Source organism: Chelmon rostratus, chromosome 5, assembly GCF_017976325.1.
Source record: "Chelmon rostratus isolate fCheRos1 chromosome 5, fCheRos1.pri, whole genome shotgun sequence".
In the NCBI taxonomy this organism is placed as follows: Eukaryota; Metazoa; Chordata; class Actinopteri; order Chaetodontiformes; family Chaetodontidae; genus Chelmon; species Chelmon rostratus.
This window is the reverse complement of record NC_055662.1, coordinates 16,837,106-16,981,284: the sequence shown is the minus strand read 5'-3', so window position 1 is coordinate 16,981,284 and position 144,179 is coordinate 16,837,106. Positions and strand designations below refer to the sequence as shown.

General features: G+C 44.6%; 1 protein-coding gene across 2 annotated transcripts; it reads right to left on the bottom strand.

Moving 5' to 3' along the window:
* Positions 1-26,532: 26,532 nt before the first annotated feature.
* Positions 26,533-119,657, bottom strand: efna5b (ephrin-A5b). 2 transcript variants are annotated; one of them, XM_041937182.1, is made up of 5 exons: positions 118,496-119,657; positions 45,531-45,823; positions 32,399-32,464; positions 31,929-32,009; positions 26,533-30,214 (listed from the first exon to the last, which is right to left on the bottom strand). In XM_041937182.1, the coding sequence occupies exons 1-5, from the start codon at positions 118,618-118,620 to the stop codon at positions 30,087-30,089; spliced, it is 693 nt and encodes a 230-aa protein (XP_041793116.1). In that variant the 5' UTR covers positions 118,621-119,657; the 3' UTR covers positions 26,533-30,086. The 2 variants fall into 2 exon arrangements, with proteins under 2 accessions (XP_041793116.1, XP_041793117.1); XM_041937183.1 differs by lacking the exon at positions 31,929-32,009.
* Between the last annotated feature and the right edge of the window lie 24,522 nt (positions 119,658-144,179).

Below are 144,179 nucleotides of genomic sequence, written 5' to 3'. Positions count from 1 at the left end.
GTTAGGCTCTAAACATTTTTAAATATTAAGGTTAATTATAGTGCAACATCATCAGGTTTACAATAAGAATTTGCATATTTCATTAAAGCCATTCGGTTGTATTCTGCAACTTACATGACACCTTCAAAAAGCTGCCTATTAAACTGACAGCCTCTGCTGATCGCCGGCTACTTGGGACAATTTGTATCTGCATGGCTGGGGTTTAATTGAGCTGCGATTGCTCCCACAGAGTACAGAGGGAGGCAAGGTCAGAATGCTAATATGCACACTCATTGTAGCACATAAAGGGGAACATAAATCATATTTTCATAAGAAAAAACACTCACTATGATAACTCGCAATTAAGATGTGAATAAGGCGCTTTGGGTTGACATGGTTCTTTTTTTTTTTTATCAATCATTGCCTTTCTGTTTCCACTCTCGTGTCTTCCCTCTTTGAACTTGTCTATCTCTGGAATTGAATGAATGTCTTTCTCTCATTCACCTCTATTTCCTGTATTTCCCATGGAGCTTACCCTCTGCACTTTCTCAGCCCTGATTGGCCGAGAGCTCTGCCGGCGCCTGACATCACACCCTGATCCTTAGCAGGCGACGTTTTTCCACTCCTTGGTCTCGAGGATGACAATTAATTGCCCTGACACATCTCATGTGTAAAATCAAAGCCCAAGACAGTCAAACTGAAGATAAAAAGGAGCAAAGAATCATGTTGCCACATAATTGACAGAGAGAAAAAAAAAAAAATCACTTTTATTAATGCACGTTATCAAAGCCAGAAAGTGGGACACGTTGTGCCAGCACAATCACATAATTTCTCCTTTGTTGGGCCAAAAGAGGAAAAGTCTAGACAAAAAACATCAGACAAAAAATTTAAGAGGCTTTTTTTTAATCTCATAGGCTGAAGAAGGTGAACTTCTTGTTAAATGATGTTTTAAATTCCACTTATGTGACTGCATCGCTCAGCTGGATGATCTCACGTCCTCTCTCATCTCCCCGCCTGAACTGTTGCGTTAGAGCAGAGTCACAACCCCGGCTCTCCTCGCTCGCTGTTCAGGTCTGGCTCGCAGTATGTCTGCCGCCAGTCCTATATATAAAAACGCGAGTCTGCTCCTCTCCGCCTTCTCCGCCTCCTGTCTCAAGAGGCTCTTCTCTCTCCGCCTTGGCTGCCTGTTCTCCGTGATTGCGATCACCGTGCCTCCGGTGGTGACCTCCGCGTCCCGCGCTCCCCCTGTTTTCGGAGGAGTTTTATCACCCGCCGCACACACCGTGTCCCAGGACAAATATTCAGGTGGCTGACTTGTTACCGCTTCCCTCTGGGTGGTGTGTGGCAGATGGAGATAGACAACACAGAGGAACGCACACGCGCAGCACAACCCGCAGCTGTGAATTCGCACGTTCGCAAAATGCAGCCGTTGTCGACAGCCAGATCTAAACAAGCCACTCATCGTGGAATAACCACGGAGACGAGCTTGTCTAATTCCCGCTTTAATATCTGTCTTAGCTTTCACGAGCGCATCTCCAAAACATCCGCAGAGACGCTGCTTCGCCGATAGCTGCACGAGAAGGCAGAGAATGGGAGCTGCATCGTCCCAGAGCAGCATTATAGCAGTGCCCCTGCTAGAGGCCTGCTCAGTACGGGGTGCAGAGTTGGTACTGTGGAAACACCATCATACTCACAAAAGGAATGAGAAAGTTAATTGCTCAGTGAGAGAGAATAACGCCTGACCAAATGACAGGCACTTGATTCGTTCGCAGATTCTTCCAGGATCAGGTTGTGTGTAGATGTGGGTTTGAGGATGCCTTGTCTTGGTGGTCTATCGTCAGCCGCTGGGGTGTGTTTGATATTGTGCCGCACAGAAAATGTGATGGGATTCGCTCACACAGGTTGGCAGTGATGTCCAGAATCCTGCCCGGAGAACAGACCAATATCCAACAGCCCGGGAAGCGCGCAAACACACGCACGAACACAAACAGAACCAGGCAGCTGTAGACCAGCGAAGCTCCGTGCCAGCGCGTCCTCCAGAGCCCAGCTCGAGATAGCGGTAACACAGCTAAATCTGCTCCAGCATTATGGCTTTATTCAGTATGCACTGTTAGATTCGCGCCTTTTAATCTTTTTTTGGAGGCAAACTCTGCAAATAAGTGGACAGTGGAAAGCATCAGAATGACCCATGGGCAGTGGCAGGGATCATCCGCTCGGACAGCGGCTGTCCGTTCCATTTGTTTTATCGCAATACCTACGGTTAAATTCAAATATGTCCACTAATGCAGCCCTGTAACTACCAACGGACCACATCACTCATCCTGACTGCAGTGCAAGGGAGGGGGATCAATAGTGACTCCCTTCAACTTCCACTGATAGCCCACAGTCATTGCTTTTATTACTGTAGATACAGCGGTCGACATGGCAGAAGTCCGCCCACTAATGGATCTGTCCCAGAGCGTTGCAGGATTTTCCAACAAGATCCTTTTGGGAGTTAAGCAGCAGTGCAACACAGAGAGATGTATGAGGTGGTACCTGTGTGATGAGTCTATGAGTCAGTGTTAATCCAGGAGTAAATACGCCGTAGCTAAAGCAAGGCGTCCGAGCAGGTTGCAGTTATCGTGATGTACGTATCGGCTGCTGTTTCGGCATCAGCAGTCGAAGCTGGTGCAGCAAGTCACTCACTGAGGCTCATCAGAAAATGGTATCATCTCATTTGTTGTGGTTTTTAGGCCAAATTAGTTAAGGGATTCTGGGATTAGATGAGAATGGGGATTATACCGACTACAACATGGGGATGTATGTGTGTGTGTGTGTGTGTGTGGCTGCTGTGACTCAAAGAAGGAGAGTGTTTTTAACTGTTTGTAAGCTTGTGTGTTTGTGTGACACAGAGGAAATAAGATGATTGTTTCTGTGTATGTGTCAGCATACAGATAGATAGATTGATAATGACAGATATATATAGATACAGATATATCGATATAGTTGTGTGTGAGTGTTTGTGTGTGTGCCTTTGAGTGTGTGTGATTGATCTATAACCACAGAGCTCTCTCCATCACAGATGGTGCAAATATGGATGCCAGCGTGATGATTCTTCCAACCCCAGTGGGGGCCAGAATGATTGTCTGAGATCTTGGAAGAGCTTGGAGACAGAATGAGCCGCAAATTAGACTTGTTAACGAAGGACAATGAGTCTGACATGCAGCTGTCTAATCTCATATTTTTGAAGCATGCAGAGAACATTCAGAGGAGAGCGGCATCTCAGATAGAGGCCAAGAACATGTTCTGTGTGTAGCAAAAGGCACTTGCCGAGCCATATTCCGTCTGAAGATCTGGCATGACGTGTCGGATATTATACAATGGGGAAAAGCACTTTATTCATTCTCCATGTTCAGACCATAAATCAGCCACTGTGTTACTGCGTCTGGTCTCAAAGGTTTCACTTATTTGACTGCGGTAGGAAGCGCATTCAGATCCTGCTAAGAAATCAGCACTGATCCCTTGGAAATGTCACTGGATTAAGAGATGCTATATTTATTGATTGTTACCAAGCAAGTACAAAATGTGAGGTTATTGTGCTAAATCAGAATGTCTGTGCTGATAGAAAGCGTCTGACAGCAGTGTTTGTGTGGTTTATTTTACCCGAACAGTGTTGGGAAGGTTTGAAATGTGATTGAGGTTACAGATTACTCGTTACTCTAGTAAAAAATGTAATAAGTAATGTTACTATTTTAATTGTTTCATCAAAGTCACGTAACTTATTACATTTTATGTGACAGATCACTTCTAACACATGTTTTAAACTGGGCAATAAAGCTGAAAAATAACTTTATGTGACTGATTGCAGTTACAGTAACATACCTGTAGGTGTTTCCTCAGGTTTGACGTGGAGTATATCGATGTTGACAGCGTGATCTGCAGTGATGTTAAAGCCCTTTTCTCATTTAATAGAGAGAATATCGTTGAGTTTCCACCACGGAACGGCATTCTTGTGTGACAGCCCGCTCACGCGCCAAGCGATGCGCATTGATTTGATTGGCAGATGGAAGGTGGTGCCAGTTCAAACAAGGGAACCAATAAAAGAAGTTGAAGCACATAATGCCCAATGACTAGAGCTTGTCTAGATGTGGAGACGCCTCCTTGTAAGACATCCTACCCCTGATGGTGTTTCACTCTCATTCGTGTCAATGGCTTTGCTGACTCACGTTGTCCGGAAATATTCCAGAAGAAGACGAAAAGACGCAAAGAAACAGAATGAATAAAATGCTACGTTCTAGATTTTTACCAAAAAAAAAAGAATATATTCAGGTATAACCCCTTTATAATCACGAACATTTGCAAATGAATGGAACTGCATATTACAGATTACAATTACATGTAATTACATGCCAAGAACCTGTCACTATCACTTAGCATTTATGGCTCAGATATAAACTCTGAGAGATGCAACCATGACTCCCACCAAATCAAAGATGACAAGGGACAACAGCAGGCAGTCCTTTTCCATATGTCTCTTTTTGTCCCTTCTTCTCTTCCTGTTGCATTCTCACGCTCAAAATGCTTTCAGAGTCATATGAAGGGTCAGTGCGTAATTATGGTGCAGCACTCATACCATTAATGTAGAAATTATATGTTGTATTTAGAGAGAAACCAAAATGATCACTGTTGATGTTACAAGATATTCTGCGCAGCACGTAACATTTATCATTATACATCATATTAAAGCTCATAAAGTTAGCAAATCCAGAATTGGAGTGTGGGATCCGGATTTCACCACACACTTCTTGGCCTGATGCTTACTTTCTTTGGCGTGAGGGGAAGGTGAACCCTGAACCTATGGTCTCCAGGGTTTTCCAGCGTCCGTGGACCAATCGCAGGAGGCGAGGACGTGAGATTTTAGAATTTCAGCACAGTGCGCGTAGCCAAGAGCACTTAATGTTATTTCTTCCCCTCTGTCAGGGATTACAAGGAGACAAGTTTAAGAGTTATAATGTTCTCTTACACGACCTTACCAGACCAAACTGAATGATTTTAATGTGGCTGCTCATATGAGTTATATTATTCTTCTGCTCCCTCACAGGGGGATTCATCCCCTCCACCACTTCATAGCTGATGTGGTTGTGGCCAGCGGTTAGACAGGCCTTGTCAACAACACTGTGGGACCACGACTTTAATGTCTTTTCATCTGAAACAGGGCAAAAATGGCCGTAAAGTATAAATTAGCTGAACTGTAGTAATGAATGAGGGGCATAATGAGATGCTACAAATTGCCTTTCATTGTGTTCTCCCCTTTGCATCATTAGCTGCAGTCCCACATGACGCTGCAGATCAGGAAACTACATGGAACCGTTAGAGTACCAGTCAAGCACATTTTAGGGCTCATTTGCGCAGCATGTGAGGAATGTGGAGCTAAGAGCTCGCAAGGCTGGTGATTAACGCCCGGCTCCATTTTATTCTTCACGAAAATGGATTACTTCAAAATAATCCCATTTATGGGATCATAAATATCTTAACACTGAATTCATTCGCCTGGGAGCCTTCGCATGTTTGTGGCAGTCAAATGTTATTATTTCACATCTGGAATTACGAAAGCACATTTTGGCATATACGCACATACGCACATACGCACACACATGCGCTCAGCGCGTTGATTATGCTAAAACAATAGGCATTGTTTTAGCATTTGAATGAGAAAAAGTGGGACAGTGTCTCGGCTAGCCAGGTCTTGTTAAAAAATGTGCAAATGGAAGCGGCAGCAGCGCGAGCCTGGGCCTAAACCATTCCTTTAGACTGGGCTGGGTATCAGAGCTGACCCTGCAGTCCCCAGTCACATTTAATTACCACTATGACTCAGCGAGCTGGACAGCCAGCCAGTCAGCTCGCCTGCCTGCCCGGTCCAACCTGGAGCCACAGCAGAACAGAGGAGACTTAGAGACCAAAGCTTTGACATTTTGAGAGATAGCAGCCGCACGGCAGTCTGGGGTTTGCACCAACTGTCTTTCTTGGCCCCGGATAGTGGGGCCTGTAATATTCAGCACATTTCCTACACGGCTAATATCTTCTGGACAGCGTCTGAGCCAGTAAAAATACTCTCATTTCCAGGCCTTGAAGCTGGTTTGCATCCAGGTCTCCTTGACAATTTATGGAAAAATATGAGAGAAGGAAGGAGGGTAAAAGGGAAGTTTCACTGCTTGAATAAGGTGATGTTGTTTGAAAAACAGTAGCATACAACATTTAGTGCAATAAATCATGAGATAGACAAGACATGAGGGACGGCTTTTAAAAGCTCTTCTTACTGTGTTGAGGAAAATAATGAAATGAACAATTCACATAAGAAGGAAAGATATTGTAATTCTTTTTTTTTTTGGAAGAAAATGACAAACAATGTGGACAGCCATGGTGCCTGAGTGCGCCTTTCACCATATTAGAACTGTACTATAGAGCACAATCTGCATTATCACTGTAGGCTATTGTCCGACTGGCCTTGCCAAGTGCAGCGGTGCGCACAGACACAGGTATGCACAGTGCACATTTAAACACACACGCTGAAGTACATGCAAAATCCAAACAATATGTTGGCAATACAATTTCCATGGTTCTCATTGAAAGATGTTTGCTATTACTAATCTGCTGGATTGAACCAATGTGAACTCGTCTCCGCCTGTTTCCCAGCTCGCAGCCAAACTTGGCTCCGGCTCAAACTGCTGCGGTTTGCATTCTTGTGGAAGATTTTGGACATGATGGCGGACGGTTTGAGTTGTACCAACATTCTCTGTATATTTCCCCAAATCTTTTGGTCATCAGAAAACACTTACGCTGAATCTGTTCAGTTGTTTTTGGACACACTTGGCCATCCCACATGAAAAGGGAAAAGTTTCAATGATCAATATCACCGCATCTGCCTGTCAGCATGAGATAATCAATTATGTCTGCTGAAATATCAGTTTATGGATTCAAAGACATTCATTGGTGGTGTTCCTGTTACGCGCCTCATGATGTTTTGACATTAGAGCGCTGTTAAAGGAAACCAATCTCTTGCTCGCCTCAGGTCAAGATGGATGTGTTGAGAGCCACAGCCCAGACCAGATTCCCCATGGTCGTTGAACAACTGGCCCGTTTTGGGCTCTGCTCCCCTCTTCCTGCCTTTTCCTTCCCCTCATCCATCCCCACCGCTTCCCCTCCTAGGGCCGGCTCCACCTCGAGCTGCTGGAAATCCCCCTGTCTGTTGAAAGGCATCCTTCACTGGCACTCAGCAGCCATTTCAGGCCGACACGTGATTCGGCCCAGAATGAATACGACAAGCATCTCAATCTTTCAGGTGCTGCAAAATCACTTGCGACCAGTTCAGGGGAAGGAAATACTGTGTGTGCCTTGACGATACAAGACATGTAAGCGTGGATTAGGGGCAATATTTCACGGGTCGAGCAGTCAGACTGAACGGGAGCATGTTTGCCTATCTTGACAGACTGGACAAGGGTTAAGCATCATGTTTTCTATCCAAATAACTGTCATGTTTAGCCACTGAGCAGCTATATTGTTTCAGGAACAATGAACAATGTACTGTAATGCAGCGTTGAGGTAAAAGGTGCAGCAGCCAAAGACTACTTACACTCAGTGAAATTCTCGGCCAAATAAGTGAGTATTTTGCACATTTTTACTATATAATAAACTGAGCTAATGGTGGTTCAGGGTACATTTCAAATAATTAAGACAGCTGTGCCTTGGAAATACACCAAATAGTGCCAAGGCATTTAATTTGTTATAAAAGAAGCAGTTTTTCTTTGTACATGATTCTAAAGTGGAACTGGCTTAGGGTCTAAAAATATGACTATATTATATAATGTTATTTAAAATCCAGCCTCCCTTTTTTTTTTTTTTACTAGGTTCAGTGTTATACGGCTCTAGTTGCTCGTCTCCATCCTGCAGACTCAGCTTTATGATTGCAGCTTTCGTACCCCAGAGGTGTGTTTTGTCCCAGCATCTATCCCCGTTTCACTTTTTAACACTCCTTGTCAGAAAGGGGATATGTCATTTCCCTCTGTAAATCTGAGTGGAACGTATGCTTCCCCTGGAAACACATGTTTTACCTTCACAGACGCGATGAAGGTTACAGCCTCTCAGACGTCGTAATATCGTACTCAGACATTCAAGCGCGTGAGAATGCAATTTCACGTGCACAGGCTCTCACACAGACTGACGCGTTTCTACACACTCTCAAGGCGCACGGCAGCCTTGTGCCCGGCAAGAGTGATATCATGTGACAGTGCTACGGGCCTCAGATGGCACCCCATAGTGAAACTGTGAAATGTTATTATTTAGTTCCTTGCCAGTGGTCTGTGACGCTATGAAGGACGGCAGGGCATGCAGAGGAGGGGCCCTGGGTTAAACACACAGTGATAAACACTGAAAAGCTCCAGCTTTGCACAGAGTCCAACTTAATTCTACGTGTGCGCTGTATTTCAACTGCTTAGCAGACTTACATTTTGTTATTCCTCTGCTAAAATCTGCATAACTACTCACTCAGTCTGGCCGATGAGTTCCTTTTAGCTGTGAAATAATACAATTATCAAGTTTTTGTTTTTTCCTGACTTCCTTTCCCATTATCATTTTCCCGCTGACCTCCGTGGTAATTGCTCGAATAATTTCCCATTAGCCACAAGTGTTAGCTTGAGTTCAATGGCCTTGACTAACTGAATCTCAAGGTGGAACTTCAGTTTGAGGACAGACTTCGGATGGATAATGTCTGTGGGAGAGCGCACTGACACAATTACTTTAACCATTAAGGTTGGTATAGGCTTACACTAGACCAGTGATTAAATTAATGCTCAGAAAAGGAGGGGTAGATGGCCCAGCAGCCAATTACGCCAACTCTGAACCACTGGACCGCATTATCTAATGAGCACTTACTCACAAATTACACAACAAAGGAGGAGGTGAGAGGAAGGCATGTGCTGTAAGAAACTTTAACCCCCCGCCGCTACAATTTGTGTAAAAATATGAGATCTTCTGCAACTTGGAGTGGATTTCACATCCTAGCTACCAATCACAAGCATCGTTTCTTCCTGTGGTGTATGAAGCACCCCCCTCCAACCTCCCCTCACGCACACACCGCATAGGGGAATGTCTAATTGATAAAATATGGTATTCATTAAACCTAATGGGTCCTCCTTTCAGCTGCACACATGATATGGAGGGGCAAAATGGCTTCACCTGTGCCGTGCTGCACACGAAGTTCACCATAATGGAAGCAGGGGGCTAGTTACAGGAGACATTTTAAGTGCACAGTTTAAACATCTGTAACCAGATACAGTGCGAGGAAACACTCAGCGCTCTTCCGAAGAGCGGATTTTGAAAAAGGCCAATAACTTTTTACATAAGCAAATCAACAAAACCCGTTTCCTCTGTAAATCCATTTGGATAGATTTGTGTGGGAGAGATTAGATTCTCAACATGAGCAAACTGTCAAAATTCAATTCAAAAATCAGTGTATAGAAGCATGAGAGATGTTATTTTACTCTAATTACATTTTGTACTTGCATTTATCTGTTTCAGTGTCTCTGTATACATTTGCATGCACACGATTGCTAATGTATAATTACACTTGCGTCAATGTAAACCTGTTCAGTGCGACTTTTCCCTCTTCGGGGCTGAAGAAGAACAGCGTTAGCAGACGACCACGTCTCTTGTTATAGTTGGCAGGAGAGACAATAAGTGATCATTGAGCTAATGATGTGCAAACCAGCTCCTCTCCCTGTTAGCGTGCCTGCCTGACCTGGCTCAGGGCGCTGCAGCTGTGGACAGAAACTGTGCCAAAGCACCAGTGTTAAGGTTGGTGGATGAAACAGAGGGTAGTGGGGGCATGAGAATAATAGCAAATTAACACAGCATTCTAATATGTGACAGCAGTCCTCTTTTGTTGAAAGCAAGTAAGTGAGTTATCGCATACACTGTCAGGGTGTGGCTGTTTTCAAGGTAAAATTAGAAATAAAACGTCTATTTCACAGTGATGCTCTGTCAAATTTAGCCATACGTGCAGTGAGAGGCCACAAAACAGCAGCAGCAGTATTTGTATAGCTACTGGGTGCGTTAATTAATGTTTATGCATGCCAAGTGAGAGAAGTGCAGTTCTACCACACCAATGCTAATCCACCACATACTGCTACTGATTTATTTCACACTGCGCCTCCATAGATGTATGATGAATGGAGTTAATTTATTTCTAATCTGTTACAGATCTAGCCGGGGAGGAATAATGAAAAGTGATCACGCGAACTAGTCCAGCCAACCACATCAGTTAACACCGAGGTCGGCAGCCTTTGTGCCACTGACGAGTGTGCGACACCTCGTTTGGTTTGCGGTGCACAATGCTCCTGCGTGAGAAGATGAAGAAATGCGCCCACGCACGATCAATTTTAAGACTTTGGAGAAATTCAAAGCGAGTCCGATAAGAAAGAGGGGGGGAAAAAATCGGTGATCAATCATGTGCAGCTGCAGTGATGATAACTTCTATGTGCCATTTGATTAATTTGGACCACTAGAAATCAGGATGTGAAACACATTTGCCATGATTGAGGCGTGTGAGGGCGAATGTGTTAGTGCTGTGTGTGTGCTGTTATCTATTACCCTACAGCACAATTAATGATTTCCCGACCACAAGACGGGGATTAGACATCAGAGAGCAGACGAACCACGATAACCACCTTATCTCATAGAGACCATACAGTAAATGCGCTGTCAATAAATGCTATTGGCATCTTTTCATTGATCAGATGAAGACACACTATCCCAATAAGAAATAGCAAAAAGTCTGGGGGAAAAAAAAATCCATACTTGGGATACACTGCTGCACGGACTACAGATTTAAGATGAGGAAAAACAAGAAGTTGGAACCCATAAGTGAGGACGTCTACGTACTGTGAGAAAAAGAGGCAGAAAGAAACTCTTTTCCCCAGCTTGGTAGTGCTCTCATTCTGTGGTGATGTATTCAGCACAGTGATGTGATTGCAAAATCCCATCTCGTTCTTCCAGACCCTATAAAAAGCGAGTATGACGGCGGCAATACTGATGTGTGACTGTATGGCCCTGAGCGCACCGCCAGGTGAATGTCCCAGAAAAGCCAGAAAACACAATTTTGCTCTGAACTGGGGATTCTGTGGCCTCTTTCCGAGAAGAGAAGAGAAAACCTACAATTTCATTCATGCCAGTGGAATTCCACACATATTTCCTTTTGGTCTAAAAGAAAGGAGGATGAATCATTTGGCACCATGGAACTAGAAATGAAGTGTAAGGCATAATATTGACCTGTCTAGGTATTTTTTGAGACATGAAAAGCTTCCTTTTACAGTGTTTTACACTGTACCTTTGTTTGAAATGTATTGGATTTGTTTTTAAAGGAGACGGATACACACAAGGTGAATGGAAAGAGACAGCATGGCAGTACTGGGAGTGAATCCACAACAAAAGCATCGGCCTGTGACCTTGAGATGAGCTGCTGTGCTGTGCTGTGCATAGCAGGGCCGCAAAAGAGTGAGGGGGAAGATATAACAATTAAAGAAAATAAAGACATGAAATGTCCAGAAGAGTGAGCGTGAGGGTTCAAACGTGAATGCATTTGTGTGTGTTTCCCTGTCTGGAGTTGGGGCTGGAAGAGTGTTGAGGGGCTTGAGTGGTGCCCCTCGTGAAAAAAAAAAAAAACCTCAACACACCTCAATTAGTGGTACTTAGCAGGGCTCTAAAGAACCAGCCTGAAAGCAGTTGAAGTGGCTCAAGCGAGGAGGAACTGCAGGAAAATCAAAGGCATTTTTTTAGAGGAAGGAGGCTGCACATGCTTTAATAGCCAGGCCTAGGTTTTGTAGTTTGTGGGAGGGCCGCGTAACGCTCTGAGTAAAGCTCGATTCCGCCTCTAAAAGCCTTTTACGATGACATGGAAAGTAGATTCTATCATAGGAGTGTGTTCTAATAGGACCCACATTACTGCCATGGCAACGGAGACACCAAAAATAAAGTCTCGAAACAATACGAGAGGAATATAATTGAGATCAGGAGAAGGGAAAAGAAAAAATTCTTCCCTGGATGAAGTGTATCATCTGAAGTAAAAGACTAGTTTGTGGTCTACAGTGGGGGAGAGTTCTCCCCCAAAGGAGCTTATTATCCACATATAGACACATCACTTTCCTTCTGAATGACATAGAAGATTGGGTAAAGCTACAGTAGTTCTCTCTCTCTCTCTCTCACACACACACACACACACATCTAAAGACTGGTTTTAAAGCAGACATATACTGCAGAGAGAGTTTCCACCATGTTTGACCACCCTGCTAATCTAAGATGATGAAGTGTCGGTGGCTCTCTGCTGTGGGAAGCACATGTGTGCGAGTCTATGTGTGCACTTCTGGCTTCGTTTGTATGGCTGCATATGCGTGTGTGAGTTTCTTAATCTATTTGAATCTTGTTTCCTCACTGTAAATAATTGCTTGCCAAGAGAGGTTGGTTTTGGGGTGTTTTCCTTCTTTCTTTTTTGTAGATTTAGTGACAGGGTTCAAATGGACCTCAAACTGCTTCCGTTGGAATGTTGGATTGGAGTTTTATAGCGTCTACGGGAAAGGCTGTTTGGAGGAGTGACCTTAAATGCGACCTCTAGTGCTAAGGATCAGCAGGTACTTTCCCGCTGTATCACTGGCCACAGTAGACTTGTGTGCAGGAAAAGATTTGTTCTTGACCAACAATTCAAGTACGGTGGTTTTAAGTTGATGCACTTCATTACAGCTTGGGTCAGCATAAAGTCACACCATCACCATGAAACCCAAGATGCCGAGGCTTTGACAAAGGCTGACTGGGTTACCGCTGCCAGCAAAAATCTCAGTCATTCCAGTTTGGGTTTTGCAAACTCAAGCCCAGTCCACACGTGCAGGGCTGTTTTTTAAAACGTAGCTTTTTCTAGGTGTTTTGGCTTTTCATCCGCACATAAACACAGTTTTAGCTGACTGAAAATGAAGCTTTTGGACAACTCCTTGCAGGACGAAGAAGCTCTGCCTGGAGTGTTTGCCGCTATCTTCTTTGTTTGCATGAGGCAATTTTGTACAATGGCGGACGTGGCCAAAATAGTGCTTATGCTAACCTTGCTAACAGGGCAATTTGCATGTTTACACATAAACGTGCAATTGCTCTTCTGCTATACTGAGGAACAGAGGCGTCAAAATGTGCTGCAGAGGTCACTAACCCATAATCCAACTCACACAGAGGTCAGACCTCTAGTTGTGGGTAACCTACCAGTAACAGCCTTTTTTCCAGGCTTCTGATTAGCCAACATGGCTTTAGGCTTAGGGTTGTGTCACTGCCTGTTGGCTTGGCATGCTACTGACAGTGCTTCATTTGTGTTTTTGCATTTTCATAGAGAAAGAAATCTTTTTAAACAGTGTATTTGTGGACAGATTTTTTTTTTTTTTTTTTGTAGAACGATGGAGAAGCAGAGTTGTATGTACATGTGGACATTTTAATCTTGACAAAAACATTCAGCCTTCAGTTTCATTCTTTGTACCTGGTTGATCATTCAGTCTGGGGACTAGGATATTCAAGTGATCTACCTATAGCAAGATGGATAATGCTAGAGATCTGCAGGTTATTAAAAACTGTGTATGAATCTGAACGCAGACATCACTGTAACCAGATTATGATCAACAGCTGAGTTCCTCTGCACATGGAAACATAACCATGCAGCCACACCCTCCTGAACTGAAATTTCCCAGCAGTGGAGCAAGCATTGTCCTTAGGAAATGAAATCAGACGGGAGGATTATGATCATTTTCATTAAATCAAAACGCTTATCAGAGCGACATGCTCCAAACATAGCTTTCCCATTGCCGTGTAATCACTTAAAGCAAAGAAAATCTGATATTTCAAGCTTGTTTTCCACACTGTTCTGTATAAATGAGCAGAATTAATATGGTGTCGTCTTTTCCTGCCGCACCTACATTTGTTATTATGGGCGCTGCGCAGGCATGGATCCTTCTGCAGAATGCTCGCCTGCATTGTAATGGTGCAAGATGATGAAGTTATGTCGCCTTATTTATTTTATCCGTCTAATCTGTGACCAACCACGATAAACCAGGCATCAGAAAGACTAGATTGCCACGAAAGTGTCTCATGCACATTTCCTACAACAGGTGTAGACTCGTCGTGCTTCAAAAAGCGAGTTGTAGTTAAAACCGCGGTTGAAGAATTGCCAATAGAATGTGAATATCATGTTACCGTTGGGCAGCAAGGTGGCTAAACGGTTAGCACTGTCGCCTCGCAGCGAGAGCGTCCTGTGTCCAAATCTCAGAGTGCAGTTTGCATGTTCTCCCCGTCTTCACATGGATTTCTTCCAGGTGCTGGACTGACAATCGGTTCAGGATATTTCCAAGCCTTTGGCCCAGGGCTGGATCTACTCCATGCCACCTGTGAACCTCAGTGAGCGGCAGTAGAAAGTGTATGAATGAACAATTAATTTATCTGCACGCGCCTGATGAACAAGCTCCTTTAGCAAACGCTGTTTTCAAATGTATTATTTGCTTTCTGCTCTCCTCAAAAGACCCAGCATCCCTTTTTGTCTTCGTGTGTCTTCTGGTCTGTTTGGTTTAGTTGTGCCATCAATCTCCATCAGGAGACTCCCTCCACTCGTTTCATTGGAAATGCTGCATACTTAATGGGCGTTATTTGAAGACTAAAGGGTTACATTATTCTAAGTGGCCAAGATAGAAATAAATGAGCTGAAAACACCATTATCTGGAAGAAGAGATTAAAATGCTTATAGGCTGTTAGGCCCAAATAAAGCAGGCAAAAAAAACCCACTTTATGTGACTTTATTTCTTTCTCTATGCATTTAGTAATGGTGCACATAAACTGATTATTTCTCCGTAATCCTTTCAGGATTAGGGCTCTTTTAAGACTTGACTGTTTGTGATTATACCCCACACAGTTCGCTCTGCCTGGCTCAGCCCAGAACATGTGTTTAAACACTTCATTGAGAGTTTCCGTGGTCGCTCTGGCTTCCAAGATGAACTGCGATTCTGGCTTTTTTTTTTTTTTTTAATGTGCCCCAATAAAATTTCACAGTAGTCCATTTATCTCGAATGCTGGTGTGTGTGATGTGTGCCACGGCGCAGTGGTGAAATACAGCAAGGTTTTTCTTTTTCGTCAGCCTTTGACACAACGCTTTCAATCCTTCCCAGGTGACCTAGAACTTTCTGCTCATGCGCACCATCGTTCCCTCTTCATTTCTTATTGTCCGCTTGTGCCCACGTTCCCAACATCTCCATATTCATGTTCATTGATTCGGCAATATTAACAAGACGTCTGTAATAGAAAAAAATCAAAGCCGTCTAATAAAACCAGCCCAGTGATGTAAGTGTGATCAATACTGTCGAGACAGTGGGATCTCAGACGACCCTTAAACTAAACAGCTTTAATGGTGTTCAGGGAGAAATAACATCTAAGGGCACTTTGCCTTTGACATATGGGTATTATTCATGGTTATTAAACTGTGTCATCAGACCAGTTTTTGAGTAAACTTTTAGACACACGACACACTAGAATAAATATGGAGCCTTTTCTGTGCTGCATCAGTAGATCACAAAGATTTATATGTGGCATATGGGTTCTCACTTACAGTCAGAGGTAACAAGAAGTTAGCCCTCTGTTACGCAATTAAAGTGGCTCCAAATATATATTTTTTCTTTTGTCACATCAAAGATAAATGATAGGGTAAATGAGTGTGGCTGTGCCGGGGGTGAAATAAGGGAAAATCAATAAGACTATTATAATTGAGGGAATGAGTATTATTTAGGGGAATAAATTAATATAAGACACCCCCACCCCCTCAGGGACCAAAGCCAGATGATATCACTGAGAGCCTGTTGACGTCAAACATCAGCCTCAATAATATGAAAGCAGGATAAGTAGCATGAACCGCTGGAGTTCATTTGTATAGTGTGTTTCTGTTTGCGTTATGCAAGTAAGGGAGTGAACTTGGCGACATGCAGTTCAACACTCCTCTTACCCACAAATCATTACTTTTTTCAAGCATTTTGCCAAATTCTTGTCCCTATCATGGCACCTGGTGTTGCTGAGGTGTTTTCTGTAGAAGCCCTGAGATAACCCCAGCTCTGGGCCTGGTCAAGTTGACCAAAGCCAAGCCTATGATGTTTAGTCTGTCACATAATCCACATTACACCGCTCTCAGCCGAACGTGCAGCTCATACAATGACAATAAGCTTGTTCAATTTCACCGAACACGGAGGGTCACACCGACTCAATTTAACTACTGTGCGGCGCAGTGGCCGTCCGAGGGGGCAGGAACGGTGGTTATTGGATTGTTTGGTGTCTGGTTTCAGTGATAGATGTGAGTTATAAATTATTGTGTGAAACAGGCCTTGACATTGCTGCCGTGATTTTGATTAATACTCCTTTCATATATTACTAGTTTCTGATTCAATGTAGGCCAGAAAGTGATGTAAAAAAAAAAAAAAAACAGATTGAAAAAAAAAAAAAAGATACACTCTCTTCCCGGCTGTTGTCCAACCATATGAATTTTCTGATGAATGCTACAGGGCAGAAGGGACAGACAGGGAAAATTTTGGTGATTCGCTCATCCATCCTTCCCGCATACACAATATTATACAAACTACTGGCTGAATTTTGCTTCATCTCACTGATATTTAGCACTTAATTTACCAGGTCCATCATATCCGAAGATTTTTTTCTGGATAGCTTTATGTAATTTGGTGCTAATTATGTGTAAAAATGGAGACAGTGTTTAATAAGTACACTTCACATTAATTAATTCCAGTTAATGGCCGATGTAACCTAGAGAGTCTCTTCATCAGTGCACAGCGGGTCATCTGAACAATTGGGTCCCACTCATAGTCCCCACTTATAAATCAATAATGACTGGGCTTCAATGGAGTTATTCTTCTGGAAATCAACATGTATTCATAAACTTACAAGTCAATTCCAACTATCTCTATTTTGCCTGGCATCAAATTACATGGTCCTTTTTAGAAAGTGTCTTTAGAAATGAGTCAGTAGAAACTGAAGTGCTGCCCACCTCTTCATTTCCTTCACCAGGGAGGTTATGTTTTCAGTTTGTTTGTTTGTCTGCAGGATTACAGAAAAACTGCTGGCCCGATTTTCATGAAACTCGATGGAAGGGTCAAGCATGGGTCCAGGATGAAGGCAATACATTATAGTGTAAAGTGTGTATACTGTTCAATAGAGTTCACCAGGGACAAAACATAGCTAATCGTAGAGACACGATGACACAAACCACATTCACGGGTCCCAGTAATCCTCTGGGGTAGTTTGCACATGTAGCTGCTCAGACCTCACACAGAAAGCAGACTCTGGGACAGCTGTTTCATGGTAGAACTGGTACAACTGTATCAACGCCTTTTTCTCAAATTGCGTTGTGGCTACAGGAACGTAAGTACACACATATCGTCCAGCTAATTATATTCATATTCACATCCAAATCTGAATTGTCTGCAATAAACTCCAGATATATTTGGGAAAAATGTCTAAACTTTATGGTTCTTGAGAACAAGCAATAATTGTTAATTCATTATGAAGTTTGCACCTGATTGCTGTACACTCATCGTCCCAGGAATGGCGCTATAATTACAGGTGAATACAACTGTAGATACTATTACTCCTACCCTGCTGTGTTCCATGTTATGTAGGATTTTTTCTCTGTTTAGAGTCTATTAATCTGATGAATGCAGGAAGAAACCTGTAATACATTAAAAAACTAGTTGCATGTGTACTTCCTGCAAATTTGCAGCAATTCTGCAGCACAATGACAGTTCTTTTCACAATGAAAGAAAAAGGGGGATAAAACTGTTTTTGTTTGTCAAGTTGCAAGTTTCTGGCCAGTCTTTGGGGATTTATCTTTGAAATATCATGTCTCTGATCGCCGCATATTCTCCTACACCCTCAGAACCTGGCATGGGTTTGTGGTTTTAGCCTCACATTACTACAGTTCCCTGTGCTTTTATCTGGAATTAGTAGCTAAGCCTACCGAAGAGGTGCCCACCCGCTTGCGTAAAGCATATCACACTGTACACCTTTGGTCTGTCATCATCCACCAGCCCACCAAACCCACAACCATCCCAACACGTTCTCAATCACTCACCCAAAAGCTTTAACGCACACACAGGCTTTCAGTGCACAAACTCCTAAACACACACGAGCACGCACACTCACTTCACTCAACAGCAACATTCCAGGTGGGTTACCTAATTTAATTTTCTGCATCTAGTGGCTTCCTTTGTCCTTGACCCCGTTGCTGCTGGTCACCAACCCCCCTGCCAGGGGGCCTTCCTGCCTGCCTGGCATATTTATAACTGGGCAGGAGAGGGACAACAACACACTCAAGTGCAAGAAAAACACACACCCCAGATCTGGGTGTCCGCCAGTCAACGTTCCATTTTCAATAATTACACCAAATGAACGCACACAGGCACAGATAGACACTCTATTGACAGGCTAATGGAGGAGGAGTGCTGCGGGTTAAACAACACAATGCAGCTCAAGAGAGTTTCGTGATGCTGTTAACGCATCCCAAACACATCGACTCTTCGTGATTTCAGTCACATGAGTCATGTCCTTACGAGTGTTGTTCCATAGAGCCCCCTCGTAAACAGCAAATGGCATTTCTATAGGAAAAACACTCAAAACACACTGCAAACCAGGCCGGTCCAAGTTGTTCAGGTTTACGCGCTCTTGTTGATCTGATCACGTTACATCAACACTGTGCAACGCGGACATGACTAATCCTCCTACACCCCATCCCAAACTTTTGTATCTGACCATAAGGTTATAGTCCTGACAGGCACTGAAGTGCACAGCATTAGCTCACACAGTGTATGCAAAATCCCTGTCATATCTGCTGCCCACACACCAAGCCGGGCCTACTGCACCTGTCAGATAACATCTGTTCATCTGTCCTCTGTCTTTCTGTGCTCTCTCTCCCTTCCTCTCTCTCTCTCTCTCTGTTGCTCTCTAAGTATATCTCGATTTAATGTTTGGCTTTAAAGCTGAAAAAAGTCAATATACGGTCTTTATACCGTCACACAAAACGCGATCCAGGCTAGTAAAATATTTGCGACGCGCACGCTGTTTGCTTTTTCCTTGTACAGGCGCTACTCTACATGAGTAGGATTTCAGTAAACTAAATAATGCAGTGTGATGTGATATGATAATTGCTCTGTTTCAACAACGTGCATGGAGGCTTGCAAGAGTGTCCAGACGTAAAATGCTGATAATTAAATCCCCACAACAGCAGGACAGGACCCCATGAAAACAACAGTCGCTTTAAAGTTACATGAGTTTCAGCTGAAATTGCTCCCTCAGTCGTGTCATGCAGTGTACAGAGCTACATAATGCCTGCTCTAAAGGACCATTTTAGAAATACTTAAAGACTTTTAACTTTGTAAAGTCCCCGTGGTACCAAAAGGATGTTAAAGCCTTTGCCGTTGCCACTGGTTTCATCAGCCTTACCTTCCCCAGAGAAGAAAGAGATTTTCAACACTTCATGAGAAACATTTCAAAGAAAAAAAAAATCGCACTGCTCCATGTGTGCTTGATCTATCTTGCACAGCATTCAAACAGCAGGGCCAGATAAAACACATCCAACATTCAGTAATGAAAAAAATGTACTCAGCTTGTATACTTTTTAGACTTTTCTATGACTCCACCGCTGCATTCTCACGGATATCCTGCACTTCATTATCCCCACTGCCGCCAAATGACTTTGCATTCCGTTAGTGCTTGTACTGACGTGAGCTCACAAATACCATCCACATATTCGTATCTATGTGTGCCGTATGGCTGCGCCAAAGCACGGTGTCATAGTGTGACAGCACATCAGTTGGAGCCGCTCACGCATGCTTACTTTGGCACTTAATGTTGACCTTGTGACCCCTGACATTTAGGTTTGACCTTCAAGGGAAATACAGAAGTGCTTAGCAACCAGTCTAAAAAGTCAGGGGTCAGCAAGGCGCCAGTCATGCAAGGATCTCACTTCATCGAAGACGTGTCTACAGAGCTGAGGAAGGCGGCTTAACACGGCCGCGGCTGCAAAAAAGTCGAGAAGCTGTGTGAAACCTAACTAAAACAGAATGCAGTCACTTCCAAAAGCACTGTACACTGACAGCCCATGTGTTCCCGAGCCTGTGTAGTGATATCCTTTATACAATCATGATACTGTCTCCTGTTACCAATGAGCCTGTTTACCTGTGGAATGTTCCAAACAGGTGTTTTTGGAGCATTCCACGACTTCCCCAGTCTTTTGTCGCTTCTCTCACAGCTTCTTTGAAACGTGTTGCTGCATCAAATTCAGAATAAGCAGATATTTACAAAAATCAATGACGTTGATGAGGTCAAACATTAAATATATTGTCTCTGGACTGTTTTCTATTGAGTATAAGTCAAACAGGATTAGCAAATTATCACATTGTCTTTTATTTATGTGTTACACAGCGTAAAGCTTTGGAATCTGGATTGTTTGTTTGTCTTTATTATGACTCAGAATATTTGATTGACGTTGTGTCATACTAATGATGAACTACTCTTTAAACTTGAGCATTTTGTGTGTGTGTGTGTGTGTGTGTGTGTGTGTGTGGCCATGTATTACTCATGTTGTGGGGACATATATCTGTTCACACGGTCACATTGTGGGGACTTGACAAAATGCAAGCCCCCATAATGTAAATGATTAAATTTTAGGATGAAGACTTGGGTTAAAGTTGGGGTAAGGTCAGGTTTAGTTTTAGATTAGTGTTAGGGTTAGGCCAGTGGTGGTTATGGTTAGGGTCAGTCTCCAGGAAATGAATGTAAGTCAATGTGATGCCCCCAAAAGTGATGTGTCCTTAGGATTTTGGGAGACTTTGGTTCAGGTTAGTACTGGGATAAGAGATAGGCCAGTAATAGTTATGGTTATATTTATTCTCCATTAAATTAATGTACGTCAATGTAATGTCCTCTAAAGCGTGTCTGTGAGTATGTGTGTGTGAGAGAAACAGAAACTGCACATGCTTGTGTGTGTAGGTGAAAAAGGGGGGCGAGAGGACAGCAGGGAGGAACAAGGAGAGGCGGAAGTTAGATGGGTCATTTGCATGATCTTTGGAAATATTGCCATAGCCTCAGGCTTCTACTAAGAATACTGAGCTCAGAGAAAACGGAGTTATTTCCCATATTGTGCTCGCTCTGCCAGTTGGTGATAAATAAATGCACTTCCACGGTGCATTAAAACAAACACAGAAGGTAGAGCTCTCACAATTATCTTTGGCTTTTCCCTTAATTAATGTTATTCAGCAACACTTCAGAATAATGACATTTAATAAGATCCACCAGTGAATAACATGATTCCTAATGCATAATTTGGGCAGTATTAGCATAACAGATTCATTTAAATTTTTATTACAGACCTTCATTCCCTTCTTTGGGGGCTTTTCTAATTGTCACTTTTGCAAATGGTGTTTGAGATGATTATATAAAAAAGTTTAACATGAAATATGTACATGTATGTTGCTGTAATGGAATGTGTTGTGAATCATTTATTAGTTCATTTGTTGAACATGCAGTATGTGGAACAGTTTAATAAGCTTCAGCAGCCCTCACGAGGTAATTCTGTCTGTAAATAATACAAGTTCATCCAGTCGTTAATTTTAATTGCTAATCTTCGCACTTATCACTTATTTAGAGGCATCATGTGTAAGATTTTCACCAGCCAACAATCTTGTCCTCAGGTCAACACACACACAGAGGATGAACTAACTTTCATTGACACTTTTGCCAATTTGCTTGCACTTCCATGTGTGCTGCTTAATAAAGTTCAATCCCTGCACAAGGAGCGTGTCAGCTCGTGGCTGCCAGATCTGTAACATGGAATTTGTGCTCGTTAGGTTTGCAGGACGAATGTGCCGTTTCACACGATATGCTCCCGCACTGTCATTTTAACGTGCCGGCCACATCCGTAAATTTTGCACGGCGCGTTAAAATGTTTGCTGCCTTCCGTCTAAAGGTGCGACTAATGGCGGTTAAAATATTCATTAAATCTAATAATGTATGTTACAATCAGGATGAAAAATGGGATGAAAATGCAGTGACAGAGCTCGAAATAAATCAGTGTGAGAAACCGCACAGCGCCAGAAGTGAAAACATTCAGTTTGTCCGCCGATTCAGGGCCAGTTCAGATCCATCATTAAAATATTAAACAGTAAGGCTTGTGCATGTTCATTGGTTTAAACTCTAATAAAGGAGTGAAAAAGCTTAATTCCATTGAGTGAAAGTAATAATTTAGTCTCTAAAAGTACAGTACAATGAGTTTGTACATATCTAATGTAGCTAATGTTATTATTGTCTCAATGTCTTGTTACAGACTGAACCTTCGGTACTCATACCTGGCTGAAAATGAAAGGCTGGAACACTAAATGGAGCTGTCTGCTAATCTGATCCCAGACATGCATTCTCATTTGAAACACAATATGATGCTATCGCGAGCAGGGCCGACAATCCACCTGAAGACACATTTGCAGAGATGACGGCTTCAAAGAAATCGCGCAACGGTGACGTGAAATATTGTCAGAGAAGCAAAGTCTTGAATTAAGAATCAGATTAAAGTTATGGCGAGCTGCATGAATAATGCAGTCGACGTTTATTTCCCTGGAAGTCAGCTGTAAAACACAGTCCTCTCGCCAAGTCTCCCTGCTCTCAGAACTCTCTGCAGTTCAGCCACACTGGTAATGATGGATGGGCAGTTTAAAGTAAACCAATTAAACCAGAAAAAGAAAATGAATTGTGACAATATTTCATCCCATCAACATCATAATGCCGCAAGTGTTGGACTATTTCTCGCCATCAAAAAATTAAAAGCATAAATCAAAGGTTATGGAGGCAAAAAAAAAGAGGTTTGGTTTGAAAGTTATTGTTTTAACGGGATGACAAAATCATTAGAATCTAATTTATGACCCGCAGGGCAAAGACTTTTCTGTGATCTAGTGTTGGCATGTCGGTGTAATATCCCTGTCATTGCGTTTGCTCATTCGTTCAGTGGGCACTGGCAGGAAATACTCGTTTCAACGGCACACTCGTGGAACAAGCCGCACAGGAGAGCACAAGATTTGAAAATGAGACGATATCAGACATACAAGCTCGATACGCAAAACACACAAACATGTGATTCTCAGCGTCACTCCTCACCTTCCATCCCCTCCTCTTTCAGTCGCCCTGGAGTTGATATTTTGTAGTGGCGTCACATCTTCCCATAATCCTCCTCTGGATTGGCTGCGGCCCCTCATCTCTCAGCCCTGAAGGTCAACGTGTGAGAGGCATCAGTAAAAGAAAATGACCTGCGTGGAACACACTGCACTCACCTCCACCCGAGCTGGTGGAGCCTACCTTGGATCTATAGAAGGACGAGTGGAGAGAGGAGCCTCGGTCGTCTGAGGCAGACAGCCGATTAAAAAAACACTCATACGATTAAAACTTCTTTATAACCGACTGCACACCTCCCCCCCTGAACATCTTTGCAACAAAAGCGTTTCACCTCATCGCTTGAAGGATGCTGCTTCCTGGCGCTTTATTTTCCTGCTTCGTTTAGTGGAAACAGCGCTCTGCAACTCATTCTGCGAGATCCGTGAGCTTCTCTCATCTCTGAGGTTCTGACTCCGCAAGTACAATGAAAGAAACTAAGACATTTGATTTTGATGGGTATTGATCAAACACAGCCGAGTGGAAAGATACATTGCACCCGCTTTGACGGAGACGAGGTGTTTCAAATAAATATCTTGCTTTTCTGATAAATCTGCTGTAAAACAATGTGCCGATGGCTTTGTTCAAAGATCTCCTTTTTTTTCTCTCTACCCAGCACTTTCCACTCGATTTTCACTTCCTCTCTCTGTAATTATTTCTTATTCATCTTTCTGAACTTGTTCTTGAAACATGTCAAAGCTGTCATAAATCATAAATCCTGACCTTGAATGCAATTCCAACTTTCTAACCCATCAGCAGTGTGACATTCCACAGTGTGACTGAGACTCTAAAATGTATTCAGCTTATCAGTTATTTCTGGCACAAGCAGCCACCCCCCAAACTCCCTCTCAATAAATATGGGGTTGACTAAGTTGATATGCCTGGGAGGCGTTTTAAATATTCCCCCCAAAAAATATCTATTCATAAAGCGGGGCAACATAATTGGGTGATTTATGACCTTTTCAAACCACTGGAGCGATTAACTGAAGACATCATTCAGAGCTGTCAATCAAACTGATTGTTCACATGGAAACGGAACACCATGCAGCCAATAAGGGAGCCAGCTGACTTAAAGAGTGATGCCTTCAAGAGCCTTTCACTAAAGTGGCCTCTTCAGGACTGTCAGTTGTTGTCGTGTCGAGATAAAACTTCGATCGGAAAGCGACGCCGGCGGAAAGAGAAATGGGATGAAAGGCGCAGGTAAATCTGCGCTCATTCATGTCGCCGCCTCAAAGGTGACATGGTTTCAGGGGAGCGCCATCTCGTCCCAGCGCGCTGCTCTCACTCACTGCTGGTCACAGGCTTTGACTACGTTTATAGCTTCATAGTACATCTGGGACACATCTTCACACAACGCTATCATTACCTCAGATTTAATGATCAGGCGCAGTGATTTGTCTTTATTGGCCTTCATAGACACACACCTGCATCTCCGGAGCCTTCCTTTGGTAATAACACCAGCAAGAACAACTTGACACTAATTGCCTCATCATGTCAAGCGTGTTCATGTGTAAAGCTTTTCTTCTTCTGATGCTTTAAAAAGTAGCAGCTTTGGAAAAGGGATGAGTTCAGATGAGAGGATTGCATCCTGGATGAGATTTCATGTCGTTGGCGTCAGTGTGTTTTACTCAAGCCTACAAAGCGATGTCTTCTTAATCTTCACTGTGACCCACCGTGGTGCTGAAAAAGCCTTTAATACCAAAGACATGCTGGCAGCACAGCTCTCCTCCAAGAATCCTTAATTTATTTACCAGATTCTCTTTCAGAACCGTTTGTATGTGCCTCCCTTGTAAAGAGTAGTGTTTCCATTCTCTTTAGGCAAATTTGACTGGTTTTCATAACAGCACTCCAATTGGCTTATCAGGAGGCCTTTTCCCCTCCTTTGGTCCTCAGGGGTTGCTTGGCTCTCAGTCTAATTACCAGAGATAATGGAGGGTGAAGCTAAATGGCACTGATGGGGTCCAGCAGAAGGTTATTAGGTGTCCTCATTAGTGCCTGACTGAAGTGAAAGGAGTTTTAAGGTCTTATTCTGATCCTGATGGATGGTGTTCCTCTCAGTCTGTCTTTAGAGGGTGTTGCTCCACAGTGTAGACACCAAGGCAGAGGCACAGATAGGCAGATACATAAAGATGGGGGTGTGTGTGCGTGTGTGTGTGTGTGTGTGTGCATGGTGATGGCATCCAATTTGGCACATGATGAGACATGCAGCTACTTGAGTGAGAGATTATGTTCATTTGCTGTATTAGTAACAGTAGGAATGTTTAATGCAGTAAACACTCCTAATGCATGGGCAAATTTGACAGCGCTTCTGATTGCGTGACACCATCCTCGCTGTGCATCCCTGTTGCGCTGTAAACAGGTCAAAGAGGAGAAAAAAAAAAAACAGGAGCACAATGATCAAAGCAATGTATTTCCGTTTTATTGTATTACTCATAGTTGCTCAGACACGTGTATATACAAATACAGATAATTTTTTGTCAAATTTTTTTTGTTGTCGTTTATATACTGTAAAAGAGCAGGTTGGAAATATTCCCCACTGATGGCAAAGTGGGAGCGGGGTGTAAAGGTGAGGGAAGAAGGTGGTGTGGTGGAGGTTACACAAGCACGAGAAGAATGGGACAGGACAGGTGCACAAAATGAACAAGTGGCTCATCAGCAAGAGGGGGAGCTGACGAAAAGAGGCTTTTGCCCCGGTCGCACAGAGTCGGGATCGATGACAGGCTTTACCCCGCTAACAATCCAGTTCGGGATTTGGTGGAGGGGGCACACTAATCCTTGAACTGTGCCCAGGACCAACTTCTACCGTGGGGACAAGTGATTCAGGGTTGTAAAAAGGGAGAGAAAGTGAAGGGCCCCTGTTGTAGTCTCTTCGACGCCAGCAGCCGTTCCGTGTAGAAGCACAATGGAAAAAAGCGTCTTGTACACAGACGGGGCTGCGAGGGCAGAGGCTGAAGGGCTAAGGCATGGGAAACGCTCTTTGTCGCCAAAGAGGGTCGCCGCTTCCCATTCACTGCAGCAACAGCGAATGAGACACGCACATACACACAAACTCAAAGGTCTCACGCACTTTTTTTCACACTGAAAAACGTCCACACACTGATGTATACACTCCCAAACGCCTCCTCTCGGGAGAGCAGAAAGAGGATGAATAGTCAGAAGAGACAGACTGCAACTACATGGGATGAATTCAGTAGATGGGTACAGAAAGAGTCATTCTCAGGAAAAAGAAAAAAAAAAAAGGAGTTGCTTTTGAACTACAAAATGACCGATCCCCTCCCTCCCCCCACTGTAACTTCACAACAATGGTTTGTGTTATGTACATTTGTCATCTGTCACTACACAGCTTCATGATATCACTCAAATGGGGATGCAAAAACACACAACATGGAAGTGATCCAAAAATCTAACACGTCCTAAAGAAAAAAAGAAAAATAAGAGCAAAAGAAAAAACTATCTTTTCCAAACTTTTTGGATTTTTTTTTTGTTTGTTTTTTTTTTGTTTTAACATGTCATCAAGTTCATGCGCATGCCACATAATGAATCTGGCGAGATCCTTCCATTAAAAAGCAACAGTCCACTCGTGGCAGATTGGAGCTGACCAACATGCTCTCGAACACCGAAGGCAAAGAAGTACAAAGAAGCCGTCCGTTAAGTCCCAAGCATTTCTTTCCAAGGCAGGATCCGTGTGTGAAGGGATGGTGGAGGTCGGTGACTGGGTTGAAACATGTAACGGGTGAGCCACTCGTTTGGCTAATGTCCAGCCTTCTGTACACGGGTGTACAGCTCCCACAGGTTTCCCTTCATATTAGCTCAAAGGTTCATTAGGCATTGAGGATCAAAGCACACAATGCGTTGTTTGAGGACAGTACACACTCCGCAAAACCCAGAGATAATACCGTGTTCATTTTTTAGAAAAGACATAAGAACCAAATTAATACTTTAATATCAAACACTATTTACATCAAGAAGTTTTCCTAATAATAATAGTCATAATCATCATCATCATAACAATAATAATAATTATACAGTTTTAACAATGATGTATCTCATTTTTTTCTTTTGTCCTCCAGAAAGGTACAAAACAGATACTAACCTAACACTACATGTTTTATGGTTGACTACCTCAGGATACACAGTATCCAGTTTATAAGTTGATCCTCATTTCCCAGGTTAAGGTGTGTACAGAATAAACCATGGTAATAATAGCAATAATGACAAATAGTAGTATTGGTAATTAGAAGAGTACAATTGAAGCTGGTTTCTGATAAAAGTCTAGCGTTAATCTGCTGACAGGCGTCTGTTTTGAATCGTACGCGGTGCTCGTTCCCTGTGGTGTTCTCCTGAAAATTAGTACCTCATTAAATGGCCTCGTCTCGTATTACCCCCCCATAGCTGAGCAGCTATTCCGCTGTAATAGCATTGTTACCGTGGCGCAAAAAAACAAATGGCAAAAGGCAAAGGCGGTCTTTCTGGGGGGGGGGGGGGGGGAATGGAAAAAAGGCAACCATACAAATGAAAACAGCAACAACAACAAAAAAAAATAAAACAGTGCACGCCTTTTGAGACAGAATGATACCGAACAATAAGTTTGTCATTGAATCCGGTGGGGGGGTTTTCCAGCAGTGTTGCATGGATTTTTAGTTGCTTTGTTTTGTTCTGTTAGGCACTCTAGTCACACTACCTTCAGCTACCTCCCATGTCTTTTCTATCTGTTCCCGTGTTTGTGTCTCTGCCTTTAATTCTCTCCGTCTCCTTCACTCACCGATTCTCTCAAACTGCAAGGTCATTGGTGCTTTAAAACCCCCCATGGTGGAAATCTACACCCCACCCCACCCCCCCCCCCATCCTCCCGAGACCCCCCAAGCCTTCCACCATCTATTTTTAATACCAGAAATAACTTCCCTTGCCACAACATGGGGTCCACATGCCTGTCATTTTGAACCTCATTAAAGAGTCACTTAAACCAGTAACACTAGGAGCTGTAGGTGGACATGCAATTGCTCCTGTGCTCCCTCTTCTTGCTCTATCTCTCTCCTTCTGTCTGTCTTTCCGAACCAATTGGTGCCCTATTTCTCATACAAATGCCTGGCACTGAAAGGAAGTCGGCCTCAGCAGAGTTAATTTCTCTATCTGTCCATTCGTCTTTGAAAGCGAAGACACAAGTCCCTTCCATTTTAAGAAAAGACACGATCGTGTTCTTTATGCAAACTCGCCACGTGCATCTGTGGGAGCTGAATATCATTACGACGTGAAGTCATTTGATGTAAGTGCTAATATAAACCTGGCTAGGCTAAACAGAGCTGTGCATCGCCTCAAATTCAATGGATAGTCTCTCTCTGTTCGCGCAGTGTGTTTTCAGCTAATTGGAGCTATGCATCAGCCCTGTAAGCACTGCACTGACTGCTGCAATGGACTGAACGTGAGAGCCAGCCAGCTAATATTTGACGAGCACGAGCCAAAGCTGCGGTTGTGTTCAAGTGACAAAGATGTGAGGAAAAAGTATGGCACTGTGACTTGAAGTGTGAATTTCAGGCAATACAGAAATACAAGGTTTACAGTGTCAGCACAGAGGCAGCACAGGCAAAGTAGAATAACTTAATGGTTAAGAAAAACATAATAATAAAGTGTCCAATTCAGCTGTGAATAATTTTTTAAACAATCAGAATCAGAGAAAAAAAAAAAGCCATGGATGCAAATGTTTATGTGGGTGTTAATATCGACTAATACTCAAACGGAACAGAGAACAATCGCTGCCCAGCTCAGTAAACATTGCATAAAACGACTGTGACTGTTGCCGTGAAATTGTGTGATCAACTTTCAAAAGATATCGATCCTCGATCTTAATAGCGGTCCACAATGCGTCTGGAGAGAAAGTTTCAATTTAGCTGCTTTGTGAGTCAGAGTGAACCGAATGCTTTGAGAGGTGTTTTATTGAGCGGCCTGCCATGCTCTATCCGAAGGAGGACGAGAAAGAAGTTGCCTCGTGCTTCCATGGGTTTTACGCTCGCTCTGCTCTAAGTAGCTTCTCCACCTATACGCCCGCTTTGTATTCAGGAGAGAATTGGACACTATCTTTAAACCGGGACAGTCTGGAGATCAGCGGGCTAAGGTGCGTTGCCGTGTACGTATTTCTCAGTGCTGTGCTTACTAGTCTGACCTCTGCTTAAAACCATTACTCTCCCTACTTCTTCATCTTTAAGCTTTGTATTTCACTTCCCAGTGAAACGGAGGCGCAGCAGAAGCCAATCTGAATATTTTGTGAAAGGCTTCTTGAGAGGTCTCGGGACAGCCATTTACTTGTGTATGTACACTCCTTTCTAAGTCCTAGAGTCTTCACTTTCCTACTGTGTAATGCTGCTACTGTATACAACTAAAAACCCTACTGCTATTGACTGTTAGTGTAGAGGCATTTTTGTATTTGACTCTCTAAGTGTGTGTTTGTGTGTGTGTGTGTGTGTGTTTGGGGGTGGGGGGGTGTGAACATCAGTGCTGCAATGACACAAACATGATGTAAAGGGATGTCACAAAAAAGTCACGGGAAAATAAGAATCACTAAGTGTCAAAAAACGGGATTTGGCATCTTAGGTGAAGGTTTAAGAGGGGGAACTGTCTCTCCCACTTCCAACATCAACGTTGTTCACTCACAGACAGAGAAAAGACCACTTAAATATATTTCTGAAAAATATAGAGGGTTCCTTGAGAAGCCTGCTCTGATGCCCAATCAAGCAAACACGCTCCACCCAAATCCCGCCCCTTCCCTGCAGCCTCGGGCAGATTCAGGCCACGCTAGGTGTAAATGCCCTCCAGGACAGAGGGAGGCGCTATAAAGTGATGAGTGCTGGTAGGCAGGCCAGCAACAAAGCCAGGAGTGGACTTGTTGTCTGCAAGTGCGGCGCAGCGTTTGTTTCGTCACTTCGGGAAGGCTCAGCCGGTTCGTGGCTGGTGTCGTCTGAGGAATGAGAAAAAAAGAAACAAGGTGAATTGCTACTTATGGTGCAAACCGCTCTTTTGCAACGGTGCATCATAGACAACACGGTGCAATCAGTGTATCCTCATGTGTTTTAGTTAGCTATTATGGTGCACAAAGCCACAAGCACAACAGTGGAGACACCAGTCCATTACTGAGACGTTTGGGCTCATGTTCATAACGGTGCAAAGTTGTACTAGTGAAGTCTGAGTTGCCATATGAACTTCGGTTGCTATATCATGCTTCGAATGTCATCAGAAGCGTTTTTAGTCCATCTCCCAGATGAGGTGCCTCTTGTGTTTGTCTGGCAGTGGCATCAGTATCTGTGAGCAGCCATGTGCCCCGCTGCACCATGGGAAAGTATCTGAACCATGCACAGCAAAAGGACAGATGGACAGAACAGAAGACCGGACAGTTACATAACAATGCGTGTGTGTGTGTAAGTAGATGTGTATTACTCATGTTGCGGAGACATAAATCTGTTTGCACAGTCACATTGTGAGGACTCGCCTGCCTTATGGGGACAAAACACAAGTCCTCATAAGGTAAATCATTAAATTTAGGGTGAAGGCTTGGGTTAGGGTTAGTCTCCAGGGAATGAATACAAGTCTATGTAATGTCCTCTGAAGTGATGGAAACACAAGTGTGTGTGTGTGTAGGGATTGCAGGGACGTGGCAACAGTAGATGACGGATGAGTGTTTTAATTTCCCTCCTTCGGGGAGCGTGATGGGGGATGAGCCAAAAGAAGCATGCGAGGTTAGAGGCAGCCATCAAGCATGCAGGCAGGATGGTAAGGTGGACAAGTGGGCAGAGAGAAAATCAGGCAGGAGGAGAGGCAGGTGGGCATCGCACGTCTGAGGGTTTGGCCCTGTGTATGTGTGTGGGTGTCCCACTATGATGGCCCTTTTATTTTTTACGTTTTAACGTGATAGATTTCATTTTGTAATCAATGATACTCGTTATATACATTCCCAGTGAGGCGGTCTCTGTGCTGTTTCAGACCTTGGGGTGAGCTGGCGCTGGGAATGAGACAGCAGCATGTGGGTGGGAGTGTTTCAGATCAGCGGCTGGGTTAGACTCACGCATGAAGATGTAAAAATGCTGTGCAATTCGGAGCACAGAACATAATCAGCGCTGCGCTGAGGAGCCAAAACAGCAGCCCAGCGAGGAGGGAAGCAGGACATTTGAATTTTGCCACATGTATTGTTGATGTGCACATGTACGTGCAGATGCATACATCTCATTTAACTGATGATATTTTTGGATTTTGATGTATTAGGGCAGAATGACAAACGATACGGAGCACGACATGCAGTTGGAGGCGACATTGTGTGCTGGATTAGTGAAAAGGTTTGAGTGAGAAACGTACTGACACCTCTGTGAATATGATATATATATATATGTGTGTGTGTGTGTATAATTAATTATATACACTACAATACAGTGTATATACCAATATATATACCAACATGCAATATAGTCCATCAGTAGAATATGCAGGCAACAGTAGCATGGCACAGCTGTGGTACTGTGGAGAAGAATCAGTTCAAGAGAAGCAACAGGCAGGGATGTGGAGGGACAGATCAGCTTCCAGACAAACAGCAGGAAAGGACAGAGGCACAGAACAACAGACACATGTACAGATGTATGGAGGTCATACTGAAGACAATCAAAAAAGCAGGAAGCCATACTAACCTCGTGGTTCTAATGTATTGTCTACTTTGTCGTTTACATCAAAAACGCGGTCATGTACGCCTATAGTTTTCACACAGCTGTCTATAACAGAAAATAGGGAGAATGAGAGATCATTAGAGGTATATGCCAAATAGGTTAGTGACATTTGAAGCCCCCCTCTCAGCCCTGAAATTAAACATCCCAAGCAACAAAGCTCATGGCAACATTCGGGTGAGGTATGAAGTGACCTGGGTTTCACTTGATGTGATCATCTTATCATCCTTTTCATGTAAAAACAAAAAAAAACATTTCCTCAGCAAGTAAAGCAGTTCCGTGATAAATGAAAGTGGTATGTCGGACAATGAGCATAAGGTAAGTGAAGAGGAAGTGAGGTAACCAGAGAAGTAGGCATAAACTGTTTTGATTTTGAATCCAAATGTGTACTTCAACAAGCTCTACTACAAAGCCTTGTGTTGCACGCAAACACTTACTTGATGGTCGGACGAAAACTTTGAGCTTCAGGCATGTTTTCCTCCCGTTCTCGGCAATGGTGGAAGCTGAAAAAAACAGATAGGGCGTTAATATGCATTTAGTAACACATGTGCACTGAACAATCAGGAAACTAGTTTCTCAGAGTTTTTCCTTCATATAAAGGTCTGCATGAATGTTTTTAATTAGAAATATGTATAGACACCGGTTAAAACTGAGGTTGTTTATTCAGAAGAAAATAAACTTTCACATAGTTAATGTTGACTCTTAAGTGGATTTTGCAGGGTTGGTCATGGTTCTTGTGAAATTATAGCCAGAGAGTGTTTACAGATGTGCTGGGGAAAGAAGAGTGCTTTGCTCGCGGTTTAATTGTCTCTTTTCAGATTCTACAACTGGCAGCAGCTTAGTGAGGATCATGGAATTTGCATCCCTTTGGCTCCTCGACAAATGCTCAAAACTGGAAGAAATCGTGTCATGCTAGCACGTCATGCGTCTACATGCGTGCGCCCTCGTGTCTGAAAGGCTCCGCGCTCTTCTGGCGCGACACGCAGCTCAGACGCCGAGGATGTGTGCGCTGCATGTGTGCGGATGGTTTTGCGGTCGCTGTCAGGAAATGGATCCCTTCCTGTCAAGCTCATGGGGTGTGAATCTCTGAGCGTTAGCTACCATAGCGGTTGTATCGCATGCCCTAAAAATATCTCTCATGCGCGAGTGTGTGCATGCATGTGTGTGTGTGTGTGTGTGGTTGACCACTAATGGTGTTGTGGTGAGGCACCAGGTGCTGTCTCCTGGATAGGGGTCAAACACATGTCAGTTGGTGCACGCTGCGTGCATCCATCATGGCAGGAAATTGTACAGTAGTTTAAAAATATATGCTGTTGTCTCGTGTCAGGACCTCTAATCAAATGGCGAATATTGCAGGCTTTTCCCAGCTATTGTGATATATTAATGCTCTTTGTGATAAACTAGTTTTCATTTCTATTACCCCCTTCAGCTCCAGAGAGGCCGCGCTGTCTGCAAAGATGTCTTTCGGCCATCATTTTATGTCTTCTGTGGATCATTCCACGGCTGATGCAATGAAGCAAAGGCTACCATTTGGGATCTGTCAACTCCTCTCTGGTGAACCTTTACCTAACAGCTCCCTTCCCTCTCTCGCAGCTGTGTCACCCTCTCTCCTCGTCTGTCAGCGTGGCCGTATACATTCATCAAAGCTCAACTGACTTGCCTTCATCATATTTACAGCACACGCACCAACCAATGTGTGCCCATGCACACGGAGACACACAGATTTTCATATGTGTTGCTCTGCGTCCATCTGTCTGATCTCCCCTCATCTGCAGTATGTTTTGCATTCAGGGATGTTTATATTCACGTCGCTGCAGACGATGTTCCAGCGTCTTTTTTATGTTGAGGCTGTGGGAAGAGCAGTGAGCTGTGACTGTGGTGTGATGTCTGATGTGTTCATTAAGGGAATTACTGACTAGAAACTATATGAAAGGGTCAGATGGAAATCTACTCCGTTCTTGTGGCATTGGATTTAATACCTTTTGACTGTATATACCATGCAATGGCATGAATGTGTCCACCAGTAGAGATTTGGCAATTCCATCTCCACCAATGGGAGCTATCCTCCGTGTCTCTGCTGTATAACCGGGGTCAGGCTATGCAACAAATCAGGACTGGATTCTTGCATGAGCTCTAGCTGCCTTTGCAAGGTAACGTGATTTGGGCAGCGGGGCTGCTTGTCATGTTCTCGCATGATGTCTGTGATGGTAACGCAACTTGAAGCTGGTTTGCCAACCATTGCAGAGGAAGAGCGGCAAGAAAACATGGAGGAGAACAGTGATTTTTTTTAAATATATGCTTATTTTAAACCATTAATAACCTTAATTGAATTTACAGAAGATTTACTCTATTGTTTTATATACCGACATCATAACAAAAAATGATGTATGCCCTGATAGAAGATTTTGGCCATGTCTCCCACCCCTTCTTTCTACTACTACTTTGCATTTTCCCTACTCCCGATTTATCCAGAGATCCAGATGCCATTTTTTTTTTTTATCAAATGCAGACTGCACACTCTTTCAAATCACTTTCATTCGGCGAAGCCTTCTCTACAGCTCATCAAGCTCTCTCTCTCTCCGTGCCTCTCGCCTCTCGACCTTGATGTTACCATTTTAATGTTGTCGCTTCATCAGCTGTTATCCGTTTCTTAGTCGTGTGTCAGTGCGCAGGAGTGGTGGCATGAGGTCAGGTGCCCTTTTTTCACCGCTCGGCTCATATTCAGCAGATGCAGAGGGGGAAGAAAGTGGAAGGAAGAGAGAAACTGGGCCTTATTATTTCGGTGTGGAGGCAGCCGACGACACCCTAATGAACCTTGACCACCGCTGCTCACCCACTCAGTCATATATACACACCAGTACCCACACAATTTATGCCACTCTTCTCATTACTCTACTTCTCTTTCCCACCGCTGCTTTATGCTCCCATTTCCAACGTGTGCGCATACACAGCAGAGCACGCACGCACACGCACGCACCGTCTCCAGATGTCTTATCTTCATCATTGTTGTGGGCAGAGCTGAGTCACAGCCATCGACACCAGCCACTTAGCAGAGGCAGCTGATCATGAGAGAAGTGTGGCCCCGATGAAAATGGCAAAAGGCATGTGGGAGTCTCTGTCATGATGACAGTTTGTGAAGCTGCCGCGGTGTTTATAGATTTGGCCACAACACGTTATCCACCTCCTACGCGACGAGAATCGCGGACATAAGGTGCAAGAGTGAGCAGATATCACAATTACAGTGATCAAAGTCGCTTTAGCTACAGTGGAATTCATTATTTCTGTTTACTTGAGCTATTTGCAGCAAGTGTGAATAAAACCCTGTCATATCTTTGCTTTTTATACACGCAGCACATGACAGTGACCAGCCACACTTTTGCTTTGCTCTGCTAATGTGACAAAAGTCACCTGAGTTCAGCTGAGCTTGGATGAGACCATTGTGTTGACATGCTGCAGATAACTGAGGTGTGCTGCTGTACATTCTTGACTACAAAGGAAAGATTAAGCTTCGGCCCTTGTCCTTTCTCGGTGGCGGCTCTTCGCACTGTGTTGATGAGGATCCCTCAACCCAGGCCCAACCCGTCCACGCCAGCGCCTGTTTATTTTGGATTAACATACTGCCGAGGGCCAGCTCATTGTTCTTCTAGGCAGTAACATCAACACCTGCTATTCTGGTTCCCATCAGGCCTACAGCCCCAACCATCAATCCATCCAGCCTGAGCAAGTGGCCGCTTTGAAGGACAGAGGCCTTGAAAAGATGTCCCAGAGACGAGAGGGGGAGGAGGGGGACGAGCTCGGGTTACTCCTCCAAGCCTTGTCCCCTGGCTGGTAATGGCTGGTCCCCTCAGTACACTGCATTATGCATCAGCATTAAGGCAAATGGAATGAAGCAGAATCCAATTACGGAAGAACAAACAGGTGGGCTCAGTGCGGCTTAGGCGCAGTATTGTTTCAATCACAGCCCAAGCCAAGCTTTATTGCAACTGTAATGTTATCTGGAAAACACATTTCCTTTGCCTTTCAATGAATGAGTCAACGGCGCATTCCAGACATGAGGACATAAAACCATGTGTCTGTAGCGATAGGAGGCTAAAAGCAAAGTTTCTTGCCGGCTAAATACGGCAGATAATATCATGGGAGGATATTGATTTCTTATCCATCATTTAGGAGGCGTAATGGCTCAGCCGTAAAAGAATACAGCAGGGTGAGTCCATCAAACCGCTATAAGAGGCTTTGTTTGTGTCATTTTTTTGTACATTAAGTCAGGTGTCATCTGGGGTCTTCTCATAGCCAGTGAACCACTGCAGAGATGCAGGCGGTCATCAACACAACCACAAGGCTTAATGCAATATTGCGGATTAGCAAGCAACAAGTTTGAAGTTCCCTCTTTTGATAACTTTGTGTAAGATTCTCTTGCTTGTAAACACGCCAGACGACACGTCCCGAATGTCCACAGATCTAAACATACTGCGACAAACCGTTTCGACACTTTATAAGAAACCTTGCGCGGGCTTGTGCGCCGTCCTGTGAACCCGTACCATCAATAGCATCATGTTAGCGTGCCTCTAGTCTGCTTCAGGTCTCCAGCTGGCTTTAATAACGGTGCTCTAATCCTTTGATCCTGGCTTATTTGTTAGGATGGGACAGGTTAAACAGAATGCCCTGTAATGTTGTGTACAGCACTGAGCATTTATTTAATTCTGCCAGCTCTCTGAGAAAAAACGCTGCTGGCGCTGTCTTTGATTCACTGAGATTACTCATGTGGCTTACGGCGTACAAACCAGTCAGAGTTGAATCCAGGAGCCTGAGTTTAGGATTACTTTCTAAAACCTTTGTGCATTCTTCTTCCCACGTCTCCATCTTAATTAGACAGTTTGCGGCCGGAATACATTTCCTCTATCCCATATACAAAAATCACTGCTGGGATTCATTATCGCTCGTCCTTCGGTTTCAGGGTGTGGACTCAGTCAAAAGAGGACAACGCTGAACTAAGCAGATGGAAGAAAACCTTGGATTCAAGATGGTAGACTCACTGGAGTGAATTTCAGCCAGAGGAAGAGAATGTTTGTATGACCCCTACAATAGGTAATATCAAGTGCCGCATTGTCCTAAAATAATCTCTTCAGCGCCTACAATAACACACACAGTGCAAACCCGTGTGCAATAAAATGTTGTACGTGCATAGAGTCACGCTCAGAATTGCTGAATGCCTTTCATGAGACGTCAGCAGCACGCTCGTGTGTTAGATTTTTAAAAGAAGAGGGCGACAGTGTGCTAAAAGATTCAAAAAACAAACGCACATAGAAGCTATCTGTGCTGTGTGTGTGCGTTTGTATGCCTACACAAAGTGTGTGTGTGTGTGTGTGTGTGTGTGTGTGTGTGTGTGTGTGTGTGTGTGTGTGTGTGTGAGAAGATGGAGGAGACTATCCGCTGAAGAGGCCCATTAACCAGATGCTATACAGCGAACGCACAATAGGAGGGAATGAGGGAGTTGGGAGGAGCGGTGAAAGAGTCCGTTGATAGCTGGCCTTTTGCTCTTTCCTTGCATCTTTCAACCTCTGCCAAACGTGCACCAAAGTCATTCCTCATGCCACTTGCGCCGAGGTGACGAGGTCACAGGCGATGAGGAAACTGAGAGGAAGAAGGCCTAATTAAACAGCCACTCATCCTCCCGCACTATTATAGTGTGCTACCGTTATTTCCCTTTGCTATTATGCCAATGTACAATAAGTGTCATAATTTTGTGAAAGATCGCATAATGATTGCCTAACAAATTACTCTGTCTTCTTGAAAATGAAAAGCGAGTGATTGAAAGTCTGAAAACCCTTGAGTTTCAGCAACTCATTCATGTCTTCATACTCAAATGACAATAAACACGGTGATTTATTAATCTAAGGGGGAGTTCAGCTTTTTAAAGCAGCCACAGAATAATAAATCATAGTGCATAATAATGTTTCATTACTGCACTTAGTGTATCCAGCACAATCACAATATTATTGTTATGGCCTAAGTATCCGCCCACTGAACAAATGAGAAAAACTGCATGAAGGTGTGTGTGTGTGTGTGTGTGTGTGTAAATTAATGTGTATATTACAACAGGGGAAGAATGAAAAAGAACAAATAACTGAACAATAACCAATTAAACATAATGACTAATGCACTGGGTTAATAATATATGTGTTAATGGTTTAATGGCCAAGGATAAAATGTCCTTGTCTTGTGAAAGTGAATCATAATCAGCTCTTGAAGATGGCTTTTAGATGCATGAATCATATTAGACTGAGAGGAACCTCGTGCCCTCTGAATCACAGCCCTCGCATGCCCTACTTTTCCTCCGATCTCTTGGCTTTTCTCAGCCTCTCCGTTTTTTCCTCAGACAAAGTGATGACTACTTTATTGCCGGTCAAACTCAAATAACTTGATTAGAGACTTTTCTCTCTCGCCTTGCCTTTCTCTGGGCTGTCAACAAGTGTGCCACGACTTAGCTCATGGTTTATTATTAGCCAAGTCTGGCCAATGGGCTGGCTCACTGGTGGACTGTTTTCAGTTTATTTTTGAAAGGGGACTTGAAACTCCAACCTTGTCACAGCCAGAGCTTTAACGCTTTATTCTTACGTTATTGGATCGTCTCAGGAGCCTGCAGACTGAACTGATTGATTTGTTACCATTTTCATATGTGCATATTAAGATGTGTGACAGTCATTTTAGAAATTTCCAAACAAAGTGAGGTGTAATGGCTTTAAGGCAGCTTGTCATTCTACAGGTTTTGTGTACGCATTCTTCCAAAAGATATTCTCTCATTTAGAGTTTGATGATGGTGGTGAAGAGTGCTGTTACCGCCATTGCATATGATTCACTTTCATACTCAACAAACCATTCCCACTTGTGTCCTGTATGGAAGAATCTGCACCGGTCTAAATATCCAGCATGCATGCGTCTGAAACATGCAATGTGGAGGTCAAAAACATACACCTGGCAAGTGCAAAAGAGGCTAGGGATGCCCAATATATATTGGCAACCAACAGTAAATTTATATTATTATGTATTACGATATTGAAATTCCAGCTGATAAATACAGTCAATAATATGAAGCCAAAATGCTTTCATTGACTTAACAAACAAGCATCTGCACACTTCAATACACTGGGTGGCGGTATGCACCTTTACAGTTGGTACACAGAAGTACAGAGAAGAAGAAGAAAAAGAAGAAGAAGTGCAGTACGCTATTTTCGCGCTCATGCCGTCAAACAGCTGCACCTTCTTGCAGAGAGCCAGACCTTTCATCTCCAGTGTGAATGGACAATTGCAATTTGCAATCTGCAATGTCAGTTACATAGGGTGAGGTCATAGCCGTGGAATATTAAGACATCCATCTTTGCTAACTACACTGACGTGTGCATGAACTACTGTGAAATTATGGGTTATCTTGTCGGTATCGCTCATGAGAAGCAGGTAATTAGTATTGGTATTGGCTGAATCATGCATCCTTAAAAGAGACACAGGGAGGTTTAGTTATTGCAGGTGGGACTGCCCACAGAGGGAGATGAGATTAAAAGGGGAGATGAGAAATGATGTAGTAACCAGGGGAGACAGTGGTGGTGGGATGTCTGTCCATCTATCAGGATTATAATAATGCATTCCAGACATCTGTGTGGCTTTTCAGTATGTCTGCTCATGCATGTGTGTGCATACTGTACACAGTGCTTGTGCATCCATGCGAGAGTGTGTGTGCGTAGCTGTCACATTACTCCATGCTGTCGAATCATTTCTGAATCCTGATGACAGGCTTGATTTTTCATGTGAGTGAATGAAGGCGGCTGAGTTATGATGGTGTCCGTATGCAGGTTCCCTCCTTGTACCACAAATGGAACAGCACCGCCTCTCCGTCATTATTAGCAGACCTCCCGTGGCTCTAACAAAATACAGGCTGCATACAGCATCCCCTGCCTCTATTTCATTTGTCCATTAATGCCATTTTCTTTTCCGCTGCTCCCGCTGCCTGTTCCACAGTCTACACTCCTCGCACCTCTTAAGAGCAGCTTGAAGGAGCATGCTGCATCACAGGACTTGTGATCAATCAAACGACAGTTGTAGTCCATGTTTTGGAGAATCTGTTTGAGCTTTTGCGCGCATGTAGCAGTCCAGTAAAGATTAATAAGACCGTATGGGATCTTGTGAAAAGGCCTTATGAATAGCAAAAGGTTTCCTCGCGTGTTAGCCTATGATCAGTCTTAGTCTTGTGTTGCATTTTGCATATTGGCCTTTGGGCATCTGCAGAATGACTGAAGCCTCACCAAATGTTTTTCATTTGGTAATCTATCATGGGCAGGATCATCGTGCACCCTCTGGGTTTTGTCAGCCATTTAGCATGTGTTCATTTGCTATCAGACGCGTGCACTCATAAGGTCTCTGTGTTGCTTTAATATCCTTCTTTTTCTCGCAGCGTCAACCACAAAAACAGCTAGAAAATAACTGCATCCATAAGTGAGAGGCAAAAGGTGTTATTGATTGTGTTTTCTGTGAGAAGCAGCACCAGTCCACATAGGTGAATAAGCCAGACGGCGAGAAAATGCTTTCTGCCGACGGTCTGCAGCTGCACGATCACACCGAGCGGCTTCCTGTTCGCCACACATCTTACGCGCCTAAAAACACCATAACTCGGCTCACTCATCTCTCGCTGGGAGCTGCCACTGATATTGGATTACTGCCCTTTCCCGATTAAAATCACTCAAATACAAGATTGTGGATTGTGTCCATATTGGAAAAAAAGCGTGCTTGCATCAGCATTCTGCCAGATGGGCTTCACTTAAACCACGAATGCACTGTGAACTTTGACCCGAGAGGTGCTCCGACTGTACGCTTATCTCCTCCGTCTGTCACGGAGGCAGACACTTCCGAGCTGAAGCTCACTCGCTGCTAATACTGCGGCTTGTTGCATTGCGTGCGCATGTGGTATCTCCCAGGGCTTGGTAAATTTTACATATTTAATGCATCGCTCTATGATTTATTTCTGCCTGGTGTTGACCTGCAGAGAAAACACAGCTGTGTGTTGTCTACCAAAGGATCAGGCTCCTGACTGACTCCAGCTTTCGTCTTGTCTCCAATTACCTGCCAGAGCGGAGAGGCTGACACTAACAAAAATGAAGAATTATGACCTCCACTTGAGTAAATTCCCTCTGTCTTGCTAGCGTTGATTAAGCTGTTTCTGTTGTTGAAGCAGATGACAGCAGAACCCTGTCTCCTCTCTCTAATTTTATCAGAGATGCAACAAATCAACCCTCGACCCGCATCGAACTCATAGGGCGAAAACACCATTAACAGGCATTTTCTCGGCAGGAATATGATCTGACAGCTTAATTTTCATCTACAAACAAGAAAGCTAATCAATCACGTCACCGAGGGCGGATTTTTCATCCCCCATCCCCTCAGGTCATTTGGTTACAGAAAGTTATTAGAGATGAGGAAATGATTAATATTCTCATGCTGTGTGTATGAGAAATGTTTATGAGCTCTCTGCTGTTCTGCATGTAGTTAAAACACTGGTCATTCAAAATGAATGCTGGAGTGAAATCAGTGAAATATTGATTGTGGATAAATATTCCATCTTCATTAAGACAGTGCACTTCTGCAGCGGTGCTATAAAACCGAAGAAGTAATGGGTTTCATGAATTCCAAGGATGATATACTGTTATGTCTCAAGTTCATGAGCCCATTCACTGTTAACTGTTGCTAACCTCTGCCTCATCTGCTCGTGGATAGTGACCTCTGCCTCGGGGCACATTGACAATTCTGTTTAGTGCAGTATAGCCGGCTTCAGTGGCTAATGATGCATACGATTTTCTCCGTTAGCTATGCTACACTTCGCATTCACACAATGTGGGGAAATGGGCTACGAGGGCAAAGTCCGACCAGTGACTTTGTGCTGAACTGCTGATGTCATCATATCTTACACAGTAGAAATGTCACCACTATGTTGAAGCTACCACGATGTGATGTCCGAACCGGCAAATGCATTTTTAAAATTTGACTTATACAGACCTCATGTCAATAAAAATGAATTAGCTACGAAGAATTTTAAACTGTTTGAGATCCATTATTTAGACACTTGGCCTTCGGTACTTAAGCATTGCTATGCGCAGTAGGAGAGGAGATGAACATTTAATGATCCCTGTGGAAAAATTGGGTAAAATCAGGCTGTGCACCAGAGCGAGCAAGGCCATATCGGACGTTTGGGATGTACTTTTAAACTAAAATATTCTCATTTCAATTAATTCAAAGGTGATATCTTCATTTCTGTAGGTCTCGTTGCACAAGTTCAAATACAAGTTTAAGTTCAGGTGATGGTGATTTCGAGTGGGAATCATTATGCTGACTCTACTGTTTTACTCAAGTTACATCGTGTGAATCGTGTGTACCCCAGTTTGGCCCATGTAGTGTATCCATGAAGTGGTACATGTAGATCTAACTCTACTTTACCACCTTGTTGATGCCTTGAGTCAAAAATAAACCACAAAACAACTGATACTGAATAGTGTCTGTGAAAACATGCAGCCTGAGCCAAGAGCTGGAGTTTAATCAGTGTTTACTCGTGGCTGCACGGCGGTACACATTGATAACTTCAAATCTGACAACAGTCTTTATTCTCATTGGCAACATTAATGAGACGGGATATCATCACAAGGTTGCTGGCAAACCGTTATCATAATAACAGTCGAAGTTAAATATCTGTTTCATAGTTCAATAGGCATCCACATCTCAGAAATCAACCTGGGCACATAACATTATGATTATCATTAAAAAGAGCTAAGCAACGCTTTCACTTCATTAAGCAAGTGTAGTGTTATCAGACACTGACAAACTGCAGGCGCTATACCACCGAAAGTGTTGCAGCAGGAAGAAGCTGAGTCCTTTATGGCAGAAGATGACTGCACTAAACACACCTGCCCAACACTATTGATCCTTACAGAAATAACACGCGCGCAGTCCTGCATTAATTTTTCTACATTTACACCATCTAATTGAATGAGACAACAAACTACAGGTAAACCTTGACCAGCAGTTGAACCTGGTTTGGTTTTGTTAAGTCAATGAATGGGGCATGTAAGCACACAGTACACGGGGGAGGGGCAGATCTGCAGATCTCTCCCCACTCAGATGACCACAAGCTGCCGCCAATGCATTTAGTTTTGCTCTTTTAAAAAGATTAGAGCTGAAAAGATTAGAGATAATCAAGTCTAAGCCAATGTTTTTCACCATCTTTAGCTCCTGAATATTTATAATAACAATATGTTAAGCCAAAATGTAATCCCTGAGAAAATTACAGTAATTAGGTTAGATTCTCGAAAAAGTCCCTGTTGTGATTTAATTTCGCAGCCTGTTTGCGTTTTACCCAGTCAGAAAGTTGTATTTAACGCTGAATTGTTGAGATTAAAGGAGAATAAAAGTGATGTAACCTGGCGTAACCTGAAAGGTTGTGTGTTTTTGCTGCGAGGGGATGAGGAAGACTCAGAGGCAGATGTTGCAGATGAACTGGCAGGTGTGCTAATGTAAGCTACCACTCAGCATCTTCCTCCTTCAGCTGTATGTGTCGTCCGCTGGATTAATCCTGTCCATCCGTCAGCGGCCATCTCCCCCGCATACGCATGGACACCGGGGCCGGACACAATGGCAGCGGGAAATCACGTGTCAGACGACTTCATGGTAGATGACTTTAATATCCGCCACAGTAGCCAGAGAGGCTATACGCTGGAATCATTCAATAGCCAATGAAGCCGCGGGCCACTAAACCAATATGGCGTGCTACAGCAGAATGGATGTGTTCCATGGAAGCCCTGTCGGTCGCAGTGTAATTTAATCCAGCCCTTAGGACAAGCATCTCTCAACAGAAACGTGGGGGGAAAAAAAATTGTTCGAAATAGAGACTTGAGGGAGTGGATGAATTGTATAACCCTTCGCTAACCCCCATCTACGCTCCCAACTTCGGAGACTTCCATTTTTCCCCCGTCTCATTTAGCATGAGTGTCAATGCAGATTGGCTATAAAAGCGAAGGAAAATCTGGTTACTTTTTTTAAAACAGACGAATGGCCAAACACCTGGCTGCTGAAAGGCCTCTGGAAAGGATTCCAGGCTATTTGTTTTGTGGACAAGCTCGAGAGCGAAAACACCCATTCACCGCGGAAACAACGGCAAACATTAGGGAGGCGCTTTTTACTCCGGCCTGTAACTCTGAAGTGTTGCGGCGCAGGGAGGGGGAGGAAACACGTGAAACGAATAAGGGACAGAAGTCTTGGCTGGCTGTCGGGTTAACTGCTTCATAAAAAGGTGCCAATTTAAAAAACAGATCTCAGCGTGCGGAGCTCCCCTCGGCTGCGCTCCCGACTTCTTAAACGGCGTCTTGGAGGGAGGAGAAAACACAAAGACACAGAGGTTTGACAGCCACCCAGAGCTGCATTAACACCACAGGCCAAATTGTACAGATAAACAGAAACGAGTACAATATAACCAGCAGCGTTTAGCAGGAGGGTGTTAACTGTCAAAGCTGCCACCCCCTCGCTGAGAGGAGACGTATGCAGGGTTTTCTCATACGTTAGCCCACAAAGTGCACAAATCTTTCAACTTTTCCTTCAACAGCTGAACCAATAATGCATTACGCTGCATGATACTGCACTAATGCTACCCATATGAGGACATAACCAGGCTTCCTATTTTCTAATATCAGCGTATCCCTGTGACAAATGTGTTGGGGGGAGCGGCGGCGGCTGCGCCTACTGACAGTGACTCCGCCGTCTCCCGTGTGCCGAACAGTCTGTGGTGGGAGGACAAACTCAACTCAATTCCACTCTATCACCTTGCTTTGATAAAACCTAATTTCCCAGGGGCTTTAACTTCAGATGAACTCGGCTCCTATGCCAAGAAGCAGACAACTCAACAACTAACGTGCGCCGAATGGGAACATAACATAATGCAGAGAGCAGGGGCGCTCCGTTCAGAAGGATGCAGCATTGTGCAGCTGGGTTTGTGAGCTATAACGTTCAAACTGTCTCAATTTAACTCCCCCGTGAATTCCATTGCCATTTTAGGGAAGAGTTTGCCACGAGTGATGAGAGCGGTGTGAAAAGCTCGGCTGAAAGCGGAGCATGAAAGCGTCGACTCGGATCACTGTAATGCCGCTCTCGAAGCTCTGTGCTGAAGTTATGAAAACATGGGTGAGGGATTGTGTGTGTGTGTGTGTGTGTGTGTGTGTCTGCCTCTCTTGCTCTGCTGTATTAAAAGAAAAACATTTGGTCAGGAAAGGGCCATCTTGGTCTGCAGCTCGTGTCAAGTTAGGTCATCTGGCTTCAGGTTTTTTTTTTCTATACATGCAGGTTTTTGTGCAGCTTTCGTGTCACACAGCATCGAGATGAGCTGCAGTCGTCTCATCGGTATAACTGCAGCTCTGCGTTGTGCATGCTGGAGGATCTACAGACGCGAGACGAATTAAAGGAAAAGCCCAAACAAATGAGAGGAGAAACGTGGCGAATGCACACGCGGTCTGTGCGTATGTCGTGTACAAAGCAGCAGAGACTCACAGATGTAGTAGTATTCTCTGCCCGGTCTGAACTCAAAGCCCAAGGAGAAGGGAGTGAAGAGCTGGAACTTCTCTGAAAACTTGAGCGGCCCGTTCGGGGAGTGCGGCCTGTTGCACTCCCAGCGTTTGAAGCCCTTGGCGGTGTGGTCGCACGTGCTGTAGCCATCGTAGTTAACCATGTAGAGGACATAGCGCTCGGTCCGCTCCTCAGGCACTGTGTCTTCATAGTGAGGACAGTAGACGTCCAGGTAGTCGTTTATGCACACGTCGATGTGGTAGTCGCCACGATGGAACCTGGTTGTCAAAAAGAAGAGAGGAGAGAGGGGAAATGGTTAACTTTTTCATAATTATATGAAGAATAAGTGCAGACCACCTGATTTTGAATGATATGCACTTCAGAACTGCAGTATATTCTTAATAGATCTGCGTGTTGATGCATCAACCTTGCTTCAGTTATTCTGGATAAAAAAGTTCAGCATTCATGCAGAGACTGCTGGTTTGGTCTCGGCACTCTCTCTCAATGTTGCACGGAAATTTACAAGCTCCAGCGCTCTCATCTCCTGGCTTCAATAAATTTGGGTGGGTCGGTCTATCTATAAATCCATCACTGCAACGGATATTTACTCACACATACACACATCTGCCTTCTGAATGATAGCAAACCGAAGTGTCCGAGCACGAGAATGCACGCTTCAAAGAAAACAGTTTAAGGTGTCTTAGGGAAAAAAATAAAACATATTTTCTCTTCACAAAAAAAAAATATATATATATATATATATATATATATATATATATATACAGACAGATGACCTCAGGCTGAGTGCAAAGTAGAAATGATCACGGTGATACAGGATGGTCCAGACAGTAAATGTCATGGTGGGAAAAATACAGAGCCGGGCTGTCTCTGAGGGCTGTGCGGTGAGGCATCTTTACAACTGCAGTGATCTAGAACAGGCCACGCAGGGTCAGAGGGCTTCAATACATACAGGCAGATTCATCAAAAGGCCACACGATGTCACAAGCTTGCATCTACACACAAACGCACACACGCACAAGCACAATTTTATTCTCTGTTGCCCACAGAGTAAGTCTCTCCCTGTGGAATTTTCACAGCTACTGAGAGGAGAGAGCAATTCCTGTGTTTCTGGTGGGGTCTAGGATGGTATGACCCCCCCAACCTCATAGGTCACAGGGAGGGTCTCGCAGAGAAAACACTGACCACCTGTAAACTTGCTAAGGATGCCCTCAATTTAGCCACGCACTTGAAGTGCACATGCACAGCTGGTGCGGCTGACTCATTTCACCCGTGAGCCAGGTGGTGTGGGCTTATAAATGAGACCCAGTCTTTAATGTTGTAAGAGCACAACCTGACAAGAGTTTTGACAAAACTTTTAATTGAAAACCGCCACTGCTGTCTATAAGAAGGGCTCCTCGAGTCCCAGAACGCACAAGGGGCAGAGCGTATAACAGGCTGAAACTATTTTATCTGGAGGACTCTGGAGCTCCAGGATTAACATACTGAAGCAGTACACACACACAGAGCATGGTGACCTCTTTCTCGCGCCATGCAGCCCTGCGTGCTTGTGCAGTTCGTCCTCTCTCTGTGTGTCACACACTCAGCGTCCTCTCTATATTCCCATCCTTTATCCTTATTGTCTGCGCAGTTTCACTGTGTTGGTCTGTTGTGCACATGTCCCACCTCTGTTTCTCTTCCTGGGGTTTCTTATTGACACGAGGCAAACATGAGATGTGTGATATTTGTCTAAAATTTGACTTGACCTTTCTGTTGCGTTTCTCTTGTACAAAATGTCCACTGCATCTTAAAGATTCTCCTGAACAATTCACCAAGAGAGCTTACCAGTGCAAGAAAATATGTTGTTTTCATTGATTGACACTCAATGTCTCAAACACCTCAGATGCAGATAAAAATACTATAGCGCACAGTGGTATAAAATGTCAGTACTTTCTTCCACGTCTTTCTCATCCTCCTTTTCCCCCGTCACTCTCTTTCCACCCACTTACTTGCTCTCTGTATTCAAAGCTACTGCTCTGCTCGTTACTTCAATGTGATGTTTGAGTTCTGACTCTAAAGAATGGATTTTCTAAGATCAAATCGCTGCATATGCGCTGAAGACACTTATCCTGCTTGGCTGCGTTCACTCCAATCTGCAGGATGCCTCGAAGAACTACGCAGAATTACAATCACCATGCAAAACAGACCACTTGTTTTGAAGATCAAATAGCAATTTGAGCAAAAATCCGGTTGCGGCGCCTTCACTTGTGACTGAATTCATGCTGGTATAATGGAATGATTAATGTAACAACAATCAAGCGACAAATCGAGCCGCAGCCATTTTTCCTTTATGTGACCATGTGTGTCCGCCGGTTCTATGCTCTGTGCATTTATTTCTGTGCACGGGTGTGTGGATGTGAGCATGAGCTAGCATGAAGTGTTGCTTTTCGGTGTTTACCCGTGCTGGGTAAATACCAATGCGAGGGTGTTTACAACCAAGGCATGGAGTAGCTCATCTGTAACATCTCATTTAAAACATGTCTGTGGAGGTCCAGGAAGAGCCATGCATCTCCCTCACTGCTTTAAAATGTCACTGACTTAACGGTCACATCCTCCCATCCGCTCGCCCAGCTCGTTTGTGTGTGTACTGTATGTGTACTGTGTGCGTGTGAGATGGAGATGGAGAGGGAGAGAGAGAATGAGTGTGTGTATGTTTGTGCACATCTGCGCGTGCGTGTGTGTGTGTGTGTGTGTGTGTGTGTGTGTGATGTTTCAGCTGCCCTTCTCTCCCTGCCTCAGCAGTCAGAATAGTGGCTTGTGGCCCTGACTGCAAATGAAGCAGAGGATGTTTGGGTGAGTGAGCACATAAAAAGGGACAGGACAGGCATTTGTAACATGTAACACACCCGCTCACACAAACACACACACACACACAAACATGCAACGAACGCACACCTAGCGAGCACCTCCACGCGCATATGCACCCACGCACATACATTAGGTTTGTGTTATCAGTTCAGTGAGCTCCCTGGTACATTGGCAAAGGAACAGCAGTGAGACAGCCAGAAGCTGCTAATGGCACCGAGTGAGAAAGAGAGTGAGGGTGAGAAACAGACAGGGTGGGAGAGAGAGAGGACCTGGTTCCAAAAGAGGGTGAGGTAATGAAAAAAAAAAAAAAAAAAGAGGCAGCGGGACTGAATGATGCAGATAGTATTGCCAGGCTCCCAGTGATTCCAAGTCTTTGCAGGAGTCATTCAACCATGCATTTATCATTAAAGGAGATTCTACTAAAACTGCATCTGCATGACATGACTGTGTGTGCAGCCAAAGCTGTAAACGTTTCTCCAAGTCTATTCAGTGTGGGATTATCATGACGAGGTCTCCCAGAAAACTTCTTGTATTTTGTAGAGAGCCGTGTTTACTGTCCTTATAAAACTCCTGTTATCGAGGGACTAATGTGGGAGTTCTAGATGCGCCCACCGTCTTGTTTATAGCGATGGCAGCTTTAATCGGCTGCTGCTGTTCTATAAACAGTTCCCGCTTTTCAGCAGAAAGAGGGATGCCGTTCCTCACTGCCGAATGGACATGTTGTTCAGCCTCGGTATAGGACACACGGCACTGCTGGGATGTAAATCAAGGCTGGTAGAATCCTAAAGAGTGAAATATAGGCAGGAGAGACAGTACAGTAACATTGGGGCCAATAGAAGAGAGTAATTGCAAAGATGCTGCAGGGCCAGCAAATCCAGTGAGTACAAAAGACAATGTCAAGTATAGTTAAATCAAAATTGGATGTTTTGTAAATATGTCTGGAGTGTGCTACCAGAATAATTGTAGATCTCCCCATGGTTTAATGACAACCAATGAATAAAGTTAATTGCAAAATGTAATAATATGTTGATCAAATAAATCCAAGGGTTAAATAATGCATTAAAAATATCATTCAATTTCCCATTTCTTCATTCTGTCTTTAAATGTTAAATAAATACGAACAGCCAGTCAATCAGAGGTCTCGTCTCTGCTCTAAGAGTCGGGCCTCATTTAATTTCTAGATAACAATTTGCTTTAAATTGAAAAAGTCCAGTGTTTTGGTATTATGGTGATCTGTTTGCAGAAATTGAGTCTAATATTCATGATTATGTTTTCAATAGTGTATAATCTCCTGAAAATAAGAATCATTGTGTTTTTGTTGCCTTAGAATGAGCTCTTGATATCTACAGAGGGAGCAGGTCCTCTAATCAGAGTCCACCATGTTGAACCATGTTTCTGCAGCAGCCCAGAGGGCCACCATGGGTTCTCCTACATGCTTGTAAAGGGAGGGTTGAGGCGAGGGTTTTTCAGTTGGTTGCAGCCACCACACAAGATGCCAGTAAATCCTACACACTGCACCTTTAAAGTTATTGCTAAATAAGCTTTAAATGTTAGAAGCAGGAGGCAAATGAATTGTGAGATGGCCTATAACAGGCGGACACATTAGTAAATTGAATAAATGCTAATTTAATTGTTTAATATACAATGCCTTTTTAAATTTTTATAGGTGTTTCAATTATTAAATGTTATAATTAAACAGTAAAAAAAAGTCAAATCACTTCGTTGGCACACTCCACAATCCCTTACGGTGATAACCTCCATGTTTATCTCTATTAATGTTCCTAAGACAAGAGCTAAAAGCTGGCACAAATCACATTCCTCCCCCAGCACCACACACTCCGCCCGACCGCCACAATCCCTCCCTGTTTTGCGACACACTAATGGCAACATCATGAGCGCCTTTTCCCGTTCTTGTGAGAAAAGAGCAGCGGCAGCAGAGAGTGGCAGCGGAGGCCTTCTCGCAGTAAAATAGGTAATTGAGGAGCAAAGTTGGATGGTAGGCTAATTGTCAAATGGTGATAATTACATGTCTTTGTCATGCCACAGCTGTCCTGCTGAGCTGTGGGTCACAACACAAAGCCAGGGAAATCAGCTGGACACAGAGCGCCGGTGCATGTGTGTGTGTGTTAGTGAGGGAGAGGGAGATAATCTTTATTACCAGCTGATTACATTTTCACACCACCTCCTCAGGCCCTCAGGGCTGAAACTGAAGGGCCAAGTATTGTCAGCACAAACACACACACACACACACATAGACACAGAGAGACACTCGCAAACACAGTCACAAGCGGAGAGAGTGAGTTTGGGAGAGCTGGAACAGTGAAGTGAATGCAGGCGAAGGTGGCACACCACTGCAGTCGCTGATTGGCTCATTTCCATTTCAATTACACAGCCCAGTGACATTGCTGTGCACACACACACACACAGACAAACACACACACACACGACTACACTTACACGCACAGGCCCCTGCGCGCACGCACACACTGCACCCAATGAACTCCCATCAGCCACTTCTCTGAGCTGTGCACCGGTGGCTGCAGACAGAAAGCAAGAAGGACAGGGAGAGATAGCTAACCTGAGTGAAAGAGAAAGACAGAGAAAAGGAGGAGAGCAAGAGCTCAGTGGCAGGTGGAGGCAGAGAGCAATCCGAGTCATCTAACCAGTCGAATAAGTGAGATTCAATAGAAAGAGGAACTTTTCAATGTGCCGCCATAGCAGCGCTTTGCTCTAAATACCACAGCTCAAAGGTGAGACCCGGGAGGAGTGTTGGAGAGTGAATACTAACACAGGATATCAGAGGATTTCAAAAGATCCTCTATGAAATGTTTTGCTTGTTTAGTGAGGGAAAAGCCACTCTCACTCTTCAGGGCTCGTCTTCTGTCTCCCATGTTGTTTTTTTCTCTCCGAGACATAAAGTGCAGCGCGCTGTGAAATCATAGAAATACCAGGAAAGACAGTGTGCACGTATCGAGGCGGAACGTGGGGGCATCTTCGGATGAAACGGCAGACGTTGCAAAGCTGTGATGACAACATTTTGACTTTAAGGATGGACAATTAATAAACGCGCCGTGACAAAATACGTTAAAGAGGTGCCTGAAACGATCCGCTTTCTTGTTCTCAAGCTGCAGAGACTCTGACAAGAACTGTCAAGACTGTAGCGCTTCCACGCTGCTGACAGCTGCATGCGTTACAAAGCCAGAGCCCCCTCTACCTCAGCATAAAAGATCATCTCTGTTTGCCTTCCCCCCTCCGCTCTCTCTGTATTCTCTCTTTCTTGATTTCTCCGCCTGCCTGAGCTCCTCGCTCGGCCCGGCCCGGCTCGTGACCCCGAATCAGATCTATTTACATTATTTCACCTCTCCTTGTTGAAATTCATACATCTGATATATTTTCAATTCAATATCCTCAGGCAATGTTCCGCTGCCTGATAAATCAAATCACGGTAACCTAGAAACAAAAAAAAATGCACCGGGACCTTAAAAGGCAAACCTGTGATATCCTGTCGACTGTGTGTATGCTTATGTGGGGGTGTGTGTGTGTGCATGTTCCAAAAGTGACAGATCATTTGTTGATTCTGGTCCGGAGGGAAAATATGTTTAGCCAAAAGGAGATGACCTGTGACTGAACCCTGACTGGAGAACACATGCAAATGCCTTTTAAAGACCTTTCATCACACACGGCGCAAACGCACATCGCAAACACTTCTCTGTATGATTTGAGCAGTTGTCTAATTACACATGATTGGTTCAGGGTCAGAGGATGAAAGGGAGAAAGAGAAACAACTGAAGGATAGGCAGAGACAGAAAGAAATAAGAGAGAGAGATTGTTGCAATGGATCATGCTTGTTCTTTGCAGCAGCCAGAGAAGGACTTCTATCCAGAGAGGTATTCGCCTTGTTATTACTGATGGCAAGGGAGTGTAATGGAGAGCGAGGAGCGGGGTGAGGAACAGATAACTGCATCCAATATTTCCACTCCACAATCATCTTGACTGTAAAATTAAATTCCTAACCAGACCACCATTTCAGCAATTCTCTTTTCTTTGGGGCCTGGAGGTGGAAAACATTCTTTCTTTTTGTCTGAGGGACTGCAGAGAAATGACAGTACCACCTTCTTGGATGCTCATATTACACAACAGACTGTTTCTCTACCGGTGTAACAATCACACGAACCAGGCGGCAACAGCCGTGGCAGTGACTGGGCCCTGCTCTAAAAGATTGCATGTCAAAACAGGGGGGGGCAGCTTCATTTCGCTTTATTACGATGCAGTATAATATGGGACATTGGTGCCACTTATGATGGGTCTAGAAAATGTTCACACTGGGTGTAAACAAGCCAGATTATCTGAACCGACTGAAATGTTGTTAATAATCTCTCACTGCACAGTAAAACTGTGTGTGTGTGTGTGTGTGTGTGTGGAAGTACAGAAGTAGGTCTGTATGCACATTTGGGCAATCATTTTACAGTTCACCCTCCAAAGCCTGCATTATCTGACTGCTTGTATTTCTCACCCTTTCAGATGTGGTTGTGGTTCCTTGATTTCAGAATTTCACCTGGTGAATACAATGTACGGGTACAACCCCGATTCCAAAAAAGAGTTGGGACGCTGTGCAAAACAAGAGGTGACCCTCGCTCCATCGTCGCTGGCGACAACAGAGCCTTTCCAGGATGCTCCTTTCATACCCAATCATGATACTATCACCTGTTACCAATCAACCTGTTTACCTGTGGAATGTTCCAAACAGGTGTTTTTGGAGCGTTCCACAACTTTCCCAGTCTTTTGTTGCTCCTGTCCCAACTTGTTTGAAATGCGTTGCTGCATCAAATTCAGAATAAGCAGATATTTACAAAAATCAGTGAACATTGTGAAATTGTCTCTGTGCTGTTTTCAATTGAGAACATGTCAGAAAGGATTAGCAGGTTATCACATTCTGTTTTATTTATGTTTTGCACAGCATTTCAACATTTGGAATCAGGGCTGTAGCGCTGGCAGGAATGACGGAATGAAAATACGAGTTATCCTTGAAGATCTTGTTTCATGTTCTTGCTCTACTCTGATTTGGTTGTAGCACCTCCAATCAAAGAACATGATACTGTGAGGAGAATAAATGAAACCCCCCCCCCCAAACACTAGTATTGACGTGGAGAGAAACAAGGAGACAGAGAGCAGTGAAGTCAGAGGAAGAGCATGCGAGAGTGTTGCTTGTTATACGAGTTGACAGCCGCATTCCTCGCTGGCTAACTGGCTGATAGGCTTACAGCACGGGGAGGGGAGATGGGGAGCAGACACGGAGACATCAGACCTATAGAGTATCACATATTACTGGTATTGCCTCAGGGACACGGTGGAGGGGCTGGGGTGTGTGTGTATGGAGGCATATTTTAATATATTTATATGGGATGTCTGCTGTAATGGACACACACACACACATATGACTGCATAGCTGCTGGTCATGGTGCATTTTATTGTGTCCATCTGCTGTAGCTTTATGGAGGGTGTACTGCAGGCTCAGAGCAGGTGGTCAGTGCAGTATAATATACTGACTGTCAGCAGTGAGGGACACAGGGACACGTACCCATGCATTCCTTCCATCTCTCTTTCTCACATCTCTCCATCCCCCTGCTTTCGCCATCTTTTTCACCCCCCACTTCTACCACCGCCACCACCCTCGACTGTGATCTTACGATATTCATTTCTGCCATTTATGTCCGTCAGCGCTCATTTTGCCCCAGGGAGACAATGATTTAAGAGCAGTGACAGACAAGTTCTTGTTCTGGTCCTGGTGCTGAGTGAAGCAGCGAGATGTAGGGCTCCAGTGAGTGTTTGATGTCGTCTGCATTAACATGCTGCAACTCAAGTCCAAAACACAGAAGGGGGAAAAAAAAAAAAAAAAAAAAGACAGACAGATACTTCCTCTGAGCTCATCTACTCACTACTCTGCCAAACAACCATCTTTATGGGTGTATAACACTGATGTGTGTCGGCTATATATGTGAGTGAATGGCTGGGTGTGTGTATGTGGGTCTGTGTACATCTCCCCCCTGTGTGTGTAAAAGGATTTCTTTATGTCTCTGCTCGTCACCAAGGGAGTCGGGGAAAAATGACACATCCCCCAACATCCTGTCAGGCCCTGGGGCCATTCTCCTGAATCATTGCTGCCCCAAACCCACTTCAGTCCCTTTGTAAATACAGTGTGCTCCGACATGTCTACCGGGACCAGAGTGGGTGCGTGCGCGCCCGTAGATGCGTGAGAGCTTATGCACGGTCACACATGGGCATTTACTGTCAATTAATAGCCATACATCATTGAGTGGGAGACGTGTTAGCCATTAATCATAAGTCATTGTTTTATAGTGACAAGGTATTTGGCAGCTGAGACACAACAGGAGCAATGAAATGGCTCTAAGTCGTGTAACACGTCCTCCTGATGTGTGCGTGTGTGTGTGTGTGTGTGTGTGCGTGTGTGTGTGTGTGTGTGTGAGAGAGAGAGAGAGAGAGAGAGAGAGAGAGCGAGAAGGACATCCTGTGCAGAGAGGCACAGGGCTGAAACCTTGGTTGGTTGGGTACTCCATTACCTGCACTCAGCTCTGAATAGCCAGCTGGCGTGAATGGGCTCCAGGTTAGATAAACAAACACCCTACATGGCTGCTAAAAGTTGTGTCTGCTGCAATTAATGCTTACATAAGGATGAGTGACGTAACCAAACACTTTGACAAGTGAGGCAACATGCATTTGTAAACACGGATGCAAGCAAACACGCTTGCATTGTAAACAACTGGCGTGGTTGCATAACATCCCCAGTGCACACCTTAAATAGCGACTGAAAGGCTCTCTTCATAGCGGATGACGCAGCCACTGGATGGCGAGTTGAATCAGAGTTGTTGAAATTTAAATGTGCACCGTTTTCCTTTTGTTCTCATACAATTCAGAAGATCGTTGCACTCATATTACAATGCTTAGTTGCGTTGCATAATGTCTATTGTGTCCCTAAACAGAACAAAAAGAAAAAAAAATGTGGGGGAAAATGTGGCTGGATTAAAGCTTTTTAAATTAAAAATGTGCAATATGTTACCATCAAGGCCAAAAACTCCAATGTGGATCATCTGCACACTTAGATCCAATGCCCACATGAAGGTCTAGGTGTCATTCAGTTCTTGCAAACGCATAACAGCACAGTTAGTAGGTTCTGAACAATGAACTCCTTAGAACATGTGTAGATAAACACCTTTTTACATTTTGAAGAGCTCTAATTAATCACAATCGTCTCCTGATGACCGAACTACTGCTGCACACCCACACTAGCATCCCCCTCCAGGTCTGAGACAATAGCAGTTGATCTGAATGGGCTGACACGTCAGCTCACCTCGTTTCACAGGCTGGACACTACTGTGCTTTTGTGTACAGGTGTTCCTATTTCTACGCATGTCCTGATTTGCCCGGAGAAGACGGAGAAACGGAGCGCGCATGTGTTCAGTCGACCTGCGTCATATCTCCTGCATGAAGGGGCTGTTAGACACATTCCCCTCTCCCCTACCTTCTTTTTTTTTTCCCATCCGCCTCCCGTGGCCCACCTGTATAAAAGGCACATTACAGAAGAATGTCAGCCCACTTTTCTTCTGTTGTTTCCATGTAAGCCCACCTCACTCTGTCTCTCAGGACAAATGATCAGCAGATGGATGGAGGAGTGAAATGAGTAAGATGGCTGTTTTTTTTTTTTTTTTAAAAAGGCAGAGATGGATGAAAAAATAAAGGGTGCGTACCATGTGGGAGAGGCTGGAGAGATCCAGGGTGGGAGGAGGGACAAAGAAGAAAGGCATGTATGAAGGTTTAAAAGCTGCAGTAGATGGAGGGGAGCATAAAGGGAAAAGGGTAAACATGTGGGCAGAAGAAAACATAGAAGCAAGGATGACAAGAGAAAAAAGACGTGATGAAAAGGGCACACTGACATGTGTGTCCTGCTTCTTTCATCTCAGGGGGTCTGTGTGTTCAGCCATTGTACTGATCATTAAGACTTGCATCATGTGCCATGTGCAGGGTCCTATGACATCTGTTGGAATTACATTTTTTAGTTTTTCAAAATTCTGCGTTGAATGAATGAATAATGAAGAAATTTAGTAAGAAAGTATTGAAAATGTAATAAATGTGATGAAACCGGGGCTGAACCGAAAGTCATTTTTCTTTACATTCAAAGCTTCTCTCGATGCATCGAACTATTCCATACAGCTCTGGATGTAACACAACGTTGCACTATTTCTTTGATCTGCAGGACAGCCTCCATTCGCAGCTCAAACACGCAGGGTAAGTCGTCCTGACGGAGGCCGCTCTCACGTTCGGGCGACAATCCTCCCTGTTCACAAAGCTTGACCAGAAACCAATGTAGCTGTTCATAGAGTTCTCAACGAATGTGCGTCTTGCATTTGCTGACGTGGTTGAACTTCTGAGAGTTTGTTTGCGTTCTCGCTAGCGGGCTGCCCCTGTCTCAGAGGACCTCTTCTCCTGCCTGTGTGTGTGTGTGTGAGACAATAAAACATAGCAGCATCGTTTTTTTTTTCTGTTCACTCGGCTGAGGCACTGTGGAAAAAATGCTTTTAACGGTGGGGGGAAAAAAAATCCAGATTTTTATAAATTGAATCCACATTTTGTCAATGTTTTCTGCATCGCGGAAATCACACACGCACGCACAAGCGCATACCGGAGCCCTAACCGGCCATACCCCTAAACTAAATGCACACTGACCTTCGAGGCAGGTTGCCATGGCGCTGTGTCAGGATGTTATAATGTCACCACTTTCATAAAACCCTCGCCCCTTTCACAGTTCACAAACCTCTGGCTGTATACTGCTGCGCTCTGCGTGTCACTGTGTGCATGCGTGTGTGGGGGCACACGCATGCACAGGCTGACTGCAGCAGATCCAGGCTGCACTTAAAGAGGGGACCATGGGAAGCCAAACGGTAACTGCTTACAAATGTGTTTGTCTGTGGGATGTAATTGCTTTACTGACAGATTGTAGCTATAGTTGTGCCCGTCTATACATCACTGTTGTCATGTGAAAACCTTGTAGGACTACGGCTAAAAATGACCCTTTCAAATCCCTTCGGATAACATCAGTCCAATCTTTTTTTTCTTTTCTTTTCTTTTTTTTTTTACCCAGACTAAGCTCAGACTAGAGGTGTGTTTGCCGTCCTTTTGACAAGCGGTTTATATGAGATGGTCACCAACACCTGAAGAAAATGTACCATTCTTTCTTCCTTTACGTAAACATATATTACCTTTGTCTGAAAGTCTGGAAGTTTCATTGCTGTACAAACATATTGTAATGTGATGTGACATTATTGGAGAGATTACAGTGCGGTCACTTGATTTGGAGTAGTATATGTAGGTGAACTGAACCTGGCATGCCGCCATTTTATTCCATTTTATGCAATGTATTGATCCGCTCTGTATGAAAATGTATAGCTGCTTTTAAAGAGGTGAGCAAGTGCAGCCGGGAGTCTCACGGATGTAAACAGTCTTGTTAAGTGAGAGGCCTCTCCATTGGTCAATACCCTGTCTCTCATATTTCCAGGGTCATTCCTAGATTCCAGTCTTGATTACTCCTGAATAGCTTCATGTTACGTGAGCCTGAGTGGACTGGTTTACAACCCAGATTCCAAAAATGTTTGGACGCTTTTTAAAACATGAATAAGGACAAGGAGTGCAATCATTCGCAAATGAGCAGTTTACTGACAACGGTTTACCAAAGTGGTCCTGAGCCCATGTAGTAACATCCTTTATACGGTCAAGTGATGAACATCGCTCCATCTTTGCTTGTGATCGACTGAGCCTTTCCAGGATGCTCCTTTCATACACCAATGAATCTGTTTACCTGTGGAATGTTCCAAACAGGTGTTTTTGGAGCGTTCCACATCTTTCCCAGTCTTTTCTTGCTCCTGTCCCAACTTGTTTTGTTTTATTTATGTCCTACACAGCGTCCCAACTTTTTTTGGGATCAGGGTTGTAGATAAAACCATGTTTGGGAATGTTTCGGTAGGCATCAAGCACCCGTCCCACTGACATCACACTGTACGACGAAGCTTCTTGAGATTCCTATCACAAATGTTTTGCTCTCACGGTTTCCACAATGATCTACATCTTCGCTCCCCTGGTTCTCCCACGCTTGTGCTCCTCGTAAAACTTTCATTTAATGGATCCAGCTTGTTCACGTAATGAGATGATACGTCAACCATTCATTTCTACACTAATTACTGTCTTAAGGCAATACAAGTGGGCTGTGAAGTGAAATGCAGTACAACATTGGCATCTTACATTAGAGGAAACAGCCCGTGATCTTAACTCTAGCCAGCTAATTTCAGGATGGTCTAATAGACTCAGCAGAAGGCCTGAACTCTGCCAGACTCTTTCTGCCAGGAACACTCATAATAAAAGTGTGTTATCTCACTGTACTGAAGGAGTCTTTGAATAAATACTCATGCAACAGCCTGCGTTATGTGATGACATGTTTTGTCACATCACGCCATGTTTTGCCTTCTCTATTATCTGCATCAGTCTAGACACCTGTCTTAGTCATACCACTGTCTACACAATACAGCCTTAAGAGACCGTGTTGACACATACATCAGATAGCAGAAACACAGCAATATTCCCTGATAGCTATCACCATGGCAGCTGTCCAAATCAAGTTTTAAGTTTTGAAACTCAGCTATATAAAAGGGCTAATAAATGCTTTGATCCCAACAGTGAAAATCTATCACAGCGATAACAGTCAGATGACAGGGGCCGCACGGCCCCGTCTTCTCTCTGTCCGATAACAACTTTCAAGTTCAATCATAACTTTTAAGAACAATCGAAATGCACCACCGTCCTCGGTGTTATGACTCTGTTATTGAGCCGGAGATGGGGCAGACAGGAGATGTGGCGGCGGAGGGGAAAGAGGTGGTAATTTCCAGAGCATCTGCTGATTGTAAAAGGCAGAGTGTTTTAAGAGCAGATGGTTATGGGGAGATGATGAAAGTCCTTCATAACCAGCCTCAGCACACGGCAACAGCAGCAGCGTTTTCTAACAAGGGGCTGCTGCGTCGAGACGCCAGAAAGATTTTTATAAAATCATTTGCTCAGCATGCATGCATGCACAGGGAATCACACACCATTCATGTAGGCTGTTCATGCTTTAAGCAACACCAGCTGTTTTCATTATCACTTCAAGTGTCTATTAAGTTTTTTGTTAAAAAAGAATTGATCATCATTTATTCTATTGACTGGGAGGAAAGAAGTGAAAAATCCATCACATTTTCCCAGAGGTGATGTCTTCATACTGCTTGTTTTGTTCAAGAACGGTCCAAAAACATTCAACTTTTGACAGTTCTGTTTCAGCGTCCGTCATCGCACGTGAGTACAGTATGTGTGTGGCAGAGGAAGACGTACGGGGGCAGAGAGCTGGAGTGAGGCGGTCAGGAGGACAGGGCAGTAGCTGTAATTCCAGGAGGATCAACAGTGTTTGTGTCAGTGGGGGGCTGACACATGGGCCTCTCTGCTAATTCCTCATGCCTGTTTAGAAGCTATATGGTCCTTTGGCTCCTACACTGTATACACATGTGTGTGCATGCACGTGCAGAGTGTAAGTCTATATTAATGCAGAGAGCTTGTGTGTGTGTTTGGTGCGAACAAAGCATTTTCCAGGACCTTCAGGGTCAGCCTCCCATGGAGAACCTGTCAAGGTCCAAGGCAGGGGGTTAAGTGGTGTGTCGGGTACTTGGGCTGTGTGTCTTATTGTGGCCAACGCCTGCCTTATGTAGGGCAGCAAAGGTCAGTATATAATATAGACGTGAGCATGCACGCACTCACACACACACTCACAAATCTGGATGTATACATGCACATGACATGCATGTGCACACATAAATCCAGAAAAGCTAAACTGTATAGTTCAGGGCCAGTTTGCAGTTATCCTTGTGTTGCTCTCATTATGAATGGCTTACATTACAGAGGTTGACCTTGGTCTGGTTACATTTTTTCTATTCATTTCAAACAGGCCTTCATTTAAGGCAGTTTGGTGCATCTGGCAGACAACTAACTTTAACAGAACATGAATTTAACAGGAAAAATGTTTTGAAAAGCATAAACTGCTGCTTTATTTAGAAGCTGGCCTGGTGTCCCGTCGATGTGATGATCCAAATGTGTTGCAGGCTCACTGTATATTTGAATTTATAATAGCAGATTGGTGTTCATGTTTTAAATGGCCTAATGCATGCATCACCGCCGTCCTGAAAGCATCACCAGCGTGCGTGACCTCCAAGTGAAAATGTTGCACATTGCAAAGGTTTCTTTCCTTGTTGTGTTGCGATGCCACCTGCTTATGAATACTTTGCATGAGCGGCAGAACTTTCCTTCCCTTGTCTGCTTCCCTCTGAAGGGAATAAGTGTGTTTCTCTTTACAAAGAGCAGCAAACAGGATCAAACCGTGCAAAGTGGGAGCAGTCAGTCCTGTCCTTGCCTTTGATCCTCACTCAGCCCCGTTTAAAAGACCCAGTTTGACGGAGCGGGAACTCCGTCAGTTTAACGGAGCTTTGTGTCACGTCAAACAAGCTAAAAGATGCTCAGCGCGCCTTTGTTCTGCTGTCCTAGAGAGCAGGCTGCAGGCGATTAGTGTTACAAACACACTGTCTATGTGTGCTTGTTTGTGTGTGTGTGTGTTTGGGGGGGGTGACCTTACTGTATGTGCATGTGTGTGTCCGTGCATTCGTGTTGATGTGTGTGTGTCTGGTAATGACCGCGTCTGTTTACTTCTCGCTCTAATATTTGTACGAGCTTCACAACAGGAAAAAACACTTCTTATCCGCTTGGAAGCGGAGAAGGAAGACGATTCGTACATCCACGTGTCTTTCTACCAAACATATGCACACACCCCCACACGCAAACCACCTCCCAAATCATCCCTCTGATGATAGAGATTCTGATTGATTCTCGCTGAACCAAAACTAGCTCTGCATTCAAACTAATTGGCCTAGTTGAGTTTCCCCTGTGGAGGGAAACGGGAGGTTTTTGGCACTGAAACAAGGTCTGCGGGTCATGTCTTGGTGGGCACAAGCTACATTCTGTTCACACTTCCAACTGTGAGTTCTTGAACTTTTGAACTCGCTTCGCAGAACAGGAAATTGAAACAATAAGCTTCTGGAGAGAAAATGAAATTTCAACACAGCGATAAGATTTGTTAGACTAGCAAATGACTTGACCCCTTTTGTGCTGTTTATTTATGCAATCTAGTTGGTTTGGGCAAACAGAAAAACGCTCCCCAACACACACACACACACACACTCACAAAGGGGGTTTTTATGGAAGCAAGTGGTGACACGCTGTGGACAGGTTTTGGGAGGTTTACCGACATGTGTGGTCTAAAGTTAGCGCAGTTGGAGAATGCCTTCCATCCTTGAGTCCATCCATCCCTGAACATACACTCCTCCCCAGCTGTCTCCTCCATCTCATCCTCTGACCTGAGCTGGCTGTCAGGGCCTCCTGCTTCAACACGGCATACTGCATGCTCACCACATACCACGGCTGCGTACTGCAAGAGCTCGTAAAATAAAATCGCTATCAGTATAAAAGAGAGTCCAATTATTACTTAATGACTACAACTGAGGCCATATGTCGTACTGCACATGCTACATATGGTGTGATATTACAATAATCTTTACTAGTTTTGGCTGAATTGATTTCATAGTTGCAACACTGACATAATGTGACCTATTAAAATGTATTTTTCCGCGTCCTTGCAAGTTTATTGCAGCAATGTTGTTCAAATTTACATTTACAGCAAAATAGTCTGTCTGTCCGCTATTATCCTGTGTCCTCCATTTTGTGCCTGTCTCACTCACACCTGCTGCTCTCTTTCCACACTGATGCTAGCGTGTCGAAAGCCTAAACCGCCTGGTATTGATGTCCCCATCAGGGCACAGCAGGGGCCCCTTCATCGCGGACACACATGTAGACACACAGTTGCCTGGGTGAGATGTCCCAGTAGAGGCATTAGTCAAATGTGTGTGTGCGCATGTGTGTATGTGCGGAGAGATGGTCCATATCAAGTCAGCAGTGTAGGATTAGTGGGGCTGGCTGAAACCTCCCACAGGTGTTAGGGATCAATTCAAACACAAATCATTTCATACGCTGATCCCCGCTCACGTCCTCACCTGCGTGCTTTCCAGCGTCCGACGTTACGCAGCTGCTAACAGATCCAGCTGTATCTCCGGCTTGTTTTACCAGCGAAAAGACGCCCATCTTCCAGCAGTGAGATAAAAACATCGATTCCCATAAATACCGCTGACCTTTTGTTTCTGTTACAGGAAAAAGACACGCCAGGCAGATATTTGAGGAGTGAGCCAAAAAAAAGGGGAAGATGAAAAAGATGGCATGATCCAAGACAAACTTTTTTTTTTTCTTTCTGACAAGAAAAAAGGTAATATTTCAGAATATCAGGGGTGTGATAGACAGGAGAAATATGATTATAGAGGAGTGAGAATGTCACAAGGTAACAGACAAAGGAAGAAAAGGGAAGGAGATAATCACAGTATTAGAATGAGAATCATTTGCGGGTATCTAATTGACCATCTCTGCAGTTCAGCACATCAGCTTGCAGTATGAGGCTTACGCAGGAATTGGTTTTATATCTGACTGTGGTTGCACAGTGGGCTCATGTGAAACGCTACGTTATGCAGGCGGAGTGAGGCAGAGAGACGAGGTATCTGTTCAACGACAGAGAGAGCCTGCACAAAGTGAAAGCAGAAACAATCAGTATTTCACAAAATACACAAAAGTCGAGGCTGTCCTTAAACTCACCGCCCGATAATACAGCTGGTCTCTGAGACACACACACACACACACACACACACACACACACACACACACAACGTCACAGGCCCTTTCATAATTCATCAGGCCCAACTCAATATATTTCCCAATGAATGGTGAAATATTTGAAGTGGATGCATCATGAATAAACAGCGGAGGGAATGATTGGCTGGAAACGCTTATTTATCGTGAGGATGCTGCATGTGCAGGGAGGCGATGGGGATGGTGAGGGGAAGCCAGGGATTTAGTGCGAGGGATTGTGGGTAATATTTCCATGTGCTTCCCGGTCACAGTTGGCTGGCCTTAAATTAAACCGGCACACAGGAGGGAAACGCCAACACTTTTGAACATGTATGCATGCACGCAAAAATAACTCCAATATACTGCACAAACAAGAATTTACACACGCGCTGACAGAGTCACAGAGTGAATCAACAGAAATTGGGTTTATATACCTTCGTCCGATCGAGCTGCTCAGATGTTCATCATCACCATCTACACTAAACAAATACTCGCATTAAAAACAAACTGATGGCCAACCACCAAGAAGCGCGGCGAGGGAAAACACACTGAAATGCACACACTCAGGGAAACGCTGTAATATAGCAGACGTACACTTCTGAAGCTGAGCGTGCTCTTGCATAAAACATCAGGCGTTGAGCATTTTAAGTGCTTCCATTGTAATCAGGCCAAAGCCATAACAGCTCCCATAAAGGCCTGGTGAGAGTGGCTGAAGGTCCATTTAGGCGTCCAGAACAAAGAGCATCACTTGATCAATAGACAACCTCGTTAGGGCAATATGCTGTTGCGGGCACATTCTGAGGCGCGCGCGGGTGGGGGTGGGGGGTTGATGGGAGGTGGGTGTGACGGAGGAGAGGGTGGATGGTCTCTGTGGTGCTCCTCGATGCACACGTGGCTTTGAGCAGAAAAGCAACAGTGTGCAAAATTAATACACAGACATGAACCAACATGCATGAAAGGCCGTCCGACAATCGCCAACCAAGTGCTTTGAGCTGGTGAAAAACTCTAATGAAGACTGTGTGTGTGCGTGTGTGTGCGTGTGTGTGTGTGTGATCGAAAGCCACTAAAAGCTCTTTAGGGGCACCTTAGGGAACGATCCTTCATGACTTATCAACCAGGCAGACAGGCAAAAGTGTGTGTACACGTACGCACACCGACGCACACACTTACATGCACTTATACGCACAAAGTGGATCCTTAATGAACCCTTGTCAGTTTGAAGGGAACAAAGGTTAGAGGGAAAGAAGCGAGGGAAGAGGAGTGGAGAGTGGAGAAAAGAAGAATAGAAGTGGAGGTGAGGGGGGGGAGTGAGGGTGGAGGGGGATCCTCTCTGGGCTGTTTGGCCTTGAGATCGATCGCTTATCACTGTCACCTAATCTGTCCATCTCTCCCCCCTCTCTCTCTCTCTCTCTCTCTGTTTCTTTCTCCCTCCCTCCATCTCGCTCTGCTGCAGAAAGGTGTAGAGAAAATGAAGGGCAGACAGAGATACAGGGAGACAGGATGATGGAGTGCGCACCTCTCATGAATAGAATTAGAGAGGAGAAGGAGCGAGAGGAAGTCAGTGCGGAGATGGAGTAAAAAACAAAGGCAAATAAAGACCAACAGAAAGTGGGGAAGAATGACAGTAAGCACCGAGTGACAGAGGAACAGAGAGCGAGAGAGAAGACACGCTGGCAATAAACCTACAGGAACTCTTCAGAGTGGCACAAGCACACATCAGATACATGAAACTGATATGTGCTTGTGCTGACACACTAAAAGGATTTAGTTAGAACGTATCATATCGTATCAAAGCCACCCATGTCTGATCAGATAAACATGGGTAAAAATGAACAATTCTACAATTTTACAGCCGCTTAAGTGTGGATGTTTTGTGGTTTCTTCACTCCTCTATGACAGTAACCTGATTATCTTTGGGTTCTGTACAAAACAAACCATTTAAGGACGTCATCTTGAGCTTAAGGAAACACTGATCAACATGTTTCACCATTTCCTGACATTTTACTGACCAAACAACTAATAACGACAATGAAAACAATCATTAGCATTTGTATCAGCCATCGTGCAAGAAATCATTTAAACTGGAATAAAACCTTTAAAGGTCTCGCACAAGAACACGACCAAGCGCCGACATACTGTAAATGAAACACTGGCAAATACGTAACACCAAAACTAGGCCCAACCAAATCAGATCAAATGTGGCGAGAGGTCAAAGAGGCAGAATATGGGAGAAACTTCTTCTTCTGCATGTCCTCGCCTCCTGTGCACATTTGAGAATCAACAAGAGCGGGGCGGCAGGCAGAACCATCGCAGGCTTGAGCTAATGACAAAATCTACCTTGCAGCCACGTGGACGCAGCGACAAAGCAATGAATAACCTCCAAAGCAGCATGTAGAGTTTGTAATCTGCCTACCTGGCAACACTTACATCATTGCATTGACAGAAATCTTTGCATTCAGTGTATGTGAATGCTACTCTCAAAAGCCTCAAAAAAGAGAGCAGAAACGACACATACACACACAAAGTATGTCCCTGTTGTACATGTACCTACACACAGACTGGATCAGACCAAAACTCCATCAACCCTAAAATAAAACACAGATATTAATTATATATGGTGTCCTTTTTCCACCATAATTCAAAATTTAAGAAGGTCTAAAACTACACCTGAGCTCTCTGGATGGCCACAGCTCGGCAGGTGAAAACCATCGCTCTGTACTTTTCTCAGCTCCCCTCTATCACACAATTATTACACACAGCCTCCCCTTTCCTCTCTCTCTGTCTCTCTCTCTCGCTGTCCTTCCTTCCTTCCTTCCTTCCCTCCCTGTTATTACCCCTGCTCCCATTCCCTGCCTCCTGGCTGTCTTTTGGCAGCACAGGACGGATGACAGATGAGTGGGAAGAAACAAGATACGGAGACATCAAGGAGAGAAAGAATGGGCTGTTGTTTGGTGTTGCACCTCGAACGTCTTACAGTGAGCTATGAAGATTTTACTCCCATGCTCGCAGTCAGAGTACTGTAAACAATAGTAATGACACAGCCCTGTGTGCAATTTTGAAGATTTCCCCAATAGTCGCCAGCTTTGGAAAACTGATACGCATCGCGGCAAATGTGCCAATAACCTCGTATGTGAGAGAGAGAGACGGTGAGACAGGGACGGACAGAGATGTGAAGTGGACCACTGTATTTCCCAAAGGGTCGCTTCGAAACAACGGAGGACGGATGATGGCGTGAGAGAAAGACATTAAGGTTTGTGTGAAAATTCCCTCTTTAGCTGCAGTGGAGGCTCCACTTAGGGCTGCAATTAACCTGAACACTTAACCCCCATCAGGGAGAGACAGACAGAGAGACGGGGGGCAGAGAGAGACAGAGAGAGAGAGAGACAGTCAAAAACTGAGAAAGCACCAAAAAGTTTCCCATTTTTCTCAGACGGCACAGGATGAATGGAAGCTTCGTACACTACTACATCCCGCATCCCATTAAAGGAAGAAGGAGCAGACATGGAGCATCAAATGAAAAGAAGATATCTAATGAATTGAGGGGGGAAATTACACAAACTGCATCGACAGCAAGCGAGCACTTTTGTCTTCTCTCTTGAGTGTGTTTCTCAACATGCTGCATTAAGAGTGCACAATGCCGAACTGCCAAGCCCACAGCAGGTCTCCACTTCAGACACAACCGATTCCTGCTCTGTGCTTGAATTTGTTAGGACTCCGCCGTGGTTTTATTAGACGTCTTCCTTTCACTCCTCCTCTCTCACAGAGAGGATTTGTTACTTCTTTTTTTTTTTTTAGTGATATCTTTTTAAATCCTCGCATTGATCCGAGGCAAAAATCGAAGAATAAATTCCTCTGGCAGGGTGATAAGCAGCTGAAGTATTGCCTTGACAGCAAGAAAGGAAGCCAAGTTTGAGTCTCTCCCTTTTTGTTTTCTGGCACTGTGTTCTGTTCCGTTGAGCGAGGCTTTAACGGCACGACCATTGGCTGAGAGTCCTGCCAAAGTGCACGACGCAGGACGGTGCAGAGAGCGCACAGACAGACAGAAACCATAAGCAGACTGTGAGAGTAATATCTGATGTCAGGACACTTCAAGAAGAGACAAGAAAGTAAAGATGGACACTGTAATACAGTGTGGTTGTGTTTGTGTGTATACACACCCATGCATACACACTCACACACACCCAGCAAAAGTGACAGGACCACTGCTAAACCGCACACACACACAGCGGGAAGCCCTCCCAGCTGTGGTTTCTAAGGAGAAAGTGACAGAGGAGAAAACAACATGTTTAGTATCATTACACACACGTGTACAACTGCACAGCATTGAGAGTTTATTGTAATGGACTCGGGTTCTGTCCTCTTGTTGGAGTGCCTGCTAGGCAGTGCCGCCTTCCCGTGCTCCCGACCTCATCTGGGACACAGTCATTAACAAACATCTCTGACATTTTCATCCTCTCGTCTTGCATTTTCAGCAGCAGAAAGAGCCGCGGCTTCACTCAGCCGACATCAAGACTGACATTATGCCGGGCGAAGTGTTGTGAGACGTGTTCCTGGAATAAGGTAATTACATGTAACTACATTTAGACAAATACTGTTCTCAAGAACAATGACTACTGGTAATTTCATTGGGTCATTACGGATCATTATCATTAGGCACAACTGGCTGTACTGCATTCTAGTTTCTAGTCACTCTGCAGGCACCAGCACGGGTCCTGAGCATACGCCGCCTTTCCACCAGACCCTCACAGTAGAGTACCCTTGAATCTGTTTTGTGTTTCCACTGCAGACAGCACTCTTAAATATTGGCGGGTTTGTTGCGGCGGCTTTGGGGAAAACCCCCTTCACTTTTCCAGCAGACAAGACTTTTCTTGGTCTTGAGAAGCTGCAGCATTTAGTAACTGACACAGTGCAACCTGTAGTGTACATTTACTGCCGGATGGACACTCGCTGCTAACCTTTTCTTCTGCTCCGTCGTTTTTCTCTCTCTCAACCACGCACCGGCTACACGCACGCATTACGCACTGAGCTACTCTTATAACAAGAACACGTCGGAGAACACCGAATGTTTCGTGTTCTTTCTTTTCGGTATGTGGTTATTTATTACAACGAGGAGACGAGCTTTGTTTGAGAAAAGGCTGCAAGCAGCAAGACAAGAGGCTGCTGGAAAAAATAAAACAGGAGAGTTAGGAGGTCTGACATCATGACGAGATGATGAGACGACTCAAGTTGTGCCGATTCTTTTTGACCAATCCCTGGACTGCAGAGTTTCTTGCTTGACTTTAAAGTATCAGATCAATGTGCTATAGCTACCTCAACAGAGAAGTGATCACAAAAACGGGACAAAATGGAGAAATAACATCCACAACTTTTGACAATGGAATTGTGATATTAACTGAACTGAACTGTAAATAAGAATGAATAATAGGAACAGATCAGTGAGCTACAATCTAAAATAAAGATGGACGCTGCAACTACAATGTTGGAGAAGCTGGAAAAGGGGAAAAGTAAGTCTGAACTGAAGAGAAATCTAAAGAGTGCTTTAAGGTAATCTGAGTGAAAACTGGACCATTTTCTAATCTGGGATGGATTCATCATGTAGTAAATGAGTAAAGAGTAATCTGAGAGAGCTCATCGCTGTGATATATTACCAAATACCATCTGGCAGGGAGGACCACAGTTAAATGTTGACAGTAATGACAATTTAGTTCACCGGCCTTATTAAATAAAGAGCTCATTTGTGCAGACATATGGCCAATCAACTCATTGCCTGGCACTTCATCATGCACACACACACACACACACACACACACACACACACACATATACACAGAGAAACAGACACTAAATGCATGCACGCGCACACACATAAACATGCAGATGACAAGATATCAAGATATGCCTCCGGCCAAACACCTACTATGACATGTTCCGTCTGAAGCCAAGTCCCGTTTGCGGAACATAATTCACACTTTGACACCAGAACTGTGGGCGCACCAGAAGATTAGTTAAAGACGCAGGCTGGCACAGGGAAACATGCAGTTTGTGGGCTCGCAGACTTGTTAAAAAAGCATGGATTTTTTTCATTGAGAAGCGATTTTTCTCCATTTCCTTCCTCACCCAACACATAAATGAAGCAGCTGGCCATTTTGCTACCAAGCTGAAGCCAGAGATGGATACGTACTACTGCCACATGAGTCTAAGGCCTAATTTTTAAAAATAAATGGTAAGACTCTGTGGAACCAAGAAGAAGAGAGTTGTGTGATTTTTGGTGCAGGGACTTGGACAGAGGACGGACAGACAGACAGACAGCTGGGACTATCTTTATTGGATTCCACATAAACGCTCTGAGTGTTTGTGACAGCGGGTGTCTGCCTGTCTGTCTTCCACATGCCTGGTTTGTGGGGTGTGTGCAGGTGTTGATCTGTGTGAAATGCCCATGACGCAGCTCCTGTTTTCCACACTTGCAACTGGCATCCAGCTCTCAATGAGTGAACACACAGACACACACACACACATGCACACACAGGAATGGGAGGAAGAACATGAGGGACATGAGCAGGGAAGAGAGAGGGAAGGAGACAATTATCTTTTGTGTTCTCCCAACACGACCGACTGCATCATCCATCTCATCTTTTGCCTTTTTCTGCCGCTCTATCCGTCCTCTGCTCCTCTTTAGCCTTCAGCAGCCTCCAGGAACACAACGTGATAATCTATTAGCTTGTTGTGTCTGTGACAGGAGGGAGCAGGTTAGCGCGCCGAACGGGAAAAAAACAATACAAGACGGGACTCCAGTAAAGCCCGATTTAGATCAGGCTGAAACCATCAATAATGTTGCCACAGATTTCCACTCGGCACCCTCTGTTCAGACTAACACGACTGCTTTAGCATTTGACTGAAGCCTTATCGCAGCAGCTGAGAAGATCCCGCACTGTGGCGTCTCTCAAACAAAAGGAGATGTTACACTTAAGTGGTTCAAGAAATTGGCAAGAAACGTCGTGATGTTTGCCCGGCCTCCTTCGCTCATCTCGATCTGAACACTGACTCGGATTTTTTGACTGCTGATTCACAAGGACAAAACCTGTTCTGCCTTGTGTTGCCACCTCGGGCTTGGCAGCGGTGCTGGTAAACACGGCGGCGCAGGACAGCAATCAATATGACAATTTATCTCGGCGAACATCAGGGCGGTGTAAGAACGACAGTTGCTGGGCCGTTTGCTTTCTGTTGCACCGCAAAGTTTCTACATCAACACATCTGAGCTCATCGATGCTAAAAGCCAACCGCCCTGCCGCACCCTTTGACTCACCGTTCCATCAATGTACGAATCAGCGAGATACGGCGGTGCTCTTTCTGCAGACGATTCGCTGCAGTGAGTGTATTTTGGCGAAAAAAAGCAGGTTACATTTGCATGATTTCAACAAAGATACAGACAATAATAGTTAGTTTGAGAGATTGTGATCCCACTTGTAGCCACTGCATTTTGCACACTTTGTTGGATATAGTTTAGTGCAGTAAACTGACAGATTAAGCAGAGTGGCGACAGTATATGAAGACAACACTGTCTTTTTTCCTTTATGTCCGCATAGAGACACTAATCAGGATTTTTTTATTTCCGTCTGATTCAATTTGTAAGACTGCAGAACTGATGATGCCTAATATAGCTCTCCTTGAAACCTTGTCGTGACAGTCAGAAAACATCTTGGGTGATATTACATTACTGATAACATCCAATACAACTATTACCAAGTTATTCTTCCGACACAATGTATTCTGTTATTTCAGTCCCGGGTTCTTTCACTTGATAACTCTCATACTCATCTTCACACCTCTCATATCTCCTATCATTTCCGATCGGCATGTCATTCACCCTTCCTTCCATTTTTCTTGTGCTCTTTCTTCATCTATTCTATTTTACTTTTTTCCGCAGAACTCGTTCTCCGCTCACACCTCTTCCTCCCCTCTCCTCGCCTCCCTTTCTTCTCCCCTCTCCTTTGCTCTCAGGTGTAGTTTAGATAAGGCTAGAGGAGGGGATTAGTGAGAGCTCTCTGCCATGTTTGCCTTTGGCACAGAGGACAAAAGGACTGGGACGTTTTCACTGCTCCGCCATCTCCATTCACCTGCCTGTGTGTGGAAAACAGCCATGCAAGGACAGGCACACATGAGAACACACACTCACACTCACCTGTGTAATGACTGTGTCACCGTGCCCCAGTTATGAACTGAATCAGCATAATCCCTTCACACTCCATTAATCAAGAAAAGGCAGGGTGTTGTCTCACAAAAATGCACAAACACACACACAGAAATACAGTGCTGACACATATCCTCACCCTGTGTGGTCTGCCAATTTCAGCTGGTCCCATGGGCTGATATTACTGGTCTACTGAACCAAGACAGACACAATAGCATGCGCAGTCTACAGGTGAGCACATGGGTGTGTGTGTAAGCCTATAGTTTTTCAAAGGAATATGATTGGAGCTACGAAAGACGGCATACCGTGCAGGGATATCACAACGTGATTGGCCTTGTTTCCACCACAGGGCCTTGCAGAGCTAAGCAGGTGGTTCTCATTACTGTAATATTAGATATCTCTCAGCATTTCTCTCTGATTCTCTTTTCATCTTGTTTCCTGCAGAGGTGATTATTCAGCTCGCACTTCAGCCTTTAATGAGGACATTTGACTTTTGATCATGTGCTATAAACATCTGATAAACATAAGCGCTGGCTGCGGTGAAGACCGGTCATGTGACAGTTCCCACACAGCGCCTGTCATCCACATCACTCCTCAGCACGCAGCTCGAACGCTGCAACAGCTCAAGCGTGTGCGTGCGCCAGAAAAGCATGTATCTCACGAATGTAGCAACGACGAAACGCAATCATGATTTCAGCCTTGTGATAATGCTTTTTTAAAGTCCAAGAAGGACTTTGATTAGCCTTAAGACATACTGAGACTGAGCACAAAGCAGATTTTGGAGTAGGTGCAGTCAATGCAGAGACAGATGTGGACGCAAACAACCATAAAAAAATCACTGAATATTTCTTATGACCGCTGTTTCTTTTTCATCATTTGCAGCACTTTCACTTTTCCCTCCTACATGTTTAAAAAAGAACAACAACAAAACCAATGCAGCATGGTTCTATAGTGCAGGCCAGTGATGACTAATCATCTACCAATGACAACTGGGACTACATCTCTCTTAGCAGGTCAAGTTAATGCTGAGGCTAAACGTCCATATCACAGTGCTAATTAATATTGGACTATTTTTCAAGCCAATGATACCGCCTACATTCTTAACTGTCCATCTATCCATGCCGGGTCCCAGCTGTGCAGAGCCTCAGGCCTGAATTGGGCGGTGGTCCAGAGCAGACTGTAATCTGGAGCTCCCATCATCGGGGATCCGCTCGTCTGCCTGTGTGATCAGGCAGACAGAGTGCTGAGCATTTGATCAGCCTGATACTGAGCCTAGTGGGCGATGAGCCACCACCGAGAGACACGACAATCAGTGACATTTTGCACACATACACACACATGCGAGCCACGAGCAATAATATACATGAAAATAGACTGATCCACTGAGTGGGCAGAAAAAATATTGAGTTAGTGAGAGACAAACAAAGACAGAGAGAAAGAAAATAAGCATGGGAGGAGGACGAATGTGTGTGTGTGTGTGTGTGTGTGTGTGTGTGTGTGTGTGTGAGTGTGTGTGTGCGTGCGTGCGCACGCAAGAGAGAGAGTGAGACCTTGTATTTCGGTTTGCTATCAGGCGATAGTGTGTGTTGTTTTTCTAGCACCCACCTATCAGTCAGGGCCTGCAGGCTGGGAGCAGAGCAGTGTGGGTAGGAGAGGTGTCAGCTAATCTGCTGTGATTGATGTGTGAGCCCAAAACTGATGAAACTTTACTGTACACTGCAAAGGTCTATGTGGCATGACACACACACACACACACACACACACACACACACACACACACACACACACACACACACACACACAGACATCTCCATGATGTGAAAAGTGAATGACTGTTCCTGAGGGATGCACAAAAGCATGCATACATGATAATTGCACATGCACCCTGATCTACTACACTCCCGGCTCATCTCTAAGCCTCTGTGCATCCTCCAAAGCCTGAGATTTCCTGCCGTAGCTGAGGTTTCAGCGAGACGTGCTCTCCATTTCACCTAATTGGCCATGAAAAATGGATGACAAACATAAACAGTGACTGTCATTATGTGTGTGCGTGTGTGTGTGAGAGTGAGAGTGACCTGCATGATGAGACACAGGGTTTGCGCGTGTGTGCACTGGCATTTATATATGGAGACTGGCAAGCGTAAACCGAAGGTATTCTATTTGTTTTTAAGCCTAATTGCCGAAATAACAGTGTACTTTCAAACAGCGCCCAGATGTGGTTGAGCTGGCCTGACTATCAGAACACCCACACAGAACAGAGGGAGAATGGGAGGAGAGAGAGAGACAGAGAAATAAACAGGGGAGGGAAGAGAGAAAGTGAATTTTCTTGTTGTCTGTCAGAAGATAGTTTTCAGAGAATAAACACAGAAAATGAACAAAGGAAGATGGAAAACAAAAGGCGCAGCTACATCGACGTCATCTCTTCCCCTTTTTTTTGCCATATCCTCAAAAATCCTCCATAAAATGACTCATGAGCTACAATTTCATGCATACCACACACACATGCAACCTTTACATGCATAAAATAAGACCCCTTCAGCAGTGATGTCATCTGTGTGAGAACTGAGCTGAAAGGACTGCCGACAGAAGTTTCTTTTTCCCTTGTTTACAATGATTCATCTGGGTGGCTCTCAATCAGTGTATAAAAAGGAAAGGATCATCACTAAATATGCTAAATACTTCTGCTTTGAAGCAAAAAAGGCAATTTAAACAAGTGAACAAATATCTTTAAATGTAACTATTTACATAATGACTCATTCCTTGAGCACTTTTCAAAATCACCATTGCGGTCTTCTGCAGCACTCTATTTCTTGTTAATTCTTCTCTTCCCTGGAGGCTTTGGATCAGAGGCAGACATTATGCTGGCTTGTGGTCAACCGCTGTACTGCACAGATACAGGGTCCTCTGTTCAAACACACAGTATATATACAGTGGTGTGAGGGTGTAGGTGTCGCTGTCGGGGACAAAGAAGGATTCTGTGTACAAATACAGGTGCACACACACTGTCGGTAGCTGAAGCAGGTAAGTGAGGGAGTGCAAGTGGTGGTTTCTTAAGGTATGATGTGTATTTGTGAACCTTCTTGTGAAATGAGCATCCTGCATCCAGCACGCCTTTGAGCATTGATGCAAGTGGCGAGTTGCATGTTGCATTGTATCAGAAATGGCTTTACTAAAAAAAACTACTGAGGACAGACCGTGAACCCATGCAAACTTTCTCCCACCTCTTGCCCCATTCACGGCCTAAAGTGTTTGTGTGTGTGTGTGCGTGTGTGTGTGTGTGAAAGAGAGAGAGAGTGTTGAGTGGTGATGCTAAGAACTGAACATTATGCAGGAATGCTTTTGTTCTCAATTAGACCAAATCCAAATTCCCACCAGCACTTACAAACACTGCCTCACACACGTTTGAACACATGGGATGCACGCATAGGCGCACAATGAAACAGCGCAGGTCCTCTCTCCTTCTGCACCCACTGCAATTAAAACTTCGAACACCAGGCAGGCACAAAACAAGGAGCCAAATGCAAAGGTCCTGCAAAATTCAAAAGCCTCCCAAACAAATCTTTAGTAGGTCCCCAGAGCGAGGGGGCCTGGGTTAGGCTTAGAATCAGAATCAGTAGTAAGGGACATTGACATTCTACACAAGGTTCGGTGATGGGAAACTTTGGCAGGCTTGTTCGGTCGTGCCGGGCTGGAATTCCTGATGAGTTGATGTTTATCTTATCTGGGAGAGATAGTAATTTCTGAAGTGTTTTACATCAGTTCAACTAATTCAAATGGGGTTTGGACAAACAGCAGTGCCACATCCCATCAGACGGGGAACGCCGTCACGCATACATTCCCCGAAGCAGCCGCGCAAACGTGCTCGCACGCACGCGAACACACGCCCTCAACGGCCGGAGCCGAGCAAACCGCCTTCCCGCTCCGGGTGGGATGCAGAGTGAGAGCCGTGGTCCTGCTGCAGGACGGGAATGAGAAGAAAGTGTCCTCCTTGTGAGTCTCTTGAGGGCCAATTAGTCAGAGGAGCCATGCTTAATGTTACACAACCCCCTTCTCTGCTTTATTTCCTTTGATGCCTCCTTTACCCACGACTGAAACATGTATAACAAAGCAGAGCAAATTGGGGAAGACAGTCATTCAGAAATTTCAGCATTTCACACACAGTGAACGTGCACCGATTCTTAAAACGTGATCTGAATTCGGATGTTGTCTTGCGGATGCAATGCAAATGTGCATTGTTTTTCTGAATAAAGATTGTGCTTAAATTACCCGGCGTGTATTCAAAGTACACTCATGTCTGCCTTCCAAACTGTGTGTATTGATACATCTGGAGAAGCTTTAATCAGAGGTCTAACACCTGATTGGTTCTTGCTGGCTTCCTTCCTGCTCCCTACCGACATTCTTTCCTGGTGCAACAAAAGTAATTACCAGAGACCTCTACCTCGCCCTAGGGACAGAGAGGAGAGCATATGCTATCACACACACACACGCCCACATCCCTGCACACACACTCGGAGTAATACTGTCCAATAGGTGTTCACCATCTCTGGCTCCCCGGCCACTGAATGACAGCCTAGCTAATTAGAATCTGATTTACCCATTTAATGAAAAAAGGAATAATTAGATAGCTAGATATCAGCCAGGAGATGTTTTGTTCTGTGTGCGTTTAGAGTCACAGAGTCGCTGTGTGTGTGTGTGTGTGTGTGTGTGTGAGAGAGAGAGAGAGAGAGAGAGAGAGAGAGAGAGACCTGGGGGGATAGAGTTTTGAAATGGGATGCCTGATTGCACCGCCCATGTAACTGCTTTCTAAATGAAATTACTGTTCATTAGATACACATATGTAAATGCTCATGGGTACTGCCTTCCTGTCAAGATGCACGCTTACACACACACACACAGACAGTACATACAGTACATGCACAGATAAAAGGGGCAGAGCGCTATTTAAACCTGGAACTGTTTCCCATCACAAAACAGCTGTACTCGTGCTTCTGCTGTGTAGCAGTGACAAGATGTTCCCCTTCACTGTCCATGTGTTATTTCCATGAGGCTTTCTCTTCAAATTTGTGCGTATTTCCATATCAGATTGTGATTGGACACAGACTAATTTGATTCAGGCATTGGGAATTCATTTTGTCTTGCCACAACTCCCGTCAGAATCGTTTCTAAGGAGGCTGCAGGCCGTTCGCAGCTTTCTGCTCCAGGAACTGAGAGTCCTCGTGCCTCCGAGATGCAAAGTGTGTGTGAGGTTTTTGTCATTACAAGCAGGGATTGCCTAAATCCATAGCTAGAACAGAGTATCTCTCAGGGGAATGACACATCTTTTTGAGGAAAAGAAGATGGGCTTTATTGTCTTAAATTCAGAGGGGAATGCTGGATGGAATGAAGGCGGTGTGGATATTATAGTGCAAGATCGTTAAATTGTTAATCCTGAGTGGATTCGAAATTATGTGTGTAGTCCTAAGGGATTATACTAAACTGTAGCCCTGTGTTTAAAGCACTAAAAGGATAGTCGGAACCTTTAGAGGGAAGGATGAAATTAAAAAATCTTCAAGAAGCATCCAAGTTTTTTTTTTTCCATTATCAAATGACAGCTCATAAGAGTCATCCAATAAGCAAAGCACGTTGGCTATTGGATGGATTTGGTGCGTTTCCTTGCTTGAAGCAAACTTCAACATCCAAGATTCAAGAGTCAGCTGCCAAAAAAGCACTACATGCACGAGCTCTGCTGTCAGAAAATCAATTCCGGAGGAAAAACATACATGATGTGAAAAAGATAATGAGAATTTGGTCGTTTCTTGCACAGGAAAGATTGCTGTTTAGCAGCAGAATCTTAACTCTTGGATGTGAGTTTCCAACTGAGCAAATCTACAAGGGAACGTTTTGAAAAACAGACTCCCAACTTGCAACTGGACCATCTGGATGTTGTGTAGCCTCTAAGTAAAAGAAATCTGTCAAAAAAACTTGTAGTGTGCATTTGAAAAGCTTTGGCTTCCAACCATGCACGATTTGCATAATTGTCTAAAACATGCAAAAACCGGTACAACCCTGTAAAGTGATAAAAGCCATGGCTAATTTATGACATTTGTGTGGATAAATATTTTGCATTTATTTGTTTAACTACAAAAATCTGCACCCAGATGGACTGGGAGGCGCCTGCCCCTTGTCCTTGAGCCCGGTGTTTAGGTAAATACTCATCATGGGCAGCTTCCAGGCGTGAGTATATGTTTGTGTCTAATCCTTCCTCCCTTTGCACCCCTTCCTTTGGCCTTTGCTGCACATACTAATGTGAACCAGCGAAGCTACTAGCACAAATAAGAGGTAAGATTTCAAATGAAATTTCAATGAGAAGGTCAAAAGTATTTGGGATGTAAAATGAGTCAAAACCTTCTTTTACCCTTCTGGCTCCAAACTCTCCATATGGTGTAAACAAACACAAAGAAGGGCATTTGTTAATGAGATGGCATAGTTACAGCTTCTCAAGTTTTGGGCATTAGAGGACTCTATCTCTCTCTCTCTCTCTTTCAGGGCCACACACAGCCTAACATAAGAGATTATAACTAATGTGTGAACGCGTGGGGATGAGGAACAAACCGGCAGCCTAACAGAAACACAGACGTTTGCTGTTGCATTCCACAATGTAGCTTTAGTCCGTGTCTGTTGCCAGATTAATTACCTGTTGCATTTAATCTGTGTCAGATAAGTCAATGTGGCACATTGTGGCTTCTGTTTTTGCATTTATTGAATCCCTGCATCACGGTTAGAGAACAGGACAGCGGCTAAAAAAGAGCAACACGAGTCCACTGGCCTGGAGTAAAATGCCAAAAAAGCTTTGTTCCCAATCCGAAACCTTCCAAAGGACCACTTTCTACGCTGAAAGTTGGAGCAAGCTGCTCTTGAGGCAGAAACGCCCGCCCATCCTCAGAGAGTTGATGGAGCATTCACCTTATGCCTCATTGAGCTGACTCACTGTAGCATTGCAGAGGATACAGCATATGGGAGGAAATAAATAAACAAATGCCCCAAGTGTCCTCTCTCCATCTTGGCTCAGTGTCGACTCGCAGCCGGGGGCTGTTTCCCCTCCCTTCACTCAGCTCTAGTGAGAGCAGCCCCAAGCGGCTACTGGGCCCTGTGTTGATCCATCATGGTTCATCATCATGCTGGTTCAGCCACCGTCCCGATGCCTGAAGAGCCACGTGCCTCGTCCTTCTACTCCCATCTTACTGTCGCCGTCTTCTCTCTCTCTCTCTTCCTGTCTTGTTCCGTCTTTTTCTCCCTCACACACACACACACACCTGAATACACACCTGGTCAAACAATGCATCCCTTCTTTGCCGTGCCCTCCAGCATGCTTGGTCTGCCTGTCAGGAAGCCGTCTCACACTTCCAAGACAGCACACCAACACCTTGAAAATATCCAAATACACACAATGGAGCTCGTAAGCCAGCTGGAAGACAGGTTGATACCCTGCTACGTGGCAGAACAGGTAGACCGACAGTTATGTCCTCTGGGCCACTGATTAGGTGGCTTACTGCTGGCAAGGATTGCGGAATGTATGCATCAGGTCATGAATCTTCCGATCATAAGTTCTTCATTGTTCCTGCACAGGCTTCAAAAACATCTCATCCTGACACAACCACAAGAAATAGGACAATTTGCGTGGGAGGAACAAGAATTGGTTACGTGTGTGTGTGTGTGTGTGTGAGCGCACACGAGCAAGACCTGCCTGCGTGCAGTGACAAATGTTCCTGCGTGTGTGTGCAAGCCTCAACGCAGAAGTCTGAAACTTGCCCAGGGCAACATGCTGGCTCGGAGTCACAGCGCTGAGAGGGAAAGAGAGTAGAGTGATTGGCATGAGGGTGTTTACGGTAAACACGAACAAGGGCTGGCAGGCTGGCTGGCTTTCACGCAGGAATGCACCCCGCTCTCATCTTCATTCTTCTTCGTGTCTTTGGGCTATCCAGCCTCTGAAACACCAGCACAGCAGCACATTGTCTCTCTGACATACGTGGGAATGATCCACTTGGTGACAAGGCTGACCACGGCTGTGTGTGTGGCTGCGTGTTGAATATACAGTGTGTGTTTGATTAGTAGCAGAGCTAGCCAAGTAAGGTTATCCATCTTTGTCAATCTACAGCAAAACATGTTTGGATAAACTGATCTGGAAGCAGTTTATGCAACCTTGATTCCCAAAAAGTTTGTATCCTTTATACAATCATGTGTTCACAAAGTGGTGAACCTCGCTGCATCCTCGCTTGTGAACGACTGAGCCTTTCCAGGATGCTCCTTTCATACCCAATCATGATACTATCACCTGTTACCAATCAACCTGTTTAACTGTGGAATCATCCAAACAGGTGTTTTTGGAGCGTTCCACAACTTTCCCAGTCTTTTGCTGCTCCTGTCTCAACTTGTTTGAAACGTGTCGCTGGCATCAAATTCAGAATAATCAGATATTTAGAAAAATCTAATACGCTGATGAGGTCAAACATTGAATATATTGTCTTTGTACTGTTTTAAATTGAGCATATGTTATTATTTTATATTTTATTTATGTTTTACACAGCGTCCAAACCTTTTTGGAATTGGGTTTTTTATTAGGTTGAATGACTTGGCTCTAAATCACAAAGGAGGAGCGAAAATCTTGAGAGGGTAAAGTCCCACTGAAAATTTCTCTGCATGTACGTTTCAGCAACGTATCTATATTTTCATAAACCATGGCGGCCGCACTCTGCACGACTGTCACTAATAAATATCCTTCTGATGTGTCTTGTCTTTTTCTGCACCTGACAAACAGATTGCACTGCTGGCATTTGTACCCATTATCTCCTCTTCTTTGACAAGTGGCTCTCAATCAAACAAATTCACAGACAGGTTTGTACGTATAGGTGCACGTTCACGGACACACACCCGGTGACTGCCTTTCATTCCTCCTCCTCAAATCCATCTGCCGAGGCACTTTTTTTTCTCTCCATCTGTCTGCAGGTAGGGATGTTAATTATCTTAAGTCAAGGGTGGCACCACCAAGTCAATTTTGAGATATGATCTAATCTCGCCTCCTTTGATCTCCTTCCTCCTCTTCCTGTCTACTTCTGCTCCACGCCAACTGCAACTTTGCCATCTTCATCAACAGATGACATACTGTTTTCAAACGACAACTCGGGGCGTCATTGATATAAAGTGTTATTTATACTGTGCTGGATTTGCCATGTAATTTCTGACTCTCTGTAATTCTTCCAAAAACCGTCTTCTGTGTTTATTAACTGCTGTTTACTGTATATTTCTGATCCTATTATCTATTGTTCTTCCAGGAAACAGTCCTCCACTTATCTACACTATTGCCTCATGCTAGACGAGATGAATACTTAAACACACAAAGTGATTACACATAAGCTTGCTCATATATACAGATGGTTTTCCTCTGATCTCTGAGTTCGTGGTGTCCCAGATGAGTTCCCTCGCTCGCAGTTTGTATTACAGAAATTGCTATTGTAACGAAAGCCAGGACTTGCACGTCTGTATGTACACGTTGCGCATTGTGCAAATACAAAGGCATGCAACTGAAACGAAACTGCAGACATATGCACATGCACGCACAGCCGCTTCTCCTCCCTTTCCTTTCCTTGCTGGACATACGGTGGTTTTGTCAACATGGGAAATCGATGGGAAGGCAAACGAAACTTTCTTTGGCTGATCGTCGCATCGCCACGGCAGCAGAATGGCTGGTTTTCACGGTTACCACATACATGTGTGTCCAGCATGTGACCTGTGTGTGGTGCATATAGCACAAAACACAGATAAGGGAAGCTGAAAAGAGCCACCGGCCTTGTATCGTTCCATCGTTTCTGAATCTATTCCCATTTCTATCTCTTTCCAATTCTTGACCCCTTCATCTCAGCCCTCACCCGCTCTCACTTCCACCTCTTTTCCCACTCCGCCTGCAACTTCTCTCCAATCCGACCCCTCCACCTCTTTCCCCCTTATCGCTGTTATCAGCTGCTAGTGGCCTGACACCGTGTTGGGAGCTTCCAGCTCGATTGGATCGCACAAAGATCATTAGCTGACATTTCTCACTCTCCTTCCACCTCCGCTCTTCTCTCATCGCCCTCTGTTCTGAAATGTCTGCTCTGGTTTTACTGTCTGGCCTACATTTTTTTTGCTCTGCCTCAGCCCTCACATCATCCCAAGACAGATCCAGCTCCTCTCTCATAACAGGGTGTGTCCTAACGTCCTGGTTTCGGGCCAACCCTTTTCATCATTTTGTACCTTTTTTTTCCCCATTATTAGTCAATTTTCTGGATTCTATCCACTTCCAGTCCTCTCCTGCTCCTTCCCTCATCACATTTCCCCTGCAGCCCAGTCCTCTAAGAAGTACTAAATCCCTGTTGTCCCTTTGCTGGTCCATAGAGAAGGAAACCACAGTACCCTTCTCCTAATCAAAGTGTATTTTCTCCTTTCAGTCTTTTAAAGGAAATCAAACAAAGAGAGAAGAAATGCATAGCTGGTCCCGGTTGCTAGGAGACCCTGTGTCCACGCTTCAAGCAGCTATTCACAAGCTTTTATTTACTCCTCTCTCTCTCTCCCGCTCCCCCTTTTCTTCCTCTCTTCTATTTTACTCTGATTCACTGTACCTGTTTATTGTCCTTTGACTTAATCTCACACTGTCTGGCAAACAGAATGACAACACAGCCAAAAAGAAGAGAGATGTTAGAAGTTAGATAGAGCCAGTATTAAGGAGAGATGGCTGCAGATGGGGTTCTCTCGTATGTTGCGGAAAGATGAAGAGAACATTGAAGAGGAGGAGAGGAAAGTCGGAGTATTGATTTTTTCTCTCTTGTCCTCCCATCTCCTGCTTTTTGTCACAGAAGGGGCAGCTGTGAAATCAAAAGGCCTCTCTTTTTCTGTCTTATTTTCCACTCTTACTTCCTCTTCCTTTCCCCCCAAACCCCCTTGTTCCTCTTCCGTTCCTTTCCTCTTTCTCTCCGCTTTCCAATATCAGCATCCCTTTGCTCTGCCAGATTTCTATCCTCATCTGTCTCCACTCCCCTCCCCTCCAGTCAACCACGGCTCCACCTCCCTGTATATTTTTCTGTCTGACAGCAGCGCCGGGGGCCTGGGGCAGTTGAAAGGAGGCGTGGCAGCCATTAGCCAGGCCCCTCTGGTCAGCTCGAGGGTGAGAGGATGAAGGAGGAAAAGAGGAAGAGGAGGAGGATGTAGTGTTGGCTGATCCAAGATGATCTCAGTTGCATGTTTCCTCCTCTGTTCTGTTCAGTCTCGTTTTGTCCTTCCCCTGCATGCTCCTAATGGCTTCCTAATGACAGCTTGCAGGCACCACACACCCAGCCATTTATAACCATCTAGACAGAGAGACTGTGTGTGTGTGTGGAGTGTTTAGAAGACAGGGGGGACATTAAAAAGCAGATGCACCTCATCTGCAACACACACATGCTGTTAGCCATCAGCCTGTTTAAACAACAGTAGCCCGAGGCGGCTCTACTTGAAGCTGGGGGTGACAGAGAGAGTTTTAGCGTCTTACTAGGAGTCGTTCTAGCCACATGTGTGAAAGCCACCATTAGCAAAGGCTAGTTTGTCTAAATACCTGCAGGCTATTTTTCATTGCAGTTCACAATCTGGCTCTATCTCTCTGTCTGTCGCCACAGACGACTCACACAGAGGTGCAAACAAACCAACAACTTGGCACCAAACTGTCAGATTTTTCACTGCTGGTTGTTTAAGTAAATGTTGACCTGTGTAATTAAGCAAGAGGTGTGAAACAGCTCCCACTTTTACTCTCTGTGTAAATCCACAGTTTAGTGAGGAAGACGGTTTTTGGTTGTATTTGACAACACAGGCTCTGCTGTCCGGGGCAGTGACGGCATCAGTGCAGCTGCATGCTAAAGATTCAAATAAGCTATGGGGATTGAGCCCACTGATTAAAGCATTGCAATATTTACATATTAGCAGTGTTATGAAGTGGGTGTCTGTCTTGACATTGCTGGAAAACATGTTGTTTTCAGTTGCTGCTAATGCAAACTAGACTCTCTGCTGCAGCTTCACATTAAACGCATTTAACTGGCAAAACACAGGTTGACTTTAATCATGACGTAGTCATAGGGAATGCATCGTGTTTGTCGGCGAGCTTTGCACTGACCACTATCGTTCATCAAAAATAGACAGAACAACGGTCATTTTCTGCATTTTTTGACAGCAGATCAGTTTGAAATATTGCAGTGAGTAATGGAAGAAGAAGGAGCAGCCGCAATGAGCTGCTAGATTAGGAGCTGCAGGCGACAGGCTGCAAAGCAACTTCAACTTCTCAGCGAGGTAACTCAGACTCAGGCCATGGAAAAAGGCCAATTATTGCCTGACTTCTTTATGAATATGACAAAAGTATGTTTTGCTGCCCCAAGAATTACGTGATCTGTGGTATTAAACCAAATTAGCTTTTACCACTGATGACTACAGGTGTCACTAAAATCGATGTTCAGGATCGCCACTTTAACTCGCCGCCGGAGGGTAAGAGAAGACAACTCACCAAACACTTATTATTGACATATGGATTACATATCTTCCAGAGAAGGGTTGTGCCACAGCAAGTATAGTGTTTCATTAGGAAATGGACAAAAGGGAGCTCAGGAAGTGGAGGCTGTCACAGGCAACAACAGCAGTGTGTGTCAAGTAAGAACCACAGCGATGATAGAGGAGCTGAGGCATTCAATGGACCTCCTGATTTAAAGTGGCATTTTTTTGTCAATCAGCTGCACGTATTTTGCCTAAATTCACAGCCTTTCACTGACTGAAGACAGCTCGTTGTTAAGGTTAATTAAATGAAAAGACGTTTGTGGAACTCTTATCGGGGCTGTGAACCACCCGATGTGCACTGACCTGACCAAATAAGTCTTTGTGAATGTCTGTGATGGGTTGTGTACATCTTTTCAGCCCTAGAAACATGTCAAATTTCAAAATAAAGAGCTGAAATCAACAAATAGAACCCCAACCAAAGAAACAGGCGAGCATTCAAACACAAACACACAGAACGGGAGCTCTACATAAACATCTTACCTGTATGGTGTGTGTGAGACAAGTGAGATCTTATCTGTGTCTGAAAATCATTAAGTACGTTCCTCCTGGGCTGAAAGGGAAATCCCCCAGCAGATAAAGTGTATGTGTGTGTGTGTGTCTGTGTTGGTTTTGTGAGTGTGGGATCAGATCAACACCTTCTCGCCGGCTGATGTCTCTGATGTCTCAGCATGTGTTGAAAAGGTTTGCCACCCCAGTCAGACAAACTGTGACCACACACGCAACCAGACACACCAGCTATCTGTGAGCAGGATGAAGGGGGCTTTAACCGAAGATCAGCTCAGTGTTTGTTTAAGACCTCGAATGTTTTGTTGCTTTATATTCTTATATTTATAGTCCTGATACAAAACAGCGAATATTGGTTCATCTCACCTCCTGTCCTTCCGTATGCCTGCCCTTATTTTCAGCAAATTAATCTCTCAATTTTCTCCTGAGATCACAAAACACAGAGTTGAAAGCGCATCCTCGGCTGTGAGCAGAGACGGTAGCAGCCATATGATCATAGTGTTGACAGCTCTCCATGACCTCATCCATTTAGGTGAGTTTTCGGCTTAGAGGCAAAAAAAAAAAAAAAGAAGAAGAAGAAGGAAGAGAGTGAATAGAGGAATTGAAAATAATGAAGAAAAGGCCTGGAAGACAAATAGGGAGAAAGAGAAAAAGGTAAGGGGCGTCAGTGAGATACAAGGAGAGCGATTCGGAACAAACGCAGACGGGAACAAAGGTGAGAGGGAGCGAAGAAGAGAAGAATCGAGAGAGACAGGGGAGGAAAAGAAAGCACCTGGCAGCCAGTCACAATGCAAACACACTTCAAAGCGTCGCTACAAAAGGCGGGATCAGTTAGCGAACGCTGCAGAGAGAGACGGGGTTCTAGGAGGTGACTTGGAAACTTAACCTGCATCTTCAAAACACATGCAAATGCTCCTGTACACCTGAACAAGCCACAAGCGCACGGAAATTAAAGGAAAAGGAAGCGAGCTGGGTTCAAGAAACGTAATCGAATCAGACGCATGGATCCAGAGTGTTTTTGTTATTATTTTGTGGATGTTTGATAAACGGCATCTTAATGCTCTCTTTAAAGCTGTGTCAGCTTCTCACCCTGCCTGTCTAATCGGCCTCTTCTCTCTCAGTTCTAATTCGCCTAACGTGGCCCAGATGAGAAAGAAAGAGCTGATGGGTGAGATAATGGAGCGGGCTATATACCACTGTGTGTGGCCAACACACACACATGCATGAACATTTGCTCTGGGATGCACACGCACTCATGCGTATACCTGCATGTGCGCGGCCACAAGACGGAGATCAGGATGGAGTGGATAATGAAACTGCTTCTGACCCTGTTCACTTATGATCCTGTGTCCATTACCCAAATGGACACCACTCTCTCCTATTGATCACAGCCCCTTCTCTTTCACTTCTCCGCTGCTCTTGCCGTTTTTCATCTCGTTACCTCTCCGCTCATCTGCATCGCTCCGGTGATGGTTTCCGTGGCCGTTGATGGGACAATAAATCAGAGGCCGCGCCTAGCAATTATCACCACAGAGACCAACTGAGCACACACTCCACGACCCTGAAAACCCCTGAATGTCCTCATTGGGCCCGATGCACACCTCCTCAGACATGCACAATGGGTGTCCAACAGGCGGGTGTCCTCTGGTTCAAGTCTACCTTTTTTTTTGTGAAAAGGTGTCAGACAGTGCGTGCGTGTGCATGAGAGAGAGAGAGAGTTATGAGTTACGAGAGCAGTAATGGAATCCCTTCCTTGATGCGAGGCGCTCGGCCCATTCGAAGTCCCGTCAACCGTGAAAATGTCAGCCATGATGTAGAGGGGCTGGAGCAGGTTTATGACATCATCAGAGTGCTGCCAGAGCAGAGATATGGCACAGAGAGCCCCGACAGTCTGATCTATCCACAAGGTCTCAAGTCGTGCAAACAGTCACAAAACGTCGGAACAGGACTTGTCCCTAAGTGCTTCATTCTTTCCCAAACAGAGTGAGACACTTCAGATAGCGAGGCGACATGCAGAGTGGTTTGAACTCAATCAGAAAGGTCCACACTGAAAGCCAAACAGGAAACCCTACAAGTGTGTTGTGGGTGAGACAGAGGGACACTGGATATAGGTATTTCAGCCTGGTATTTAGTCTGTGGCAGGGGCTTTGCTTCTCGTCTGGTGTCTGCCTGTGCCACTTTTGGTGCCAATCCAAGCAAACTAGCAAGGCTGCAATCAGGACGGCACAATCACAGGGGATTAATACTGGCACACACCCTTCACCACATCTGCACTTTAAGATACTTAAAAACATGCGAGCACATACACAAGCATGCGCGTACACTCGTTTTGGCGTGCACACAAAAGGAGCCCACAGATGTACACAGCGGGCACTCTGACCTCGAGTGTAGCTGCTGATTTCTAAACATATGGTTGTCTCCGTCATGCCTGTGGAAATGCGAGGGGCTGAGCTCGTGGAAATGATGTTTCACTCGCCGTCAGGGGACTAATGTAAATACATGTTCTCACAACAAGGCCTCACACCCACAGTGGGCTTGAATTGGACATGCGGAGAAAGCATTGCTTCTCAGTCCATCTTGGACAGACAAATGATGTGGGTTGCTGTCCAAGGCCTCCGCCCCGATGGTTGTTTACCAAATGCCTCAGAAACACTGACTCCAAACCGCCATTAGTGCCATACATCTTTTCACAGCGGTAAAAGTGAACACAAACGTGCGCATGCAAGCTTCTTCTTGCGTGTTATCTGTCACGAGAATGCAGCCCGGGGTGAAACCCGGGACCCTTGCGGGGATGCAACTTAACACTGAAAGCCTCAGCACAACCACAGGTGGAGAAATGTAGAGACAGGAATGAGCAGAAATGAATAAGAAGGGGGGAAAAAAGGGACGAAAAAGGGAGCACGAATGAGCAGGACAGAGAGGAGGAGGAGTAAAACGAGCTCTGTGTGGATAGTGGTAAATGATAGGGTGCAACTAAATGAGGGTATGTAATTTGGGGTGTTTAGTAATTACACTGGTTTGACAGAGCCATGTCAAACCATCCCTTTGTTGATCCCCCACTGCTCGACGGCCTGCTTTCCTGCCAGCATCCTCATGTTTTCCACATTTAGCTCCTCTCGCCCGCTTTTTCCCGCTCTCCCTCCCACTTGCTGTCGCTTTAAATGCTCCACTCCAGCCAGCGAGCATCAGTCAAAAAGTTTTACCAGCTGTATATTCCGTCTACCCCCCTTTTCATTTGACAAGCTTGAAATATAGAGGAAAATGTTAATGTATGTTTTCTAGTCACTGGCCAGGACTATGAAATTCATTTATATTGGCAGATGCTTTGCCAAGGAGTTGACGGTGGGTGCGTGTGATCTTGCGGTGATTTATTTTAACCCAAAAGCATATTATTCTGAAGTGTGAATGTGGTGTGTGTGTGTGTGTCTGACAGAGAGAACCCATGTTTATGTGTTTACACGATACTGGACTTCAGTCCATGTGTGTCCAAGAACTTAGTCCTGAAGCTCGAGCACCAACTGTGTCGCAGAGGGTTTGGTTGGAAAGTTTCAAAAAGGGAAACGTTACTTTTCTCTCAAACATCAATATCCACATGCTGAGTCGATAAAATCCACATTAGTGAGGCAGGAAACCGGCAATAAAACCCAACACATGGAAACAGTCAGGCTCCCGTGATTTCGCAGTAGTATATGGGCTCTCCAATGAATATAAACTATGATATACCAATGATGAAAAGACTAAACAGAGAATAAAGTGGGGTATAGAGGGATAAAGAAATAAAGAAGGAGAAATATTGTGTGAATGCGTGTGTCTGATTGTCTTGGATACGGTTACAGTGCTCGATATCACCAAGGACTGAAAATACAAGACTTTTCCTTCCTCGTGAATGGTAAACACATTTTAGTTCGTTTGGCTGTCTTCATACGCTGAAACCAAAGGACAAATGATAATGAATCCCTGCAGCAATCTGGAACCCGAGTAACCACACACACACACACACACACAGGTAGAAAAGGACTGAAAGGGTGTTGAAATGAACATAAAGCCGGCATTAGTTTAACCGCTCTAAAACCCTGGGAGAGCCGTTCTTTTCAACACGCCCCCTCATTACATTACACGACCACAGATTTTTAACAACTGCACACACACAAACATATAAACACATATCCAGGCGCACGCACACGCGCAAGGTCGCACACGAAAACATGCGCGCCACGGCGCTTCCCAGTTCTATTTGACTGCCCCGGGCCCCTGACAGTGTTTGAACCCTGACCTTGTCACATTCGAGCGGGTCCGGGGGGGAAGGGGGAGATTGCAGGGGTTTCGATTTTACATGGAGGAGGTCGCAGAGAGCTCCGTCCTCAGACAAAAGCCCCGGTTGTGGCGGGTGTCTGCGGGTCAGGGCGGGTCACGGGTCAGCCCCGCACCCTAACCCTCTCTCTGTCTTCCTCCTTCTTCTCTTCCTCTGCTCCATCCATCTCTCTTTTCAATGGAGAGGAAGATCCGAGAGGAACAATGGCCTTCTTCTGCCCCCACTATCATCCCAACAGTGGGGATGCATACTGAACAGGGGCCACGGCGAGCCAAGGGGTTCCTCTCACTGCTTAGCCTATTTTCTCTCCTCTTCTCCATGCTTTCACCTCCCCTTACCCATTTAAAGCCTCCTCCCTGCATCTCCTCCCTCCCACGATACCCTCATTCTGCCTCTGCTTGTTACAATCTGAACAAACTAACCAATGCTGTTCTCCTTTTCTGAAGGTATCACCTGCTTCTTGATGTGTTCTGATGAAATAAACAGCAAATCTGAGTTGCAAGCTACCTGCCTCCACATCATTCCTCCCACCCACCGTGACCACCCCCCCCCCCAACCTTTCATTCATTCTCTCGCCCTCTTTTTCTTTCGAGTCCGCCTATCCAGCGGGCCTCGCAGGCCTCTCTCCAGCTGGCACTACAAGCTGACCTTTGCCACAACAAAACAGCGAGAACGCTCTCCGTCCCTGCCTGTACACGCACGCAAACACGCACTCACGCAAACACACAAAGACACGTGGACCCACTACTACAAATGCAGCAGGAATGCCAGCAGGGGCACGAAAGAGGCCGTGCTGGAATACAAAATGACAGCCTTGTTCATCTTTCAGCTGGGGGCTTAACTAAAGAGTTCCCCCTGTTCTTCCCTCGGCCCTCCATTTTGTGCTTGTCTGACCCCTGTAGTCCTTCTAGTTGCACCTTAGCGAGGGGGCTCACAGTGAAAAGTGGCGGCCAGTCCGGGTCCAAATGTGATTAATTTGCTGCATTCACCCGGGTTGTTCTCCACACACAATGGAAGTGGACTGTCTAGGAGTCCATTAAAAAGCCTCACAAGCCAGAGGGCCCCCATCCCAGGCACTTGGCAACGACCAGGAGGTCACACACTGCAGTCAAGAAGTTTTTAAAGGTGTGTGTGAGAGAGAGAGAGTGTGTGCATGTGTGTGTACTTTAAACTTTCTTTAACCAGAGAAATAATATTTTGATGGCGCGCCACGTCACAATATCTGAAAATAATTCAGCGTAACAAGAGGCGGTTCCACTGTGTGATGGGAGCACATTAAAAGGAATTCCTGAGGTAATCAATCATGAAAGGCGATTAACGCGGCAGCCATTGAAATGATGCACCATATTTGGAGAGAAATCACAGGAAGAGCTCGTTAAGCCGCATCTTAATGTTTGCGCTGTGCGTTTCGCTGGCCTGCGCGTAATTGGAGCTCCTGCTCGGTCGGAGATGATCACCTCCGTTCATCTAAGCAACGCGTTTAATTCCAATTTCATCCTGGAGAGAATGCGCTGGGAAGTAAATGCACATTAAAATAGAAAGTTCGGCTGAAATAACAGTAGGCTGATCATAACACAGGGGTTCCCCCCGAGGCTTCGAGGACTACACAGGGAGGAGATATACACCGCTTTTCATACGCTGCACATCTTCACTTGCATTTGTATTTGTGTTCTGCTCTGCTTATGAAGCGTCTCTCCGTCTTTGTTCCCGTCTCTCTCACCCACTCGGTCTCATTTGCTGAAACAACGCTGAGTGCTGAAACAATGTCATAATTAGCCCTGATTGATGTAGCATATTAAGCGGCAAACAATTAGCATACAGTATATTGCTACTCTGGCCATCTGAGAATGACTGATGTGACTGACCCGCGCTGAGCACAAGCTCGATAATACAATGAGGGAGCGAGAGATGCACACACACACACGCACACACGCACACACAGAGGGGGAGAGAAAGAGAGTGTTGCTTCATAAGCAGGGCCGCAGATTCAAGCACATTATGTTGGAAACTTTTTTGTTCTGTTATTTCTCTCACAAACAAATCAATTCAATTTGTGAGAGGAAAGGTTGGAACCCCTCATGAGTAATTTCAACACTGTGTTGAATACCAAATAAGAATTTCTTGCCTCCATATGCCAGAGAGGTAATATCTTTTTTTCTCCCCCCCGAATTCGTAGGCTGCGAATGGTGACTGGAGGGAAAAAGCCTCAGATTTCAAGCGTGATGTTCACAGTTCATTATGTACTTATATTGTACATACAGAGAGAGAAAAAAGAAAGCACCAGGATTTAAGAGACAAAGATGAAGAGATTAGGAGCAACAAGGTATATTTCCACTCTAACCAAGCATGTTTAATATTGCTTATTGTTCTTTCACAGTTAAGTGCGGTCCATCACTGAGCACCAAGAAGACTCCTTTCACACGGCGGAACGGGAAAAGCCTGCCTATTGTAAAGATGTCCATCAAAGCTGAAAGTTTACACCTAGGCTGTATAACAAAGCAGAAAAGATTACAGGGTGTATACATGTTCAGCTACTGAAAGGCACTCAGCAGATCAGTGAAAACGCGCCATGTAGGCAGAAATGACATATAGCTTACATTTACTCACGCGCTGTTTTAGTTCAATCAAAGTGAAGCCGGCGCGGAACGGAGCGAGACGTTTTGTTTGCATTTCTGCCCATTCGAATGCCTGTGTGTGAGCGTGATTGTGCTTGTCAGCGCATTCATGTGTACACATATGTGTGCGCAGGAGGCCGCCTGTGTCCGACAGGCCGCATGAGCCGCGCTAGCGCCGCTGAAGGGGGTCAATTATCCGGCTTTGTTCTTAGCATGGGACATCATCTTATCCTCGCACAAAGCAGAGACTGAGACGGGGCCTCTGAAACCACTGCGACCAATTGTTCCCTCTCTGTCAGACAAATGGGAGGCAGGGGTTCATGTAGGAGGGGTTTAAGGCGTGCATGCCGAGGGCCTTCACATTTCCATTCCGGCAGTGTAGATTTACAATGAAATACAAATGTTTATAATCCTAAATGTGCACAAGAAAACCACTTATTCCCTGGTTTTCCTTTCTATTTTTTCCCCTCGATCTGCCTTGCACTCTATTTCTGCCCGCTCTCCTTCCTCATCGCTCTGTGGTGCAACACAAGACCTTGTGCAGCTACTACAGGGTCTCTGGAGCTCACAAATCCCTGTGAGGGCTCCCCCGGCAGCTACAAGCCCAGCCCGGGGCTCCCTACCTGGGGCTCTGTGCTTTGGATGTTTCCTTGGGGACCCCGGAGACGTGGGGGAGGCACGCTGGAGGGATAAACACAAATTTAATACTACTGGGAGGATTTAAGAGGCGAGAGTGAGGGAGAGCGCATGGGAGGTTATGAAAGCAGATGAAGTCAGAGAATAACTGAGTCAGAGAAGTGGAGAAAGGCAGGGATGAGAAAAGGATAAGCGAAGTAGTTGCTAGCAAGCAAAGTAGTCCTCTGTGATCAAAGCGCCCAGCTATTTCCCCTGGGCATGGGAAGGTATGACTGGGCAGGTTTCCCAAATGCAAATGAAACTACAGATGAGAACGAGTGAAAAAGGTGTCTTTCCTTAAGAGAACAATGGCCCGCCTGGAACACCCAACAAGCTTGCTTCTGCATTTTTTTCTTTATTTCTCTCACACCTTTGAAGTTTATAGAGCCACCCAGCCTGCTTCTAGTTTCAGCTACAACAGAAGATATGCAAGACTGACACCTCTGAGCGTTTGTCCGTTTTACATACAGTATATATGTGTGGGTGGATTACTGATTCTGATTCTACCATACATCTGCAAGAGCCAGGACTGTGGCTGCATACGTTCGTATATGCATGCATGCATGCGTGTGTTTGTGTGTGTGAATGCATGCATCAGAAGCAGTGTTGAAAGAATGCTAGCATAAAGCCACAGGGGATGGAGGGCACTCCTCATCTCCAGCCAACAGAAAAGGTCAAACTCCTCAATATTAACTCTGGTTCAGGTCACCACGCTGATTACACTACAATAACCATTTTACACACTGCATCTATGGACCCCCTCCACCCACACACACCCACCGTACACACACTTTTTACTCTGCCAGTCCTCACACGTCCGTCTGGAATTAAAACCGAGCCCGAGAGAGAGCCCTGTCGGCGCCCCATGCAGACATACATAAACACATTCTCACACAATCGTCCGCAATCACGATCCTTTATAATGGTCTTAGCACAAACCCACGGCCCCCGGGGACCCCTGCTCCCCATGCTACGCCACACGGTGGAAATAGAAGTTGATATGGTAGAAGTGTGAAAATGCACACGGACACACATGCATGCACACACGCACACACTGCAGCAGGCACGAACGCAATACACCATTAGGCCTCGAAGAATGCTGTGGGTTTACATTTGGGACTTGACCTAACCTCCAGCCACGGCCTGATCTCAGCATTTCTTTGCACGACAACAGATTGGAGGTAGATTAGGCCAAGCCCTGAACCCCTTCACCCCACTCAGTCCCCAATTCCCCGCAAAACAAAAACATTTTCCTCACATAACCCTCTGCGGAGATGTGTGGAATAAGTCGTACTGAGAAATTATGGCGTGCTCTGACATGCTGGAAGACACGATGCTAAACTGTTTTGATTTCATCGCCGTGTGCTTGCTGAAATGTTCTGCACGCTTCACAATCCGGCCAGTTCTGAAATGTGGTCACCGTTTCACCGCATGTGTAAGCTGTCTGACATGAAGTAAACTGTCGAGGTGATAGTAAATCATGTCATGGTTTCTTGACAAACGTGTTGACAGAGCAAGCTTCTGCAGGCTTCAAAGAAACCAGTAATGGGCATGTGTGAGTGTTTCAAACACACACCCCCCCCCCCCCCCCCCCCCATGTCGATAATTACACATGAAACAGACTAATTTTCTTGCAAATTTGTGGTATTCTGATTGCTGCCACATTGGGGGAAAAAAGAGAGAGAGACTGGAATTAAATAAACCCATTAAAACTGTGAGGAATGCAAAGAAAAAGAGACAGGGGAACAAATGCAATAAGGGTAAATATATAAATAATGAAAATGAAAAGAGCAGAAGTCATCATGAGTGAATTAATTTTGGCTCAGCAGTGGAGCTGTATTAAATGACACCTAGTGAAACGTGTGGCTAAAGCTGTCATCTCCGGCGCCTCCTTTCTACACTGAATCATCCTAATCCTGTCTAATACTGTACTGCTAAATGTCTGTATTTGCTGCCTACAATGTCTTCTATTAGCCTAGTGTTGTGTTAAATTATGTGGCTGAGCTTTTCCTCCCGTTACGTTACCAGAGAGAAAGAGCGCAGTGGTGTGGATACAAATAGAACATGATTAAATTTAATGCCATTATAAATACCATCATAGTCATAAGGTGTCCTTGCGAGTAACAGGGCCGAGTTGGTACTTGAGTATTCTTGTTTTTCATACATTTTTTCTTATTGTCATCTAGACAACAACATCTGTTTATTAGTGTTTTCGCTCAGTTCAGCCAAAAGCGTCTTCATTACCATCACTGCAGATTCTAACTGTTGCGCAAGCAGATTAATCAGCGCTAATTGTGAGCCTGGCTGCTCCTGTAGCCACATTGGCCACCACCAAGCTACAGCTTAGTGGATAAATCACAGTTACCAGTAAGAGACGCCTCACACTCGCCTTTTCGGGAGCTGAAAAATGAGCTCCAGGTAGAAAGGGGAGTCATGACGGATCTCCTCCCTGGTCTCATATCTGCTCCCACTGTGATCTGGGCCATCCGTGGGTGAGGGATGAGACTCTGGGAGCAAGGGAGAAACACTTTGTCATCTCTGACGATGAGAAGGAGGAACTGTCAGGTATAATCAGCAGGATGACAGGGGTGAAAGCGGAGAGGGGCACAATTTGAGGATGGATGAAAGGAGGCTGGCATCCCTCTTGTTAACACAAATTATTAATCTCGCTCTGTTGGCGGCAGAGTTTAGACTAAAACAAGAGGGAAAGCAATAATTTATCTGTCACAATCCCTTTTGGGAATTTTTGAACAAATTGCCCACTGGGTGCAATCACATTGCCGTGCAGCACATTGCTGGGATTGATATTTGCTCTTGTGACCGTGACCTCTGCATGATCACATTAAGCAAATACATGTTCAAGTCTTATTCTCAATCAGCTGCATGAAGAACACATTAGACAAAACAGTGGATGGAAGTCTGCACGTGACGAATTGTCCTCTGCATGTTTGACCAACCATCCCATTTTCCTACCAAATGAAGTGCTGTGAGGCCATCATTCAGGTTAGCAGGAAGGGATCTATTATGCGTCTGTGTTGTGACATTTAGCCCCATTTGATGGCAAAACAGAGCCTATGATATTGCCTAAAGTTCATTATCTACCCATTTTCGCCCTGGGGAACATGGGTAAATAATCCCTGCCAATAAACAAGCTTGTGCTATAGTGCACAGACAGCGTGAGCAGTGAGCAAAAGGGGAAAAGGATCATTTTAAGCAATCAATTACCTTATTTGATGCCCTGGCTGTAACAGAGACAGTATGAGCCAGGAAGCCCCAGGGCAGACCACGGTGTGATTCATTACAGCACCAAAAACAAAAACAACAGGGCACCACCACCACCACCACCACCACCACCGCCCAGCGGCCACTGAAGAACTGAATGTTGGAAAACACAATGAAAGGAGCATTACAGGCACTCCTTTACCTTTCATTACACTCATACACCAATGTAAACAAATTAAACGTAAAGACGATGGCACAGAAACTAGTTTTCACCATGTTGAATCATCATATTGAAATTCATTGAGCGTCACAGGCTCCCATTTCTGTTTTATCCACATAATATTCAAATACGTTCTCAACTGTGCTGCCTTCCCTCTTTCATCCCCCGTGTCTCTTACTCTCTCGCACTCTCAAGTGTGTAGCACAAAACCCCCTCACCCTCTGACACACACACACACACACTCTGTCTCTCATGAGCTCTTGTCTCCAACCTGCCTCATTGTGTTTAAGCAGAACAAGATCTGTTGACCCTTCCATTAAAAGAAGAGCTCACGATCCAACTAACTGAATTTGCAAAGCAATTCCAAGCTGGACCTTATTCCGCTGTTGCAAAGCACATTTCTTAATTTCTATCGATTGAGGAAGATTGACGAGAAGAGCAGCGCAGCAGATCAAAGTTTTTACCTTTCCGTCAGGCTTTAAAGAGAGTGCAGCATGGCCTCAGTGTGGAAGGAGAGAGAGAAAGAGAGATCCTTTTTTTTATCTCTTTCCCACTCTCTGACCTCCAGATGGAATCAGGGAGCTGTTGTGAAGCACAGTGCCCAAAGAGGGCAGAGGTACCTGGGCTACCTTTTCACCGTGCGGACCCTACGACCGGAGTCCCCTCGCGGGAATGAAAGAGGAGAGACAGATGAAAGCGGCAAAGAGGGGATGACTCCCCTGATCCCCTCCTGTCTTCTTCGTCACCCACCCGGAGGAAAATTTAATAAAGTCCACATACCAAGAGCCACACAAGAGAGAGATGAGAATACATGAAAGGAAAGATGGAGAGATGGAGAGATGGAGAGAGGAGGAGATGGAGGGGTGGCAGTGATGACTGACCCCTCTCCCACGGTGTCATCTCTGACCTTCAGAATAGCCAGAGAGCATTGAGCCCCAGGAGGAAGGATGAAACACAGAGATGCCACACACACGCCGGCGAACACACACGCACACAAGCAAAACACAAACAACGCTGACACAAAAACAGAGCCTGTGCACCAACTCACTTAAAAAGATAAACACACACACACACCACTGACACAAGCACACTCCCTTGCACACAAGTATGCACAAATTTATTTAAGTTCAGCATCAGCTCCTGCGAAACTCGTCTACAGATTATGTGCCAATTCCAAAAACAGGATTTGAAAAATATGTCTGTGATTGAGCAGAGAATGAGCCCTTTTCATAAAGGTACAAGAAAGAAAGAGTCATGGGATCAGCAACAGACTGAAATCTACACACACACACACAAACACAGAGTGTGCTCTGAGTGACCTTGAGGGAGGATTTGGTGAGTGTGTGAGGAGGGAGTGCTGAGTGAAACAAAGTGGGCCATGTTGGCATCATGGGCCACTCAGACAGCGACACGCACACACACAAGCACAGAGCAAACAGTGTTCGCTGTGGTGACATTAATGTGTCCTCTTTCATAGATGATTACTCCCAGCAGGAGAGGGGGCATCTTTTTAATGACAGTCTTTCACACCCAAACACCCCCACCAGACAGGAGGGAGGGAACGAGGGAGGAAGGAAAGCAGGAGCTGAGGATAAAGGACACATAGAGAGATGGAAGGCATGAGGAAGTGAGGGAGAAGGACATGGAGAAGGAAGGAAAAGAGGAAGGGCAACAGTATAAACAAGATCAGGTGAAAAAATAGGGCTAAAAAATGATGTCAGGAAAGAAGAAACACAATAAAATGTAGGAAGAGTTTTGCAGAAAGAAAAGGAGGAAATAATGAAGAAAAGGTGAAAAGTCCAACAGATGTGTAAGATGTGTGTAAGATTGTCTAAGTGTGTGTGTGTGTGTGTGTGCACACAAGAAGGCTCTGCGTTTGTCAAGTGCCAGCCAACAGATGGTGTCTAATCTATGGAGGGCACCCCCTCCCTTCAGGGCGCAGTGGAAGCTAAGGACCCCAAGTGGTGCTCACGCAGCCATCAACCACTAGTGGACCCGCTCTCTAAAAAGAACAACACACACAAACACTCATACGACTCGCCAATCAAAGATATCGGCAAACCAGCCGAGAGCAGCGGAAGTGAGTTTCTCTGTGACGCTCACAGCGCTGAAAGATTACATTTAAAAACTGCAACATGTGCCCCAGTTACTCTGGCTAATCCACAGAACACAATGTCAACAGTTTTCCACCGAAGCCACTTTTCACCAGAAAATAGTGCCTCTGAAAACTGTTGACGGATTTATGGATAATCCAGAGCAACATTGTTGAATTTCTTTAAGGTAATTTTTAAATGCTGTGAGCAACACAAACCAAATTTTCGGGGCGAAGGCAGAAATCTCAGAAGAGGATCCCGCAGAGCAACTAAAATGAAAACTTTCCGCATGGCTACACAGAACTGGAGGTGAGGAGTGAGAAAATGTGGGTTTTTTCGTAATTTGGATGAACTGACCCTTTAAGTTGGAGGTTAATTCACTTTCCCACTAAGTTAATTCCAGCGGTGAATTTTCCTCTGTATCAAATCACTAAAAACATCTTGTCATCAGATGCCTGTCGTGTCCAATCTGTCACAAAATGAGGCGTCTCAGCTGATACTTTTACCCGGGGCAACCTGCAATGAATGAGCAGGTGAGGGTCCGGCTTGAAGAGCACTCAGCGCTAAACACTAGCTGTCAAATCCGCGACTTCTCCTTCATGGCACCGACTCTCTAACCGCGAGGCCACCCTGTCCGCCTTAGTGAAATAACACAGAATGCAGTTACAGCATACATTTTGGTTGAATGCAGCATGAAGTGACTTAACCTAAACCACTGATGCATGCTCAGACACATGCACACACAGCCCCTCACCAGCACACACACACAGCATAATGTCGACGTGGCTTTGCATGGTGTCTGTCTGGCGTAGCCCCCAGTGCTGATGCTGCTGTGACAGCTGTCTGAATCAGCAAGATCCAGCATTGACTGACTGACTGGCGAAGGTACAGCCAAGCGGGAGCCGGGGGTGAAGGTGCGCGCTCGTGTACGCATGTAAATGTGTGTCTGTCTGTGTTTATACATCTACACGGGCGCTCGGGCTGCGGGTGTGTGCAGCTATGATCTGTGATGTGTGTGCACGGTATGTGAAAATGATTGAAAAAAAAATGGGGGGGGCGGGGGGGGGTAGAGAGAAGGAATAGGGAAGCATGTGGGATGAATTAGGCATTTCTGTTTAAAAAATGGAGGTCTTGAAGGCCTGATGAAAACCTTGGCGTGAACAAAGAGGAACTGTTAGTCGCACCAGCCCCCCTTGGGCTGCCCCGTCCTGTGTGACAAGCAGGGAATCAGAGGCCATTTACTCAGTAATACGCAGAAATAATAGCGTCTCCAATCAGCTATTCTAATAGGCCTAAATTACTCAGCAACACCACCCTGTCAATTTTGAAGTTATTTTTCCTTGAGCCAAATGTCTAACGGGAACCTATTGTACTCTTTGTCATGAATATCCGGAGGACTCTGTAGAATTTGTAAATTGAAGCTATGAATGTGCTGTGCTGAGCCTCATTGTGCTCCAATAGGTGTGTGTGTATTTAACTGTGTCCTGCACACAGATGTGGGTGTAATTCTCGAGTGGTGTTGCTTGATAAAGGTTTGCATGCAGCTGATATTAACAACATAATTCATGGCGGAAAAATATGCACGTTGGATGCTGTAACACGTAGTAAAGGTGACTCATTGAACAGAAAGGTGAATGAGGTCCTCGTCGCTTCGAAGAGTCCATTTCTCACAGATATGGGTCATTCTATCTGGTCTTTTTTTTTTTTTTTTTACTGCCTTCCACCGGTGCCTTTTTTAAATTCAGTCCATATAACGGAGCACTTTACACTATTAAACCCTCCCTCACCCCACCCCCACGGCAGCTCCCAGTGTCTGATCTGGAGACGCAGGTCATTTGTCATCAAAGAGGGGAGCTCGAGGAAACAGCAAGCCCAGCATGGGAGCTCCACGCTGGGCCTGGCAGCTCTCAATGCTGCTCCTCAGAATCGCTGAATATAGTCAAGCAGTCAAGTAGAGAGACAGGGATGGAGAAGTGGTGTCAGTCTGTTTCCAACTGTGTGTCACTCCTTCTCCCTGACTGCCTCCTCTGTGAAGGATGCGTGTGTGTTTGGGCCTACATGCGCTCGCCCGTCTCTGTTTTCTCTCAGGACGAAGCTTGACTGGGGACAAAGAGAAGGTTAAAGCAGAGAGGACTGCAGATAGAGTCAGCTCTGCATATGTAGCGTAACCTGCACACACACACACACACACACACACACACACTGCAATGCACATACACCTACATAAATATGCACACAGGATAAGAGGTTACAATGGTTGAAATGCGTTTTCACTCTCACTCGCACCATAAGAACCAATATGACTCTCATTACTTACACACACACATATGCATGCATTCAGACTCTCATTAGAAGCCGTCCTGAGGAGGTGGAGGAGGCAAAGGGGAGCAGGGGGGGCACTTTAAATGCGTTCTCAGTCTCTTAACTTTCTCACCTTTCTGCATTACATCTTAGCTTCGATGAGAGGTGAGGCAGCAAGGAAGGAGAGGAGGCGTTTAAAGTGAATAAAAAAAACAAGAAGGTGGGAGTGGAGAGTGGACACAATAGACGAGGAGGTGGAGGAAAGACACAGGGGCGAGTAAGGGACAGACAGAGGAAACAGGAGAATGGATGAAGAACAGGCCACTGGCTTAAGAATAGCAGACCCCCTGCTGTGACAGTTATAGTGTGTGCTTGTATTTTATCCCGGTGTACATGCAGATACTGTATTGATTTGGGCTGCGAGGGGTAGGCAATGGCAGAGGGGTATTAAATAAAAGAAAGGAGGGGAAAGAAAGGATGAGAAAATCAATTCGCTCTGCTTTAATGGCAGACAGCCCTCTGAAAAAAAGAGGAGCGAAAAAGAAATAGTGGAAGGAGGGAGAGAGGAGGAGAAGACGAAGAAGAGGAAGAAGAAGAAGGGAAGAAATAAAAACAGAGGAGTGTTGGTCAGCAAGCCAAGCCAGGCAGTTTATGGTATATCTACTTTCACTGCACCCTTGCCTCAGCCCACACTCCTCACTGCTTTTGTCGCTGTTGATGCTCTGGTCAGCACATTCTGCCTCTTTGTCTGCAGAACCTTCACCTTTCCTTCTGTTGTCAATAACCGTATTGCTAGCGAGGGTGGGTGGAAAGGCGCTGAGCCACACTTGGATGCACACGCACACACGCGGGGGGGAGAAAACACCACGGCGTACTAATAGACACGGATGCAGACAGGTGCACAAAATGTGCAACACAGCTCACACATGCCCACCTCAATCAGGTTGGAAGCCAGAAAAATACTGTTTTACTGCGTGTGTGTGTGGGAATGTACAGTAGGAGTCTGTCTACGAGCCGTGTGTGTGCCTGAGTTCAAAACATTGCGTGCCAAGAATCACCCAGAGAGATCTTTTTTTTTTTTTTTTGTGGGCCCACCACGTGACCCAGCCTACCCCCAGCCTACATCGACAGCATAAGCCAGACATCGACCACTTATCTACCAGCCGCCACCCTCCTCCTCCCCACGCCCTCCTCACTCCACCCTCCACCCAAACCCCATCAACGACACAGGGCCAGGCAAGCGTGAGAGAAGGGCTGGCGATAGACACGAAATGTGGCACGAAATGCAGAAACGGAGCCCCTCAGACACACATCGAGTAGAGCACACAGACGTCTCAGCCTTCCAGCCAAGCCTACAGTGTGGTTAACTTCTGGCATGCCATGCAGGACCAGAGGCAGCTGTTCTTAAGAGAGACGCCATGGCTGGATGGAAAAAATCTTCCTGGTGTCAAAGCAACCTAGAGGACTATTTCACTTGCGTCGAAAATTATCAAAAGAGCACATGTACCTATTAAACTAAAATACCCGTTGTGCATGATAGCACAGTGTGATCTTATTTAATACAAGTTGTGGAATGAAGTGAGCATATCTGCATTGACTCTTTGGGACTTACTGAAAGGACAAATATGTTCTACGATGTTATTTAAATGGTGCTTTTAAGCAAGTTTCAGCCCAATTCTAAAATTCAATTTTTAAATCAGTTCGACATGCAATATTCTCTATCCAGATGGCTAATATAATAACAGGAAAATTACATCTTTATGTCTGCGGGTGGGTTTGGATAACCTTTAAATCTGCAGTATGCGGGTGATCTCCTGCTACTCTGAAACACGTCCCCCTGACCTTCCAATTAGAGCTCACTACCCGACAGCGGAAACACACTAAATCTTCCCCAGGCTGCAGGTTTGGACACCGGTATAAAACAGCCTGCTATAAAATCATTACTAGGCTGTAAAACACTGGAAAAATTCACAATTAAAAGACCAGCAGAGACACAGAGAAAACAAAGCCAGAAGGAGAGGAATTATTCCGTGTCCAGATATGTGGAAGTAAAACATTTGCACAACAGACACAATAACATACAATTCCACTGGGAGACCAGCATGTACAAAAGTAATGGCTTTCTCTACGGGTTTCAAGGGCATGAGGAGAAGAAATGAAATTACCGCAGAGATTTCATCAACTCTTATTCTAACAATGGAAGCGTGTGTACATAATTCCATATGATAAGCCATGACAAGCAAATAATAGCACATCAATCATAAATCAGCTGCCTTTTTAAAAGTTCTCATACATCACAATATGCCCTGTGAGCAAATAAACAATGGCTAATCTGGAGTTTTGCTGTGACATTTAATTAATTGGCTGTTTTTGCAAAAACTGCACATAAAAAAACACATGTTCAGACACATGTATCAAAAAGACAGTTGCTCATCCTCCATCAGCCATGTGGGTATTTAAACTAAATGCCATCCGTAAGCATTAGCAGTGGCATTTCCTGATGAGACTTTAGGTCTAGAAAATTATGAGGGTCCATCCCAGTATTGCAAAGGGAGAAATAAATTTCGGCGCCATCGCTGCTGCTGTAAATACATAAAGCCGTGTAGCATAATTGCAAAGTTACATGTAAATATGCAAAAAGCATATCATTAGTGAAGCAATTAATGTTAGAATTGGATGATATCACAGCTAACTACTGTACAATCTAATTAGTGACACCGTAATAAGCCATTATATCATATTAATGATATTACATTAATGGCGATGGGGGGCTGGGAGTGTGACGAGGAGGGCTTGTTTGAGACGGAGCGCGTAAAAGGTCACTGAGAAATGATTTAATGGATGCTGTCTCATCAGATTGGAGTCAGAAATCGTCCAAATCAAATTAAAAGTGAAACTGTGGTGCTTTGTAAGCTGAGTCTGCATGCAGATCTGAGACAGTCCCAGTCCACTGTGGGAGGAGGATTCCCTCAATTAACTTCACAGTGAGACGGAGAGGGGTCTAATCCATACCTGCTAGTGCCAATAGCATTCCTGCACTGGCACGCTGAGCCAAGTGGTAAATACTGTAGATAAGCATATGAGCTCAGCTAGGCATACTGGTCAATTCACATGTCCTACTGCGGGGTGACCGAGACCGTATTTCATAGGGGGCTGCCACTATTGTTTCCACACACAAGAGCAGCAGCATTGTTTACTTAATATTGAAGTGCTGATTATTGAAGTTTCCTTTAATTAAAATTCTTTTCTCATTTGGGGTATATAAAAATGAATTATTCGCATATAAAAAGAATAATTGCAACAAAAAGCATTCTGGTGCTTGCAGTGTCTCTCGTAATAAGATAAAGGCGAGTCTCTTAAGAATTTAAAGACTAGAAAAGATAAAAACATCCATTCCTGAGGACTACTGCAAAAACAGTGCAGTGCAGCAATAGCCTGTAGGAAGAGAACAATAAAACAAATCAATGGAGAGCTTGTAAATGCTGCAATTTTAGTTTGAAAAGGAGAGTCTCAATTGGAAATAACTGGGCAAGTCCAGGATTAACAGGCCCTCTATCACTTATCGATCCACATTTATTACTTTTAAATGTGGGTAATTGGGGGGGAGTTTGGTGCAATCTCTGTCTGCATCTTTATAGAATGGCTCCAGTAGGTGTATGGGCCTTAAGTGCACTCGTAAATTGGTTTTATGAGTTTCTGAGACATATCGCTGCTAATGTTTCCACTCGACGGCTTTATGGCCACATTGTAGCGACGCTGGTGAGAGATACTTTCTAATATATTGCAAAAGTGATGTTGACAAAAAAATATATAGCTCGGATGTAGAGCTTTCATTTAAATGATAACAACGTGTTTGGCACTGCAACTAAAGCGTATGAGTCCTTGTTTTAGGAAATAAAGAGAGAGTCGGTGAAAGAGAAGAAGAAATATCGCTTTCAATTTCAGTGAAAATGAATAGGCCACTATTTGTTTAGTCATTTATTTGTGAACAGGCATGGTCAATATATTTGCATGCATGTAAAAAAAAACCTGATGTAACTGAGCAGATACTGTATTTTTTGTTGTGAATAGAGGGGGACTGTGAATTCATCTGCAGAATCAAGGATTGACCATGAAAATAACAGCATGTAACACTGCTGTGATACTACTAGTGTGTGTGTGTGTGTGTGTGTGAGCCACCACTGTGCACAACTCCCTGCATTATTCTCCAGATGTTCTCTTTCACAGCTCCGTAAAAGACTACCGGCATTCGGCCGCCTTTCTATTTTCCGTCATCCCCATTCCTCCTACTCACACCATCCGATCCCTCCATCAAAGCGGGCCACTTTGCCAAACATGATCCCTGCCTGTTGTGTGTTGGTTTGGTTTCGAGAAGCGGATTAAACAGTTCCCACCAACTCTCTGATGTGGACCTTATCTCAGGTTTCTCTTGACACTGGCAGAGCTGTGGTGTTATTAGAAGCTAAAGGGCTTTGTTATGGAACACAAAAGGCAGAGCTAGGCAGCAGTTAGTAAGGCTTTGTTAAGGGTCAGAGAGGTGTTAAATAGACTACACCTGGGGCTGTGTTAACACCTTCACCTGAGACATTCAAACTTCCATGGTAGGTTGCTCCATTCAGCTGAGGGAGCTCACACAGATGGGCGGATGGGAGATGTGAGGAGACAGAGAAGAAGAAATACGAACAGTAATATCAAACCATGTAGATATCTAGCTAGAGAAAATATTGTAGGCATAAATTCTTTGGGGAATGAGGTAAAGATGAAGATCCGCAGTGACGGGTTAATGAAAATAAGAGGTGAAACAGACAGAATTTCCCCTGTTTCCAACAGTAGAGTATTACTTATTTTCAAAAGGTCGTCTCACTCAATTTCTCTATAGACGGCCATTCTTTCCTGCTGGAACAGAGCCAATCACTGCTCTCCTCTGGAGGTTGCTGTTTATTGATCATTGTATCACATGGTTGTAATGCGATGTCAATGCCTCTCTTACCTGCCTGAGCAAGCAGGTAGTGAAAAAAACTGCTGGATTAGGTCCAAACGAAAACAACCCCATGAGTACAAATCAAGTGTGCAGATAACAGAGCGGCGTGAGTGCCCCTCACCAAATATTCAAAAGGCAAAAAGCAGCTTTTTCATTCCAGAATCAAATTCAATTTGATTTCAAAAGTATATATTTGCCCACAGAGGAGGCCCAGAGTGACTTTGGGGGAGAACCAGACCACATTCTGGGCCGGCTCAGCGTCAGGCCTTGTTACTCTGGATCTGCATCTCCTCTCCCTCCTACCTCCTTTCATCCCCTTCTTATCCCCCTCTTATCCCCCTCTCCTCTCCCCCCTTTAGACCATTCTGGCTGGCCTACACACGCAATCCTCACGCTAGCTGGGCCTAAGCCCCGTAAAGGCTAACACAAGCTCGGTGTAAAAACTCCTATAGGGGCCCACCTCCATCCCTCTATCCCCCTCACTACCCCACCAATCCCCCTCTTCCCTTCTTGTGCTGCCTGACTACACTTTCGCTTCGCATTACTTCTGCTATTCTAACTTTTCCACTTCTGAGCACTATCAATTATGCACTAGAATAACAGTGGGGCCAGGCTTGGCAGCGGGACATAAAGGCCGATTATGAGTGTGAATAATTCAGCCATCTTCGTGCCATGTTCCTCTTACCAGTGATACAGGCAGGATGGCTTTGCCGCTAATGTACGACGGCAGACGCAGCCTGACCTGGCCTTAATGTAAGGACAGCTCTCTACATCCCAGAGAATGGAGAGGATGGAGAGCTGCACACGACATTAAAAGTGTGGCTGTGCTGCATTATTAAAGCAGCCGCGAGCCTGATGTCGCTCAGAGATTGACAAGCCTGACGCTGGTGGCTGACACCTGTCAGTCTGTTAACAAGAAAACTGGGAATCTTCAAGCAAATTCATTGTTTAATTTATTCATTTCATCTATTTAAGCAACTTCTGGGAATTCCTAAAGAAGACAAATAATTTTTTAAAAAGTCAAAGAAAACAAACTCCTCTACTGGAAAGTGTTCAGTCATTCCAGCCATCATGATTTTTTTTTTTTTTTTTTTTTTAAGGTCATACAACCCAGACAAGAGGACAACCTTCCCTCACCTTCATGTTCACAACATGCCTACCTTGACTTCATTTTTCATGAATTGCGTGCGAAGGTTTGCAAGTGCTACTCTTCTTCGAGATCACAAACAGTAATGAATATTTCATCACTCCACCCAAAGCCGAGCACGCATTCTAATCCAATGCGAGAAATATGATGCACCTCTTCCCCACAGGCTAATAATCTACTTCAACCCTGTGCCTCATAAAAACTCACACCACCGAAATATCTGAAAATGACCAGGCTTTTCCATAAACGGTGTAATGAGCGGGAGGCATGTTTATATTTTCTACAGCTCAGCCAAATTTTAAACAGGGGAAAGTTTCAAATCCATTAAATTTGACTGGGGAAAAATATGTATTCATGAATATCTGTTTGAAGAAAAAATACACCTGAAATTAGAAAGTAATTTTGGAATGTAAAAAAAATATATATATATGCAGGGTGGACAAAAACATGGCAAAATCACAGATATATATATAAATATTACAAGTAAAAACTTTTTAAAAATATACTTAAAATATATAAAAAAAAATTCTACACACATTCAAGAGCAGCTGCTACTTCAATCACTTTTGTTGTTAAATATTAAATATTTAATGCACTTATATTTTAACTGTAAATTGATGTAATAAAAGTTTGTTCATCATTAAAATTTCTAAACTGTGTTAACCTTCAAGCAGCCGGGCCAAACACGAAGTAGCTTCTGAAAAAAAAAGAGAAAGAAAACGCCCCTTCGCCGCCTCTTATTTGCGCTTCCGTTTGCCATGCTCGCTCTAATCCTGGCTGGAATGTCTCCGGTCGCGGGGTCCAGCGGCCCTGAGGAACAGAACAGCAGGTGAAACTGAACTCTCCGAGGACTTGTCCCGCCTCGCAGCCACTCCAGTGGTTCCGCTGTGTCGTTCCACCAGAGCCTCTGTTGCACAAGAGCCCAAACGAGCGGGAAAACTCTTCTTTTAGGTTTTCCCTGAGGCAGGAACGTGTTTTTTAATGATAGAGAGGAAATAAATCAAATCCATGAACTTTAACAGCGTATTTTTTAAACAAAATGCTGTTCTTTAATGTCTGTCTGCGTTGTGCCTGTCCCAAATGATCCCTGACTGGTGAATTATGGGCAGATTATTATCATCATTATATGAATTATCCTTCCAACTATCCTTGCTGATTAGCTTTAATCTCTGTTGCCTAATGAGTGAATTGTTTTGTCAAAATTACAAATCAAAAAGTGATTTAAACATCGCTGCCATCTTTACCTCTTTGTGTCTGGCTGGTACCACATTTTTCTTGGTTTGGCCGCCATGTTTCATCACACACACACACACACACACACACACACACACACACACACACACACACACACACACACACACACACTGTAGCTCTGTCTCTCTGTCTTGAAGTTGAGAGCTGAAGCAGAAATGGGGAGGGGGTCAGCGTGGTGCATGTTTTTTAAAAAAAAAAAAGATTACAAGATAAGAAAAACAAAAACAGGGGGGAGAGGAGAGCGTAGGCGACTGTCAGCCAAGTGCTGCAGCCACAACACTGACCCTAATGCTGACAGTGGGCATGCTGGGTCACCTCAGCAGGACGCCCAGAGCTAAGTACAAGGACAGTGCAGTTAAAGATTTGGTGATCCTGAAGGCAGGAGAGAGGAAGGGAGGACGGGAAGAAGGAGAAGACAATATGGCACAAACAGCAAAAGAGCGGGAGAAAACCGACTGGCCTATATTCCGGGGAGACTTGGCGGGATAAGGAGCAGAGGGCATGAACTGGGTGGGGGGGATTAGGACAAAGGAGGGAGTCATCGAGGAAAAAAAAAACCCTGATGTTGGTCAAAATAGCTTCTCGGCCCCTCAATAAGCCCGGAGCCAAACCAAAATCATCATCATCATCACCTCCCCATTTACGAGGCAAGGTGATGATTGTCTCAAGGTGATGTTTTGGCTTTCAAAGCTCAACCGTGAGATTAAGGACATTAAACACTTTTGTATGCGTGACTGCGCCGGAAAAAGAAAACACACACACTCCTTAGGATGTAACCATAGGCAGTGCTCATCACCTCTGTTTATCTGGAGGGCTTAGGCCACTTTGGGGACTCCCCTTAAGTCTCACTTATCTCATTAGACCCTTAAAACTGATTAATATGAATGCCAGCAGAGGCCAGCTCAAGGCTTTCTTAAGAAAGGAGGGAAGGAGGAAAAGAGTAGAGAAGGATGGGAGGGATTTTGGAGGAAAGGGGGGGTTTGTGTCTCCGGACAATGAGCTGATGGCTTTTTAAGCCTCTCAGTGGCTCTGGGTTAATACCCAGGGCTGCAGTCATGGGATAGGCCGCGGTTCAAAGGCTGCTGCACTCTAAGGCTCGCTGCTCGCCGATTTAGAGGAAGAAAATAAACAAGCAGAATAAATACCACATCTCCTGCAACTTGAACCTCACTAAAGAAATAATGAACTGCCTTTCCAAACCAGAGTGCTGTGTGTATGTGCGTGTGTGTGTGTGTGTGTGTTTGTCGGCCTATGTTCTTTGGGGTGTCATATTTGGTTATGTGGGATAATGTTCGGAGTAAGCCAGACCAGTCAAAGCTGGGCTCAGATGAGAGGAGAGGGTGAAGATGGGATTTATCACACATTCCGGGGATCAATCGTTTTTCCTTCAGGGGGAAAAAAAAAACCTACTCAGTACAGTTTCACACAGGAATACCAACCACCACACATAAACAAAGACCGCCATGCACACGCACACCCACACACAATGCAACTTCACAAAATGGGAAAACTATCAAGCAGCTCTCAGAGGAGCAGGCTCAGAGAATTGGGTCAAGAATAGTGCTGTGCTCTGCTATAGTAAAGGGTGTGTGTTTCTGCTGCTTCATTAAAGCGGGCCGTGATGCAGAGGTCGGCTCAGGATAACCACGCATTCACATACACACGCTCACGCATGCGCCAAAGTAACTAGCATGTATTTGCACACAAGTTGCCAGCAAACACGAGGACACGGATACCCTCAACATCAAACCCAGGTTCAACTGCGGACGTCAGATTCAGTTCTGTGTTATACATTTTTAAACGTGATTTATGATCTGTTTGATTCCAGACTCATCTCAGCGCTCAGATCAGACGAGCATCTGTCGCTTAATAGAAGGCTTGGAGCCAGGAGGGCAGATCTGAAGAAGATCCTTTCATGACAACAGTTAGTCGCTGAAGTTAGCTTTAACAGGCTTAAATTTTTACTTTTTTAATATGCGGTGTGATGGATCTGACAATAATTTTAATTTCTGTTTGATTTTCGGTCAAAATCCCACTTAGCCTCATTAGAGCCCGAGCCTTCACATTGATGCAGCGGGAGAGACGAGCTGAGTCCAAGACAAATACGAAGAGATTTGTAACAAAATGAGATATCCACCATTTGAATTACAATTGTGCATAATTAGCCACATTATTCATCACAATGAAAGGAACGCGTCGTTTCATGACCTTCGTTTGCAAAGTTCCACCTCTGAGGACAAAAGCAGCTCCCTCTTATTGAACCAATGTGCCTCCACAGCAGATACGTAGCATTTTGGAATGAAACCCTCCATTAGGCCGCTACATTACGCACACCCTGGCATTTCGACTGCGATGCATGCATTTCAGTGGAAAATGCACATTCAAGGGCACAGTGTGCAGTGTGTCACAGTAGTTACGAGCAACATGCAACCCCCAAGTAAACACGGCCCTGCGTGTGGGAGTCTTCAGTGTCAGAGGAAACAAAGCAGGCGTCTAAACCTGAGCAGGCTTAATCCTGCCTCTGTAGAAAATAGCCCCAGTGTCACCGAACCCAGACCGCAAAGACGACACCTCCTCGGGGTGAGGACCCAGAGTCCGTCCCCGGGAGAGCCACCACCGACCGACCGGCCACGGGCACCACCAGGGAGACAGAGAGCCAGCAAGCCACATGCATCTTTAAACCTTGGCAAGGACAGACAAGCATGGGAGGGGGCTGATGAGCTGGATGGTGTGGAGGGAGGCAGATGAGACACAGAGGATGGATAAGGCCAGTTGGAAATGAGAGAAACTGCCACCTCTTCCTTTCCACACACTGTGTCACCCCTGGCTGCTTCATGCCTCTCCCCTCGTGTCTGGCGCTCGCATTATACTCCCCCTCTCCTCCCTTTTTTCTGTCCGAAAGCGTACTACATCTTCAGCTGTGCACTCTCCCTCTCCCCTCGCCATTCACACCATTCTCCCTCGCTCCTCTCCTCTGCCCTCCCTTTTTTTTTCTCTCTCCCTCCGTTTAAAGCGCATGCATTACTTTCAGCCCTGGCTATGTGGAGTGGACAGAGAGAGCGGAACAATGGCGGCCTTTCAGTCTCACGACCTAGCGTTGGGGGGGGGGGTCATTGGCTGCTAGTATTTTTCTCTACTGTCAATTCAAACAGGCTAATGCAGCTAGCTTATTATTGGCACATCTCGCCATAATGGTGGAACAAAGTGAGAGCGGCATTGTTTAATTGTTTGTTTGTTTATATTTATGCCAGTGGAAAATTGCGGCGGCGGTGGGAAGTTTAAAAAGAGGTGATCATGTTAAGAACAGCAGAAAGCAGCCAGCAATACTCGCCACATGCAGGTGAGGAGGTGATGACACCACCTCTTGCTCAAAATAGCACTTCCGGAAGTCTAAAATTTCTATTTGGGGATGCAAAAGTTTGGACACAACCCAAGTAGATTGTCAATTCCAAAGGGAAAGCAGACCACACAATTGTAAAGTCCCTCTGTGTGTTTCTCAGTCTGCCTGTGAAGACGAATTACCTCATGACTCATTTACAACTGGCTACAACCCGTCAATTAGGTCTTTATTCACAAGCTGGAGATGTGTTCTCTTCTGGGATCTATTCTCCACACTGCTGCCCAGCTAGAAAAACATCCATTCACTCCCCCGCAGCCCCCCAAGTTAAATAAGGAAAACGGCAGTGTAAGGTCCACAGCCAGTCTACCATGAAAGGAATTATCTGTGGAAAATGTGTCTGGCAAAAACCGAACAGTCTCAATCGTTCCCGTCACATTTTCCAGTGACCGGTGACAGAAGTAGAAAAAAAAAATCTTTTGAAACCCATCAGTCGTTTTGGCCCTTATGTGTTGGTGTAGTTCCTGTAAATACAATATGAGTTTTACAGTAAATGGGTTTAACGAGGTCAAATCAGCCAGACGGAGCTGGTTCAAATCAAGCAATTGTGTGTGGCTTTCACTCCAACTGTACACTTGACATGCTTCAGGCTGAGAGCTGAGGGCACAGGAGGCTATCAGAGCTCTCTCAGTAGCGCCCCTTTCTGGTCAGGGGTGATAGATCAACCATGCGTTACTACAGTAACAGCTGCTTCTAAGCCTCCATCTTACAGAGGAGCTGAAGGAGGATATGGTAGCGCCATTTTCAGCCACGAATGAGGACTTACAGTACACGATAGCGAGATGCCTGGACCGGCGTTTCACCCTTACTGGACCTGAAGCAATCCTGTATTCCTGTTCATCGCTCCTTTTTGCAGTCTTAAAATGAAACATAAGCTTTTCTGAGATGAGACCCCGACAGGAGTACTGTTTTTTTCTCTTTCCCTGTCTACTATGTTCATATTAACTGCAAATCTCCTCAGGTGTTCACAGTAAAAATACAACTTTGGACCACCAGATCTGTTCCCACAGCTCCACCAGGGTGGCACAAACTAACTTTAGGAAAAATAAAGAAACAGTTGAGGAGGCGGGGGGGGCGGACTTTCCACAACTTTGAAATTATGAGTGAAACTGAGACAGTGAGAGCAGGGATAGAGAAAAAATTAGCCCCTGAATAAACAAACACACGCATCTAGTGGAAAGGCAACCAACTGGCAAAAAGGAAAGCATTATTTCTACTGTTCTCATCACAGAATAGACGTCTCGCATTGAGCTTTACACATGTGGGTGTTGCGTAAGCTGGTTAATACTTTATTGTTTCCAAGTAGAGCTATACGGAGCTGCTCCCCTGAAAGCCACGGGTTGAATGAGGGCTAGAAGACAGATCGCTCGGTTGATAGCAGTGTTTCAGCACTCCATCTGACCTTGGAGTGATTACTCTGAAAACAAAAACCTGGACATTAAAATCTGGCTCCCCAGGCAAGGGAGGGAAACATGTGCAACCGAACTGAAGCTGCCATTCAATATCGTCCACGTCTGTCAGTATAATAATGAGAGATCCCGTCCACTAACGTTTGAACTGACGGCGCTTTTAAAGGCTTGTGGCATCAAACCAGCACTGTTATCCTTGGTCAAGCTGTCGTATTTATCTCATCATGAGCTTATATTGTGTTGGGTAAATAAATCACCAACATCAAGGTCAAAAAACAGCATAAATTGTTGAAAAGGAGGCGCAGCTTTAATGTATTTGTCTAGCAAATAATCTAAATGTATTATTTTAACAATTAATTAAGTAGAATTATAAATACACCAATAATACTCCAGTCTAAAATATATATATATTTATATATGTATATGTGTGTGTGTGTGTAAATATACAAAATAATAATACAATAATAAACAAATAATTGGGAATGTCTTTTTCTATCAAGTTGTAGGCTTCCTTCACTTCAGTAAGATTAGCATATCCAAGACTCCAGCCTGACCACCAGGCACCCCCGGCGACAGGGCTGCTTCTGTCCGCCGCATAGCAAGTCCACAAGGGTCACGGCCAAGAGTCCTCCCCCTCTTCCACCGCGCGCTGAAGAACAGCTGCTCTGCCAAGCACATTGACTAAGCATTGACTACTGCCTGCTGGGCTCATTTTCGAGTTAATAGAAAAAAAAATCTAATTTAAATGGAAAGTGCATTTACAGGTCTGGTGAGAAAACACAGAGTGCCATTTAAACCTAATAGAAGCATTACACGGCACAAAACCATCATTACAGTTCTGCTGCTTCTCCGTCAGGTCCCGTGTTTATTTTTCTGCGTCCGCGCTCTCTTTGTGTCTCCTACGCTCGCTGTCCCTGCAGCCCGGCCGCTGCTTCTGCTTGCCAATGCCACAGGCGTAAAAGAATGACAGAGCAAGGGGTCATTAACGAGAACTAATCAGCCCTCAGACAGCGAGAGAGACCGAGAGCCAGAGCAGTGGAGAGAGTAAAACACAGCTCCGGGACAGGAGAGATTAGCATGGGGTCAAAAACTACCCACTTTACCAATCAAAGGCGATGGAAACTTGATTTTAAAAATAACAGGTTTTAATTCTGAGTATAAGTTCATATTGTGATGCATCATTTTCACATTTGTGAGAGGCAGATGGGCGTATGGACCGACTTTCCCCCTCCACGCGAGCATGCCTTTGTTAGCGTACAGTCAGCATTTGCACACATGCATACAAGCACAGACTGACGAGACGTTTTTTTCAATGTTCCACTGGTCTGTGACAGGTAATGAGAAGTCCAAGGGAGAGAGACGTAATTATTCTGGTGTCTGCGAGTGTGAAGGAGAGGAAACAAGGCCTATATGACCCCATGGCTCATTTAGCACTTTGCATGCACACGCACACACCGACCCTCAAACACAAAAACATGCGCAGACAAAGCCGAGCCAGACACGACGGCAACAAAAGAAAGTTGTCTTTGACACCGGCGACGCAGCTCCCGTACGCAGGCCTCCGGTTACATTACGCTATGAGAAGAAAAATGTAAAACTACAACAGAGAGCAGCACGTTAGAAAAACGCTTTCCAGGCTGTTTGCTCAGCTACAAATTATGCAGCAAAATACAAATCACCTTGAGCAATTTGCATGACCACAACCGCATCAAACTGTTTATGTTAATAACACCCTCTACTTCAAGGAGAGTTCTAGTTACTAGTTTGTCATTCACAGGCCAACTTTCTGCTTCGTTATTCCTCGCTGTATGTGTGTGACCTCTCCCTGAGCTCCTCGCAGAGTGAGCCTGACCTCTGCGCGTCTTTCTCCACCATCAACCGTGGAGGGACTCCCGAAATATCTAATTGTATTCATTCATTTTCTGTGCCCGGCGAGGAGAGACAGAGGGAGGGAGGGAGAGACGGGGAGAGGCAGAGCGCCGAGAGGCAACGCGGGAGGAAGGCGAGGAGGGATATGGGGAAGATGAGAGGGCGGGGGGGGGGGGGGGGTGGAAGGAAGGAAGGAAAGGGCCGTCTCTTCGGCATTACAGCTGAGACATCATTAGAGCCGCTGTCTGTCCCCTCATTAGAATAAATACTCACAAGCAAAGACGGTCAGCGAGATAGAAGAGGGTCAAATCCACTGAGAGAAAAGTCTCTGGATTTTAAGCTATTTGAAGCTGAAGGAAGTCTCTGAGGGGAGACTTCAAGATTTCCTGCGCGTCTCTAAGCTGTCCCTCAACATAACTTTCGGATGGGCAAAATGCTGAACGTGTGAATTAAGGCACCATGAGTAAAGCTGTGAGAACATCTAAACAGCGAGCTGGAAGAGAAAGTGTGCATGAGTCGGAGAGAGAGAGAGACAAACTGAGAAGCTACTCAGATATTCAGGAAAATAAAACAGCAAGTTTCTGGCCTCCCGCTGGAGTCGTGATACACAACGGTGGACTGAAGCCAGCAAAACAGCATGGAAATCCCCTCAGCCCCCTTCCCTAGACACCAACAACACAAACACCCAGCACAGGACGGCTGTGGCACCGCTAACGCTAATCACGATACGCTGCGCCAACACCAAATTCCACACTAATCTAGCAATTTCTTATAATTCTGACTGCTGGAAAACCAAACAGAAGAAGTTCTAACCCGCAAAAAAACATTTTTGTAGACAAAAAAGTTCCACTGCAAACACAAGAAGTCCTTATCTGAGAGTGCCCATTCAACACTGCTGGCAGCCTCAGCTGTAAACGTGTCTGCACCAGTGTGTTTTCTCTACCAGTGACTCAAACAACCATAAAAGTGACCCCTTGAGTTTCTAACCCTTTTTGCTTATTTTTGTCTATGTCTCGTTCACACTTTCTCCAGTCAATTTACAATAAATGTGACATGTGATGAGACAAATCCATATTCCTTTGGTCACTTTTAAAATGATTCTTAGTTTTAAAGTTCAGATTAACTGCAGCTACACACGCCCGAAAAAGGAGCAAACGCGTTTGACAAAGTTTACGAGTAAAACAGTTTTAGTTTAACAGCTTTTTTCTGTGCATTTCAGGTGATTAAGCCAGTAAGCAGAGCATAACAGATTGCACACGCCGATCCAACTTGGGCACGATGGATTAAAAGCAAAACAGATTTTGTGACAAAACCAAACTCAAACTACAGCTTTAGTGTGATGGATTACGTAGCGAGGGCAATTTGTGGAAGGCGCAGCTACGTACGGAGCAGGAATGAATGGCTTTTTCTGGAGGTAGTAAAAGGAGCCCTGAACGAGTGGGTTCAGACAACAAGGAAGAGTGTAAGGAGAGTCAGGATGGAAGCAAAAACATCGAAATTATCCTTTAGACTGCCTGCTGACGTTATTCATGACAAAGATAATTAGCTTTAATTTATTGCAATGCTAAAGAAACATGTCACTTTGGCTCAGATGTGTGCACGGGGCGTTCACACAGTAAATTCTTGGAGCAGCCGTGCTTTCGGTGTGACTGTGAAGCCTCAGAACAAAGGCAGACGCAGGCACGTTGCTGCACAGTGCCACACCAGCTTCTTACAGTAATGCATGAAGAAAGGGACTCAATATTTATTAACTGAGTCATCAGTAAGACAAGTTTGCCATCTCTCCCTCTCGCCGTCTCCTCTCTGCTGTTACGTTACCTCTCTGGCTTCCTGCCTCAGCCCTGCAGGGGCGAGAGTCAAACAAACTCTATTTAGACTAAGTAGAACGGAGTGACTGGTGTTAGCAGCATTACAGTCTCTGTGAAAAACCTGTTTCCTTTCCTCAGGCAAGTCAGAGCTTCAGAAACGGATGAGGCTCGGGAGGCTATCTGTTCCTCTGGTTTTACAAGGGACCCAAAGAGAGAAAAAGGCACAACATGCACACAGCCAAGTGGATCACAGAGTTCTCTCTTTCAGTGTCACATCTGACATTAACAGTAGCTTTACTTTCTTTTTATCACTAACTACACTTTTTTTTTTCCTCCGCTGAAACTGAGAAAACTTGTCAGCACATCTGGAAGATATCAAGTTAACAGAGCGGCCAGTCAAGTCAAAACTTTCGTTTTTTGTTGTTGTTGAAAAAGAAAATGTACTGTCTAACGAAAGCGCGTCTATCAACAGCAGAAATCCACATTTGACTCAAAATTGTGTTTGCCTCCGTTGAAGAAAGCGGCCCATAAATAAACAGCCGGGGCAGAGACCTAGACCACAACAGTCACGGTCTACGGTGTATCAGGCCGAGAATCTACGCGCCCCGCTAGACTGGCCCCGACTTCAGGAGAGGGCTTACAGTCAGCCCTCCATTTGTACCCCTGACCACTAATTGCTTCAAGCAATAAATCATGTTTTCCAAAACTTCAAACTGAATATAAATAGTTGTGCAACAAATTCGGCGTGTGCTATTAATGGCTTGTGTGCACTTGGAGGGCAGGCTGAGGATTTTATTCAACAAATTCTAAGTGCCGTTGGCAGTTGAGTGAAAGATCTCTGTAAACTCCACCGGCAGTGTTTAGACTTAATAAGCCCGGGACAAGGCTGTACAGTCTAAGTCCACGAGGGACCTTCAGTGGGAAACGCTGTCTCGACAAACGTGCACGCTGAACGCTGGGGTTGACTCGAGGCTGTCCGAGCAGGAGGGGTTCGACGAGGATTGCAGCACATCTGAGGAAGTTTTATTTTAACGTTGCAGGCAGTTCTCTGGTGTGGCCTCGCTTCACCACCAACAGAGCTGAGCCTTAAACACACACGAGTCCTTTTATTAATGTAAACGAAGAAAGGAAAATCACTTTTTGAATATTTTAATTTTTAGAAATCAGGTCAGGACGTGAGTTGTGCCTCTGAACTTATGTATGAGCACAACAATGTGTAAAAATATGTAAAAAATAGGGAAAAGAAGTGTGTGAAGCTTTGTTTAGGGAAAGTTTGTCCATTTTAGAATGAGGCAGCTGCACACTGTTACACAGAGCGAGACTTTTCAAAAGTTCCACACTGCACAGCCATCACTACACAAACTGGAATAAAAACTCTTCCACAGTTTTCTACAATTACGTTTAATTTTGAAGAATTTATTTGCATTCTTTAGGTTTAAATTCTAGCAAGCAAATCTATTATTTGCTCTCTAAAAAGCTTGAAAAACACCCTGACCAGATTTCATGGGAATTTTTTTTAAACTTTACAATAAAGTGCTTCACTCAAATGCCAGTGACCAAACATTATAATGCTGCACAAAAAATCTGAATCAAATGTTGCCAAACTTCTCAAAGCAACGTTTCTTCACATAAAACGCGATTGAAGAACTATTTCTCCTCTTTTTACAAACTCTAATGTAAAAAAAAAAAAAAAAATCACTATTCTAGCCCACTGGTGTTTCAGCCCACTGTGCCTTTGTTATTCAGCAATGAGTTTGTCATTTTCTATCATTTGTCTGCCACGCTGCCTTCATAATATTCACGCAGCTCTCCTTAATGTACTTCTAGACGTGCTGAGGCCGGTGCACGCTCATAAATTGCATTATGGCAACTGAATTTGGTGAAGGAGCTGTTTAATATTGACTGATGCTTCACGCTCTCACTGCCTGCACTCGGTGCGGCTGGTTAGTGATGAAGCCTCACGGTGAATACCCTGAACACAGCAGCGGTGCTTCTCTCTGCACAGGTCCGAGGAGCCCTCGGCCTGTACGTGCGCCTCCAACTTAAGTTTTTCCGAAACAAGACAATGAGCCTGCGCAGTCTGGAGTGAGCGACCGAATGCGCACGTTTAACGGACTTTGTCCTCATTTTCTGGGGTTTGGCCTGGTTGAGAGTTAGATGCTGGCGTTAATGGGTCCGGTGGGGTCGTGCAAACACCCAGCCTGAGTCCGTCGGACAGAGACACAACACAACCATAATGCTCCAGGTTTTATAGCCTCTTGCAGTTCTGACCCTGCACACACAGCTGAATAACTCACAGTGAAACGGTGAATTCTCTTATCTGGACAATACTGACAGCGGGCGAAGCGACGCAACACCAGTGTTATGTCCAGGCCTATTACGCACGGCTTTCTATCTCCAGCTTCCTCGGGGTGACGCGCTGTTAATGAGCAGCCACGTATTGGAAATAAGACACAGCAGTTTTTTACGCTCCCGTTCCTATCCTCAGCTACAGCCTGTACCTACAGCTACTGGCATGATGCCCTCACTGCGGAGAATAAACACTGATGTGCTCCAGCCAACCTGCGAACCCCGCGGTCCATGCAGATGCGAGGGGACGGAGCATCGCCGACCCTCCGCGGCAAACCTGTCCGGCGCGGGGCTACTTACTTGGCGTTGGTCCGGTTCCAGAAGACGGCGTAGCGGTCGGCCACCACTTTGGAACTGGGCTCCTGGCTAAAAACACACATCAACAGCACCAGGCAGACGAAGAGGACCATTTCCATTTGCAGCATCACTACAGCGAAACTTCGGCACGTATTCCTCTTCGGCGTCGGGTCAGTCAGTCGAGTTGTACGGGCGCTTCAACCGGGACAGGTGACGGGTCTCACTCACATGTGGCCCCGTGTTTGTGGCGCAGGTCGGGAACGCTGAACAAATACAAACGCGCACAACATAGAAAGCACGGAGGGGATGGCGAGGACGTGACCATTCGAGGGGACACTTGAGATGACACTTGTTCAGGCTGCCGGGAATGTAAAGTTACAAAACCAACGCGTCACGCTGTTTTCTCTCTGATGCAGCTTGCTCCAGATGAATCATAGGCTTTATTTCACGCAGGCTGTCAGCTCGGACAAAATCCGTGGCGGGCTGACAAAATGTTTTCTCCCACTAATGCACAAACAGGTCGACACGCACACGCAAATGCGCAGCACAACAGGCAGTGTCTTCTGTGGTGCGATAATGTTGCCCTTATGCGGGGAGCTACTGGATGCAGCCAGTGTCAGGGCAAATGACAACTGCTGAACACTCCTTCTTACTCCAAACCCAAAGCGCAGGGGATTAGTCAGTCCAAGATGTGATGGAGAAAAGAGAGAGAGAGGCTCAATGTGTCCAATGACGCCGTGTGGCGCACGTCAGATGTCCATGTTCTCCGGGCAACTTTTTAAAGCCATACAGTCAGCCAGTCGCTGGCAGATGAACGTGAATGTCAGACTCGGGCTTTCGTCTCCAGCGTAAAAAACAGACTGTTATCCTTTCTCTGTGATTTACCGGCGGTGTCACTGCCGAGGTGGGGAGGAGTCCGTCTCGGTGTCGGAGAGAGGACGGACAGCGTTGCGTTTTCTCATGCGCTTCTCTCCGCGGAGACGCTCGTTTATGTCCGCATCCCAAAGTGTCCTCCTCATATATAAGCCATCGTGCGACGTGCAGGGAGGGGAGAAAAAAACATCTAGCGTTCTCCCATGTGCACGCCGTGTAGTCTTCCCCTTTTTCTTGTGTTTGGGTTTCAAACGCCGGGACGCGCAGGAAGGTGAGGGCAAAGGCAGGCAGCTCCAGACGCCGACTGAGAGAGTGGGTTTGGTTACGGCGGAGCGGGGGATAGTCCCATTGGTTTGAAATTATTTGAATGGGCGTCACTCGAACAAAGCCAAGCCCCTCCCCCGCCTAAAACCGAGCTAATTCAATTACGGAGAGGTAGAGTTGGAAGGGGACGGGGGGAGAGAGGTGCACAGGACAGGGACCGCTTTTAGATCCTCTGTCAGATCCGACCGATAAGCGCGCACGACGCGATTTAATTACATGCAAACGGACGCAGTGGAGCGAAGACGACCGTGGACTCCAGTTACTCTCTGTTCAGTTTAACTCAGTTCAAATGTACTTTTAAAAAAAAAACGGAACGTCTGTGCTAAGGTATAATAGGCTGGGCGTTAAAATTAATAATATAACCTATTTTTAAAAACGAATTATTAGTTCAGAGGAGAATGCATCGTAAAAAACATGAGAAATGATGCAACTTGACTGTTCCACCAATTCAATTATATTGTCCATTATTTTTTTCCCCGATATTGCTAATTCAAAAACAAATTTCGTTCATATTTAATTTACAATTTTGAGTTATTTAATTACAGAAAGGTCACATGTATCCCACAGGTTCATGAAGACAGACAGGCGGAGTGGGGCCCGGAGCCTCACACCCTCTGTGTGCTGGTGTACCGGCCACTGCAGGGCTCCGGGGGCAGATGTGACAGGGCAGCCCGGACTGAAGGGGATCAAGGCGCCGCTCCAGCGCCCCGACGCCCCGCAGTGGCGAGCAGGCGGGATAGCTGACTCAGCCGGGGACACATCCAAGTTGGAGCGCGCCAGGGGAACCGCGTCTGTCGTCGCCTCAAATCAGACAAGTGCTCACAAGGAGGATTTATGAAGCCTTAGAAAACGAGCAGCAGGCCTAAACTCAGGTGGGAAATGTCTAACGAAAATGACTGAAACATGAATTCATACGGATACAACGTGCAGGACGTCTGGGGTGGATTTATTGTGGACTTATGAGGTGTTTAAAATTTATCTACAGTTCTCCAGATTTAGGACTATAAAGTGGAATAATCCTTGAACGTGTTTGTTTTTTGTTTGCCTTTTTTTTAAGTAGGCCTGCTTTTGTGTGTGTGTGTGTGTGTCTGTGTTTGAGAGATAAGATGTAACTATTTTCAAAAGGAATATGAGTTTATTGATAAAGTTCCTCTTCTGCCCATGTGTCACACAGAGCAACAATACAGTCTAATAAGTAAAAAAAAAAAGTGTAGTTGTGGTAGCAAATTGCATCCACATACCAGCACAAAGCAGTGGGAGGTGAAATTTAATAAGTTAGATAATATGTAATCTAAAATTATATAAGCAATAAAAATATTTAGGCATAAAACCATCAAAACTGACGATTCTAAAGAAGGAAGTAAAGATTTCTTAGTGTGTTCTTTATCTTTTACTTTTTCTGTAATGCGTCTGTCAGCCAATAAGGCAAATATAAAAGATGAAAAACAGATTGGTTAATTCAGATGAGCAAGACCTTGAATTTTATGTCGATATTTTTATCCTTGTAAAGTGAAGATTATCAGGTGCAGTCAGTTCTGAACACCTACGATCTGTGTGCACGTGTGTGTGTGTGTGCAACAGGTGCTGCTGTTTGCCGTCAAGGATGCAGGAGGCGGGAGGGAAAAGCAGAGGGAAGACAGACAGAGGGAGGAAGGGGTGAGGGGGCAGCTAATATTTTAAGATAATCCTCTTGACCCCTTCCTGTGGACTATCGTGAACTCTCTCTCCATTCACTTACAGCTATCAGCACACAGAGGAGCACACACACACACACACACACACACGAACACCACCGGCACCACACAAACTCAGGTGTCAAGTGTTGTCACGCACGCACAAATTTTCTCAAGCATTTTTGTGGCCGGTGCATGCTCACACAAACACACACATGCACACACACCGAGGGCACTATCAACTACCAGCGGAGGAGGGGTGGGGAGGTCAGCATGGAGGTCACTGAACATGGCTGTTTTCACACCCACTTTACAGCCATGACTGCATTCCTCTCCTGCTGCGTCCTCTCTCTCTCCTTCTCTCTCTCTCTCACACACACACACACACACACACACATACAAAAACACAGCTGATAACAAGCGTATATGACTGACTAGACCCCCAGCTGCTTTCATTTTCTCTGGCATAGAAACAGAGCTTTCCCTCCCCTTCTTAACCTGCTGTCACTATCTATAGTGGGCTGCGTTGATTACTTCTCATGCAGGCCTATTTTCTCCTTCACCCCCGTCCACATGCTCCAGCAGCGTGGAGCAAAGATGGCTCCATTTTCAAAAAGCTGGGTTTATTTTCCCTGATTAGTGAGGAGGAAAACAACACTAACACGGACTATCAGCGATCAGGAGATGTGTTGTTTTTAAGGGGATGAAAATTTGATAGACTCTTTCACGCACACGAGCTTATTTCTCAGCCTTCTACATCTCTTTTTTTCTTCTCCCTCATAAAATTCCACATCTTACGCACACAAAGTGTCTTTTAATTTTACCGCAGAGCCTCGTTTTTCCCTCTAAAAAACTGCCTAACTTTGAGGTTTTATTGTCCAATTCAATTTCGGTCATGATGCCTTTTTGATACAGGGTAACTCGCTTCATCAAGGGCTTCAATTTGATTTATAGGAGTCATTCTGGCCAAAATGACAAGTGTCTGGCTTCAAGCCCGAGATTTTCCTCCTCCTGCGATCTGCACGCTCACACAACCAGGGTCACAGCAGGGTGAGACGGGAAGGCTGACTGACTGACTGGTTGGGTGGTTCGTACCTCTCTTTTTTAATGTTATTGTTCTTTTACCATCAGCGCAATTAGGGACCGCATCATAACAGAGTCTCATTAAAAAGATGTTAGAATGCGGCTCGGTATGTCGGGTGTCACCATGACAGGTCAGGCGTACCAACAGGCAATTACGGACATGAAAAGCGAAACGGATCCTTTGAATGAGTTGAAAATATCTGTCAATTAAAAGGTGCGACAATGGAAAACACATCATGCTGTTTGCCATTAATTAAAGCTACGTATGCAATCGAATCAGCTTTTCTGAGTTGAGATCTGTATCCACGAGATGCTCTTACATCAAAAGAGATGTAAAACTAAACCACTGAGTGGATACAGACAATGTGGCACCTCGTAGGTATAATGGTTTGCTTTTAATATCATAAACCATGAAAAGGAAGCATTAAATCTGCTCTCAAGACACCTTTAAAATCATCCCCCCTCATCATCAAGTTACTATAAAGTGTCCCTACAGTTTTATAGTGCACTACTACTGAAAGTACTGCACGCTATAGTGTTTCCCTAATGTTATGTCTATTTACCGAGATACAGAGCAGCAGTGGGATACAGCCAACCCAGTCGGCAGATTAAATTTTGGCATTGCATGTTTCTTTATGTTCTAACTTTATGTTTCAGTCTGAAGTTTGATGCTGTGACAATGCAGAGGTTTAGGCCTGTTTAGGTTTAGGCAGTTGGTTAGGCTTAGGAAAATGTTTTGGCTTAAAGTGCCCAGTTTTGTTGCCACAAGCACAGCTGGAAGTACCCAGGTTTGTCGTCACAAACACGGCTCAGACGGGGGCGCTTGGCTGTCGTCTCTCCTCGCTGTCACACCACCACCATCCCCTCCTCCTCAGCTCACTGAACCGGTAACCTGAACTACGTCACTTCGATACCTGTTGCTGATATGACACTTAATGAAGTGCACAAATTCAACGTACCGGCGCTTTGCGTACAATGCCAACATTTTTCGGTACAGCAGATCAAGCGGTGCACTGGAGATCTGTGTAACGATCTTTTCACACGGTGTAGCATCAAATCTCATTGATATACAGCTCACGCACCCTTAATATGACGCTCTCTCGCAAGCCCGGGCGATGGGATCGTTGTCAGTTAGAATTACTGAGAGCACTGTGCGTGCATTGTGCCGCGTAACCCCATTCACGCTATCGCATGCTTCAAACTGCGAACCAAGATTAGGATGGGTTACATATGTGGAGAAAATAGGATTCCACCTCTTCAGAGCACAGGTGTGAAATTTTCTTGGCCATTTCAGAGGACGATAATCATATTTTCTCCTGTATGCAAGAGGAGATGTGTTCCACAGAGAGTTAAAAATAAGCACTTGGACTAAAACCAATTAATGCCATATCTTAACACCTGAAATCACTCATTCATCAGTCAGGATCAAAAAGCAAGTGTAGCATTCAGAACCTCAGCATCTGTATCCTGTATATTCATGAACTTGCCACAAACCTTTCTCATTACATCTGAGCTCATCGAGAACATTACCTCCCCTCTCTGTCTCGCTCGCTCGCTCTCTCTTAATTCTCCACCACCTCCCTCTTTAGGATGCATATTAGATTAAAGATTTTATTGTCACACTCAATGCACTTAGAGCGTTGGCAAACTAAATCACAGGGAGACAGCATGTCATAGAAGAGACACCTTGGGTTGACTAAGTCATGACGAGGCAGCACAAATCGATGAGAGGGACTAATCGGATGTATCTGCTGGGACGGGCCCTGCCCTGAATCCAAATGATGGACACCAGATGGGGACTGATGTTGCCATTAGTACACCATCAGTGCAGTAGACAAAGTGATGTAAGGACAAGGGCTTCCTATTCAATGAGGAATCAGGTTTTCAATAGGGACAGCCAAGGTCCCTCTATTCATGGAGGGAAAGCAGGAACCTGCGGTGGTGATGGCTCGCCAGTGTTTGTGCGGGTACAAAAGGAAAAGAGAGTCTGCGTGCGTGCTCTCGTTCTTGTGGTTACACTTACGAGGGCCACATGCCTTCACAAGGACAGAAAGATGAGGAGAATGTTGCAGATCCTCAAAGGATTTTGTGAGGATTTGGACAGGACTTTATATCTAAACGACAAAACAGATCGTCCAAACCCATGTGACTGCTAAGACAATGGTTCATGTGAGCGTTTTCCAATTCATCCTCTCCTTAAACTAAAACTAACTAAAATTTGGGAAAGACGGTGGTCATGGTTAAAGGAAGTATGAATGAGTATAACTGTTAAAGTTACCTATGTGGAGATGAGTATTACAACAAGGAGTTAAAGGTAAAAGGAATAGTTTGAAACTTTAGGAAATAGGCTTATTCAAGTTCTTGCCAAGAGTTAGATGAGAAGATCAATGTTTTAGATATGCAGCTATAGCCTGCAGCTGAGACTGGAACCAGGCAGCCTGGCTCTGTCCAAAGGTAACAAAGGTAACAGCATCTCTAAAGCTCACTGATTGACACGTTATATCTTGTTTGTTTAATCCATACAAAAACCAAAGTGTAAAAATGACTCACTGCGGTTTTGCAGGGGATTATGTGCCACGCACACTTTTGTTACCTTTGGACAGAGCCACGCTAGCTTTTAAGACTTTATGCTAAGCTAAGCCAGCCAACTGCCGGCGTATTTACAGACGTGAGAGTGGTATCAGTCGCCTCGTCTAACTCTCTGCAAGAAACTGAGTAAGCGTATTTCCCAAAATGTTTCTGTAATGAATTCCCTCCCTCGATTCCCCAAATGATACTGAATTTCTTCGCCTTCACCATTAAAGGTCCTCACGAGCGTAGAGAGAGCGAGAGTGCGTGCGTCTAATGTATGTGGGAGCCTCTGTGCACATATACCACATATCTGTGTATTTAAGATCAATCATATATGTCTCAGAGAGATTTTTGCTTTTATAGTCTTGAGTCTTATCTGTAATCACAGAGTAAATATTCCAAAAAGCAGTTTTACTTTGTGGGATGAATGAGAATGTCCACACGGGCTTGTTTCTCCAGGGCTTTGGGACATACCATCCGCAGATAAAGAATTAATAAGAACATTCTTCATTCTTCCGCGAGACGTTATCAGCCAACGCTGGTGTGAAAACAGTTGTTTTATGTCTGACCTACACCCAGTTTTTCAGCAGCCTTACAGTAATGCTGTCTCGGTTTTTTGGGGGGTTTTTTTGCCTCACATTCCACCCACAGTTACATGAACGAAGTCTTGCTCACACACACACAAACCACCAGCAGCCCCCTGCCCCTGTAGTATAACTGTTTATTTGGCCTGCAACAAAGCAGTTTGTCTCTTCGTGTCTATGTTTGATGCATTATATTGTAAGATATTTTATCACATTGTGCACTAATGATATCAGCTCCAGCTGTGTGTGTTCCCAACTTCCCAACCGCATGCATGCAGATTACACAATATGCATGTGTGCTTGTGAGCCCTCCCCAGTGTGTGTGTGCTTAAAATGTAAGGGATATATTAGCTGCAATGGTAATGACTTACTTTTTCTTGTTGCTGTCTTAAACCAAACTCTTTCCATTTATTACCTGTAAGCATTTCTTCCAGTGGGCAAATAAAGGGTTAATGATAAAGAGCACACTGCATGGTGGCATTTTATTCTCAGATCCAACTCAGAGAAGTCTAACTTATCCTCATTACAGGGACCTGTAGAGGAGCAAATGACAAATCACAGTATGTGATAATAAAGGTGACACTGTGAAAATCCCTTGGCTGGGATCCATCTCATCATTATGAGAGCATTATGAATGGATGTAATAAAAGTGAATTAAGACAGGACACCGCTGATATAGATATTATGAGCACATTGTCCCTTCCGTAATGTGAATGGTGCTTCAGCTGGCTTCTGCAATAAGGGTCCCAATTTGGAGAGGCTATCCTCAACTCTGAGTAATACTTACATACAATCATTACCAAAAAGCTGGGAGGAGAGAGGGTGGGCAACTATCGAGTCCTCTTTTGTACTCTCTCTGCTCTTTCATTATAGCAATGAATGTAAAAAAGCCTTTGATATCCCTGGCTACAGTGTGCAACGCAGCAGTCATTCGGCTCTACGGGGCCTCACGTCTCTCTTTGAAGTCCCAGGAAGAAATTGATGTTCCACTGTCCCTTTATGACTCTTCTGTCGAAAGGAAATATAGATTCATAGGCCCAGGACAAAGCTAATAGCCAGGCTCGTTCAAAGCAAAGGAGCAGAATAATAGTGCCGTGTGTCAGTTCAAGCCAAAGAACATTAATCTCTTATTAATACCAGTTGATTCTCTTTTCAAACTGTACTTTCTTCTGCTTCTGTCTTCCCCTCTCTGGCGTTCTCCGGAGGGTGTTGCGCTGTGGAAAAGGCCACCGCTGAAGAGCTTGGCTATACATCACTGATGAGGGTACAATAGCATTAGTGTATGCTTAGCCTGCTAATTCTCACTGCCATTATGGAAAGTTTTCTAATCGGGCCATTTGTAATTCTGCACATAAAAGGATAAGCTGAGATCCACACTTGCAAGAGGGCTTATGACGCTGATCAAATTAAGATCATTTTCTCCCAACAGGAATACCTGATAATGAGAAATACAATTGCCATGGAGAGTATCACTGACAGGCTATTGACAAAGAGATTTGCCCTGCGGTACTTGTTATGCACATTGAATATGCAAGAACGTTTCCAGCTACAGGCCATCCATTTTCATATACAGCGCGTTTTCTTTCCAGAGGTGTTATTACGAACATCAAACTTCAGCACAATAATGTCACTTCATGTGTATTTATTAGTGAATCTTGGCCTCATTGTGTCAGTCATACATTCATGACTGACTGTCTGTAAGAATGTGAGAATGTTTCATATCCCCCCGACGCCACAGTAATCCTCCCTTTCCAGATATCACTCAGTCACAGAGATAGACCATTTCCTTCTCATGTCCTTAATTTGTCTGTTTTAATGGAAGGAATGAAGAACACGTAAGAGCTCAGGGTAAACTCGCATCTCTCTCACACACACACACACACACACACACACACACACACACACGCGCGCGCGCGCGCAAAGCCATCACAGTGACATGCAGCACGGATTCATGTTGGAATGCTTGTGCACACCTAAACACATGTGGTAGGAGAAGGGCTCACATTCTCACATGCATAATCATAGACACAGAGACATGAAAATGCTGCCTCTGGAAATTATGGGGTGGATGTGTTTTTCCTCCGAGAAAACGTTTAGTGTAATCACATCTGATAGGAAAGTGAGAAACCACATTAATTGCTGTTGGCACACTGTTTGGAATAACGAAGATGCAACATTATGAGAAAGTATGACTCGGTTCGGCTCATATAGTTCATAGCGTTACACAGAAATATAGACGGTTCTCACTTACTGTGAGGCTTATTGTTTGGGAGCGCTGCCCATCACCTGTGTCGTGATGTCATCAGTTTTCTCCTCAGTTCTTTATGAAATATGATGTCATCATTCAGCGCCCTGTCCAATGACACGATCCAGGGAAATGTGAGGTCACTCCAGTTTCCCCAAATGTAACATCAATCACAATGACTTCCAGAAAACCAAAGTGCAGTCCAAGGCAGGGCTGTGTTCAGAGCAGATGAGCGCCTCCTAAACTCATGGATCAGGAAAATAATGTCACTGCCCTTTGATTTAATCACAGCGTCGGTCTTATATTACTGCAGTGTGACAGTTTGATTACAATGATTAGCACCAGTGGAACATACATGCAGCATTTGTTGTCCTCAAGCTTCGTGGCAGCAAAAGTGAAAACATCTGTTCAAAAAGTGAAGCATTTAAGGGTCACTCTACCCAATTACAAAAAACAGCGTCTCACTTAGCTCTAGCTTTGGTTTTGTGCGCCCGAGGTTTCAGATATCCCACCCAAATTGTGTTTGTGCTGTAGACGCTGAAAAGTTTAATTCACTCAAAGCATTTTTTTTTTTGCTGAAAAAATAGTGCCTCTTAAAAGCGTCAGTGAGGTCTGTGGGTTAACCAGAGTATCAAGGACATTGTCTCTGCAAAGACGCGCAGCTGTTGAATTTTTTAAACTGAATTTTTCAATGCAGTGATCACCACAAACAAATCTGTATTCACCTCGCTGTATTGGGCTGGCAGCAGAAATCTCAGTGGCATCTTAAAAGCTGGGTAAATAAACTCACAGTACTACTAGAAGTAAGTGAGATGATTTTTTTTCTTCTTTTTTATTGTGATGCGTGTGAACCAAGCCTTTAAGGAGTGCTTTTGATTTTGGGTGGTTTTTTAAACCTTGGATCTGACAGTTTCATGATTTCGCACAAGAACCCCTCCCAAAATGAGTAAGACACATAAAACAGCATCCACATGATGAAACCCAACCATCCCAGTGTGATCAGTATCAGTATTACACATCCACCCTCCAGATCCTCACACCTGCTGGCCAGCAGGCCAGTAGAACACAGAGCCGCCCTCTGAACTGACATGTTTGACTAATACCAACTTGTCAGCACTATGTATCCCTGCAGCTCAGGATATTGGAGCAATTACCTTTATGCAGCACCCCCTAGGAGCACAGGGGTCGTAGGAGCCCAATTCATCAGTTGGACCCAGTCAAACAGACCTAACAGCAGCAACACTGACTTGTTAGGGAACAAGGAGCCTGTCATAATTAGCAGTGACATTTGCTGACAGAGAGGCCAAGCAGGCCTGGTCTCCACTGAGATGTTTTAGCATAGAGAAAGAGAGAGAGAGATCTATCAGATAGAGAGAGGTCTTTCACAAGCCTCTCAAATGGATTCTGTTGCCTAAGGGGCCATTGTGCCAATCAGCAACTTTCCAACCAAATCATTTGCATCATAAACAGTCTCTCATGATGCGCTTTGAATTAATTTGTTGTTCAGTTAAACACTGGAGTGGAAAAAAAAAAGTTTCGCAACAAAAATGATTCAAAATCAGACATTATAATTACAGGGTTTTTTGCAAAATGTTCACTGAGAAGCCCCCCAAACATATAGCACCCTTCTTAGTTCCAACAGTTTTAGTTGAAATAAATGCTGATTGTCTTTTTAATTAAAAATCCGCCACAACCAAAATCAGAAAGAGTGTTTCCTTTTTTGCCCCTCTGAATCCCTTAGTCAAAGCACAGTATCTAATTTCTGCCACTAGGGGTCTCTCCATCAAAACAATAACAAAAGACGCAGTTTGACGATGTTGCGAAGTAGCATGGGATCATGGGAGTTGTTGTTGTCATTGTTAAATGACCACCACTGCTGGTGAAATTCAATGTGACGTGGCTCGGGCAGAAAATGCTCACAGATGAGACCATGTGTTAAAGTTTCACTCGCGTTACGTTTAGTCACGTTCGCCGACTTTCTTCCTCACTCTCCAACGTATCAGCCGGTGTTTCCCGTGATTCCTCGGAAGTTAAACCAACTAGATTGAGCAAAGGGGCGCACATTTTAATGCGGAAACGTTAAAACTGATGATTCAAGTGTTGCTGCTCCAGCGACGGTTATCAGCAGCAGTGCCTACTAATTATCAACCCTCAGGGGAACAGGTATGATAATGCACCTTCTCTGTTTTGAATCTTTGCTTTTCTCCGCTGCCTCATCAAACAGCAGCATCTCCACGGGTGGACCGGTGTGTACTGCAGGAGGACGCTCAGCGGTGTGACTGATAATGCACTGATGAGTGTGTCGGTATCGTTAGCCTTGTGTTTCTCTGCACCCATGCGCAGAAAGACGAGGGAGAGAGGGATGAGATAAGACTGCCGAAAGAAAGAGGAGAAAGTTCTTAACGAAATACTGCGTGCACATGAAGGCTAACATGCCTCCATAAAAACACATCTGGTGTCCATCAGGAACTTTTTCATAGGTCAGGGGCCACAGGATATTTAACATTTCCATCAAAGAATCCAGATGACAAGGTAATGTCTCAGACAGCGACGTGGGCTCATTAAATTACTTGTATTACCCGTGTCTCTTGTAATCCAGAAGAAAAATGATGGTAATCAATTTTAAGGCCATGAAACATAGCCTTGTCACAGTCCGGATGATCCATTTCCTCACACGACTTCCTCATGTAGTTTACAAGTCCACGCAGGACCAAATAGCGGACATTTTTGTGTCCCAGCGTGTTTGCCTCGAGGCAGAAATGTAATGTACGTTATACTAAATATAAGTTGAGCAAAGGAGCCTCGCATCAACCATGTCTCTGACATGTGTCATGTCTGAGCAGCAGTAAAACAAAACAGATCTCCCTTCCTGCCAATCGCTGTCACATCTTAAGAAACGTGGCGATGAAAGGAGACAGCTGAATCATTTTCAGAGATAAATGAGCACAGGCGTGTCTTGATTTGCTCACTCTCTGCCACCCACGAAGCATGTACACTTTCTCACCTGTAGCAGTATCTCACTGGCCTCTCTCTCACTTCCTTGCCCCGGGCGGGACATGGGACCACCTGCCACCGGTGAGGCAGGAACACAAGTAGCAATGACAGCTCTCCAATGGATTTGCACACCACTGCAGGGCTGGAGGCCCTGTGGTGAAGGGGAGAAGGAGAGAAAGGAGGTTAGGGAGAGAGAGAGAGACGGCTGGGCTGCCTACCCCAGGAAACAAGCCAATTAATTATGCAGATCACACCATGACTTTTTAACATTGGTGGCAGAGGTACATGCTGCGTTGTAATTGGTAATTTACAGCAACATATATGATACAGTAATGGGGTCACTATTCACCTCAGTTCTGTCATCAACTCGTGTACATCAACTGCTGCTATTACAAAAACCCTATTGCCACCTTTCTTAACAGTACTGCTGAAGTGATGTTTTTGTATTAAAGAGAACATCCTCACCGTTTAGTCAATCTTGTCAAATGACTTCTGTAATCACTTTTCTGAAAGGCGACCTCTTGCAGCCGTGCCTGTGAAGACTGTTGTCTCTGAGAAGCAAAGGTGAAGAGGTCACTGGAGATTGTTGTTCACATCCTGCTTCCTACCAACGTCGTTTCTTTTAAATCCACAGCAGTTCTTAAACCGTGCCGTTTTATCCCATTTTTCCATGAGTACAGGACGTGCCTTTCCACTGCAGCCTCGCAGCAGGGGGGGGGCTGCATAGGCCAGCCTGACACAGTCTCCTCCATCAAACCAAAGCTGAGTCGTGCACTAATTTGGTTGGCTCAGCACACGTTTGGCTGTGTTGGTGACTGCAGAAAAGGAAATGCTTTTAAAAGTCTGTGTTCAGCTTTCAGTGCTTTTAAGTTTAGTTTCCCCACTGCGTTCCTGCTCGTTCCTCAGATATCAGTCTTACTTTACTGTTTACCAGTCGCTTTACAGCACTATTAGAGCTCTGTTGAGTTACTGCTAATGCAAACTGAACGTTTTCTGCTGCTGCTTCACATTAAAAGGTTTCCCCTTTGGGGCTTTATCCTACACACTGGACCTTTAATTGCAAAGCAGATTTGGGAAATGAATTGTGTTTGAAAATGTGTTAGCAGAACTTTCATAGCGGTGCGATTTTTTAATAAAAAATGTTCTTACACATAAAAAAAGGATGGACATATTTGGAGTTACTTGGTGCCAGCATGGCTTGAATTTTTGTAGTTGCTCGTGGCTCAGTACCCCCATGTCCATCACAAAACATTTACTGCCTAACCTAAGCCAAGCATTCACCACAGAGATCAGCAAAGACTCACATGAATCGTTTTTGTAACGTACGCATTAACAAAGTATTTTGACACCTTGATGACAGCGGCGCCAAATCAGGAAACACTCTGATTGGCTCATTTTGGACGACAAAGAGAAACAACCTGTTTTACCAAATAATTTGAAGCACTTGTTTCCATATAAATAATGTTCTGAACTCCTTTTCAGGAAGCTACAATGTTGCTGCCACGACACATTTTATTAAAACACATACATTTTCATTTTTGCTTAGCACTAACCCCCAGCCCCAATATTACCACCATCTATTACAATCGGTTATTGGTTCTGTTACACGTTGTCAGCTCTTCTCTTGCTATTCTCCAGTCCATGCAGAGCGATTGCAGACTCACAAATCTGAGAGAGATTTATCGCCTGTTCCATTACAGACTTGACACGGGATATATTTCAGATAGGCTCTCTGTGCCAGTGAAACAATGGCATATCAGACACACCACGTCTAATGTTGTTTTTCTGGTATTAACTGGAATCAGCTGGGGATTTTCCTCCTGGTGCTTTGAGGATCCCGCTATCCTTGTGCGACCGCTCAGTTCACAAGTGCTTGCTATAGAGGAATGCGTGTGTGTGTCTGTGTGGGTGTGCGTGTGTTGGTGTGCGCGCGTGTGTGTATTAGCGTGCATTTGGGTATACTCTCCTCGAGGGTCTACCATGGAGGCATGGCAGCACTAGCAAGATAAAGGGGATAAGAAAATGGAGAGAGACAGAGAATGAGGCAATATATATGGAAGATATGGACAAAGCTTGATTCGGAGACAACAGATCCCCTTTGAAAGTCTCCGATCATAAATTAAACATATGCATCTTAATAACATTGCATGGGCGAAAGAGCACCACCCTGAATGGGATCTCCGGTGCTTTCTGCAGTCATGGTGAATCAGATGCCTGCCTCCTACAAGGGCAGAATGCATGAATACCCCAGCAAGGGCTGCATCCGCATCGCAGGGCTATGGATGAATAGGAGAGGACAGATTGAGGAGAGTTTGACGGCAATGGGGGGAGCAGAGGGGCAGAGAGGTCATTGTTTTTGGCAGGTCAACAAATAATGGCAAAAGGTTAGACAATGAGGGAGGGTCATTAAAGGGAAAAACAGTAAGTCATGGGGAAGGATGTGAGCTAAGTACTTAAAAATGTCATTAAATTCAGATGTCTTTACGAACTTGTTTTACAACGCCACAGTGTTGTTCCCTGAGTTACTGAGTTTACGGAGGTACACAGGAAATAGACTATTTGCTTCACACGAACTTCCTACCTTCCATAAAATACATGTAAAAAATGGGTTTAGGGTTAAGGGGTACAGTTTTTCTTCAGTTGTGAGCACGCAATCCTGTGTGAGTGATGCAATGCTGTTGTTGGTTTTTTTCTGCTGTTGTCTTCCTACACGGGGATCTGCGCACCTGTTGGGGTATGCGTGCGTGTCAGAGGAGAATACTGTTTGTGTGTACACAGTTCAGCGAGTGTAGAAGCTGCAGGAGCAGACAGATCGGAGCTCTCTGCACAGTGGTGCCAGAGGCAAACCATTAATTAAGCAAAGAGATAGAAATTGACCCAGCTGGTGGTACAACCTATACGCGTGAAATGCTCAGAGCGCACACCCACATACAATCTGCACACACACACACACATGCACGCATATTTACATATGCGTTCCTCCTCTCCCCATAAAATGCACAAATGTAGACATGAGCAACAACAAATGCATACACATACTTCTGCATGCACATGCACACAGACACAATCTACGCTGATGAGAGTCTGTCTGCAGGCGAGAAACAATTAGTCAGTGAGCAACAAAACACTTTCACTTAATGATTTTCCCTTCATCGTCTAACTGTGACTGTTTTTGTGTGTGTGAATGGTTTAGCTGCATGTAGCTGACTTTATAACAGCTCCTCCCCCCCTCTGTTCCACAATCAAACCTGCTGTTAAAATATATGTGCGTGGCTGCGTTGCATAGACAGGCCTGCGTGTATGGAGCTAACGATTGGTTGTGAAAAGAGAGCAGACTTTTATGGCTTGGCTGTGGGGCTACCAGGGAGCCGCTGGGGCTTTGGTTTATCTCTGACTTTACATCTTTGTCCCATTCATCATGTCAAACACTGATAGTGAAAAGCTTTACCCACGTACTCATAGGCTGCTCGGCCACATTTTCTACATTTACCTACCTGCACCTACCTCTCTCTGTCTCTCTCTCCCACACACACAGTTGTACCGAGGAAGAGAAGTTAAATCAGGTTGTTTAGATTGGATGTCTCAGAGTAAATCCTCAGTGCTGGACCCTATGGAGTGAGGTCATGGAAGAGCAGTCAATATGGATTAAGGCAAATTGCTGGGTTGTCTATGAGAGGAGAGGAGAAGAGAGGAGAGAAGAGGAGAGGAGAGGGGAGATGGACTTCAGTGGGAGAGTCCTGCAGCATAAAAACTCCTTCCAGAGCAGCACATCTCTGCAGAGCTTTGATATTGAATGTGATACCTTAAAATGGACCTGGCAACAAGCACACATCCATACTAACACAATAACAGCAGCAGAGGAGCAAACACACACGTATGCAAACACACTCACTTATTTAACGCACAAAAGCAGCACACGTAATAGAAAAATAACCCTTAATGCGCTGACTCACACTTAACCCAAACACCTGCACACCCTCATGCACGGTATGCACACCTGCACCCACACAGACACTACAAACAAGCCTACACATATGCAAAATTAAAACAGTATACACACTATAAACAAGTCTCCACACAGTCACTAGCTCGCCCTCGCTCTCCCTCACACACACACACAGAAAGGCAGAAACACACATTCCCTCTGTTTCCTATTATCTGGGCATCGAGAGATATTTTGCGAGTGACATTTCCAAAGATCTGTCACTCTTAACTCTTTCAACTGCCCCTCTGGAATGTGGAGCACCATATAAAAATGGTGCCCCTGCTGTCTTTCCTTCACACGTCCACAAAGCCCCATAATGGTAATTACTCTTCACATCATGATTAGAACATAGGCAGCCAGTGAATAGCCAACAGATGTGGCCTGATAATCCTGTGATTCAGGGATGGAGATAATTCTAACCTAGCCTTGAATACACAATCACCCTCCTTTTGAGAATGTTCACTGTCCCGTTGTGGCATTTGCAGAAGCGATGGTCTGGGTTTGGTTCCTTGTTTTTTACTGGTGAAAGATGCACCCAAGAGTTTATTTGTACTTTCCATTAAGGGATTCAGGCAGTCTGGTGACACTTATACTTTTAAAATAAGACGCTGATGCAATTTTCTCACACAAACATCATTGCAGCTTCGAGAGGCAGCGAAAATCAAATCTGCCTGACCTTATCTTGTCCACATCTGTCTGCTCATTTCGCCCATTTATCCAAGTATCTTGGAGTGCTGATCTAGCTTGTTTGTCTTGGCCAGCGCTGCCGTGTACAGTTATTTCCTTATGTTTCCTGTTATTGTTGCAGTTTTCCCATCTCTCTTAGCCGGATTTAACCCGCAGAACATTCAAAATACATTTACACAGGGCTGGAAAATCAGAAATTTATCCAGTGTGACCCACATGTTTTCCATATTTTGTCAATGACAAGAAACACGTGGCATATTGCCATGAAAACTAGACAGATAGATATCATCTCCAACCTGCACCTTGTGCCCAGATGGACTCATAGGTTCTTACGTGCATATATTGGGAATACAAGGATGTGAGGCTTTTTTTGGAGTTTGTACTGCTGTGTCTGATGTACTGGATGTAGCTGTGCCATGATCTCCCACTGTGCTGCTCTCAAACGATAGCGGCCCATTACAATGTTTGAGTAGATGTATTCCCCCAAAGCTGCTCAAAAGATGCTGGCTTTATGTTGGAAAGCTCCACACACAGTTAAAAAAAGATCATTGGATTACTGGATCATTGGATCACTGGATTAATACATACACAGTGTTGATATTAAAATGGAGCTATCAGTGGCAAGAATGCATGGAGCTGGAGCTGGTACTGGCAAGCGATGGCAGATAAAATCAAGGAAATGCTGTAATCATGATGTTTATTTGTTGCTAAATTTTGGATCCTCGTGTCCTGCAGATATCATATGGAGATCTATGGGTATGGGGTGGGCTGCACCACCAGGTTTTTGTTTTTCTTTTCTTTTTTCCTTTGGTTATATTGCTATTTTTATTGTGTTTTGTTTCCATGTATCTGAGACAAAAGAACAATAAAAACAATTAGATTGATAGTTAAACACATGAATAATGAATTACATGTTTTTCTACACAAAAGTCTGTCACAGGTTGTCCAGTGCAGGTGGACAGGTTGCCCCCCTCAGACAGAAGAAGGATCAAATAACTCTCACTGAATCCTAACCTGGACAATTAAAGGATCACATGCTAAACTGGTCCTCTATCAGCATGTGACTGACATCGTGCCACAATCCTCAGGAAGGGCCTTGGGCTCCATGGAGTAATATCCATTACCCATCAAGCACCATGGCAGCCCTGGGCTGCCCATCACAAATGAAACCATCTGCCTCTTCCATCTGCACTCATTTTGTTCATTATTCTTGGGCCAAAAACAATCCTTCCCTCCGTCTTCTCCCTCATGCCCCACAACTCTTTACACACCACCTTTTGCAGTTGCTCTCAGTGCTTATTTAAAAACATGTTTGCATATTTATACACAAACATGTTGTGTCTCATGACGTCGTCGCAGCCCTTAGATCCCATCATTTTTCCACATTCTGGTATTTGTGTGTGGCCATTCATGAAGCGAATTCCCCGTGTCAGGCCCTACCGTATGTGTGACTATCAGTGTGTGTGTGGCTTAACGTCGTGCGTCTTTCAGCAGCTTAATAAAGATGGAGATTGCATCGCATCCCGACTTATTAATCAGCCTTCCCAGCTACATCACTCAGCACGTCTGCATGTGAACGTGTGTGTCTCCATATATTAAACTTCATAAAGCGCAGTCTCTTATCTGATTAAGTGATTAACATCTGTTTAAGCACTAAGTAGCCTTAGGTGGTTCACATTCATTAATACCAGCATTTTGAGAATACTGCGCTACGTTTGTCTTGTCTACAATCATCCCCCCTATTTTTTATGTTAATCATTTATTTTGCATTATATTGTCACAGTTAGAAATGAAATAAAGCCACACCCTTCAGACATCAGCCTTGACGCCTCACCAGCGTTTTAGTTTCAGTCCCGACTAACCACTAACGTCCTCATCCTTGATTAGCTGCATGTTTCTGACGTGCGCACCGCTGCTGTTTGTGGTGGCGGCGTGATTTAGATCTTCGAACACAGCTCCCTCCTGACACGCTCAAGATTAATCTCTTAAGTCTCATTAGATTAACTTGGAGGAAAATATAGTTTTTTCAGGTTCAATTACGCTGAATTGGAGGTGGAGGCGTGTGGACGTGTTGATGATATACTTCGACATCTGGGAGAGGGGTGGAGCTGTCGTATGTTCTAATTAATCAGTTGGCATGTAATATGATAGATATGGCTTTGGATATTTATGTACAAATTGTTACGATCTTAAATAAATCATGTGGGGAAGTAGACCTCCTCCTCTCCTTTTTTACCTCGTTCCTTCCTTCTCCAACTCCTCATATCCTTCTTTACCTCCTCATTCCCTTACATACACTTTCCTTTATTTTCACCTCCTCCTTTCATTCCATTCTTCCTTGTTTCCTTCTCTGCCCCCTTAATCAGGTCTCTACCTCCTCATTTCACTGTCTACTTCCTCCTTTCCTTCCCTTGCCTAACCCCTCATTTCCTGTCTTTCCCCTCCTTCCTCATCCTACCACACAGTGTGATCCCATCACAAAAAGTCTGTGTTGATGATATCAAAGGCCTTGTTTGTTCTTTCCACATATGCAGTACATAAATCATTCCAAATCAAAGTTGCGATCATGAAATGACATGTAGAATTTTTTATTTCCTTAACCTGCGCATGGATCATGCATGAAACAAATTTTGGAAAAGACCGTATGAAGGTTGGAAAAACAAGAGGCGTATAAATCATCAGGGTGTGTGTGTGTGTGTGTGTTTGGAGGAAAAGTTTGGAGATATACGGTTGGAGTGGAGCTGGAGAGTGTGAGAGGCAGGAGTTTTACAGCCTGGGGCATTGACTGGGGGAGTGTTTTATTAAAGTTAACGAGAGAGGGCCGCGCCCCTTCCACTGCCCATGCCCGAGCTTAAGTGCTTGATACCGTGTTACTCTGCAGATGTGTAAATCTCCCTCCTTCTGTCTCCCTCCTCTCTCCCTCGGACCCTCTCAGGAGTGCAAACAGGACAGAGGACTGTCCAATAAAATGTCGGTCCTGGTGTGTTCTGGGATCCTCGGGGCATGTGTGCCTTCTGTTACATTTATGACCGCAGCATGTCCAGCTTTAAACACCTCAGACTTCAGATTCACACACACACACACTAAATTGCTGTGATTGACTCCCGTGACCTCTTCCTGTCAAACCCGACATGTAAAAGTTGCCATCCAATTTGCGAGCGCGTGAGGAGACGAAATAAAGGAAAGGAGCGAAAGGGCAAAGATTGTATACACCGGCTGTAAAAATGACCCTGTATATGTCAAAGTGAGATGTGCTCTCAGCCTCCTTATCTGGGTTTACAAGTTGTCTAAGTTGTCTGTGCCTCTGTGTGGTATTAGGAGGAGGAGGAAGGAGGTGTGAGAGACTGTAAGAGAGGGAGCAAGATGAGAAATCAATAAGGCAGAAAATGAGACCATAAAAACGATAAGGGACAAAGAGTAATGTGTCTGCTGCTATTGATGCATATCGCTCTTTCAAACTAATACCAGCATATTAACTTGTTGATGAATAATGACATTCACCAATGGGATTTGAGGAGATGTTTCATGTAGGACAATTGAGACTATTCAACTGCCAGCTTATCCAAATTTTAGCTTGAAGAAACTGTGCTTTTATGGAAATCACAAATGTGCACCCGTACCTGAAGTGTTATAGCTGAAGCCGCAAAAGCGTGAGCAGCTGTTCAACAAAGTCATTCTGAGACGTTTAGCCGTCGTGGCTAAACCAGCTCATCAGTTTAATAACGTGTTAATATTCACTGAGATGTAGCAACAGCACTGCGGCTGCAGCGCTTCGGTGTTTTCAGGTGATTTTGTAGCCACTATAAAAGCTGGTAATTTAGCACACAACAGAAGGAATTAGTTAAACTAGTTAAACTTGTTTTTTTATGAACAGAGTACAGTGGTGCAGGCTATAAAAACAAATTGTGTTGCATTCATTGCAATCATGAAAGTGCCGTAGCCCATCGTGGATTCCAGGTGGGTCTTAACTCTTGTGGGGTGTAAAAGCTGTGACTCTAAGGCTTTAGGCTTGTGTCCAGATTCATAAAATGAGAATATATGTAAGAAGAAATAGGAGGAAAATAACCAGACACAGTTGAGAATAACCAGAAGTAACAAATTCAGAGGAGAGAGAGAGAAAGAGCAGAGAGAATAGACTGTTGTTGGATCTTTTGGTGCAATGGTCCAACATCTTTATCTTGTGTCTCAAAAGTTTGTCACAGAGATTTTTAGTTGTTGTTGATCTGCGTATGTGTGTGTAAGTACTTGTACTTGCTGGACAATGATGAACAGAAGAAGTTTTTAACCAAAAGATTGAGGCCATTTTTGGAAAATGACCACATTTTGGCCACTTCTCACAACTTCAAGGGTCAGACTTTTTCAGGGTTAGGTTTAGAATTAGGTTTAGTTTAGGGCAGGGTGTCTCAGTCCAGATCTCGCTGCACATTCAGACCCAGCTCATAACCTGCACAATAATAATGAGTTCAGAAAATGTGTGCATCCAACGTGACTCACCGATGAAGGAGGCCAGCGATTGTTAATAAGCTTGCCAACCCCTGGAAACGAGCCAAAAAGTCCATAATTCATAGTTCACTCACTGTACAGAAACAGACTACTGTCCAGCTTAATCTTTTCTACTCTGTGGACCCACCATCAAACCTGCTGGCCTTTCTCAGGAGCGAGCAGCAGAAGGTAACTGCAGAGTTGACAGAGAATAACTAAGCGTGTCTGTTAGACACCAGAGGCGTCACCTGGGATTACTGATGTAACTGCTGTATTTAGACTCTAACTAAGTAGTTGTGTTTGCTTTCTGGGATCCCAAAGAGGACTTTTTTGGTATAAGGACTCATTCATTAACTGACTGCCTCCTTGGTGGAGGTCTGAGAGCATTTTCTAGTTCAGCATCTAGTTATCATTATGGATTAATGATGACCTAAACCTTTCTTTTCTTTTTCTTAATCGAAGGTCCAGCCCCCACAGTTTCTGTGGCCCTTGAGTAAAAGTAGTTGAGGACCCCTGTATCAACACAGTAAGGTGAATTTATGAGGAAAAGGACCCTGAACAAGAAAGCAATTCTATTTTTATTTTTTGCTTTTTTTTATGTTTTATTGGATACCTGGAGTAGAGAGTTGCCAGTGATTGTGGGATGTTGCAGTTCATGGCTGGAGCCTTAACCCCGACACCACCGCAGCACTTCAAACACTGATTATTTTTGCACAGAGTTAGTGACATTTTTCAACCATTTCAACCAATTCATATGTTTTTTTGTGAAAATTTTGGCAAGCTCAAGGTTTCAAGCAAAGATTTGTTCAATTTGCGCTTCTGTAATTCATTTCCAAAGAGACTGATGAATGCCAAAGCGCTGTACGTCATGTATTTCATAAAGAGCTAAAAAATACATAGACTGTATATAAGAATACAGAAAAGTATATCCAGTATATAGGTAAGTATAAGACTATACACACACACACACACACACACACACACACACACACACACACATAGCAACATCAAGCCTGGTGTGAAGTGAAAAACACAAAAGAGGGCAGAGCATGGTGACATATGGATGGTGACGCCTGTATGCCTGCGATGACAAACACCACACACTAGTTTACTGTGTAAAAGTGTTTTTGATGGGTTTTGGTTTTTGGCCTCTCACGGTGTCTTTTATATTGATATTTTTATTGCAATCACCTGTTTGTTCTTCCTCATCCCCAAACATTTGGGGATCCTCGGCAGTGGAGCACTTGGCACAGACTAGTCTGACAAGGGACCTTTTTTCACCTTTTCAGTCAGCATCCAAACACTCCTGCTGGGTCTGCTTGCATGCTCAATAGGAGTTCTGTTCACACTCTCTCTCCCCATTTTTCTCTTTTTGTTTGTGTTAATCACTGCTTCCATGTGTTGCATGCATGCATACATACATACATACGCCCGTGTCTGGATGTCTTGCTGGGTATTGGTTAACAGCCACATATGAGAGATATCAGGGGGGTGAAAAAATGAAACACAGAAAAAGAAATGAGGAAAAAAAAACAAGAGACAGTGGGAGGCAGAAGAGGGTCAGATGGAAAAGAAGTCTTGTGTTTAGTGAGAAACCTACTAGACAGAGGAAAGGAACGAGGGCAGGCGTTTTAGCTCTCTGCTCTGTGCTTCCCCTGTAACTCTGAGAAAGAGAAAGGGCAAAAAAAAGAGGAACAAGGAGGAGATGGAATGAAAAACAAGAATGAGAACCCCTGGAAGAACGTGATGGAAAAAAAGAGGAGATGGGAAAAGTCAAAAGGATCCTAATGGAACAATAATAAAAAAACAGATTGTGAAGTACAATATAAGGGAGAGGGTTAGGCCTCTGCAGGCAGATAACATCAGATATGTATATATAGGAGACGGGTGAAGAGAAATGATGAAGAAATGGAAAGAAACGAGGGAATAGGAAGGGTGGGAAGTGCAGAAGTCAGTAGGGTGGAGTATAAATACAGCAGGGATTATAAAGTCACCCTGTTCTGCTTTCTGCTCCCCATCTCTTGTGACAGAACACAGAAAGAGGCTTACTACTGAGTTATGCATTGCAAACAGGGTGTGTGCTTGTGTGTGTGTGTGTGTGTGTGCCCATGGCCATTAATAACATCTTTAAGGGATCTAGTCAGGCCTCGCCTTGTCCTCTGTGCCCTGTCCCAGGTTGCATACCACTGATCTCATAGGTTCCCAGTCTGTTTATCCACCCAAGCAGAAAGATAACAAATTGACATTAATGCCATCTTTTTTTTCTCTCTGTTTCACACTCATATAGCCACACACACACACACCCACACGAACCTGAGAGCGCACATACACTCACATCGGTCTACTCCTCTAAAGCTCAGTGGGTAATAGCAGCCTGGCCAGCGTCCAGAATTTGATTCCACTTATCAAAATAAATGATAAAACACCATAACAGTCAATAACAAGCTATTGAGACGCTATTTCATATCAGCAAGTTGGTGGCTGTCTAAAATGTCTGGATGAATGACTCTCCGTCAGACCTTTTAAACACTCACAGGCCCTGCTGAACGCCGTCGTAACAAACAGCCGCCTGAGCCGAGACGCCACTCAGGTTTATTTAGAAGATATTGATTTTACGCCACAGCAGAAGAAATATCGCAGCCTTACAGGAAATATCATAAGCATGTATTCAGATGTGAACTAAACAACAATAAATATTTTTTAAATTCAACTAAGCTGAAGTAGCAATCTGGCTGCTGAGCGATGTGAGCCGAGCCAAGCTGTATCCAGATCTTCTATAGGTTTAAAAGCACGTTGTTACATGGCAGTGAAATATACAGAGCAGCCACATCCTTACGCCAGGCATTATAATATATAAAGACAGAATAATACAATTCAACACCTGCCTGTGATCAAATCCAGACCTGCACGTTCAGCCAAAGGGGTCCTCCTCATGAGCTGCAAAGACCAAAACCTGTAAATATAAAAATAGGTGTGTCATTCATGTATTAGATCACTTTAACCGCAGTGTGATCAATACCGTCAAGCTACAAAAAGGCTAAGGCTAACAAAGGCTAACATTCTTACATTCTGTGTTAATGAGTCACAGCATGTTAGATGATTGCCTTTAGATTGCCTTTGATTGCCAGCATAGGGTCCCTAAACCAGTGCCAACACCTGTAAAGCGACGAAGTAAGGCGCCATTGTTGTCACTGTGCTTGAAGATGGTGCGAGCTTTGCTGGGAAAGCAGAGATGTAAACAGTGACGTAAAGATGTGGCTCTACGGTGGCCTGTGGAAAACTCTGGACTGACACTAGCTCCAGCACAGAATTAGCATTAGCTTCGCTTATGGTGAAAAAGGGACATGAGAGGTTCAGTGGGTCAAGAGGAGAATTTATGCAACAAGCTTGGATAAATGGCAGCTGAAATGGTAGCGTATGGTAACGAGTTCAGCCGAACTTGATTAGGAGCAAGTCAAAGCTTGACCTCACTTCCTCACGTCCTTTAGCATGAAGGCCTCCATTAAAGCAGATTCATTGCAACTTCATGACTGTAAACCTCCACCCTGATGTGGTTGGACATGCATTCCCGACTTATAGATAAACATTCTTGTTTCTTCTTTTGGTCATTAAATGTCCCCATAAAATGATCCGCTCCCTTTCTGTGAAGAGCACAGGTCGTACTTCTGGAGCGTTTTTTGCCACTGATGATTTTTAAGTTCTGCATTCCTGCATTTGTCCCTCTTTCAAATCGATGTCATCTGACTGCACAGACCGGAGAAATCACAAGTTATTTTAGCGAAACTAATCTAATCCAGAATACGAAGTCATACCAAATGAAGCAAGACTTTTATTGATGAATCTTGCATTTGCTCATCCCCCCTTCATGAAATAGCAGAATGTAGACATAAACTTGTTGCTCATAAAGTCTGCACCCTCTGCCTTGAGGTCAACCACAGGGTAAAACTGTTGACACCATAATTTGTTATTCAAGAAAAAAACATTAACAGCTTTACATGCTTTGAGCAGCTCGCTTGTGAAGAGTGGTAGAGTGACACTATTACACCTGAACAGGAAGATCTCCAGCCTGTGCAAAGATAAGACACATGTTTTTGATTATTAAAGTAATTATGTACATACTACAGAGAATGAGCTGTCAGGCCACAAGCTTGTTTCTCCTGACGCTGAGATTTGTGGTATTTGTGAA

Bases quoted from the DNA above. Each gene is read 5' to 3' on its own strand.
- efna5b (XM_041937182.1), bottom strand. From the start codon at position 118,620: ATGCTGCAAATGGAAATGGTCCTCTTCGTCTGCCTGGTGCTGTTGATG. The intron at 45,824-118,495 runs GTAAGTAGCCCC...TTTGACAACCAG, and splicing joins TGGAACCGGACCAACGCCAA to GTTCCATCGTGGCGACTACC. The intron at 32,010-32,398 runs GTAAGTGTTTGC...TTTCTGTTATAG, and splicing joins AGTTTTCGTCCGACCATCAA to ACAGCTGTGTGAAAACTATA.